The 104,797-nt window shown below is 40.7% G+C and overlaps 2 protein-coding genes across 5 annotated transcripts; one reads left to right on the forward strand and one right to left on the reverse strand.

The window, feature by feature from the left end:
• Nucleotides 1–17,900: 17,900 nt before the first annotated feature.
• On the forward strand, nt 17,901–42,245 carry ATP1B3 (ATPase Na+/K+ transporting subunit beta 3). The gene is made up of 7 exons (XM_058812018.1): nt 17,901–18,164; nt 25,595–25,723; nt 29,210–29,317; nt 30,813–31,000; nt 31,756–31,806; nt 36,747–36,833; nt 39,930–42,245. Exons 1-7 carry the CDS (start codon nt 18,056–18,058, stop codon nt 40,098–40,100), a joined length of 843 nt encoding a protein of 280 aa, XP_058668001.1. The 5' UTR covers nt 17,901–18,055; the 3' UTR covers nt 40,101–42,245.
• Nucleotides 42,246–50,142: 7,897 nt separating this feature from the next.
• TFDP2 (transcription factor Dp-2) lies at nt 50,143–104,049 on the reverse strand. 4 transcript variants are annotated; one of them, XM_058812318.1, is made up of 13 exons: nt 103,842–104,049; nt 92,733–92,826; nt 87,124–87,190; nt 80,026–80,129; nt 76,762–76,883; nt 74,317–74,364; nt 73,060–73,222; nt 72,388–72,531; nt 70,121–70,189; nt 68,323–68,474; nt 63,904–64,070; nt 58,551–58,656; nt 50,143–57,662 (listed from the first exon to the last, which is right to left on the reverse strand). In XM_058812318.1, exons 2-13 carry the CDS (start codon nt 92,772–92,774, stop codon nt 57,494–57,496), a joined length of 1,353 nt encoding a protein of 450 aa, XP_058668301.1. In that variant the 5' UTR covers nt 92,775–92,826; nt 103,842–104,049; the 3' UTR covers nt 50,143–57,493. The 4 variants fall into 4 exon arrangements, with proteins under 4 accessions (XP_058668301.1, XP_058668300.1, XP_058668303.1 ...); XM_058812317.1 differs by having other exon boundaries at nt 72,388–72,534; XM_058812320.1 differs by lacking the exon at nt 74,317–74,364.
• Between the last annotated feature and the right edge of the window lie 748 nt (nt 104,050–104,797).

The raw sequence follows: 104,797 nt of genomic DNA on the forward strand, positions 1-104,797 counted from the left end.
TTCCTTGGAGACCTGGAGGCTGCACATGCCGCATTTTCTGTTTTTCATACAGCAAACTTCCTACTGAACTCAAGGACTTCTTTTGGCTAGACACTGGTATGAACTCACATGTCTGTTTCAGAGGAGGAAAACCTGTATATACCATGTCTTCTGTACTCAGGTCTGTCATGTGGAACACTGGTATTGGTATTTATTTATAACCTAATAGCACACCCCAAACTCTTAAGTTTTAAATACTGTAAGTATTTTAGTCACAGCTAAGTAATACATTGGTAATACTTTGTGTTTTTCTGAGTAGAAAAGGAATTGCTCTTTTTTCCTTTTAAATTTGCTTTTCCGGTGCTTTATATACTTAATATTGAAGTGAAAAATCAAGAACAGTTTTACTTAGGATTAGTGGGTAATTCTGTTTATGAATTATGAGCATAAAATTGTCTGCCTTTTGAATGGAGACTTTCTGTCAAATAATTTAAAACAATATAAGCGGTTTTTTAATTGAGAAGGATGATCCTGAAAGATGGTGAAAAGCAGAGGAAGTTGAGAGAAGAGTGATGTCGTCCTGGCACGGATTTACAAGAGGGCTTCCACTATTGACATCCATTGATTTTATTTCTCATTGCTCCCACCTGTAGAAAGCTCTTACAGTGGTAGTAGATACACTAGAGTAGTATATTTAAGAAGCCAAGACAGAAAACTTTGTTCTTACATGCATTTTAAAAAGCCCACAAAACACAAAGTAACACAAAACCCACAGCCACCACCTGATTACAGCTAGGAGAGACATGTTAGTGCTAGTGGCATCAAACCTTTCTCCTGAATTGATATACCTCAAATCCAATGAAAAAGCTGTTTCAAAAATCCTCCAGAACCATAAAGCAGAACCATCCTCTGAAATGGCCGTAGGTTTTCCAGTGCATAACTGAGTTTTAAGTTGCCATTTGGAAAGAGGTTATGTACAGACAGAACCAGAATTTAATGTCTTGTTAGAATCACATATTCCCAGTGATAGTGGGTGCTGCAAGGCTGCATTTTTCAAAATGTGTTGCAATACTGAGATCTGTGAATTTGGGACACCCTGTGGGCATAACATTGGGTTATTTAGTTTTAGAAATGTGGTGTCAGTAATCCCAGCAGGATGTGCATCAGTGAGATCCATAATGTTAAGTGTTTCATGAATCATTCAGAGTAACACATCAGAAGTCTGATAATGCACAGTTTGGCACAGTGTGTGACAGAGAAGAATGTGTTAGTTTGAAATATTAATTTTAATTTTCTAAATTCACTTTTCACAACATGGACAACTTCTTTTTGCACCTTGGAAGGGAGGCAGGGCAATTATTTCTGTATTCCCATTAGCACTTTCAGTGAGTCTTTTAAAAATTGTTTTCACCTTTTTTTAAAGAATCTGTGAAATACTTTGTTCTTTCCTTCTTCCTCCTACTGTAAAATTCCTTGTTAAACTTTCAGGAGCAAAGTTCTTTCAACAACCTGCTTCACCTTAACAAAAAGCCAGCAATCCCAAAAGATTTACATGTCCAATGAATTGTCTTACTGCAACCAAAGATGCTACTTGTGTGAGTAAACTTAAATGAATATGCAAGTGTTGCAAGAGCAGGGCCCAAGTCAAAAGTAGTGACCAGGTCACTGGATGTTTATGATAGAAAATGAGGGATGACTGGGGGAGGAAAATAGCCATGTGGTTGTGGATTACTTGAGTTGTTGTGGCAAAAGGAAATTATGTAATTTGAAACTGCACTTTTTTTCTTCTAGCTGTCTCCCTTTTTCCTGCTTTGCCAATATTGTGGTGTCTCACTCGGCTGCCTCGTTTTCCAGCAGACAGGATGCATTTGAGTGCTAATATAATCTAAAATACTGAATTGTGAACTCTATTGCATTAAATGCCATTTGTGACAGGTTCCAGGGTGCCCTGGCCACTCTGCAGGCATTGTACAAACAGTGCTGACTTTGATGCCATGTTTTTCTCAGCCCAGCTGCTGGAACAGTTTGGTAACTCTGACTGTAGCAAGCGGTTGATGTGTTCTTACAGGAACATCATTTAAAGTTCAACAACACTCCTGCTGCCTCTGAAAGGTATAAGAGAAAGACCTTTCCCTTGTATCTCAAGTCCAGATTTTCTTTGATGCAACCTCTGTTCCCCTTACCATTACTCCCCTCATTTCACTGAGCACAGGGACAAAATGATGCTTGTTATTATAATATTAACCTAATGAAATCATTGTTCACAGAGATTATTTCTCAGTGGCACTGAGTACCTTCAGTTGTTTCATCACATAGGCTTAATAAACACCTTGTGCTGCAGCAAGTAGTTCACATTTATATTCCAGTATGAAATAGATTTAGTAATAGGAACCTGTGTGCAAATTCCTGGCACATCTTCAAAGTGGCATCTTTATTAGGGAAGGCAGCTTTACATTAAGCTAAGAGCATCATAACAAATATAATACTTGAGATAGTTATTTCTCCAACTATAAACTAATGCCAATACAGAAGTAAGATGAGATCTGTACTTAGAGCAGATGCCTGAAATTGTACAGTTGTAGTTATAAAGTGATGCATGGTTTTATATACTTTAAATATCAGCATTTTTTAAGAAACAAAATGCTTATAATACTGTATTTAAAATATTGTCACTTTTACAGCTTTTAATCATATATCTAACATTTTTCTGATCTGAATATCCACATCTATAATGAGGATAAGTAAGTATGCTGATGTTATTTACCTTAAAAAGTATAAATTGCTTACTTAATGTTATGACAATAGTTCTTATCTTTTTATCATTAGTTTTTAATGCCAAAACATTTAATCTCTTTATGCTGTAATGAATTGTAGAAGTATTTTTATTATAGACAATGTTTTTTCCTCCATAATAGGATTTTAAATAAGTTCTTAGCAACTATGGCTCACAGCTCTATAGAGCACTGAAAATCCTTCCAGTTCTGGGACTTCTGCTAAAAGGAACGTGTACGTTTTTCCTGTGTTAGACACATCCATTTTGAATGAAGGTACTGGTGCTTTCCAGTTTGAGACCTGATGTGTAATGTTTGGGTAAAGGTCCCCTGTGGTCAGGGCAGCTCAGGGAGTGCATTTGGAACTTGGTGTCACAGCAGCCTTGGGGAGCTGCATGGGCACAGTGAGGAGTGCATGGACAGACACTGCAAACCAGCTCAATTCAGCACAGGACATTTTATGATTCAGCACTGCCTCATTACAGCAAGGAACACTTGATCTGGTATTTAAATTTTAAAAAATAGACCAAAAGAATAATGTTTCTTAGGAAATCATTGCTTGGTGTTTCTCTTGAGTTTCACTTATATAACTGTGTGAACCTGAGCAGAGCTAGTGTAAAATTCTTACCAGTTAGCACTCTTCCTTGGGGAGTGGAAAACTTTTTGGCACCTCTTGCCTAGAAAAGTGGAAGAGTAAGAGCACAGAGGGTGTCACTGTGTCTCTTGGAATGCAAGTACCTTTATCCATGGGAAAACATGCCTACTGATGTCTGTAGGTAGCACCCTTCTCCTGAGTTCCTTTCCTTTTATATGGCATAAAAGATGGTCCTTATATTTACCCCATTGTGTATCCTCTCCTGTCACCTGCAGAAAACTGGCACAATTGTGAATGAAGCCATTTCAGTTTTCAGGGAAACTTACTGTTACTTCTGTATCTTGGGCAGGCTAAAGGTACCATAAACAACAGCTGTCAGTACTATTTAGCACTGACCCAAAGTGCTGAAAGGCTTTTGTGGGGAAAAACATGGGAAAAAACCCCTGTGAGTATTTTTGAAAGAGCTTCTGGATATGTTAGGTCTATTCCTTTCCTTTTGACAATTTTGGGGCAGCTGCAGTGGTTAATTCCTCCCTTTCCTGTTGACCAAGCTCAAGCACAATCTCGTTTAGTAGTTCTTTTATCCTCTTGATGCTCTTTATCCATGTTTTACAATGTCTGACCTTTGTTAGTTGGCCAGTTCTTCCCAGTGTTTTGTTTTCTGGTTAATGTACACTAATATGGTGCTATTACAGTGTTTGGTAGAATGGCTTACAAAGAAAGAAAAATTTCATTTTTCTTCTGTACACAAGCATTACTCGAAGTTAAACATAACTAATGGATTCTGACATGTGTTTTAACAGTTGTTCTTTACCAAACTTACATGTTGGCCTGTACAATTCATTGAAGTTGTTCTGACAGTTACATTTTACAGAGTGGAAAGATACAGCCAGGCTGAACGACACACTGTGTACATGTCCTTATGATGGGAGTTCCTCATGATGAATGTTTCCGTGATTCATGTTTTTATAAGGAATGCCAAAGGGATGACTATGGATACATCACTTGTCATAACTTGTAGTTCAGTTAACAATAGTGAAGTAACAGTTTAAAAAAACAGCTATTGTACAGGAATGTTTAATTATGTTTGCTTTGCAAGCCTTCAAGCAGGCATGACATGGGATGTGCTAGACATGTCTCGTGACTTTTGAATGGCTGGGGTAAAAGGGCTACCGCAAGGAAGAGCAGATTTGTGAATCACTCCTCCCTGCAAACATTCCTGCAGCAATACATTCTGTTCCCTCTGCACACCTTTTGGACAGCCTTGGAAGCTGTCTTTTAACTCCAGTGCTGCTCTGCAGTGCTCAGTGGGTGCAAATACATCGATGGAACTACAAAGAGGGAAATGATTCCTATCTCTTGGGACTTCTCAGAGGACACAGAGCAGAGCACAGCACTGTAGTGGTACGAGGGCTTGAGGCTGCTGCTGCCATCAGCAGCATGGAAAGCAGGAGTGGCTTTGGGAGTATGAAAGTGGGCAGAAGGAAGTCATTTTCATAATGCATGGAGTCACTTCAGTCCCATGTTAGGAATGGCTTCTCTAGACTGACAGTACAGCTATTTCTTGATAAAAATGGATGATTGGAGTAGAACCAGTGAGAGAATGTCTACAACAGGACCAAACAGGAAGGCTCTAAAGCCTTCCTGTTAGTGCATTTCCTTGTAGGAAGGAATTAAATTCATAATAAGAAGTATGGATAATTATTATAATTACTAGAAATAATAAGACCAGGATCATAAAGAAGAATTGCTTGCACCAATTTCCAATTTAGCCTGTTACTCTGCAGCAACTTGAAAGAGGCCTGATTTACAAACAAGGCAAAAGAATTCTGCTTCTGTTTCCAAAACATAATACCTTAAACAACAAACACCATGAACAATGTCTTGTTCATGACAACAGGATGTCATGAACAAGAGGAGGAAACTGTCTGGTGAACTTGTACAGGACGAGTTAACAGAATAGTAATCTCAAATATGGCATCTGGTCTAAATCTGTTGTATTCTATCCTACTTATGCAAGAACTGTGAATCTGGTTTGACAACTATCATTAGGCAAAGTGTTTTTCTGAAGAATAGAAGAATTTTTTCTTTCTGTTCTTTGAAAGGTTTCATCCCTTCCTCCAGGCTAATTTCTATCCTATTCCCTACTAGGACGTGATACATTCATGCAATTTTGCAAACACATGTGAGAGGCCATTTTTGACCCCAAAACTGTGACAAAGTTGGTAAAAACAGAGCTACCTGGAGAAGATAATGATACATCAGTAATTATCTGGTGTCCAAAAAGATGAGAAATAGGAAATAATTATATATTGAAAATTAGACTGTAGTTTAAGGAATATTTTCTTAAGCAAAAAGGAGATATCCATCAGTTCCTTTGTACCACTATTGTCCATGTCTGTAAATAAACTGTATCACTGTTGCAGGCTATTTTAATCAGCATCCACATAGAAGCATTCATCCTAATATTAAGTAAGGTTTGAAGAGACCTATAAATATCTTGCTGCATAGAGTGAAGGCAAAGACATCATTCTGGATGTTTGATTAGGATAGCTGAAAATTTCAAATTTAAGGTATTGCATTAAAGAGGATGAATTCTCTGAGAGGTCGTGAGAAGGTGTAATGATTCTACAGTTATGCATCTCTTGATACATCTGATTTTATTTAATAAATAGTGAAAACAGCAACATTCTCAGTACTTTTTGAAGAAATGTGGGAAGTTTTGTTCTGTAGTTGTAATGCTCAACTGCATCTTTTCATCAAGTACAGAGGAAGAAATCAGAAAATGTGCTCTTACTAAATTGTAAGGATACTTTGTATGCTGCTTAAAATAAGCTGATAATGATATTGTCTGATGCAACCTAAGAATTTTCATGCTTTCATTTTAGTTTAAGAAATCCTATAATGAGAGTTCTACTCTGTTAAATCAAGAAATGGATAAATGTTCAAATACTGGCTTTCCTAAATTCCACCACCCCAAAAGATTTTTCTCATTTCTGCAGTTCACAGCTCCTCTCCACATCTTTCTGTGCCAATACTAAATCAAGATGTTACATTCTTTTTGGTGTGAATGAAAATGTGGTGAGAGATCCTGGATGAAAAGTCCTATAATTCATGAATTCATAACTCTAATCCAGGATCTACTACCCATGAGAACCAAAACTAAGTATGTATTTTTATATTTGGGCTTTCTAAAGGCTCTTAGGTTACTTCAGTTCCAGGCAGGGAAAGGAATAAAGAAATGGACAATCTCTTCAGAATTTTCCATATGCTTTGTTCAGAGAATGGCAGATCAAGTGTTTTAAACAAAGAAAGGAAGGAAACTTTGATTTCTTGCCAAGAGATTGAAACCTCCTGATCTTTTGCCAAGCTAGTTTATTTTGCTGCCAACAGTTTCCTCACCTTAAACAGCTCCTTTTCATCTGTAAAGCCAAGTGCTGTGAAAGAAACAGGCTCTGCAGAATGGCAACACTAAGAATCTGCCCTAGTTTATGTAGGGACAGATTCACTTTCCAATTTTGATATGAACCTGAAAACACAATTCTAAGCAATGAATCACCTCAGATGATCTGTAAGCAAATTTTACTTTTTTCTCCAAGTGCATCAAAGTTACTGGCTTTGTGAATGTTGATCTCTTATTGCACGGGGAATTACTTTATTGCTTTTGCTATTGATTTTCAGGATTCCCTATCTTCTGTAAATCCCTGATTTCAGGATTCCATATCCTCTGTATTAAAAAAAAAAAAAAAAAAAAAAAAGCTGAGATTTACTAAATTTAAGAAACTGAACTCCTTTGAAGTGAATGCATCAGTTCTGAAACTTAATCTCCTTTAAAACTGTTGAGTTAGTTATTGTAGTTACACCATATCCTCAGTGGTTGTAGTTGTGATTTCAGTGCACTCTCTAAGCAGATATGCAGCACAAGTTCTTAGATATTTCACTATTCCTTTTTCAGTGAGAAGAGCAAGATGATGAAGATGTTTGGTAAAGTCTGAAGTCAAAGGCTGGCCATGGCTACCATATGACAAGGTTTTTAGTTTTATTATGCTAATAGACCTAAGACCAGATATGTGTGATGAAATTATCTTCTGTGTAGTAATAGAGTACAAATCTTGCACACCCTTCAGCGTGTTGTCCCAATCATATTATGCAGGGCTAATTAATTGAGGACTTAATCATCTACAGGTATCTGTTTAGTCTTTAGCTGAGAGTAAAACAGAGGGAAAATTTTTAATTAGAGAACTGTAAATTAAAACAGTAATGAAAATACTAATTTTGAGGGGAGAAAGTTGTAATTTGTGAGCTGTATTAACAAACATATTCCAGTTTTTGTCTGGATGGACACAAGGATAATTTGTAATTCTGAGATCCATGTAATGGTCAATGTTCCAGACTGTAAAGTATAGTTCTGAAATGACCATCATATTGGTATTATCTGAAAAAAAGTCATTTTGAAATCAGTTTAAGACAGGATATGCAGGAGCTTAAATCTTCACTTTAATCAGGAGTGGCAGTAAATGCATTAATTGTGTTCTGTTCCTGCAATCTTCCGGTAAGGAGAAAAATAGACTCATTCTGTAAAAGCTATTCTTTTAAATGAACAATGCCCTTTTTTTTTTTTTTTTTTTTTTTTTTTTTTTTTTTTTTTACAATGGCAACAGAGCAAATACTGCATGAATCTTTCTTTTCTCCTTGGAAATACTTTCTGATTTATAGTAAATCAAGTGAACAACCCTCTATATTAATTTGTTTTTTCCTTTATATAGCTAGCAGACTGCAATTAATGCATGTTCCAGCAGAACTGATAGATAAGAATGAATAAATGTTTCAGACTTTGCCACACATCTATGGGTCACCTAGATGAAAATATTTGGACTGTTTAGAAGAAATGTATTTATTTTTTACAGTAAGTGAAAACTCTCCTGAAGCCTACAACCAGCAGGCAAAGGCCAGGGCACCTAAAGTAATTGTACATACAAAGCAGCTGCAATGAACTTTTGTGTATCCATCTCTAGAGGGATGGTTTACCTACCAATTTCTCAGTTGCTCAAGTTACAATTTATAGATTACTGCGCAGTCATTTGTATAATTTCTGTTTCTAGTGACAACACAAATGGTTTTGTCAACATAAAGGGCTTTTATTTCACTGGAGAAGCAAAGCAATGGGGAGGGAGACACAAGGAGAGCCAAGGAAACAGCTTGAGAGCACAGTATATGTGCCCAGAAGAACTCAATTAAAAATACTTGTTTTTCATAAGGGTCTCTGTGGTCACAGATGCTTATCTGTGTAGTACTAAGTGACACCCTAAGGATTTTTTGGGTTATTCTGCTGCTTCAAGTTCAGACTGCAGCATTTTTATTTACTTTATGCTTTATATTAACCCTTTTTAGAACAGGGAAATGTCTTAGAGAAAGAAAAAAACCTATTTTAACTATATGGTAGGACACACCCTTATGAAAACACATTGTCCTTCTTTTCTGACTTGAGCAACAGACATGAGTTCTAATAAAAGAATAATTCAGATTTCGAGGTGCCAAAATGATTTCTTCTGAGATTAGTTGTTGAAAAGCAAAACAAGTAGTGTACTGAACCCTGCACTACTTGACTCAAGCTGAAACAAACTTAGAAAAGTACCATGGAAGAAGGGATTTTTTATTTAATAGGAATCCTTATCAGATCATTGTCTCTACAAACTGATTTATTATGTATTATTTGACCCAAAATAAGTAAAAATCTTTTGTCTAGGAAACAGCAGAGTTATGTATCTCACAGGGTAAAAGCTCAGAAGCAGCCCTGGAAATCTCTGTAAATGCACTCAGAATCTCTGCATAAGCCAGAAGCAAAGCAAAAGCTACTAAAAAAGCTACTAAAATAAATACAGTCTTTGTCCCATCATTAACTTAATACAGTCTTTGTCCCATCATTAACTTGTTATTTTCCACCTGTGCATCAATACCAGGTTAAGAAGTCTGTCCCAAATTTATTAAAATGGAAAGACAACAATGATAAAAGTAAAATACTTACACCTTTGTAATTTAATACAATGCAGGAAATTGAAGTTAAATTATGATTTTTTGCAAGAGTTACAAGCTTTTTCAAAGTCAATGGCTGAGGACTGCAAATGAGGGTTTGTGTCTTTCTGCTATTGAAATGGCACTCGTGGCAAAACCTGAATCCTCACTGGCTTCCCCTAAATCCAGAATTTCTTAGGTCTGTGTTCATGAACATTATTTAGCAAGAATTGCTGACAATTCCTTATGCTGTATAAACAATTCCTCCTCCAACCTAAATACAGTTTCCAGTGAGTGGCTCACGTGCCTCCCAGTTTACTTAAGGGTATGTATACAAAGATAAGATGAACTGGGTTTGGATCTTGGTGGTATGAATCCTTAATGATTAAATGAAGAGACCTAATTGAAAACCAAGTTTTGAAATTGGGTCTCCTTCTAAGAATATTTTAAAATACAGAACACATACCTACAAGACACATATTACAGCTGCCCTACCTGGACTCCACTGTGGGTCCTGACAGTGGTTGAAGATCTAACAAAAAAATCTGCTCTTAGTGAGCTCATCCAACCACTTGGCAATTACCAAGGAGGGGGAGACAGCTATAATTGTATTTCATGGTCAAATTTAAGATAGATGTTTAGTATTTCCTGATGTAGTATTTATTTGAACACTGTTTGGGGCAATATATAATGGACTTGAGTATGAATTCATTGCCTGTGATCTCGACAACCATTTTCTCTGCAGCCACTTCAGTGTTTTCAATGTGATTAACTTTGTATTTTTCTGTTACACATGGAAGTAATGCCTCTCAAGTATTGGTTAATAAGCTCTAATAAGCTTGCTAATGACCTTTTCTATGTGCCAAATTTGAGCAGTCCATGCTGACATGCAGTGCAAGGACAGCAGCTGTGCAGCAGCCTCAGCACTCCAGATGTGCTCAGTGCAGTGGCCAGCTGTGCTTTGTTTGTGTTTGAATGCTGAGGACACAGCTCTGCTCTTCACAGCTCTTATGAAACACAGTTCCTTCATCTGTCTCATAAATTATCTTCCACACCTGGAAGCTGCACTATGATTTCTGCCAGAAATCACAACCAGGTTTACTCCTGAGCATGGCTGTTAGTACTTTATTTTATCTCTTGTGGAATTACTTTTAAAAATACATTTCTATGGCCCCAGATTTGTTAACAAATAGATCTCAGGTGTAATCAATACATCCTTGTCTGAGCATTAGAATGTGCAATTATATTTGCACAAATCTATGCAGATGGATTTTTATTATAAATTATCTTCTTTTTCTCATGTTAGCAAACAATTTAGCAAATAAATAAAAAATGAAGATTGATGGTATTAGAACAAAGTGCCCATTACAATTACAGCAGCAGAGATCTGCAATAACAAGGATGTAGAACATTTGAGTCTTTTTTAATACTCAGGGTTTGTTTGTAGTTTAAGATTTGATTTCCTCATAGGCTCTGAGATTATAGCAGATCACATTTTGACAGGGTTTTCTTTTGATTTTTCAGTGAACTAGATCCTGCTCCTCCTGCTCAACCACTTCCATTCGTGTATGGCAAGTATCTCTCCCAGCATGGGAGGAGATACAGCAGCTTTGCTGATTATGTGAGCACTCAAGTGTGGATTTTTGTTGGTTTTGTCTGCAGTATGAATCTAAAAAAAACTTTCCCAAGCTGCCATGTTTTAAAAAAATTTCTATTTTCCCATCCTCTTGTAGTAACCACTGTTGCCCTTAAAGTAGATAGAGATAAGTTAAAAGTTCTGTTTAAGGATAATTTCCTTCCTTTCAAAGGATTGCATCTGGCAACTGGAGGTAGAAGAAACATTTTTAGATTGTATTATGATTAGGAAGCAATGGAAAGGGAGGCTGGTTGTACGTGCTTGTTCAAATGTGAGAGAATTTGGAAAATACAAATAAAAATAATTAACAGCCTTTATTGGTGGCCCTGTTGGAAAAAACCTGCTAGCATTTACTGGGAATGAAAGATGCAGGAGCCTGCAGAACCTAAAAGAAATGGGCACACAGATCCTATGTAATTCCAATTATTTTCTATTAGTCCTATAATACTTTCTAATAAAATTCTGCTATAGACTGTGGTGTATCTACTGCCTTTTCACAACCACAGATAGTTAAAAATCAACAAAAATCAATTGCTGAGAGTTTATCATTCTAAGATGATTTAATAATTTGCTGCAAGGATAGCACAGTCTTACCAAAAATGCTGTAAAAAAGTCAGACCAAAAATAGACTAATGGTGGAATTCAGACTAGAAGGAAAATGCTGACTTTGATTTTTCATTTTCAAAGTTCTCTTTTTTCACTTTCCTTTTCAAAAAATCATATAAATAAACAGATTAACTTCCTAGCATGAAAAGGGGATATTATCTCAATTTGTAAGCCTTGTGACTTTGTGTGGGCGTTCCACAATTGTACTTACTATAGGGATACTCCCTACAAGTGAATTTATCAGGAACAGATGGATGTAGGACTTCATGGAAAAAATGCTAAGCATCTGCAGTATCATTTGTGGTTAATGAGAGAGGAAGGTGGTTGGCTTTTTTACAAATCTAGTTCTCACTGAGGGGCAGACATACTCACAAAGACTTAGTAAATAAGCCCAGATAAAAATATCAGTCAGGAGCTGTTCCTGTGTAGCAGCTGGTTCAACATTTTTATAACTTCAGTTTGATGCCACCATCACTAAGGTGTATATCTGTAACACACATTATTTGGATTAGGAAGTAAAATGGATCATAGCCAAAGGAGTAGATTACAACACATTTTAGTAGTTAAAGGGGAACTACATTGCAATGGTCTGTATAATACTGTGAACATTCTGCTAAACAGTACATAAAAGCTGGTTTGCTATAATTTTTTTTTGCTAATGTATGCTCAGAAGGACTAATAATAGGCCTTATGAGTCACAAGCATTCATTAAGTAAGCCACCAGAGTTTAAAAAATGTAACATTTGAGATCTAGTCTGTTTGAAGTGAACAAGAAAATTAATATGTTTTAAGTAATAGTGACTCTTTTAAAAACACTATAATCATATGCTTCTAAATATTTAAGATTCTTTATTCTACACAAAACCATCATGTTAATTACTGGATTAGCAAAAATATCTTTCAAGACCAAATTTGAACCCATCTTCTTGGTTTTGAAACACATATGGAATGCTTGAGTCCCTCAGAGTAGTCCCAAGGGGAAATGTGTTACTTTCACTCGTGGCTGGTTGCTGGGGAAGGCCCACTGCAGGCAGGGGTTTGGTTTGCAGGGAAGAGCTGCCCTTTACTTTACTTGTCCCGCTGGCTTGATTCGGGTGCAATTAAATCAAATTATTTGTTCAAGATCACTAAGGGATTCAGTGACTCAACTGGGGTAAGAAAGCTGGACTGGGAAAACTGAAAATTCTAGTTCCCATGGTGGGATTTCTCAGTACCGTTTAAGTAAATTAGAGGGGCAGCTATTGTATTTCAGAGTCATCTGTACAAACTGCTGCATTGTATAGACAAAATTTACATCAGTACGGAAATGCAGATACAGAAGGAAAACTGAATGAAAAAGCTGAACACTTTTATGTGACAGATATCTTAACAGACATACCAGACTGAAACCAGTTTAAATCAAGTTTTGTCTGCCAAAGATTTTTGAATTTGTAGGTATTTCTTTTAGAGAAAAAATTGGTCTTTCTTGCTTGTCTTTAGCCATGTATGAGTCAACTTTTAAAAACTGTATTTTGTAGCCTTACAGGTGTTCAAAGTTAATTTCTCTTGTTTTGCTTTGGTTTTGTTTATTTTTTTTCCTGTTTTTTTAATGACCTAGAGACATGTCAGTACTGCCATGCTGGTATGATACCACTGCTTTTATCAGTAAGATTAGATGACTGCAAAAGACTTCCCTGCTGCCTGTATTGGTTACTGATAAGAGTTGTCATTATCTATGACAGCAGAAGGCAATGACATATGCACATTGGCTCATCATTTGCATCAGAAAATTTGGTGGCAAAGGAATAGTGAAATTTAGTATTTTCTAATGTATTTTCAAGGGCAGAACATAATGCTGCAGCAAGGACAAACTCCTGCAATTTCTTTCTATCCTCTTCCTCCTTCCAAACCTGACCTCACTTCTCCAGGCCTTTCATTCCCTCCAACATCAATTTTTCAACAGTGTTTTGTCCTCATAGACTCTTCATTTCAGCCTCAGTCTCCTGACTTAGCCAGTGCTGGCTTTCTCCTTGGCTTGCTGCCTGAGTCCCCTGCTGAACTCAGGATGTGGTTCTGCCAATCTAATTGTGGGCTGCTACTGAAAGGGGTAGTCCGTCCCGTTCCTCCTACTGTCTGTCCTGGTCTCCCTTGTGAGCTGAGTCAGAAACTAAACTTGTATAGTTCCTTTTCTTTCAGTTCAGCTCTCTGAATCAGGTCATTATGGGGTAAAATGAGCACCAATGCTAAAAATCACAGCCAGGGTTGGAGACAGTGAAATAGGGAGAGGAGGGACCACCTCTTTCAGCAGCACTTGATAATTAATGTGAGTTTCATCATTAAACTGAATTTCCGGCTCCAAACTTCTCACTCTGCCTCTCTTGTGCTTCATTTTCCCCCTTTAGCCCCTCTTCCTTCCCATTTGTCCCTGCCCTTTCTGCTCCAATCCCAGAGATATCCATGAACTAATGCCAGCTGTCTTGCCCAGCTCCCTTTTTTTAATGTGTCAGACCTGTACTTCACTGATGTCTTGTAGACAGACTTTGCCAGTAAGCACCTGTGGTCCCTCACTCAATTGCTGTTTACAAAGTATTAGCTTGAGAGGATAGAAAATGCTTTACCAATTAAGATACCTAATTTTTATAATCTCTTTTCAGACCAGTTTTCATTAAGAAGGTCTTTTACTTGTCCATGAAAAAAATCTGAACTCTGACAACATGTTATAAAATGGATAAAACCCCTGATAGTTATGAAATTCCTACAAATTGAGCTTTCCTCACTTTGAACCCTTTGTATTAAAAATAAGCAGTGAAATAGTTTTCAACAATAGTTAGAGTCTCTTGTTCCTACTGTAAACAAATGCTGAATATCTGGGCAAAAATCTCTGCGTAATGCAAGTCAGCTCCCATTGACTTCACAGGAGTTATCGTGCTATATATGAGAGCAGAATCCTGTCTCTGTGAATAAAGGAGTTCTTTCCAGAGTGAGGGGGCTCTGCACAATGAATGTATTTTTACCAGCCCTTTCTGATTCATTGGCAAACTCCCAAACACAAGAACTGTTTCTGTAGTCTTTCTACTCTCACAATGACACACATTTTCTTTTTCATTTTTAGTGGGAAGTCTTTTGTACGTATTTTTCTCATGAAAACGTGTGTCTTGGTATTTTGTACAATGAAGCAGAAAATATTTTTCAGTCACAATATTTTTGAAGTTGTTCCTTCCTGAGTTTATTGTGTATCTTCTAATTCCAGTTTAAACTGAGCTGAAGGTAAAGAAGCAGATTTGAGCCTGATGTGTACGTCTCCTGCAATTCAAAAGCTGCTTTCAAACGAGACTGGGCAGGCTCCTCTGGAAGTTCCAGCAGCCCCAGGGAACTATCCAAGTCGTGCCAAAGTTGTGTCAGGCTGTGGTCCACCCTAGACCCAAACTAGAAAACAAGGGGATAGCTTTCTACTTTTCAGGAATTCTCCAATGGGCCAAAGTGAAATTCCCTTTAGCAACACACACAAAAAAATCCCCTTGTGCTGAAGAACTGCCCTCTACGGGAGTTTCTGTATTGTTAACAATTACAATCTTGCCTCCTATCATATTTTATTTTTTCCCCAGAGTTCTACATGACAATTTTTAAAAAGAACTTAGCAGGTGTGCTTAGGCAATATTTTTAAAGTTTGGAATTTTTTGTGTTATATGATTTACAGTTTTATCATCATCATATCTTATTTTCAAGGTGGTTTTCTTCCTGTTGTGCTCTGGGAAGTAAGTATTACTGATGACACCATTACAAAGATCAGATAAAGCTGCCTCTCCAGAGAAACAAGAAATTGTAAGTTGAGGAGCACTCAGTGCTGAACGGTCTGTGAGATGAGCCTACACTTGACAATGTTCAGACACCCATATTCAGGACCACCAGTACCACTCCCTCATTTCTCTCTGTGGAACCAGCTCAAGTGTTTCAGTAACCACCTGATACACATGACTGGATTTCTTCCAAACCTGAGTTAAAATCTATCTTTAAAAAGTATATCTAATCTCATGTTTAAAACCCAAGCAAATGTATAGCCACTATCTCTGCTGATATAAACTATTTAAATGTTTAATTGCCCTCACAGTTGAGAAATGTCAACATTAGGTTTGTCTTGCTTCAGTTTCCAGCAAATGGACAGCATTGCCTTTGTCAGCCAGGTTGAAAAGGTTATACTATCGAGATCTCTTTCCTGTATTTAAGTACCTTTTCAAAGTAATCCAGTCTTTTGTCAGGTGTTTTTTCTTTCAGAAACTAAATAAGCTGAATTGTGGAAGCTTCATATTCTATGTTAGCTTGTTGTCTGCTCTCTGGATAATTTTTCAGTACTCTTTGAACTATCACTAATATTTCCCTGCTATTGTAAATATCAGAAGTGGCTGCAGGTGTTTTTGTACCATTTCTTCACCAATGTGTGCAAATGTCTGCTTTCTAGAAGACAAGTTTAATGCTCATTCTGGGACTGATGGCTGGGCCTGGACTCTCACAGGAACCATGTGGCAGATCAGGCTGTCCTCATTCAGCACTTTGTGTTCACTGGAGGCTGGAGGGACCCTTCCATTATTTTACCTGGCAGCAGTGTGTATCTCATGGGTTTATATGCCCATGAGTCAGGACACTGACCCTCCTCCTTCTCACAAACAGTTTGATTTTCAGTGGGGGTGAGGATCCACTGTCTCATCCAAGTCAGGCTGGGCTGCAGGAGATGGATGATTTTAAAAATGAGCATAATAGTTAGTAGAGTAAAACTGAGCCTCTGAAACTCACTGGAGCAGAGTACAAAATGATTCCAATGTTTGAGGTTGTGCAGACTGGAGAGTTTTGGTGATGCCGGATAATACTGCTTCTTCTAATACTTAAGTTTACAATTTCTTTAATTAAAAAAATTAATATATTTAGCTGTTGATATGTCATTGCATAATGTAGGGATTGGTCCTTCCTTAGAGACAATCTGCATTTTAAAATCTTTATTAATTTCCACAGTTCTTTCCATCTAGTAAACTTTACTGTTATTGAACCCATATGGTGCCCAGTCCAAAAAGATTGATATAGGTGCATTTTGCTGGCATGTTATTCCCTAATAGTGTAGGATACCTCTTTAAATAAACTGGGAAAAATAGTTCAGCAAAGCAGATGTTAAAATGGAATGACAGTCAGTCTTTTGCTTGGTGACATTTAAAAGAAGAATAAAAATGGAGATGGCTTATTTCTGGCCTGAAATGGAATGTATTAGCTGAGCAGTGTGACAAGGAGCAATTAGTGAGTGATACGTTATTTTCTGTTGTTGTTCTACAGCCAACAGAATGATTTAGTTGATGTACTGTAACAGTAGAGACTATTGGAATCAGACGTTCAAGAGGCAAATAGGTTTATTCTATTTTATTCTTTATGTTTACTGCTTTCTGGCAATATTGCAATCATTGTAATGATTTGAACTAATCATGCTGATAAATATGTAATTGCTCATAAGACATCTCTTAAATTGTGTGTTAAAATTTTAAGACGTAGTCTGGTGTAGCTTTTTCACTCGGGTTTGGTCTCTTGCTATTTTTAAGAACTGCTTTGATGTAGGAGCTGTCCTGTCACACGTGAGTTTTGCGAAGTCGCCAGTTAATGCCATTACCGCCGCTGGCTGAGAGCTCTGAGGGAGAGCACACTGGGGCTGGGGGTGCGCGGGGGCTGCGGCTGCTCCGCTCCGTACTGGGGAAAGAGAATTCCGCCTCCTGATCCGTGCCACAGTAAATGGAGGCTGCTGCTGTGCTGCCAGCCGGGGGATGGGAGAGGGGGTGCGTCCTCACACGGACCATCAGCAGCGCCACAGCAACGGAGCTTTGGAGCCGCTATGCTCCAGGAGTCACCTTTCCATCAGCCCTTCTGTAGCATCTCGGCACATTCGTGTTCAGGGCGGTGCAGGATCGCGGAGAGCGCCGAGATGCGGGTTACACTTGCGAGCCCTTCCGCCCCCGGCACCTCTCTAAGATGGTTGTGCATCAGGGCCCGCCCCGCCGCGCAACATCCCCGCGCTGCACGGCCGGGCACATGCGGGGTCACGGGTGCCCGGAGCCGGGCTGGGAGGCGCCCGGTGGTGCCGGGGAGCGGGGCCGGGCCGGGCCGGGCCTGGCGGGCCCCGCGCTCTGCCCGCGCTCGGCGCCGCCGCTCCGCCAGGCCGGGCCGCGTGCCCGCAGCAGGGCGGCGCTGGCCGGCAGGGGGCGCGCGCGCGCGGCAGCGGGGAGCGCGTGTGGGCGGAGCGCGGCGGGGCCCGCCCGGCGCGGGGGCGCGAAGAGGGAAGGAGGGCGGGATTGGGGAAGGTCCCGGCGTGCCCGGCCCCCGCCCGCTCTCCCGCCGGGCGCCGCGGCCGCAGTTACTTAGCGGTTGGGAGCGGGCGCTGCCTGTGGCTTTCTTTGCCGGGGAGGGTCTGCCGCCGGAGTGCGCGACGCAGCCGCTCCTCGCCTCGCCATGGCTAAGGAAACGACGAAGCCCTTCCGCCAGAGCATGGCCGAGTGGCGGCAGTTCATCTACAACCCCAACAGCGGCGAGTTCCTGGGGCGCACGGCGAAGAGCTGGGGTAAGGGCTGCCGCGGGGGACGAGGGCGGGGTGAGGCGAAGCCGAGGGGCGGCGGGGAGCGGGGCCGAGCGCGGGAGGTGGGGGTGCGGGGGCGGGATGCGGGAGGGCCCCCGCGGGGATGCGGGGACGGGATGCGGGAGGGCCCCCCGCGGGGATGGGCTGGAGGGCCCCCGCCGGGCTGAGGGGACGGGATGCGGCAGGCTCCCCGCGGGGATGCGGGGCCGGCGCGCACCAGGTGAGGCGGCCCCGCGCGGTCGCGGCGGCGCACGCACCCCGGTGCCCGTTACAACCGCCGGTCTAAAAATAGCTCCGTCCGTGACAGCGGGGGTGGGGGTCGGGGGAAGGGGGAGTTCCCGGGGCGCGTCCCGAGATGACTCAGCGCCCGCCCCGCAACCGGTGCGGGCCCGTGGGCTCCTCTCCCGCCTGCTCTGCCGGGGGCGCCCCGGGGGCCGCCGCGGTGCGGCCGTGACGGGTTTCCGCCGCGAGGTGCGGGCCGGCCCCGCCCGCGGCATCGCCCGCGCCGCCCGCAGCCTGCGCGTGCCGGGGCAGCTCCCCCGCGCCGGCCGTGCCCGAGGCCCCCCCGCGCTCCCGCGGCGCACGGAACCCGGAATGAATGAGCGCGGATTGCCCGTGTGCTTGGAGCCGCGCTTCGGGAGAGGAAAGGAAAATCCCCAGCCCCCCTCCCCAAAAGTTCATGAGCCCCAATTCCAGAAAGTGATCGTTGTGTGTGGTTGTGCGTCATCGTGCTAAATTTGTTCCAGCGTAGGTCTTCTGGGCCTTTTATTTTCTTAAAGGAAGCTTTAAATGAAGGCTCTCCATTAAAGCCTGTGAAGGCAGTGTTTATTTTCCTATTTTCAGGTAGTCATCCTATTGCTTTCTTCTGAGCTGGAAAGCATGTTATCGTAATCTGGTTTCTTCCAGTAAAAATATTTTGATTTTCCGAGTGTGTTTTCTCATATTAAACAGTTGTACAAATGCTTAATATTAGTATGTTTCTTCTGCCCTCATGGGACATATTTACTGACTTCAGAAAATGCTGCGTCTCCTCCCAAAACTTGGATGTAGTTGGGATACTTAATAGTTGTGCTTACAAAACCAACAAGGCTCTCAGCGTGGTGTGAAGGAACAGGCCAATACATCCTTGGCCTTGACACGATCTCAATGAACGCTGATGTTGAAATAGCGAGGAGGAGCTTTAGGCGGACAGTGCTTGGGGTGTGCTTTCTCTGCCGTGCCAGTGTCTTCTGTCTGTCAGGAGAGGGCCCGAGCTCTGACAGGAGTTCCCCTCCATTCAGATGGAAATAAGAGCTTGCAGCCACTCTGCCAGTTGAATAGCAAAGGATAGGAAATTTCCACTATGCTGTTGTCTAGTGATCTTTCTGTACAGGCAGGTTTCCTCAAGTGCGTGGGCTGGGTGTGTGGATTGCAGAAGTCTGGCTGTGTCATGAGTCTCAGCTGCACAGACTGTAGATATGTTAGAAATAGCTTGCAAGTTTTTTGGTTGTTTTTTTCTTTTTTGAAGTGGAAGATGAAACCATCTTCTCTGTTTAAACCTGTCTAGTGGGATTAGTCACCTAGGATGTTACTAGTTCATGTTAGACCAAGGCCAATAGATAACATTTGAAGTTGAGATGACTTAGTTGGTAACTGAGTTTCCACAGTTGCTTGAGAAAGTATCTACAGACAGTTTGAATAATTTTACTTCCTTAAGAAGAAAAATTATAACTAATAATAGTTATAATAACTACTTATTTAGTAGTTTAGGTGATTGGCATGTGGTTACTACTGTATACCATTTCCTCAGTCTGGGCATTAGGAAGTGAATGTTCAGAATCACCATATTTTCAGTGTTTCGTTTGTTTTGGCATTCCATGATTAATATACTGTGCTTATTTAATTTAATTATAATCTGACTATTTTGGGGCGTGGTGTGTGGCTTTCTGTTTAGTTTAACTTTTTGATGGCAGGACACTAAGTGGGTGGCTCTGTTGGCACAGAAGAATATGCAGGGTTAGGTCTCCTGCTCCTGCAGTCGAGGTGTGAGCTTAGAGCTCTCTCACCGACTTACAGTTGCTTTTCTGTTGCTGGTTTCTGGGCTGAAAGGCGAGGACACAGGGGAGGGGAGCTCTGGTTGCCAGCCTGCTGGGTTGTCCTGTCTCCAGGGACAGCACGATGAGAATTCAGCTGGCTCTGGTTCTTCTGTGCGTATTTCTCTTGTCTCAAGACAGCTTCCTCACAGAAATGAGACAGAAGCAGTAGAGAAGCCTTTTAAGTAATTATTCACAGTATGTGCATGTTTTGCCTAGTCTGACATAGTCTGGGGGGCTTATGTAAATGGTAACTGCAGGGCAGTGATTCTCTGTGAATGCCAATGCTGTGGCATTGGAGTACTCCTCTATCTGCCATTTCCAGTTCAGCGTTAGTGAAAAGACCAGACACAAGTGATTATGTAGTCATTTGTCATGTAACAGAGGTTGCAATTTAGAGTTTGGTAAAGAGTTGCTTTTTACACCTTGGTGAAAACTGGATGTCTCCTGCAGAAGAAAACTGGATTTTCACCTTATTTTTTTCAGACTTGAGGGGTACTTCAGTTTGAATCTTTCACAAGTTGATACCCAAACCTACACACACTCTCCCCCAAACTCTTCTATTTTTAATTACTTAGCATAGTCATTTGTTGTATTAAAAGAGACAGAAACTACTGGGAAAAACTGCTGATTGAGGCTGTGCTGTTCTCAGCAGCAAGGCTGAGGGGCGCCGATAGTCCTCGAAGAGGTGATGGGCACAGGGTGGGTCTGGGCTGCCCGCAGCGTTTAATCAGGTGGGGCAGAGCGAGGAGCGCTCGGCGGCTGCTGGGTGGGGCCTTCTGCGAGTGAAAGGAGGATCAGCCTCAGTCTCTGCCTGTAAGGGCGAGGTGCTGCGGGGATGGAGTGAGGTCAGCATGAACGGCTTGTGTTGAGATGCTCACTGCATACTCTGGTGTGTGCACTGTCTTACGAGGTTAATTCTATTCTTACGAGTTAATTCTATTCACATAAGCTTAATAAAAAAATAATTTGTGCCAAAAAAGAGGGGCAATATAGGCTGTAGCAGTACTTCATCTCTGGTCACACTAGATGTCATGTCAAGGTATTTAAGCCTTTCTGTAAGCCTGGTTGTGTCAGGGTGTTCGAGGTAGAGGTGGCATTGCCTTGAAGTGCACAGAAATTAGGCCCTACTGAATTTTCTTTTGAATGCTTAGTTGTATTTTTTGGGGCACAGACACATGGTTATAACTACAAACAAACAAAGACCCACCAACCAAACCCAACACCTCATTTCTGGGAAAGCTTTCCACCATGTCAATGGAAACACACTCTTGTTGGCCACCATGACAAAGGATCCTGCTTTGCTTCTTTTTTTGTCTTCACTGGTTGGAATTCAGTGAAGACAAAAAAAGTGCTGTCAGACTTTTAACTGCTTTTCTGACATGGTTATTCTGTCTTCTTTATTGGTGTTTTGAGCAGAGATTTATTGTCATTTAGCTTTCTTTATGAGTAGTGTAATATTAAACATTCTAGCATCAATGTCTGCCATTGCAGTAGAGCATTTTATTTTCCTTGGCTCAGAGCACTCTGAAAAAAGGCATCTTGCTTTGTCTTGTAACAGATAGCAGTATGCTCTAGTAGTACAGTGAGTGTATTTTATGGTGATGGTGGGATGTTCTAAATTCTTAATCATGGCATTAGACCCTGGCTTTTTGGATTCTTTGCAAGTGTTGCACTTGACAGTTTTTGTTGTCTCCTGAGGTTTAGTCATTTTCTGCGTGGAGCCCTGGCTTATTGTAACATAAAATATAACATGGGACTGAGGTTGTATTTCTAACTCATCTTTTTCTTCCTCCTTCTGCTGTCATCCAAATCTGGAAAGCAGTATTTCTTGAGTGTCCAAGAAAAAAGATTGAAACATGGTTAGTGATTATTTAATGTGGATAGATAGGTTAAAGTAAGGAAATCTTTTGCAGGTTGACTAAAACTCCTTGATGTTCCTGGTATCAGTCTGTAGGAAGATCACTCGAGTGTTTAAATCCCATTTGTTAAAGATTCTGAAGGACAGTCATGCAGGTGATAGGATCAGTGCAGCATGGAATCCAACAAACTATAAAAACAATTTCATTTTTGTTGTTGCAAGTAATGTTGTATAGTTGCTACCCTGTTTGTGGGAGTGTTTGTATTGATACCTTTGTATATCTAACTAAGCATTACGTACAGGTAGATTTGTCAGTCTGGTGTATGCCTGAGTTTTCATTGCTTTTGCCATGTAAAGTTTGGAAAGCTTGTATTCCATGGAAGTGATGGCCAGATATGTGATAACTTGCATTCACCAGAGTCAGAAATTCTAATTTTCACAGTGGAGAAGTGTTTTGATTCCTGCAAATGAATTCCAGCTAATGACAGTATGAACATGTTGGTTCAGAAATTGAAGTCTTCCAGATTTGACTTGCTTGTTGATGTGGTTAGGATGTGAAGAAGTGGTTTTGGTGCTGTGATGCCCTGCAAAAAGAAAAGCAAACTAAAACAACTAGGTAAACTGTAATGCAGAATTTTGGGTTTGAGTTTTTCTTGTGTTATCGTTTTGGTGTATGAGATGTTGTACAACAGTTGAATTGGGTTGCATGTTAGCTGTGGAAGCTGGACTTTGTTAGGAGGAAATATGGAAGATAGCTTTTCACTGTTACTTGGGTACATCTTGTTTCCTGACAAGAAATCCAGTGTGATGTGAAGTTATTTTGGCAGAGTTTCTTGACAGGTTATGGCTTGCTCACTGTGATTAGCTAAGGATAATTAGTACTAATAGGCTCACAAAGAGCAGCTTACTCAGTTTGGAGCGGTTGGAAGTTGCAGAGGGGATTTTTGTTGTTTGTTTTTTCCCTCTTTTTAATGTGGCAAAGTAACATAAATGGGTCAGTTGAGTGGTCAGCGTTCTGCAAAGAATTTACAAGCTGTATTAAAATAAAGATTAAACTTTGTTGGGCTGGGGGAGGCTGTTGGAGCTTCAGGGCTGTGAATACAAACAGCCTTTCCAGCCGAGCTCTGCTGCCCATCCCTGGTGGCTGGGCTGCTGCTGGAGGAGTGGGGCTGGGGGAGGTGCTGCTGTCACTGCAGTCTCCATCATGGAGTGGGGACCCCTGTTAGCCCTGTCCTGGTGCTCCCTCCAGGCTGAGAGGGGTCCCAGCTCTGCCAGCCCTGCTGGGGTGAGGGGCTGTGCAGCTGGGTGGGACACCTGGCACCCCTGAGGGAGAGCTGCCCCTGTGGCACTGCCCTTCAGGGTCAGGAGTGCAGGGCATGTGGTGCTGCTGGCCCAAAGCAGGGCTCTTCCTAGGGCCGTGTCTGCTTGGAGCTGCACTCCATGCTGCTCTGAGTGCCCATGTTATGCTCATCAATTTTTTCCTTTTCCAATGAAGTTTGGCATATTGTTTTAGAAATTAAATACGAGTGTATTCTGAAATAACTTCCCTGGTTTTCTTAATTTTACTCTACTTGCCACAGCAGCTGCTTGTCTTACATGTCAAATTCTTCTGTTCCATTGGGACTGTTTGGTGAACATCTCGGTCACTTGATGGAAAGTGTACTGTCTAGGGAGTTTGAGGGAAGTATCCACTAGTTGATTAACTTGTATGGATCAAGATGAGAGCTGACCAGAGGTTTTGTAAGGAAGCTTTTTTGTTTGGTTGATTTTATAACACCCAGAACACGGTGGATATTAATCAGAAGATCCTCATTCTGCTTTAAATCCAGTTAAGGCAATTACAAGCTTTTAGGTAAAACCCATTGCTGCTGTGCCAAATACAGATACAACTCCTGTAATGGCTTTGTTGACTAGAATTTGTTTGGTTTTATGTTCTCATTTTAGCAGCTAAATAGCTTCTAAATAACCTTAGCAATCATTCACAATAGATGTCCAGCTGTCTTGTTCATTATAGAGTAGTCTTGTTTTTGTGTTTGCATACTTTGCTACTTCTAATTGCTGCATAGAATCCTACATCTTGGTGCTTTCAAGTGTTTTAAATAGCTGATCATTTTCGGGTCATTGCAGATTGGTAGGTATCTTCATCAATGTGTCAGATAGAAAACTAAGACCAAATGGAGAATCCACTGACATTCAGCTGGTTGCTGTTGAGAACTTTACTTAAAGAATTTGGAAACCATGTCATTATTTTAATAGATGTACACAGAATTCTTTTGGGAAAAGTTAAATGGGTGCTTGGATTTTTAGCAGTCATGGGTTTCTGGGTACCATACTATACTAGAGACTATTTCAGTGCAAAATGCAAGCATGATTTGTGGGACAGGAGCCAGGGCTTAGGCTTCCTTCTGTCTTATTCCAGTGGACAGTACATAGCACTGGGGTACAGTTGTGTTTACTTTTGCTCTTTTCTGTGAAAGGTTAGAAAGTTCTGCACTTGGTTCTGTCAATTGTCAGTGGTAGGATGTTGCATAATGGTTTTGAAGTACATTTCTTCATACCCAAGTTGCATATCTGGCTCCTGAGAGTGCCCTTATGGCTAGAATATCCAATAACAGTTGAATTTGTGTTAACATTTGGTTATGTTTTTGAATTAGAATGGTTTTAAAGATGGCTCTCAGTCCAAGCATCCAGTCCCCTCAGTACTTTTAATAGCTCCCATTCTTTTTGACAAATTCTCTGCATATGTCCTTAAGCTTGTCTTAAAACAGAATCCCACACATTTATTTAGGTTGGTATTGAGTGCTCAGTTAGTGAAACAAGTTGAAGCTGGTAATAATCTGTGTATTTGGTGAATTTGGTGAATTTGCTGTGTCTCTGGGGTAGATTGGTAAAGCAGGTGTGTGTGTGTGTGTTAGGCTGGATAAATCTGGAGAGAAGGTTTAGTTTGTTTTCAAACACATGTGGCAAAAAGCACTTTCACCCTGAGAAAGTATCTTGTAACTGGACGTTTGTGAAGAGCTGCTCTTGTGTGGAGTTCCCTCAAATATCAACTATGTTATTAAACGCAACAATGGCTTCCTCCCTGGTCTGGATCCAGTGTAATAATTTTATCTTTCCCTCAGTTCTTTTATCTTCCCAAGAACCAGATACAAAGCTAAAATTCTAGTAAACAAGTGACAGTTTATTTTTTTGTAATGCACTGCTTAGTAATTTTTGCTAGCTTTCCTGTATAGCCTGAAGAGTGGTTTTTAATGCTTCTCTCTTAAAAACAGAGATGCCAAAATGGTCTATAAGCTTTAAGAATCAGAAAGTATTAAGAAAACCTCTTTGTTTGCATTATTGTGCACTGTGCATTACATGTGTATGCTAGGGGCATATTTATGACTACAAACATTGTATTGCTAATTTCCCATTTCTGATTTTCAAAATAGGTAATGGAATTAGATGAAACAAAAATTGTAATTTTATCTTTTCCTTTACAGGATTGATCTTGCTATTCTATCTGGTATTCTATGGCTTCCTAGCAGCCCTGTTCACATTCACCCTGTGGGTTATGCTTCAGACCCTGAGCAATGATATACCCAAGTACCGGGACCGCATTTCTAGTCCAGGTAACGCTGTATTTATTTCTTCATTAACTCTGCCTGCTTTAACAACTGAGTTTCATTGAGAGCTCTTTTGAAGTAATTAACCTCTTATGGGAAATCATCATTATTCAGTTACTTGCAGGTTGCAAAGGTACAACTCGGTGTAAGGCAAGTTCTATGTTTATAGCACAAATTCAGGCAATACCTTTTTGTGTGGGTTTTTTTGCTAAATTTTGCTGGTTTTTCCTTTAAGCTCCTGTCAGTTGAATTTGTCATGTAGACCACAATTTTGCCTGCAGATCCACACAGCATGCTGATGTAGAAGTTGGTTTATAATTTAATCAAATTGCTATAAAGCTACTTGAAACCAGTTCTCTTGGATCAGGTGGAAGGCCACCTTGATTAGTGTTTGATACTTTGCAGAAGGTACAGGAAAGCTCTACTGTGGGTGTGATCTGCTCAAGAGCATGTAAGGGCTGTGGGATAGAGGCCTTTGCAGAGTTTTTATTACAGCATTAGATAGTTCCCAACTGACATGGAAAGTCTGTGGATTTTAGGGATTGTAGGGATAGGGATCCACTGGAGTAAGGGCCCTGTTTATGATGACGCTAAGTCCATGTAACACTGAAAGTGCTGTCCTGCTTCCTTTATGTGCTGCCCTCCTGCCTCACTGTGGTCTGCTTCAAGGAACTAATTGTATGTTAAAAAAACCTTGTGCAAATAAGAATGAATAATAAGGTGGTTGTCTTCACCAATATAATAATATATGGAGGGAAGTAAGACGATGTTATTTTTTAAAATACTGTTTTCCTTTTGTTGAATGTAAAACTCTTAAAATGGAACATCACCTTGCAGCTGTATCCACACTTAAGATGGTGCAGTGATCTTTGTAGAGCAAGCTGCAGTTGGGCCAGTATGAACAAAATTTGTTTTGGTGTAGTGTTCTGGCTTCTCTAACAAGTGTCATATTGTCAGGGATTTTGAGGATTTCTGCTGTGTTTTCAAGCTAAGAATGGGCTAGATGCTCGAAAGAATTATTAAAAAAAAAAAAACTAGAAGAAAAATAAAGGAGGGAAGAAAGAGGTGGCTTAGTTGACCATTTCTCCCCATTTCCATTGTGTCTGTTGTGGCAGTCAGAAGCATTGTAGTGGATGAAGCTGTGGGTAGCTTAATGCTGGGCTTGAGTGACATTTCTTCTCTCATGTAGTTCAGGATATTAATTTTCCTTGGCTTTGAAGGGATGTTTGTTTTTAAAAGTATATGCTGCATTAGGTTTTTAATTGAAGAATTCCTGTAACATTTCTGAATTAAATATCTTTATTAACCATGTCTTTAGTAACTCATACATTAAAGTTAATCAAGTTGCTTGTTTCTGTTTTAATGTTTCTCCTTAACTCTGTTGTTTTTCATTTGCAGTGAGACATGTAATGTTCCTGGCTGTAAACTTAAATTCTTTTAAAAAACCTAAAATCTACACACAAAACCTGGATGCCGTAGGTCAAAGGTTCTCCTCTTACATTAAATGTACTTGGAAATCTCACAATTGATTTATTTTATAATTGATACCTGAATTGCTTTGTACACTGGGATATAATAGTATAAATCAAATCCAGATGATTTTAAAACCTCTTTTGTTAAATCCCTCCTGGAATTGTAAAATAATGTAATCTCTTCTACAATCCTAGATGTGATCCTGTGCTGAGGCTGTTAATTCTGTTCCTCTAGAAGTGCTCAAATCCTGCATTTCTCACAGTCTATGCATCAGTCCTTAAAATAGCTTCTTCTGTAGAATTTATACCATAGTTTTTAGGCAGAATGTAATCCACTGGAAGTGGAGCAGTCCCCTCTTCATGGGATGTTTCTGACATTCCCCTGAAGCAGTAAATCTCTTCAAATTATTTTTTCCTTCATTGATGACTAGTTTAGTTATTGTGTCATATACCTTTTGAAAAATACCATTTAAATCCTTCATTTACATTATAGTTTTGTAGATAATAAATTCTTATCCGCTGAAAGCTCCTAATGTGTAAAACCCCTCCAGTGATTTTTCAGCCCTGCTACTAATTGCCTTTTATTTTGTTGAATCCCAGTTCACTGTGAAGGCCAGAAAATTACTGTAATGATGCAGAGTTGTCTGCAGTCAAAATAGGGACTGTTAGTCATTAAGGCCTTTACTTGATGGCTTCCATGGAAATAATTTAACTGCTGTTATTGCAAAAAAGAGGATTTTTGATTTATTTGGAATCCTATAAAAGACCTGGAATAAAATACATTAACTTGTACCTGGGTTTTTTTTAAAGCTGAAGAATATTTGTTGGTGATGAGTTTCTAGTATAGATGTTTATTATTTGCAAGTTGCAAGTATTTGTAAATAGTTTCTGCCTTTGGATGAGAAGCTTGGCCATTTCCATAGGTAAATCCTTAATAGACCTGGGCTGCTGAAAAACGCTCTTGGTATACTTTTCTGAACCTTACTGTGATGGTTAACTACAGTAGCCTAACTTTATCTTACTTTCTTAGATGTTCATTTTTTATGAAGATGTCCTGTTTTTTATTTTTTTTTGTTGTGGGCGAAGGGGTGTTGCCATCAGGTACCTGTGTGATTGCCTGCTCAGTGTCCCTTTTGCTTTCACCTGCTCCACAGAAATCCCTGAGATTGAGCTCTGCAGCTTTCTGGGAAGCAGGGGCAGCTCAGCTCTTGAGAGGGCCATGCTCACCTCACTCCCTGTGTGCCTTGCCCATCCTCCAGCTGGGGCTGGGTCCAGCCTTTGGTGATCCATGGGCTGGTATCTCCTGCAGCTCTGGTTGCTGCCCAGAGCCCCCAGAGGCAGCAGGAGGAGCTGGAGCTCCCCCAGGACACTGAGGGGCAGCTCTGGAGCATGGGCTGAGCCGTGCCCTGGGGCTCTGTAAGGTGTCTCCTGTCCTCCCTGGGACAGGTGGCACCTCAGCTTTGTTAGAGCAGATGGAGGAGAAGACTGAATACTAATTTGACTTGTCTGTTTTGACTGGGGTAACTTTCAAGCCGCCTTTATGTATAATCCAATTTTATTTTTTTTTCCTGGGTTTCTGTGAGAATAATACCATCATAGCTTCACTGTGTATTGCCTAAAGCTTTGGACTGTTGCTTAAAGTGAAGGTTTTGTGGGTGTGCTTTTGGGTATTTTTTCAGTTATTTTTAAAGCTTAACTTGCTGAGTGTGGAAAGTGGATCAATAAAAATCTTTGATTGAAAGTGATTAAACTGCTGATTTTGCTTTTCCTAATCACTTGGTTTGGTTTGTGAATTGCAGTTGTACATTGGGTTGGATTTAAATGTTAATTAATGTAATGCTGATTTTGATTGCTGGCTTCAAACACAAAGTACCTTCCATTACTGTAGAATATAGGGGTAACATTAATGTTTCTTTACAGATAATAGACATTTTCCAATTTATGGATGCTTGAGTAAGGGTTAGAGTGGTGAAGGAAAGATAAGTTGCTTAGTTCCTAACTTAAACTTTTTCTTTTTAAGGACTTATGATTTCACCAAAGCCAGACACTGCATTGGAATTTCACTTCAATAAGAGTGACAGCCAATCATATGCAGAATATGTTACTACACTTCAGAACTTCCTTGAATGTAAGTTACTTACAATTGCCCAAGTAATTTAGGGGTCTTAATCTTGAGTACATTATTTCATTTCTTGCTTTTAGCTACTAATTGCCAATGCCAACTTACTAAAGCAAGTTCAGGGTTACAAGTTCAGGGTTACTGTAGATATGTGTGTTATAAAAGTCTCTATTTTACAGAAAATGGTGAGTAAAATGTCTATATTGGACAGTGAGCATGAGAAACAGTGCAGTACATAATGGAGAGTTTTGGGTGATGTGGTTATTTAAAAATACTGTAAGATGTAGAAATTACATATGCCAAAATAATTTAATTTAAAATAACATACAAGACCTGTGTTATCTGATTAGTCTCAATCTAAATGATTTGGTAACTGGGTGAGAGTACTTTAGTCTGAAGAACTTAGGTGTCTCTTTGGAAAATGAGGCACACAAAGATTAAATTAATTGAAATTTATTGATTTTTTCACTCTGATACACAGTATTTACACACAGAAATATTAAAACACTGAATTTAGAACATGAAGAAAAGCTAATACAGGGCAAATCTGAAGGGTGGAAAAATCACTGGTTTGTCATACATTATTTTACATGTGTGCCTACATGTACACTTATTCTAATAACATGGAAATCAATTTAAAATATTAATAAGTTTAACCCCTCAGAAGTTGTAAGTCAGAATGAGGAAGGTGCTGTGAAATCTCACCTGTGTGCATGAGTTGCTTTGTTAGCTCCAGCTATGCTTGAATCTCTCCATATTCAGTTTTGGTGCCTACTAAAAGCTTCTGTGAGTAGGCTTTTCTTTCAGAGCTCTGCCAGGGGTTCCTGAGAGCAATGCTGCATTTCATGACTACCTGCCTCTCCTGCACTTCTGTGGTTTTGCATCAGGATGAACTTTCCCTTTCTCCATTTTACCTTATTAGCTGGGAGCTGCAGTGTAAGGGAGGAGAAGAAACCACAAAGTGTCTTAAATGGGAGTCATTTCACACTTGTGACAGTATGCTCTGTGCACTTCAGAAACACAAGAAAGTGAGAAACAACTTGAGATGTTAGTATAACATAAATTATACAAGCTGATGTAATTGTAGAGGCAATTTAATATTAATTATTGGAATACTTTCAAGTTTCCTGTTTGTTTGTAAAAGAAACATGTGCGAAGGGAAAACTGATTGAGTTTCCAGATACAAACAATCAATACATTATTGGCTTAGCATATGTAGTTAGTTTATGTACAGAAATTTATGAAGTTGTGATTATTGTTACAATTTTAAAAGCAGGAAAGCGTTCATTCTTCTATAATACTCTTTTATTCAAGTAAACTGCTACTTGTCTGTAGGCTTTGAAAAAGTGTTTGTTAAGATGGATGTAAGATACAGTGCTCTGAAAATACTTCTTTGAGGAAACTCTTAGGGAAGTAACAGGATAATTATTTATATAGGCATCTGCAGGCTTTGGCTGGTTATGTGCTTTATACCATTGATTTACAAGCTGTTTTTCTTTGATAGCATATAATGATTCCAAGCAGTCCCAGAACATAGACTGTACCCGGGGAAAGATCTTTGACCAGAGCGAGGCTGCTGTTAAAAAGGCTTGTCGCTTCAACCTCTCTGACCTGGGACCCTGCTCTGGCAAGGAGGATGCCAATTTTGGCTACTCTAAAGGAACTCCCTGCGTGCTTGTGAAAATGAATAGAGTAAGTGCCTGCTTATCTTCTAGCTCTTAGTACAAGTGCTCCCAGCTACTGCTGTATGAAAAGATTACTGTGGAAAGGACTGAAATATGTGTTCAGTTTGCTACTCAAGATATTTGCATTTCTTTAATAGTGTAATTTACTGAAACATTAAGCAATTCCAGAGAGTAAGCTTTTTAAGCATTCTAATACTTACCAGTATTGGCTTAGATAACTTGAACCAAAATATCTGAATCTTGTTTTCAGAAGTATATTGTTCTTTGCTTTGCCCCCCCCCTTAACTGTTCTGTGAAACAGATTCTAGACCACTCTGCAAAGTGTTGTACTTCATGTCTGTGTTCCAGATCTCTAATGTAATAACTCTAATCTAGTGCATTCTGTAACTCTTAAACTATGAAAGGTGAGGAAAACTACAATGTATTTGACTTTTCAGTGATGTCCTGTTACTGATTGGTGAATGATGTACCTGTTACTTGAATTGCTAATTGGTTTGAGCCATTAAAATTACATGCTAAATGTAAAATAAGAAAACAGTACTTTCTGTTCCTTCTGTAATTATTTTGAGTTGAGTAAGCTATTTAATTTAACAATGCTTTAAATCTTAGTCCTAGTTTAAAATTGTGTTCAGATGAAAATTACACTAGATACACTTATTCCCTGTATGAACTCATATTTAGTGAGGGAAAAGTTCAATTTCAGTCTGTAAAAATTGAAAGTGGGGAAAAGATCTGTAAATATTTTACCTTTGTCTCCTTTAGATAATTGGATTAAAGCCTGAAGGAGAGCCACATATACAGTGTAACCCTAAGGTCAGTTCAGAATGTAAGAAATAAATGTGTTGTTGATTTTCCTTGTGATTATGATGAATAATGAAGTAGTTTATTTCACTCTTCCCTTCTTAGAGATTTTGTGCTTTTGTTTGTGTTTTTCATCTTACTGTATGTCTCATTTAGTTTTAGTGTCTTTAATTTCCTCAGTGTACCTATAGAAACATTCTTTGGTTCTTCTTTCATCCTTAGATGTTTGAACTACCTGATTTGGTTTAGATTTGAGGAAAATGCATACATGTGTATTTGTGGTCTTGTTTATTTATTTATTGTGAGTTATATTTTTGTTTTCCCATTTCATAACCTCTATTTTTATTTTTTCTCCATGCTGCAAGTGCACCTTAGACAATTTTATAAATGATGGGTAAGACAACTGTGTGTGAAAACTAATGTTACCACTCAAGTAAAAGTTGCCTTCAAGTGAAGTATCAACTACTTATAATAACAGCTAATCTTTGCATATTTGTTATGTACCAATGGATTTACACTGAATGTTTTATTGCAATTATAATAATTACTTTGACTTATGGGTGTTTTTCCTAGACTTCTTGGGGAGCAGTGAAAGAGTTGGTAAGTTTGTAGCTTGAGCAAGGGGCAGAGTCCTGGCTTTTAGCTTCTGGTGACTTGTAAAGTGTAGGCTGGGAAATATTAGTAGTTAATGAGACAAACACTTGTAAGGGTTTCTGCCTTGATCCTAGATACCTGTGGTAGGCACAGATTTTAATACTTTATTTTTGTTGGGTCTTTGAAAGTTTTGGTCTCTCCAGGACAGCCCATAGCAAACAAAGGTGATTCTTCCTCCTACTTGAGACTAATTTGCTTCCATTCACAAACCCCATGTTCTGTTGAACAGAATAAAGGAATTAAGCTCCTTCTACTAGTATTCTTTTGACTTGTCTAATGTATAATTTTTTGCAATGTGATATTCCAAACTAGATAGAAGTTTGCCTCTAGCTGAGGTATTGTTAGTGGCAGCATTTCTCCCTTTGTGATCACATTGAAAGCAAGGTGAATTTGCTGTTTGTAATACACTAGTCTTTAATTGTTTTACTATTTAAATCATTCTTCTGGTTATTTCCCAGTCTGTATTTATAGATGTGATTTCTCATAGTTCACAGCTTTGAATTTCATAGGGCTGTTTTTGGCCCTCCTCTGTCATTTTTTGTGGTCATTTTAATGGGATCAAGTTCTTTGAAGTGTTTTGCACTACTTAGCTTGGTGCCATCAATGAATGAACTTGGGTTTGCCTCTCAAGTCCTTACTGAAACATGGAATAGGATTCAGAGCAGTCATCTCCATTTCCACCAGAAATGCCTTGTGAAGTGTTGAGTACTAATGTTCAAGTGATTTACAAAATATTGATGGATGGCAGTCCTATTTTACGATGTATTTCTTCAACTTTTGTCTGTGGATGCTCTATGAGACAGTAGTAAAAACTATACTAAACAGATACTTCTTACCCTCTTAACTGGTTTCACTAGCAAAACAGTAACCTTAATAACAACTTGGTTGATCATGGTGGCATTTTTTGCTGGTTTTTTTACCCTTTGGGATAAACAGGAGTGATTTGTGTGTGTTTTCTTGCATCATCTTTCTCTTAAGTACCAAGTTCTGCTACTGCATCCTCTTAAAATTTTTGTCATCTACACAAGTGTGATGGGTATGATTTTTACAATTATTCATCTTAGTAGTTCTTTAGTGACTTCCAGGGAAGTATTTGTCAGGTTTTGCTACTTTGAATGCATCTATTTTTGTTAGCCTATTCTCACCCTAGCTCATAATAATTTACTTGCTTAGGAAAGCTTAGGTACCAGTTGGAATTGGTCCTGTAGATTTACTGCTCGCTGCTTTTTATCTCCCTTTCATCTTTGTTTTTAAATATTTCTTACAATTAAGAGTCACAGAGTGGATAAGGTTGGATGGGACCACAGTAGTCATCTGGTCCCACCTTCCTGCTCAAAGAAAGTTTATCCTAGAACCCATGGCACAGAGTTGTAGCCAGACAGTTCTGGAATATCTCCAGTGAGGGAGACTCCACACACTCTCTGGGCAGTGTATTCCAGTGCCCAGTTACTGCCCAGGAAAAAGGTTCTTCTTGATGCTCAGATGGAACTTCTGTGCATCAATCCTACATATGCTGAGAGCCATTTGGAGAAGTGTCTGCCTGGACGTAACAAACACACCATCTGACTTTTAGATGGTTTTTTTGCTTTTACAAGTCTCTCAAATACAAAATTTGTTCAGTAGCTTCAGTCTGCACATCCTGCCAGTTTTGGCCACCTGAAACATCATTTTAAGTTTTTCAGTGTGAAATTTGTGTTATTCAGGTATTCTTCTGTGAGGTGAATCTTCTTTATTCTTCCTGCACTTTTTATATGGTGGGGTTTTTTTAATGGAAAAATTTCAGAGTCAGCACACTTATAGCTGGGGGATGCTTCCCCCTGTACCCTCATGTAGTTGAAGCTGTCATCACTGTAACTTCTGTAGATGAGGGATGTGAGTGTTTGCAGTGTCAGACACTCATTGCAGCTGGTTCTTCCTCCTGCCCCCTGTAGGAACTAATCTGCTGCAGTGTTGAGAATCCCCAGAAAGAGAAACAAATCAACAAAAAGATTCTGCCTCCAAGAAGATCAGCATTTTAGGTCTTTAGTTTGGGGCCAGAGTTGTGCAGTTTCACAAGTGCTAGAACATCTTGCAGTATTTATTTCAAGTTAAAATAGCCTTTACTGAAAACTGGTAAATTTCATGGGGTTTTTTTTGTTTTGTTTTGTTTTTTTTTTTTAACTAGAGAAAAGAAAAGCCTTAATTCCAAAATACATCTTTTTCTGCTCTTTATTGACCATCTTGACTTCATGTGAGGTATCACTTTGTGGTTGACAAGAATGAAGAATGGCTGTATGAATGACATTCTGTGTGCCTTGCTTTTGTCAGCATACTCAGGATCTGAGTTATCTTTTTTGTGATAGAAATCTGTTGTTTTACAGTTTCTGCTAATGAATACTGCTCTTTATCTTCTCCATTTCTTCTTCTCAAGTCATTATAGATCATTCCTTCCTAAATTATTTCCTTGGGTCTTTCTTACATTATTTCTTTAGCATATTATTTCAACATCTGGTAAACTCTTCTTTCTAAACTAGTCTTAATTAAGACCCAGTTAGAGATGGAAATCTGTCTGTCCAGCTACGTTGTCCAATTTTTAGATTTGCTGACTGTCACCAGCTCTTCATGGAAACTACATGATAAGCAGAAAAAGTGACACTCACTAATGGACAGATTCTTGAAGTTCTTCAGTAAATACAGCTTATTTAGGTGTTTTTTAGTTTTTTGCTTTTATTTAATTGTGTAGGGATATTAATTAGGATTGTTTATTCAGGACTATCTGGAACCCCCCCAGCAGTTGCATTAGATAGGCAGCTGCATGTCCCAGAAGCTCCCTGCTACTGCACTGAGAGCCTAATGCATAGATTTAATGTATAGTGATGACTGCATGCATGCCTTGTACCCAGCTGCTCCAGAAAGCACTACTCCTGCTTACTTTGCCTATGTTATTCCATATGCTGATTATTTAACCATTATTTCAGCAATATATTTGAAAAGTAAGTATTTTCAGCTGCATGAGCTTTAAATAAAATAAACAATAATGGTGAAAATCAACATATTCCTTCTTAATAGTTATACACAAGCTCAAGGTCCAAAGTACTTAATAAATTTATATTGATGATTGCAGTAATTTAGACTGCAAAGGAATGAGAATGTGGCTATATCCCAAAAAACTACTGTATGCTGTTTTGAGGAGGTGAAAAGAAGGTAACCTTGAGCTGTGGCTTGTTCTTAAATATGTTTTGATCTTACTGCAGTTGTCTTCTGAATTCTGTAGGGATCTGTTTAAAATTACAGCTGTTGTATATGGTAATAGAGAAACAACAATGAAACTTGCTAATTAATTTTGAACTTGTGAATTACATGGAACAAATAGTGATGTTCTGAACTTGCATTTAGCATTTTGGGGTGGTTGTTTTAATGACATTTCTCTTGGTTATGGTAATAAATTAATTTATTACAGAAGGTTACAGATGTGGGCATTTCCTAGTGGTGTAAACTTGGAGCAGCTTGTTATTCTGCCAGGATATAGAGTCTTGAAGAATGTTGTGTATAGGGAGAGGTGTTTGTGTATTGCTATACTGATAACCTGTGTCTGGACAGCTCCATCATACAGACATATTTTGTATATTTTATGGGTTGACTGACTCCTTAGTCAGAAATTAGGCAGCAGCTTTGTAGGTAGCTTATTCTTATTCCAGGATTTTAGGTTGCAGGGGCCAGTGGAGTGATAAGGCCTGCATCTGTATACATTGTTCCTCTGAGGTGGTGATACAACTCCGGCAGCATCACCATTTAACAATTTGGGTTTCTTCATATCTGGCCTGTACTTGAAGGATAGAGGGTACCTCATGTTAGGAATGGCACTGTTGCAGAGAGGTGTCTGTGGTTCTCTGTGAAGGCTTGTATCATTACAAGCTTCAGAGGTTTAAAAACCTGGCTTTAAACAGCACGATTGACCAAAAATACCCAGGCTTGCTTGGAGATACTTGGGATTTAAACTCTATATGGGGGGTTGGGTTGTTAAATTACTCGTTACAATGAACATACCCCCTTCCCCATTTCTTTGACTCATAAGTGTGAAGGCAGGCTGTCTTTGACTCGACTGCTAATTTAAGTACTGCTCATCCTTAACGCAGCAGATGTGTGCAGCATGTGACTGTTAGCCAAAAGAAATCTGGTTTGAATTATTTTGAGTTTGTAAGTCAGTTGCCTTTTTTTAGGTTTCTTGCAGTTCATCATTGGATTATCATTTTAATTTTGTGTTCATTTTTATGCAAGCAAATGTTAATTTCTGCTTTCCTTGCTGTCTGCAATTACAGGAAGAAGGCATGGTTAGCATAAATTATTTTCCTCGTAATGGCGCAATGGACTTGATGTACTTCCCGTACTATGGGAAAAACTTGCATGTAAGTATCCCTTAATGATGGTCTTCACTTTGTGTTCTGTTTCTGTGTGCATTTCCAGTTGCTAGTAGCAGATTAATTCTGAAGTTTGAACTTTGTAATGAGGTGCTGCTAAGGAATATTGCAGATGCAGACGTTGCACGGCGCTCAGAGAGACTGAGACGTGCTTTGGCAGCCATGAACAAACTGGGCATTGTCCTCATGGAGAGTGGCTGTACACCAGCAGTCTGGAGAGCCACTGCTCTTTTTTGCTCATTGAAATCTTTTGGAGTCTTTTTGACTGCAGGGACAGGCAGGAGAAGTAAACTGTCTTCATGTTAAATACACTTCTAGTAGTTAATCCTTGGTGTTTCTGTATAGGATGTTAAGCTCATAAGCCCTTATGGTATTCTTGATTATATTTTTTGTGGCTCTGCATGCTATACTTTCTATTTGCCCTGTTTTATAAAGGAGGACTTCAATGCAGCAGATACATTTGGGGTTTTCTAAAATTATTGTTGTAAAAACCCTAAATTCACTACTTTATGAACACAGTACATGTAAAATTAAAACTCCAGTTTTTCTTTTGAAATATTTTCTTGCATCAATTTGTGATCACTGTATGCAGAAAATCTGTACGTTCTATAAAACAGAAAATCATATTGCCTCTTACTGACCAAGTCATTTAGTCTACTAAACACTGTTCATCATTGAAGATAAAGGTACTTTTTCAAACATAAATCTATTAGATTCATAGTGTACCATGGTGAGTGGTTGTAATTACACCAAAGTTATTTTTTTATCAAATTACTCCTTTCTCAGTTACTTTTCCAGTGTATTCTATACTTGCAGCAGTTCCATGACTTTTTTTAACCTCCCATGACTTTTACTAATGTGGAAGGAGCTTTTTTTTCCTCCAACATGTGCTTTCATGTTACTTCTGGGTAATTCTGTATTTTCCATTTTGTTGCTATGTTATGAATTGGTACCCCATTTAGGCATGCAAATTAAAGAGAGATTGCCTGTGCTTCCAACAGCTGGAGTTGGTACAGACTCTGTCCTGTTCTTGGAATGAAAGAATAGGGAAAGAGAGCACTGCTTCCCTAAGAAATGTAAAATACAGCATCTGTGCATCTTGACATGTCAAGACCCAGTTTGTACCAAGGATGGGATGAAGAGCTTTACTAACAAAATTCCCATCTTGCTGCTATACTGATGGAAAATGGAAGATTATGAAAAGACACTCATGATAGGCAAAACACAGTGCTGTTCCTTGCTTGAATTAGGTTATTTAGAAAAAACTTTTTTAATTATTATTTTTAATGTTCTTTTTCATATGGAACAGGGGCTTTGGTTTTAGGCATTCTTGCTTATGTAAGGCCTAATTCTCCTAATATTAGCATAGTGAGAAATAAGAAGAGTTGTGGGAAGTTTGAGTGTTTGCATCTCAAGGGTCTGGATAGATTCCTTGGCTCTGCAACAGAATTTTTATATTATATCAGTGTGGAACTGTTAAATTACTTTATTCTGTAAAGGAGTTAAGAAGATTTGAACAAACTTGCTGCTCTTGTTCAGGTAGCAACCAGAAAAATATTAATATCTACAGTTTTGTGGTCCAGGATGGTTCTTGTCTTTTGCTGCTTAGTACAACGAGCCCAACTCTGACCTTGGGGAATGTTCCCTTTTTCAGATGATCTGACATAGTTAATGAGGATGCTGCCTCTCTTCCCTCCTCCTCCAAATTTTATACTGAGTAAAAGTCCATTCTGGTATCATCTCTTTTCAAAACATAGAAATTTGTGTGCCCCTTTGGAAAAACCTTGATGGTGAGAAGACTTCTCTCCCTGAGGAAACATCAGAATTTTAGTTCTGAGTTTTAGAAAACTCTAAGTGTGGTATCACCCTTAGAACTGGGAAGTTTTGAGGGAGTCTTGCCTAGCTGCATTTCTTCCCTCCCAGTCTGAAGTTTATGGGAGCACAGGAAAATTTCTGATCTAGTGAAACCATTATGCAATGAAAGCAGCTACTTCAGTCTGTTTCTTACTAGTACTTAATATTGAAGATTTTAGCACATCTACTTCCATGACATCATCATAAATGAGACTTTGGGTATTCTCTAGTGTAGAGAAGATAGCCTAAAACCAACAGAAATGTATTTAAGTCTTTTAAGTTGATGAGGATGGAAAAAGTCTTAACACAGACTTGTTCAATTAAATTTCAAGGTTTATACTTACACAATACTGTAATGTTGTATTTAGTCCACTGACTTACATGAATGTTTACCTGGAAAAGAATTTTGCATAATCATCAGTCAGCAGTACTAACCTAAAAATATTAATAAATTATGGAAATGCTTCATGAACATTGCATAAATGCTGCCTTAACAGGGTATAAGCTCTTATTTAATTCATAGGCACTTCACAAGAGAATGAAAGTTCTTACTGAATTGGATGTGAGGTACAATATTGAGTTGGCAAAAGAATGGAATTGATTCTGCTCTCATTCTTAAGTTTTAATTTTTACAGTAGTCACAAGTTGTAATTGGTCCACCAAATATAACTGACCAGGAAGGATGCTGTCAGGATGTTCAAGGAAAGGTTTCTGTATAAAGCTTTTAAACAGATAACACCTTTCAGAATGGTTTGTTGCTGAAAAGGTAAATGGGATAGGGGAGAAGGGAAGCTGGTTTGTTAGTATTTGTTGAGCCAGGCTTTTGAAAAAAAAACAACACTTTAAACCCTGGTAGAAAAGTTGCATTCTGTAGCAGATTACATGCACCCTGCCAAACAAACCCAAAACAAGCAGAAGAGTGGAAGACACTGATTTCTGACGTTCTGTCATTGAAGGTTCCTCGAAGAATTGGAACTAAAAAAAGTAGAAATTCATATGCATCTTGAAGATACTGTCTGTGACTCAAATGATGTTGAATATATTAGTTAAGAAATGCTATGAAGGTATTTCTGACCTGGGAAAATGAAGTTTCTTACTGGAATCAGATTGGACTTTGAAAAGTTGGGTTCCTAATTAGCTTTTTCTTAACTGTTCTGATGGATTAAGTGTTAATTTAATGCCAACTTACTCTGATCTCTCAAACATTTTCCCCCTCTTTCTGTTTCCTAGGCTCACTATTTGCAGCCTCTAGTGGCTGTTCAGCTAACCATTGCCCCCAACGCTACCAAAGAAGAAATAACAATTGAGTGTAAGATCCACGGCTCACCTAACTTAAAAAATCAAGATGACCGTGACAAGTTCCTGGGACGAATTGCCTTCGAAGTCATGATGTCTGAATAGCTGGAGTAAGCACTCTCCACCAAGTAAATGTTGTGTTGTCTGTTTGTATCAGCTGGACATGCCATTCTAGGATATGAGACCACCTTGAAGAATGTTAAGGTGGTTCATGGCGTTCAGGGTAGCATAATAATATGCTTCCAAATTGTATGTTTAAATTCCCTTAAAATAAATGCCTATCCTGCTTTTTGCCTGCCCTGTTGGAACAGTGTACAGACTATAGTTATGTCATAGGGACCTGTAAATAGCTGTTTTCAAACACATAATAATGGTGACCTTTGTCCTGCTCTAAAATGTGGTTTTATCCTCCAAGTGAGTGTCTCAAGCTTAATGTGCTGTGCTCTGTAAATATTGTATTGATTTAACACTGGTTTAACTGTCATATCTCAATGCTGACACAGTTAGAGGGATAAATAATAAATGGTACCTGATTGACATAGTGATTTCTTTGTAAGAGTAAACACCTCCAACATAAATCGTGTGTGTGGGAGTGGGTGGGTCAGTGGATGGATGGCTGTGTGGAGATGCCTTAAATTGTAGACTGGGTGGCATGGGAGAACTGAAGTGGTGGATTTTAAGAGTTGGTATGAATATCTGAAAGTAAGTGCTCAACTAGTACTTTCTTGTGCTTGTCACTGTGCAAGTATTGTGTACATGTAATACTTGGGATAGAGTTTGGTGTTCTAGCTGAGGAATTGAACCTTTCTTTGTGTTGTTAATTGCTTGTAATATGTGGAGCACAAATAAAATCTACAATATTTTGAAACTTTTTAGTTCAGAAATATCAATAGAAAACAATTTAAATAGTTTAGGATCCTGGTAACAGTTGTACAACAGAGCTGCTTGAAAGAAGTGGCCTCACTATTGTGGGAATAGGCTTTGATTTTCCAATGAAAAAAATTCTGGAAGAACCTCTGTTTAAGGAAAAAAAAAGGAAAAAGAAAGGATTGTCTTGATTAAACATTCATGTTTAATTTATATATCTGTTTTGTCGCATCATTTTAACATCTCACGTCTTCATCTGCTCTTTCATCTTGAACTTTCTATGTATTTCATCATCATCATCCATTAGAAAATTGGTGTCATCACCTGCTTTGTAGAAATACTTTGTTGACTTGGGGCTCGTTACTTGCAATGTAACTTAAAGTGCAGCTGCTAAAATGACCACAGCCAGACTGGTTCACTTGTGACTGCTCACTGAGCCAGGCTGAGCCATGCTATGGGGCTGACTTGGGCAGTTGAGCTGACATGCAATTTATATTACTCTTCCCCAAGGTTTTTGTGTCTTTCAGTCTTGGGGGGGGTGGGCTTGAGCTCATGGTTCACATTTTGATGTCTTCCCAATATTAAAGACCACAGCAAATCTGCATTTGTGTAAATACCTGTATGTTGTACTAGTTAGGCCCAAATTTGTTACTTAACAACTTTTATACCTAATTATTACAGTGGTTTTTAATATTTTATTTAAACAAATTAAATGAAGGATTTCTAAAATTCAAGATCCAGTCTTAATGCCCTGCTTTATGTTTGGGGCCAGTCTAAGCCACATTAGTGAAACTTTTAACAGCTGTGCAAGCCTACACTGATGCACAGTTGAAGGAAGCTGCTCTTAATGGGACTTGAACAGTGTCTTAAACCTCATTAAAAATAGATTTATATTGATCTGATACCATTCTGCATGCTTTTTGTTGTCTACAAAAAAAGGTTGTTGTTCCTACAATAGGCAATGAATATTTTTGTAATAATGGCATGCATTAATACTGAATGAGATGTTCTTTCAAAATATTCCATTACTAATGTTTTAAATGATGCACTTTTAGAGCTGGGATACCTGGCTTCTTGAAGATATGACTAATTGCTTCTCCGTGTATTAATACTGCCTGAAAGTATTTTAATAGTTGTGAGGGACCTTAAGTGTAGATGTTGCATTTGACAATGAAAAGGACTAGCTTCATGTAAAAACTTCTCACATTTGTGTTCACTTAGGAATGGTAAGAAGTTCTGGAGAAACACTCAGTTTTCAAATGAGCTTGTTTTTTGCAACAATTTCTCTTTTGACTTATCTTGTCTATAGACAAAGCATGAAATGGCAACTTTTCACCAGCACTTTTCAGACAGGTAAAACTCAATAAACTCCTGTTCTCCCTAGATTCTGTACAAGTGTTTTTTGTTTTTTGGGTATTTTTTTTTTAATTTAAACATGTAAAGATTGTCACTTGGGGGGAGGAGGGGAGAAAGAAAAAACCACAACTTTTGGAAGGGTTCAGCTATCAAAATAAGCATGTAAATAGTATATGAGTAGTAAGTCTAGTGTTAAGCTATTTAAACTGAACTATTTCTAATTTTTATTTCTTTGTCTTGAGTAGGTAAAGGGTACAGCAATTATCTGTAAAGAGGTGTACAGACTATTAGGACAGGATAAAATTACCATTTTCCTTCATATGAACTTCAGAGTAAAGGTTTCTTAGCCTTCATTTTAAATTATGAATAAAGATTTAAATTAGCTACCATGTAGCTGATTTGAAAAATCAGAAACCTGAAATGTTTAACTTTTATACTGGTAAATTCTTACTAGGTAACTTTTAGTGGCTTCAAATGTGGAGCAAGGACCTTTAATTTCAAAGCTGTAAAATGGCCACTGTGTGTGTCCAAATCAGCTGAGGTTCCTTCTTGCCATGCCCCACTCCCCCTGCCACCCCCCAGGTGAGCACACACAGGGTTACAGGGGAGGCTGAGGAGAAGCTAGTCAAAGACAAAATGAGCTGCAAGGCTTTATTTACATCCCGCCTGCAGAAGGTGAGATGATCCCTTGAGGACAGATGCCATTTAGCACTGACCAGTAATTACTTTCAGCTGGGGATGATGCTGCTTGTAGAACAGCAGTAAAGAAAACTCCTTCCTTTTGTACTGAAATGTCTGCTGTAGAAGTTCCCCAGCACTGGAGAGAAAATCTGGATGGAAATTGAAAATAGAAGGAAGAGTTGTAGACTAAAGGAGTTGTGAATCAGTATGGAAACAAAAACAAGAGTGGGGAGGGTGGGTATTGTTTTTTGTGTTTTTAATCCCCTGCACCCTGCCTCTTTCTCAGTAGGAGATTTGGAAAGGAAAAATATATTTCTCAGCACCAAGTCCTGCTGAATGATTTCATACAACTCTTTAAATGCAGTGTTCTCAGGAGCCTGGAACTGAACCTGGAATTGCCCTATTTAAGTTTACCTCTCTGTGAAGTTTATTCATCATTATTTTTGGAGAGATTGAGTTAAATAGAGCTTGAAGTGGAACAAGAGCTTTGCATCAGAAGGTACACTTTGGTCGTCGTAAAAAATGAGGTAGGTCGCCTGTGATGGAGGAAACTGCATAATTTAAGGGTTTCTGGAAAAATCCTGGATGCTAAGAGTATGTGGGCAGCTCTGAGTGTGGATTTAAAAACCACAGAATGGTCAAAGCTTTAATCTAACAGATTTTTGCAGGTATTCAGAGCTTTGACTTCCCTTCTACTGTAAAAAGCTCATGGTCATCAATGTATTTGGAACAAAAAATTTTCATATTCAAGTATAGAAAGTTTACTTAGCTGTGTATATTATGTGTTAGAGAGGATTATCTTATTTTGAATTTGCTTTACACTTCTATGGAACAAAAATGTGTCCTTCCAGTACCAAAATGTTATGTGACTTGTGAGCATTTTATGCTATTTCTGTTTTTCTGACACAAGAGAGCCCCTACAGTGCTAACTCCTCCAGGGTTTATTGTCCCTAACAAGGTCTCTCTTAAACCTGCTGGGCTGCAGATTCTAACCTCAGAAACTGCCACTTCACTCCTAATTACAAATGGGACAGATGCACTTAACACCATAAATATTTTAATGGCTTTTATTTAGTACCAAGTTCTCTTAACATTTTATGCGATCTTGTGAATGTGAAAAAGCTTTAGTAGTGTTAGGTCCCTGTTAGTAGTTAGGTTACATTTGGTAGTGGAATTAATGAAAGTGTATCAAAGATCTCCTTTGATAAAACTTTTAGTTCTCTGAGATTGCTGGTGTCTGGAGGATGTGTAGAAGACGACACATTTCTTCTGAGCACAGCTGGCTGGTGGGCCCAGAGACAGGATCTCTGTACTGCTACCCAGGTCATGGTTTATCATCAGTAACACACTGCTCTCATTTGAGGTGTTCTTCAGGAAGGGCAGCCTAGAAGGGCCAAGAGAGCGCAATGCAGGTCAGTGCCTATGAACAGCTTACTGACCCTGGCCATTTGATCTTTTTGAAATAACGTGCAGGATCTCTAGGTAAAAAATTATACAGATGATGATTGATCTGCATGCTGCTAATGGCTTGACAAATACCTTGAAAATTACAGTCTGTCTCCTGTATTTTAGTGGATCCATGTGTTCGTCTAAAGACTTGGGCTTCCTGCTGCAGTGTCACATTGTCAAGCAGAAAGCTGCTGCAGTGGATCTCATGTTTCCAAATGCCCCAATGTGTTAAAGTAGGTCAGAAATTGCATAAGATGCCATTACTGGAAACTGCTGTAGGCTGACTTGCATATGAAAACTCAGCAGTGCAACTGGCAAATGCACTCTGACAAAGAGAAATGCAGCCATGGCTTAAAACATGTCAAGAGAGCTCTCTGAAATCTCCCTAGGATATGAATGGCTGTTGGAATTGTGAGATGTCTTTGCCCCTTCAGTTCATGTTCCTGCTATCTGCTGAGCCAGAGCTGCCTGCCTGGCTTGTCAGGGGGGCTCACATTGTTCTTATCTGCAGGGAACTCAAGGCACACGGCTCCTTAACTCCTTCTGCACCGCACAAAATGTGTTCTGTGTTCCCCTGCTGGCCGGGCTCCTTGAGAGCACCCAGCACACAGCCAGTCCTGTAAGGGCAAGAATCGGAGCAGCTCCTCCACTGACTGAGGGGTCGCTGGTGATCAGTAAGGGCCAGGGCAGTGTGGGGCTCAGTGCACACACAGCTCTCTGCAGTTTCTCTGTTCAGTTTAACACCACCAACCCCGGGGAGCAGTGAGCAGGGTACAACATGTGCATTTTCTCTCTTCCAAAGCAGTGTCAGAGCTTTAGCACATTCCTGGGTATCCAATTCATACAGTATTTTACCCCCGATATATAGTTACAAAAACATGCTAGTGGGGAAGGAAAAAAATAATTCTGGAAGTATCTTAGTCACTCCTCAGGGTGCCTGCTTGTTCTGCTGGATGTGCATCCTGTGCCCATGAAACCAAACCCACTTGGTTAGGAATGTCTGATGACCCACTCTTTTCCATGCCCTTGGACTTCACTACATTTTACTTTCAGGTTTTTTATCTTTTAAGAATTTGAACACTGGAAAGGACAGTCTCCTGTTTTATCGGGGCTTTTTTTTTGCTACTGATATTTTCATATAAACTTTTCTAACACAAGTTTAACCAGTTGAATAGAAACAAGAGAACTCCCAGTTAGGGGGATTATATCTATTAATAATCAGACTAGGGTATATTTGACTGCAAATATATTTTAAAATTATAATTATATTTTTAAATCATCTTTTAGTTCAGTATATTTTTAAACGCTGAATGGATCATTACTCAGAAAATATACTGCTTGGTGATACATTTTACAAAGATTTGAAATATGGGCACTCCTCCATGAAATGAATTTGCAGTTATTTCTGAAAAATCTTCACCATCCAGGACTGCTTTATTTCCTGGAATTGTTGCATCTGTGGTGGTGTATGTGCCCATTTGTCATCATGCCAGTCACCCATTCCCTACAGATACATAGAGGGTCAATACCAACCATCTCAGGAACACACACACGGTTGTACAGTTAGATGTGCTGGAAGGGTCTGCAGTTAATGTACAAACCTCAGCAGGTCTCTGCCAGTCCCAAAGCTTCTGCTCCTCCTTTTGCTGCCTCACGGCCAACAAATAGTTGTCTGATAAATGCTCTGATACAGTTGACTCAGTCATTTGGCATTGGCCTCTAGACAGAGTAGCCCTATCGCATCCAATCTTGATTTAATAGAATTAATGCATTGCCCGATGACAGAAAACGCTAGGTAGAAGCTTGGCAGAGCATTAAGTAGAAGTTTTTCAGCCTAGATAGAATGTCTAGAACTTGGCTTTAGTCATGCTAATGAGATGATGAGAAAATACAAAAAGTGAGAAGTTTGAAAGTAATAACAATAAAAACCTGGGCTTTCACGGGGCTTACATCAGCCTGGCCATTCCGATTGCAAAGAGCCAGCAGCTGTGTTAACCTACATCTTAGCAGTTACAGCAGCCTTTTCTACAACTTGGTTAATTTAGTATTAACTGTACTTAGTTACTTGCTTATGCTAATGTGGAAGTGTTATCTTCGTGCTAAGATGCTAATCCCAGACTCCAGAAATCAGGAATGTTTACGAACAGGTGGCTTTAGCAGCGGCGTTCCCGCAGGCTCCCGGCGGCCAGGCCCGCGGAGGAGCGCGGGGCGCGGCGTGATCGGAGCGCGCGCGCGGGCCGTTACCGTGAGGGCAGGGCGCGAGCGCGGCCCCTCAGGGCACCGAGCGGCGCCCGGGACGCAGGAACCGCGGGCAGGAACCCCGGGCGGGCAGCGCAGGAACCGCGGGCAGGAACCCCGGGCGAGCAGCGCAGGTACCGCGGGCAGGAACCCCGGGCAGGTACCCCGGGCGGGCAGCGCAGGAACCGCGGGCAGGAACCCCGGGCGAGCAGCGCAGGTACCGCGGGCAGGAACCCCGGGCAGGTACCCCGGGCGGGCAGCGCAGGAACCGTGGGCGGGACGCAGGACCGTGGGTGGGCAGGCCAGGGCAGGGGCAGCCGGCGCGGCCGGGCCGGCGGCGGAGCGGGTGCGGTGCTCCGCGGTACCGGAGCCAAAGGCCGCCGGCCCGCCTGGGCTCGGCCCCGCGGGTGCCGGGGCGGGTCCCGGCCCGTCCGTGCCCCTGGAGCAGGGGAGGGGAAGGCGCTGGGCGCGGGGCCCCGCTTCGGAGCGCGGAGGGCGTGAGGGAGCTGCGGGGCCGTGGCGGGGAGAGAGGAGGGGAGGCTGTGCATGGCAGCGAGCGCGGAGAGCGGCCCAGGCTGAGGCATCGCCGAGCGGGCCGGAGCGCAGTGCCCCCAGCAGTGCAACGCACACGGGCACACGTGGGAACTCGGCAAATACCGGCCGGGCCCTCGAGACAGGGATGCAATTCCTTGGAAAGGTGTTGTGGTCCAAAGCTGTCATCCCAAACCAGCACAAGAACTGCTTCTTAACAAAACGCATGAACATGCAAACGCCTCTTTTTCTGATGCTTAACTGAGGTGTGGCCTTAAAGCATGCTGGCAGATGTGGAAGCTCCACAGGTTTCTTTTTTACCCTCTTTAAAAAATAACTCTTACCTTTCCCGCGGAGCAGCGTGGGCGCGGTGTGGGCAGGCACCGCGGGCTGGCTGCTGCGCTCACAGCCTGCCTTTCCTTGCACCAACTTGTTCTCCATGCGCTCAGCCCAGTCCTGTCACTGGGAGCTCTGCTTGCTGCTTTAATTTCACTCTGCAGAGCCGGAGACCTAAATTATACACAGGTCAATGCTAGGACATTTTCCCGGGGTTTACTCATTTGAAACGTTTTTTAACTTCTAAATGTACCAAAACATACATGGTGCTTATTTATTACAAATAACTGTCTTGCTTATGCCAGCAGTTGCTGTAAAAATGCAGTTTGCTGCTTTTTACATAATATGGCGTTAAATGTAATTTTTGTTATTTAATATTTGAAAAATAATGTTCAGTTAATGGTGGCAGATTAATTGAATGTAATATTTGTATGTAATATTGTCTTTGCTTCATAACCTGGACTTTAATGTCAGGATGATGAAAACTTGAGTTAGCACAGGTCATTTGAACCAAGGGATTGGCTGTGTGGTTTCATGTGTGGTACAAGAAAGGTGCTTTGACAATTTTGCCATTTTGTAGCTCTGTTTGCCGCCTTAGGCTGGAAGAACACAAAGCCTTCTGTTCTTTTTGCTTACTTCTTCCTTTTGGTGTCATCCCATTGTTGTAGGCTTTTCTCTCATTTCCTGTGCAGCTTTGCCTGGGACAGTGGTTTTCAGTTTTTTAACGGCTCTGTGAGTTGAGTGAGAGATGGCTGAAATGTTACAAAACTGAGCCTGCAATGAGCTGTCCAGGGGGTGGCTGTGAGAACCAGTGGGCAGCAGTGCCTTCAACAACTTGGGACTTGATTTATTCTTTGGGACAGACGCGAAGTTCTGTGAAATGTACAGGAACAGTTTGTTCTATTTTGTTACCCTGAACTGTGGTTCAGCAAGCAGTCCCAGTGCCATCAGGTTTCCAGCCTTTTGAACGATGTGCAGTCGGAGGAGCAGAACAGGAGTTCGGTTCTGTGTGGGACCCCCGGCAGGCGAGGGACGGGCACTGCAGCCGGGCTCAGCCTCCTCAGCAGCAACCTACACGGATCACACGGCTCAGGGCAGCACTCGTGACACGGCGCTGGACAACGAACGATTGTTCACATCGATCTCCTGTCCTACACTTGGGCTTCAGACAGAGTTTAATGAATAAGAAACCTACACAAATTTGGGGGTTTTCTGGTTTTCCTGAATGTTTCCAGATATTTTTGCTTTCTAACAGAATGTATGGAATTCAACAAGATACAGTTTCAAATAGTGTTATTTTTAACCAAGGACAATATTTGTTGTTGTCTTAATGTTTCCATTCTTAGCACAGAGCACCTTAATTCTGCAGCAGTTACCATTGCTTGATTTCTTGTTTTAGGAAACATACAGATTTACTTAGGTGAAGAAAAACATAGACTAGTTTATATGATGGTATCTGGTAGGACAGAGAAACTCTAACCAGAAGTATTTGTAATTTCAGAAAGCACTATTTGCAGATTTCTTAGAGATCCATGCTGAGTACTTCTTAGAAAAGATGAAATGGGCTTTTATGCTTTCACATCTCCTCAGTTGCTTTGTTGGGTTCTTGGGGAGGAGATCCCTAGCTGAAAACACAGCACAAAGAACTAAGGATTCTTTAGAGGAGAGTATTTATTCTAACCAGGTTCACCATCAGCTTTATGTTTCAGAGTCATTCTGATTATGGAGCACTGACACAAAAGGAGGTAAGGATTTTTAGACTTTTTTTTTTTTAAAGAAGCATAAATAAGCCCTGAATATCTTTATTGTTGGTATAAAGATTATACCCTAACATCCTCTCATTTCTGCAGTCGTATTTCTTGCCCATAAAAAAGACTTTACAAGAGTTCTTAGGTGGTTATTTGCCAAATCTCTTAGTGAAAATGCTTTCTCAAATAGGCCATTGCATTTTAGATGTAAGGAGTTTGTGGTAGAGTTTCTATTTATTACACAAGAATGAACTTACAGTTTTGCAAGTCTTTGCTATTGTCTTTAACCTTTACTTTTAGCTGGTTTGAGATTAAAAATAGTGAGTCATGGGTCTTCTGTGCACATGGAGAAAAGCAAGCACTGTGACATTACTTGATGTTTTCATGTTTGGCAGAGTTGGAAAACCAACACAGGATGAAGAGGGACTGCATCTAATGCTGCCTAAATTCCTGTCATTTGGGTTCTTGCTATCAAAATAGGATGGTGTATGGAAGGATGTACGTTCAGAGTCTACAGGTGTTTGAAGGGGGTTCAGCAGGATAGATCTAGCATGAAACTGGGGGAAAACACCCTGTTTCTGGGCCCTCTCTTAGGTACAGATTACCTGTGTGTCTTGAATGGATAGGGACAACAATACCCCTAAACATGTTGTGATTATCAAAATGTCACCATTTCAGAAGTCCAGCACCTCTCCCTGGATAAGGACATAGGATGTTTCTCTGAAGGAGCAGCCAAGGAGGATGCAGTTGCTAGACTGTGGTGTTTTCAGTAACCAGAGGATGCAATATTTCCCATGTAAAGCAGGGCAGTTCCTTGTTTTCCTAACGAGGTGCACAGACTGGCAGTGTTAACCTTGAGCAACCAGCGTTCTTCTCAAAGACAAGCTCAGTCCTGTTGCCTTGAAATTCTTTTATTCAGTTCTTCTACAGTTAAGGTTTACACTTCAGTTCACAGAAAACTGGTTGTTCTTCTCCAAAGCATACACAGCTTTCACCTCAGCCTGACTGTCTGCTCCCCACCCCCATTTACAATGTACAATTCCCACTTGCAGCATTTTCAGTAAACATGGGATCAATTGAGTATACAGAAAAAGCTTCTATAAAATTTCCATTAAAAAAATAACAAGTATTTATTTACAAAGTGTTTGCTACTACAAAGTAATATTTCCTATTGGTTCAAATATACTATTTGCTAATGCCAGTGTTCCTATTAGGAAAGTAAAACTTTGTATATGCACTTTTCTTTATATCTTTGTCAGTGTTTAAAGCACATAAAACACTACCACATTTTTTTACACTACTCCTAGCCACATACAATGTGGTAGTGTAAATTAACACTATTTGTTCAGGACAAAAAATCAGCATAGCTTAATAGCAGACTTTCTGCAAAAATAAAACTTTAGTTTATAATTTATAGGTATTTGGAAAGAGAGAAATCTGTGGAGAATTCAAAAATATGCAGCAAATGAAGATGAATGGGAAACTTGAGCTTTCCTGAAGATGCAAGAACTTAGCACAAGAAATGGGAGAAAATTTTTCCACCAAAGTGTTTGTGTGACCCTTTGTGCCAATACACATCTTGGGAGAGCAAGATGAGTAGATTAAAAAAATTATTAAAACTTCAAATCCCATATAATTAGCATGCTTGTAATTGGATTTGTCTCTTCCCACCCACCATGTTTACAAAACCCTGCTTTCAGTTCAGCATTGGAGGTCATTAAGTAGCTTTGTCCATGACTGGCCTTGTTCTTAAAAAAAGTTTAATTTAAAAGTTAATAGACTTTCAAGTGGTTTCTGCATTTTAAATATAAAAAGGAAGTGTCTCTACAATTACTTCCATGTAGAATATAGTGGACATTAAAAAGTGCTACTGTAAGGGTGGGGAGGAGGGCCAGACCTGCCTTGTCTACCCCTTGCTGCAAGTTGTAGCACCTTCAGAACATGGGCTGATGGCACACGAGCGTTCAGAATTCAGCAACAGTGCTCCTTGCCAAGGACTCATCCACTGCCAGATCGTGCCCCAGGTGCAGCAAACAAGTCCTGGTGTAAAACTCTGCCTGTGCTTGCTGGCCAGTTTCTGCTGATGCTCAGTAAGATATGCAAACACAAAGTTGTGCCTTGGTGCCAGGGCATGCTTTGCAGTCAGGGCCTGAGGAACGAGGACAGGCTCACATCCTGCTTCTTACAGGTTTGTTCAAAGCAGGATTCATTTGTTTCACAGTAGGTGCTTGTGAGATACAGTGTCATAACACTTGCCTATGCTTCTCTGAAGGATTTCTCATGGCCTTTAGGACAAGGGACTGTTTCAGAAACTCGTATGATGGGTTGTGATTCAGCTGGTGTTTTCCTGGGGAAATTCTGGGAGATCCACTTCATCCCTGCATTAGTATGACCAAATCTACTAATTGTTAAACCAATTACAATAGCAATTGAACAAACCCATCAAAAAGCCTGGAGACTGGTTTTGTGGACTTTACCTTTTCTGATAGTTTTAACTTTTGTGAGCATTCAGAATAGTTGTGTGTGACCTGAAAACGTCAGCAGGAAGGGCTGTGGATGTGTGATGTTCTTCCCTCTCTGGCTGCCTGGCTGGTGTGGGTGGGCAGCATGGGCAGCACAGGAACCAGGCAGTGTGAGGGACAAGTGTTTCACTCATGGAGAGGAGAATGGGCTAAAGCCAACTCGATTTGTCTTGGAAAGTTTCTGCATAGATGAGTTTGATTTGCAGCTACAACTGGGTTTAAATTTAACATTGCTGTATCCTGCTATCCCATGCTGGCCATATTTCTAAAGTACCCATGCCTGGAGAATGTTGAGTACTTAAGAATGGCATTTAGAGAAATCAGATTTAAGTGATTGCACTTTTCTAGCCAATACAGAAAACTAATAATCATAGAGATGCAAGTTTGTGCTTCTGGGATGTTCCTGTGTCTGCTTGGAATGATAATGGCTGTGTTACAGATACTGACCTCAACCAGGTCAGTCTGCTTTTCTTCTTAGGTAAATGCAAAAGTATTTATTTGCTCCATATTAGTCCTAAGTAGGAGGCTTTCCCTTGGGATTTGGATGGTTAGATCTCAGATGTTACTTCTGACCAATTTTGAGCAAGGATTTTTGGTGTCCTGCAGTTTAGGTGGATGTCCTCAATGTTGCATTCTTCAGTACTCTCAAAAATATGGAAGCAGAAAAGAGAACATTTTGGTTTTGTCTGATCTCTGGGTGGGCAGACAGGGTAGGTGTATTAAAGGTGGAGAGTGACTGTACAGCTGTGATGAACAGCCCTTGCAGTTATTCCTGGCACACTGCTGTGTGTGCTGAGCATTCCCTCCCCTCCCTTCAGTGCCAGCTGGGGAGGGATCCAGGGATGCCCCCTCAGGCACTCAGACTGAAGGAGCTGAGGGGCTCTGGCACACACAGCTCTGCAGTGACTTGCAAGGACAATAATCCTTGGCAGAGGGAATGAACAAATGGGAGTAACATTGCTTATGGGTGGTTTTTGGCAATATACTTGGACTGGGGAGAGAAGATTTACTCACAGCCTCTTAAAAATACTCACCAGACAAAATCCTAACAGTTAAACAGGAAAGAAATAATCTGATTTGGGAATTTTGTTAACTCTAAGGACTGAGTTTCATGAAGTTTCATGGTATCAGGATTGGGTTGTGTGAACACCTGCCAGCAGAAAATTAGGTATTTAGAGTTTTTCATGTGCTCAGGTAGGTGTGTGCTGTCCACAACATCACAAAGATTCACTGGTGCATTGCTTGCAGACAGAGGCCAGGATTCAAGCAGTGGCACATTTTAAACAACAAACCTCCATAAATGGGTCCTTGGCTTCTCCCTCCCCTGCTCATCACTAATGCTGCAAGAGGCACCTGAGACACCTGCAGCCTCATGGACCCAGTGCAGCAGAAGGATGTCACCTCCAAGTATGGCTACTACCAGAATTTTTTAAATCACAAATTAAAAAAGCACACATAGTCTTTCCCCAGCCCATTACATCTGGTTATTTAATGTAATGATGCCCATGAGAGATTCCTGGAATGAAAAGATATAAGTGAGGTGGGTCAGGCAGGAAGATAGCTTGCTTTGGTTTGTTTTCTCTACACCATCCCCTGTGGTGCTGGCTTTGGTTTTAAATGAATCTAAACCCCAAACATCTTTAACTTGCTAAAGGGAAAGTCTTTACCATCAACTGCCTGATTATTTTCAGCTGAAAAGGCCCAGTTAACTACAAAAAGGAGTATTGCCCAGAGTTCAAATGTGGTTAAGTTTCAGCCATACTCTTGAATTAAAATAGTGGATTTGGTAAAAAAAAAAAGAGCACTTGAAATTTTAAACCTTAACTGTGGAATTGTAAATTCAAGCATCATTTCATGTGTGAACATGAACTTGAAGGCCTCATTTTTCTTTAAAAAACCAAAAGGATTAAAATGTGGTTATTAGGCCTTTTTACATAATGTTACTTCAGGCTGACATAGTTGATCAGCAGAAGCCCTTCTGTGGGAATTCTGTATCCTCAGCAATTTCTAGCTACTCAAAAGGATTTAGGGGTATTTGCAAGCTGTGGTTTAAACATTAAAACCCCTTAACCAAAATGGAAACACCTACAACAGGGCTTTTACTGGGTTTATGGTGTTAGTTGAAGTCATACCTTCAGTTGAACTGGTCTTATTTGCTAGAGACACACCCTTTCTGAGATTAAGTTGGCATTAATTCCAGTGTGGAAATGTGAAAACTGGTGCACTTTAATACAATTTTAAATACCAAAATCCACAAATATTTTGTTATATTTCCACATAATGGAAAAATGCTGTCTCCCACTCGTAGTTTTTCATCTAGGTAGTGGAGCTGACAAGTTTTTCTAAATCAAATTTAGATTTTTCAAGCACCACAAAGTTAGTCCAGAAATAAAGTTTAGTGCACAATAGCTATAAAGGCATTTACATACAGCATTATATTGCTTGCAGTCAAGTGCCTCCTGAATCCATAACCAAGAGAGAGTGTTCCAAGACACAAAAACATCACTTAAATTTACCTTAAATATAAGATAAATTTGATAATGAAAATTTGAATGATGAAATAGATTTTAATAATGAAAATCTAAGTGCTAACTTTTTCTCATATGAAGTATAACCTAGTACCAGTTGCTGCTTGATTCCTGTCAATGAATGTCAGGGGTATTGCATGAGACAGGAGATGATGGTGGAACTGAATAGAAAATGGGAAAACCAGGCTTGGTCAGGACCATTTTATTGTGGAAAGTGTTTGCTGGCTCTCAGCAGGAGGGAGGGCCTCTGTGTTGAAGCACTGCCATGAGCTCAGTGAGAGCTCTGTGGTTTGTTAATATTCTCAAGCTCCTTGTTACTCACAATTGCAGCAGCTGCCTTTGGTGAGGTCTTGCATTTACCTGCTTTGGTTTGTGGTTTTTGTGTTTTTTTTAACTGTGGCAGCTAAGACCACCAGGAATGATTGAAAAGTTTGCCTGAGATCATGCAGGTGACTGTGGCTGGATCAGGTCCCAAATTCTCCTAGTTCCCAGACTTGAGTGTGGCCACAAGACTGCAGTGCTTCAGTTGAACTTCATCCTCAACTGGTACAAAGAAGCCCAAGGAAAGAATTTACTTTTGAAGTCTCTTCTAAATGTTCTAACTTGTTTTGTCCTTTGTATTCAACTAGTCCAGGAAAAATAACTTTTGAAGTCTTGGTTCAACTGTCTAATAAATGTTATGTGTGCCCATATTTTTTATCTTTAAATTTGATAGTTCGATGTTTGCCAGAAAGCAAGCAGCTGTGCAGACTGCAGCTTTGAAGGGCACAGACATCAGTGGAGGAAAGGTGTCACTGAAGATCTTCCTTCCCCCTGTAAAGCAGACTGGCTGCTAATAAAATACATTCCATTTCTGGGCTGGAAGCCTTTTTTTTTGCCAGGTTCTTATAGTTCAAAGTGCTGCTCTTCAGGAACTGCTTAGTGTTTTGCTGTTTTTTCTTTTTACATCAATCTTGAGTGGGAAATGTGAAGAAAGTGTAAAGTAAAATGTGTCCCTAATGTATTGTTGGGGAGAGGGTGGTATAACTACTCTGGAAGATATTTCCCTTGTAAAGAATTGCTTAGGCTCATGCGTATGTAAGTTACCTTTGATATGTCCTTTCCAATGAAAGCCTACTGACAGGGCACTTTTGAAAAAGCAATGTGTTTTTTAACAATGAAAGTGATGATCTGTTTAAATGAAATGTCAATCACGAAGCTGACAATTCCATAGTAGTATGTGTGAAGTACCTGTTCCTTTCTCCCCCCATTTTAAAAGTGAGCCACTTGGCTCAATGCACTGACTCTCAGCAAGAATATTTTTTGTGTCTGTAAAGCTTTTCTGGTATGGAGGTAGCGTTACAGATTCGGTGGAAGTGAGGGGGTGTGAAGCCCTCGGTCTGCTGCTGCCTGTGAGCCATGAGCACGGGATGGGCTGAACAGTCTTGCCCCGAGGGTGAGTATCATAGTAGGCATTTCAGTTTGTGCATTTGCTATTCATTTGTAAAACAGCTCAGTCAAAAGCCATGGCTAGTACTGGTGCTGCCCTCAGGCACTCCTCAGGTGCAGGAGTTTGAATGTCTGTGAGAAGTTCCTATCTGGATGCTTCTGTTTGTAATGGAAACGTGTGGGTGGTGCTTGTGTATGCCTCACAGTTTTACCTGCGGCTGACAGCCCTGGGCTAACTCCTGCACACAGCCAGGCAGCTCTTGAGCTGGGGCCTCTTTTTGTCTCTGTAGCTCAGGCTTGGTGCTTTTGGAGTGAGTGCAGGTTTGGCTGTAGAAGGTGATGTGGACACAGCCCAGGCTGTGAGAGTGCTGCTGCAGCAGCCCAGGGCAGCTGCTGCCATTGCTCAGTGAGCAGCAGCACAAGGGACCTCACCCACCCCCCCGAGCAGAACACAGCCAGGACAGCTGCCCCAGACAGCGGGGACATGGGACAGCCCCTGCAGACAGTGGAAAAACTGGCAAGATTGACCTCATGAAAAACAGTTACCTTAGAGCTAGGCAAAGTCCTGGGCACTGGAACACCATGGGAAGAGTACATCTACAGTGTATTTTACATTGATATTCAAGGTTTTGGTTTTTTTAAAAGGTCTTTATGATTGGATGTGATGTTAACAATGGAAAACACAGCCTCCTGCTGCAAGTCTGAGTTTAACAGTTCACATGGGATATGGGCTGGGTAACTTGAGCCACAGAGCATTTTACATGGTTTGACACAACTTTCAAAGGTGCATCAAAGTGAGTGCAACTGAAGTTACTGATAAGAAAGTCTGTCAGAATGCAAAACATGAAACAATGTATTGTTGAAATTAATTTTTTCCCTAACAACCTCAGCCTATGACTTTAAAAGTTATGTGACCTGCCCACCCCAAATTTGAAAAGACTGCCTTGAAAACACACTGCCTGAGATCCTTAACATAGTGGGAGGCCTTTTTTCTAATATCAAAGGGATTATATAAAGTTAGAACAATAAAGGAGAAGCTACACTGAATACGCTGTAATCTAGAAATACAATTTTTAAACTTATTTTCCTTGAAAAAAGCTGGTGCAGAGAATACTGGTTTTTTTCCTGACTGTTTTAATAATGGCTAAGAATAATCACTTAAAATAAATTAGGCCTGCAATATAAATGAACACATGAACCTTTTATACTAATGCTTCCTGTTACTTTTAGAGTATCTAAAATGGATATAAACTATTTCAAGATTCATTTAATCACTTGCAATTTATATTACTTTAAGAATCTTCTATACAGCAAGTTGAACAGAAAAAAAGCAAACATTTTAACAGTCCCTTTTCCCTATAACCACTTTCATACAAGATAGTTTTAAATAATGATTTTAGCACATTTGTGTGTGCTCTCTCCCCCTTTTTCTAAAGGCAGAACAGCCAAAAGACAATACAAGAATCAGCTTTTACTGACTGACTGTTTTCTCCTCCATCTGAAAAAGACAAGGGGAAGACAGATACTCGAGTCCCAAAATGGAAAAGATGATCTTAAGGTTTACTTTGCTAAATCTCCAGGGACTTTGTTCTTTTCCTCATTTATAGTTTATAAAACCCACTTTGTCTCTGCATGTCACTCTGTGTTCAGTTACACAATTCTTCAATTTCAGCTACGGATAAACTTGTTTTGAAGCTTCCATTTTAGTCCACCAAACACAGTGCAAACCAAGGCAAGAAACCAGTAAAATCCAAACAGGAACTCCCATTAAGAATATCTGAGCAGCATTTTGTATATTCCATTTTCTCCTGTCCTCATTCTGGGGAGGAAGAATCCTCATCTTCATCCTCTTCATCTTCCTCGTTGAAGGAGCAGGGCGTCTCCCCCCGGGACGCTGCGCTGCTGGACTGCTGGCTGCTAGGGGCAAGCAGCTGCCCCGTTGCTAAGGCCACTTCAGCATCCAAACACAACCCTGCATTCTCACTAGCAAGACAACAGAAAGGGGCAAGTTTAGAGGGCTTCTCAGGAGGTTTTAAGCTTTTTCTTTTTGGCCTCAGCTTTTCCTTTAGTCAGAAAAATGCTACCAACAAGGAAAAATCCCAAAGTGTTACAGTAAACACATCTATTAGTTAGGAGAGTTGATAAAACATTGGAAAACTGCATAAAAAAGAATATTGGGTGACTTCCTTTTTTTTCATAATCAACTAATAGAATTGCTTAAGCTGAAGAAAAAAAAGGAAATCCATTTCAGTTTCTTTAATACACAGAAATGTTTGCAATATAAAATGAAGCTGTTAATTGTTATGAGAAAGAGCCTGCTGCAAAACATTAATCCCTATTTCCATTTTTTGTGGTACAGGTAACCTCCAAGCAAAGTCTGCTGCTGAGGTGTATTTAAGGTTGGGGTTTTGCTCATGGTGTTTTTTTGTTTGGTTGTTGGTTTTTAATTTTAAATTCTTATTAAGTTGTGTGGACTAAACTTCTTTCATGAAAGCTTAAATAGCAGTGCATTTAGAGAGCAGACATTTTTGTGCAATCTTCAGAAATATTACCAGGCTTTTATCCACATGTAATTATCTGTCTGTAGTCATGCCCAGGCAGGAATTTAGGGTTAATCAGGAAAAGGGGCTTGGAAGTGATTCTATTCTTATGAAACATAGGTACAAAATAGCTGGTATGGTCAATGTTCAAAGCATGTTGATTTGACCTCTCAAACATAATTTTCCTTCAAGGAAGACAGAGACTTTTTCACCATCAAAATCAGCCATGATAATATCTCAATTCCTGCATGCAAATGGTATGAAATAGCAAGGTTACTAAAGTACCACAAGCATATATAACTATTCTTGAATAAAAAATAATTTTATTTACCTTGATTTAGCACCATATGTGCTTCCAGCTGCCTCAAAATGGGAAACTGCTTGTGCTGAACTTGAAATTAACCCTTGGTTTACCCATGAAAATCCCGCAGACATATCTAGAAGAAAGCATAACTATTTATGATAGTTACTTACATTTTTTCTTTCTTTTACATTTTTAAACTTTGCATTCTCTTTGCAATTAGGATCCCTTAATTTAGTTTAGAAGGTACCAGTAGCTTGAGTTTTATACTGTACATGTGTCCTGTTTAATCAAGATGAAATGATATCCTGTGTTTGTGGATTCACTTAAGCCTTGCACTCAGCTTTTCCCTCTGTCTGAAGAAGATTCACCTGGCTGGTGACTATATGCAATCACAGGTACCTGAAATGAGTTCTGGAGTCCTTCATGGAAACTTACTGCCACAGCCTGACCCTGTGAAATGCCCAGACAGCTCCAAGCCTTGGCTGCCCCACTTGGTGAGGTACAAAAGGAATTGTATTTATTTGGGTTTGAGACAGTGCAGTGAAGCCACCCAGGCAGTCTCTGTGTTGCTGTTTCAGGCAGTTTCAGCCTGGTGCTCTCATGGCTGGCTGTGGGGCAGCCTCCTCAGCCACTGTGCCCCCCAGCCAGAGCTGGGCAGCAGCTGTGGACATGGCAAAGGGCTGGTGCCAAGAATGGAAGAGAGAGCCTGTTGTACACTGCACATGAGACATGAAAGGCACTGTCCTCCCTAGGGACAGGAAATGGGGGCGTTAAGACCATTAAAATGGTCTGGCAATAATGCCAAGTTTCTTTAGGCAGTTTGTTAAAAACCCCCTGAGAGATGTGAAGAGGTTACTAACAACCCCCACAATACTTGTTTTCAAATTCCCTAAGAAGTAATTATGCCTGTCAGTTGTTTCCAGTTATGTACATTTCTGCCAAGATAATCACCAAACCAAGTCTACTGACCCACTTACATTTATGGATTTTTTTTGTGTTTCTAATTTGTTTTTTAGATAAGGCATTTCTATTCACCTACCCAAATTCTATCTCAACACAAAGTTAACATCAAAACAAAGTTACCAAGACTGTCTAGTTCTTTTCTATGGCACTTGCATCTGGTTCCAGCTGGATGCATTAAATCAGAAGTTAGAGTCCTTACTGTTAAACTCTGTGCCTAACCAAGCCTCTGTTTTAGACAGCACAGTGGCAGTAACTGGGACTGTACTACTCATAATTATCTCGAGTTGTTCTATAACAGCAGGTAAGAGAAATAACTGTGTTTGTTACACACACATTCTCATTTGTCCTGTGTCCTTGTCAAGCTTTGGTTCCTCTAGATTTGGCAGTGCTGCCTAGCACAGGGACTGTTTGAAGCAGGCTGACACAGCCATGTTACATTGGCTTCACAGGCTACCTTGGTTTGTGCTGTTGCAGCAAGGTATTTCAATGTCATGGTACCAAGCAAGGCTAGCAAGGGTGGTGTTCCTGGCAGCAGTCCTTGGAACATGATAGCAAATGTTGCTAAGTGGCAGTTTTAGGGTGATGTGTGAGGACAGAATAGATGAGAACAGTTAAGGGCGGCTGGAGCTTGATGTCTTTCATCAAGATTGCCCTAAATGCAGGTTTCATGTTACAGAGAACATGTTCTCACAGCTTCCTCCTGTCTGTGCAGGAGGAGGCTAAATCATTTGGAATGACTGCATTGTATTTAGACTAATAGAGCTGTACCACAGTGTTGTTCCCTGTATTTTGAAGTACTGTACCTGTGTGTACATGTTTAATATTTCAGAAGAATTACAAGACACTGCTGGTAATCTTGTGGTTTATAAACATTTCTGGATAATGGCTCATTAGTCTTCCTTTTGAAGAGCAAAGTAGAAGCATGGCAGAAAGGTGATTCATAAAAGCATATCCCTGCCTTGAATTTTAATTGTCTCATATTTCTAAATATTATATATATTTCAATAATATAATATGTATTTCAATTTTCCAGTGGGCTCTGAGGAGCAAGGGATAAGAAGTTTGTGAAAGGTGGGGAGTTGAAGCCATTTCCAGTATGGTTAAAGTCTGTCAAAACAGAAGTGTGCCTACAATGAAAAGACATTTCTTCTGGCTGTGTAGATCAATTACTAATAGCTACACCTAAAACCAGGGAAAGCAATCTGAATAAACCTTCCCAAGGTGGTGCAGTCCAATCCATAGTGGCATTGTTATATACTAGGCATATCTTGTAGCAGATACTCTTGGTAGAAATTTATACTTTATTTGAGACGGCTCTAAAGCAATGCCCTCAATAGTTTAGCAGTTAATGTACAAATGCTGCATGGGAGTGTTCTTGACATCTGAACAAACTTGCTCAGGCAGTGGGTGCTCTTAGCTCTTTAGTTCCATCTCCAGCCCATCTTCCAGTCATGGATAATTACACAGGTAAACAGCAGAGCACTTCTTCACACAGGTTAAAAAACCAAGTCCTAAACTGCACCACTTTGCTCACTGCCTTAGTGGGATACATAAGGTAAGATGTTGTTACCTCAACTGTTAGTGCCTCAGAAACCTTATTTCCTGCATTTCTTAAAATCTGCAGCCTCATTTCTAGTAGTCACAACTCAACTAACAAAAGTGGGACTTAGTTTTGTGGTAAGTGCCTGTAGGAAGTGTACAGCCCAAAAAAGAGAGATGTTACTCTGGCTGCTGTTGTCCGAGTTGATGCTTGTCCCAGGAGTGTTTCTGCTCACCCAGCAACCTCACTGCCCCCTTTGCACTTGAGCTGTTCTGGCTGGAGCCCTTTGCTACATAGTTCTTTTGTTTAATTGTTTAATTGATGCAAACTTGTCTGCCAGACAAAGCCTGCAGTTTAGTACCAGGAACCAGCTCAGGGAGATCACATGGGAAATCACCTGGGTCAAAATGCCGAAATGGGCAGGAATGTATAATTAGGATTATGTCCTTGGGGGATGTCCTCTTAAGCTGGGGCAAGTGTCATGTTTTAGACTAGACATTGTCAGTTATGACAAGCAACAGAAAAATGTGTTACAAAAATAATGTAAGATACACAGAATCTTTTTCTCTTGGAGGTCAATATGCCTCAGCTTCTGCTGATTTCAGTGGCAGGCATACCTGGGAATCACACCAATGTAATATTTAAAATGCATATTACAAAAATACATTTATTTGCTAAAACATGGTGAAACTAGCAAACCTAGAAGACACTACTTTTATGAAATTTGGGCACTAGAAGAATGGCTGAATTCACACAATCCTCTTCAAAAGAAAATCCACCAATAAAGCTTTGATGTGCACATCATCAGTTCAGCAGTTCCAAGCATTTTATGTGCCTGTTCAATGCAAATAGAAAGTTACTGCTTTTCAAAGCTGAGATGATCCAACATTTTTTGTCAAGTAAAAGTTTCTTTAGTTTATCTGGTTTACACTTAGGATTCTTCCAACTGCTTCTCTAGTCCTACTGGTAAGCATTGTAGTGCAAACTATTGTCAGTGTTTAGAAGTCAGGAATTATCTGAAATAATGTCCAGGCTAAGGTCAAACTGATATTGTACAGGAAATAATTCACCTATTTGGACATGTTAGAACAGGACTGGCTTCTAGAGCAGTTGTGTGTCTGTCTAGACTGGCTGTCTAGAGCAGCTCCTGGGATCATAATGAATCTTGATTGCAATATATTTACTCAGTGAGTCAATAAGAGACCTGGATCTGTTCTCCCGGTATAGTGGTAACTGAAGCCACTGTCCTTGGAAGAGCCATCATGGCAATGTAGAAGTAACCATGAATTCTAGAAACCAGGGATGACCCTTCTATTTCCCTACTCTTGCTGTGTAAGAAAATGTCTAAAGCCTCCCAAGGTTAATATGGGATGATAACAAAAAAATGTTATCAGGTAAATGCTGGCTTTTCATATATTGTGCAAAACATTTAAATCTGTTTCTTTTATTGGTCACTTACTGCAATTAGAAACCACCACTAGGCAATTCATACTCTTAACTGTAGATTTGTGTAGCACAATTACGTAATAAGGAACAGATAGAATCAATATTTAAAATTAATACATGTACTGGTATGTAAAATAAAGTACCTTTTTTTTAAAGTACATATACTAGTAGGAATACTTCTAAGCTAATTTTTACAGAGGCTGAAACAGCTGAATGTAACCCATGTATGAAGAGTACATTACTTGCCTTTATGATTTTTGAGTAAAAAATAAAATCAATGCATTTCCTATGATTTAAACTCTATACAGGTACCAGGCTGCTGGTTTGCTACTAGGGAAGTACTCAGTAAACAGTGTCATGACACTGGGTTTTTTGCAAATGTAAGGAAACCCTATTCCCTGGAGGTAAATTAATGCAGGCTTAAAATGAAAAAGGAATTTTAGTTTGATCCTCAACACATGGGAGCAATTAAGTAACTTCAACATTGCAACACTATTAAAGGACATGGGTTCTGCTCCTTTCCCCTTTTTCACACTGCTGATAAATCACATGCTGATAAATAATGTTGAGTTGAGTGAACCTGTGAGGAACAAATCAAGAATTCTTTCAACTTCTCTTTTTGTTGTGAATGCCATTTTATAAAGACTTCAGGTGCAATTTCAAAATTGATCAAAAATAAAATAGGAAATTTTAGTTTTAAAACCCACAGGACAAGAGAACCAGGAAAATACAGATAAATGTTAATAAACATAAGCACATCTGATGTAGTTTGAAATGTTAAGCCATTTAAAATGTAAACTTGAGAAAATGCTGGGCTAAGTTAAAGCTGGAGTGCAGCAAGGACACAGTGACAGTAACTATAGGAAGTGACAGCCAATTGTGGCAGCTCTAGTCCAGGGATGGACTGAAGGAGTTCTGGTCTTGTGTCTAAGCACGACCTGTTCAAACAGAGCAGGTAAAAGCCCCTGCCTGGGACACCTGTCCTGAAGGCTTTGGACCTGCTTTATTTAGAGAAGCTCAGTTCTCAGGTGGCACCTGCTGGCTTCTGAGGGATTACACCCAACCAGCTCAAGGTGCTCTTTTTTCTTTCCTTTTCCTCAGCTTGGGAAGAGCTGCCTTCTTCCAGTTTGCTCCTCCATACATTCAGTTACTCAGAATTAATACTAACATAAAAATTTGTTCTTGGTGTCAACTTAGTTATTTAAAAAATAATTTCTTCATAATGCAGCTCACACATCACACTGTTATAAATCAGTGTGCATTAAGGACAATTAAGATAAACCTTCCAAAATTAACAGCAAAACAACTGGTTCATGTATCAACCCTACTAAATCCCACAAACCCTGAAATTTACATATGTAAGTTAATATAATTAAATTTGCTTCAGTTTAGTAAGGTTATGGATTTGGTCAGAAACAATATTTCACTTACCTGTGATGTAGCCTTCCAAAGCTTTTGGCACCAGTGATTTTGCAGTTCTCAGGTCCTCAGCTGAGCATTTGCCTGCTTCGAGCCCAAAGGACATTCCCATTCTTTTCAGCACCTCACTGTCATCATGAATCTCAAAAGTATTATCGAAATTAAAGAGGTATTCAAATCTGCATGGAAAAAATTAAAAGTGAGATGGTTCTGAAAAGAGCACATCTGCGCTCTTCTTGCCTATTCTTTCTCTGATGGTTTTGGCATGTACTAAAGTAAGCACCTGAAGTCCTGGTTTTCTGTAAGGGGTCCTCAAGGAAAGAGAAGTGCAAGAAATGCTTTCTCTTTTCTGTGACTGGCATGCCTACAGGTTTAAAATGGCACATTCTCAATTAAAGTAACTTCACCATTGCAGGAACAAAGTTTAAAATTTTCTACCTCATTAAGTAGATTCAAAGGAGAAGATTAAACATGAACCTTCACTTGCACTAAAGCCAATAAGGTCACCTGAAGCCCTGTCACCAAAATAACTATTTTGTTTTTCTGCTTTCACATTTCACTTTCTGTTCTAATGTGCAACACTCCTCCTGTGAACTGACCTATTTACTTTGGTATAATTTTGCTTCTTTGGATGCAGCTAGAAAAGCAGTCTGTTCAGAGTCATATGTGTTCACAATCCACTGTTTCTGCTGCAGGACTTTTAAAGTGTTTTTAACTGCATATAAAAATGGAAATTGAGATATAAACTTCAGACAGCTTTAAGAAATGCAGGGGCATTTAGGCTGGTCTTACACTGTCATCACAGGTATTAAAAGCCTGGACAGTTCTGGTCTGTAAAATAAGGCTCAGTTCCCAGTACCTCCTGTCCTGCCAACAAAACCTTTATCCTTGGAAAAGCAACTCATCTGTGAGATACAGTCTTTAAAAGATAACTCACTGGTGGGTCTTCCATTATCTCTCCAAGCTCATGTCACATGTCAATTTTCTTGCTAGGCTGTTTTCTAATACTGATTTTCTTATACCTGAACCAGGAAACTTGGAAGCTTTACAGTTCTTGAGTTTATACACAGAATTTTTAATTTGTAATATAATGTTTTGTGCTGGGTGTAATTATCAGTTATACACAGCATTTCTTCTGTTACTCATACCATATTACTTGTTAAACCTATTGTTTATGTACCTTTATTTATTTCAGCATAATCACATTAAGAAGGAAAATAAGATGTGCCATTTTCATTTCAACCTGTACAATTACATCGCTGCTGCCTAAACTGGCACAGCTCGGTGTCATACCAAGCTACCACCAGCAAGCTGTAATTACTGACTCATAACTCAATTCCAATTTATGGCACAGCATCAAAAGCTGCATTTATTGATAGCTCTGCAATTCTTCTCCCATGTGCTGTGGCCAAATACTGGATGTCAGAAAGGAAGGCAACTTATTTGCCTTTGCCAGCAAGTTTCCAAACTGAGAAATTTACAGTCTTCAGTATTTCCCCAGTTTAGTTTCCAGCAGCCTGCAGTCACTGATACAGGAAATCCCTACACTTCCATTTTGCTGTTAACAGCTTTTTGAAGATTTTCTTTCAGGCACTTAACATGATCCTCTTCTGAACTATAAACTTTTACCATGAACAAAATCAAATATTACTACTTGCATAGAGTGTTACAAAAACCTTTTTGTCATCACCTGGTTTCTTCTCTTAATATCTCTCAATTTAATAAGCAACTGTGTGCAGCTGTTCTCTATACATGTTCCCATATCACTCATGACTTTTGAGACACCTGGGAATGCACTGTCCTCTCCTCTCTAGGCCAAAGAGCCCATCTGCTCCTTCTGTCAAAGCCCTTCCACAGCCTCAGCCCTTCTTGCTGCCCTCCTGTCTCTCTTGGTTATGCCATACTTGTCCCAAGAACATGAGAGTGTAGTATTCCAGATATAAAGCACTACATGCATCTAGCTTTACACTGTAGTCCTTGCTGGTTTTCCTGGTAATTCCCAGCATGATTTCAGTTGTTACTGAGAAATCGACTTTTGTTCTCACAGGAATTATCTGCTGGGCTACCATGTTATTATTCAGTGATACAAGGCAGGTCCAGAGGCCATTAATACTGTGTATACAAAATTTGGGTACACTTCCAGCCCCTTTCCCATGATAAGTGCAAATTTGATCACCAGTGATTTTAATCTGGATTTTCTGCTGCTACAGGCAATTCTTTCTGTAAGGGTACAAGAGGCCACTTCCTACATGTTCTTGCTAATATACAGCACTGTATCTCCAGTGCTGTACAAAATCTGCATTTCCTCTTAGAGATGTTCTAATTTTCCAAGTTTCTGATACATCTATTGTGTCTGAATGCTTCTTTACAACAAGGTATTCTGGCTACTTTTTCTTTTTTTTTTTTTTCTAGGACCAACAGCATTTATACAGAAGTACCATATACACTAAATAAATTTTTCCTGTTTAAATGGGACTTACTTGTTCAGGTGCCTCATCTTTAAAATTAGTTCTTAACTACTTCCTTATTACCTGAAGACTTTGCTTTTCCCGCTCCAGCTTCAGAAATGCCATTCCCAGCATGCTGCTTGGCACCCATCTGCCTTCTCAAACCCTAAACAAAACTTGCCCAATAACTTCTCTCTCTTTTTTTTTTTAATTTATTTGTGAGACATTTTGCTCTGTTTTGGCTGTTCTTGCATAGGAAAACACTTAGAGGACACACACCTATTTTCCTTCTGATACTGTATCACCCTTATATGTACGACATTTCAAAGCAATTACTTTCTGTAGAAGTTCCTCTGTAATTTTGTAATTCCTCTACAGTTTTGAGTAGCTAATGCTGTGAGCTTGGCTCTTCATTGGACTTACTAACAGCAGTACTTTATATAAATGTTATTTGGAGAAGAAAGGAAAATGGAAGCCCCTTAAAAAAAGGATTCAGTCTGGAACCAAGTGCAGAGCAAGCCCTCAAGCTGACCAGTGATGGAGTCAGGCAGCAGAAACACTCCCCAATTAACTACAGACTGGGAAATCACCAAACCACCTTTGCTAACTGCCTTATTTAGCAGATCAGTGTAACAGTGGTTAAAACAGAGCAGCTTCTGGCACTGTTTACCTATTACTGCTGCCACTAATTAGTTGCACAAATAATAACCCCAGTGGAAAGTTGGCTTAATTTGGGTTGTACACTTAATGACCTCCAGGTGACACACTACCACAGCTGAGTTATATAAACTGAAGTATCAACAACAATAATTTTGGTGTGCTCACTTTTAGTAGGGAGTGTTTTCACACAGCTGGAGAGCACAGAAGCGCGTTACACTGCTCTGGATCCCAAATGCCAGATTAATCTCTGACAGCTCAAAACAGCAGTTCTGAAGTGTCAGTATGAAATTGTTCAACTCTTTAACAACTTCAAACCTAAATGTAGAGTCCTGTTTAAAAGAGCAGGAAGACCTTTAAAATGAGACTACAGAATAAGGGTATAATTATACTAAATCAAAAATGATCCTAAAGTTCCCAACTTGCTGAACTGCAGTGCTCTTGAGAGCATTCCACAAGTTTTGTGATAGAATATACTGAACTTCATTGAATTTTCTACAAAAAATCAGCTTTTAATTGCTGTTTTGCATGCTGGTGCATGGGTTACTAGAGTCTGTCTATTTTTGCTGTGTAATTGACTTGAAGTTCAGTACAGGATTTGCATACCACAGAGAGAAATCTGTAATCTACAGTATTAGAGCAAAGCCAGCTATTTCCAGCTAATAAACTGATTGTGAGCAGATTACCAGTTAAGGTAACAGCACCTCAAACTTCAGCCATATTTTCACAGGATGAAAAGCACAAACACCCACAATTATGTAACTGGAAGATTTTCAGATGAATGTGAATGCAACTGTAGCAGTTTGCTCACAAAGCATTACAAATCTCTGTATCTTTTCCTTCAAAGAACTTTTTGCTGTTAAAAAACATTTTCAAAGTTGTTATCATCACCTGGAGTATGTTACTTTTGTGTCACATGGGTAACCTTGTATTTCTGACTGTGTACATTTTTATGGCATACTAAGAGTAAGAATTCACATGGCTGCTTTAAAAGGTAGTGCTCTCCTAGTAAACAGTTTCATTCAGTTATTTCTTCTGTGCAGGGAATGCTCTTTGAAATGTCAGCCTGAAGTGCCTTTTACAATAGTAAAAGTCAGCCTGTTTTAACTAGAGATTGTAAGGCAGTGTTAATAAACTCATCCATATTATTACTGCAGTTGCATTAAATATTGAAAACAACAACAAGCAACCCCCTGAAGTGACAGCTGCAAACGTAAATGCAATAATTACTTCTAGTAAACTAGAAAAATTTCCCTCACTTGTTTGAGGAAAAATTCCAGTCCACAAAGAAAATAAAATAATAAAAATTAATTTCACAAACACTCACTTATCACTTGATATGCTGCAGTCTATAATTGTTCTTTTGCTAGTGTTGACTATTAAGAAAGGCAGCTGTATTGTGGAGGTCAAAGATGGAGGGCCTTGATTTTGCTGTTCATTTTGCTGATTTCTTTGTACCAAGTTTTTAAATGCTATTTGCTGTAAAATAAAAGAAAGAAAAAAATGATCACTGACAGTAAAAGAGCAGACATCAGTGTTTCCAGGAAATGAAACCTTATACCATAATGTCTTATTTACCAACTCTCAATACCTTCAGTAATTTTTTGTCAAAAGTGAGTTGTGGCCTTACTTTCTCTTGGCACTAGTGAAGTTCACCAGGAGCAGAAGTTAAACTCAATTTTTGCACACATTTATTATTGACTGTTTCCCCTCATATTCCCTGGAGAAGAAACAAGAAAGGAGCACTAAGGCATGCTGGAGAATGCTTCCCCAATGCCTTTGAAAAGGCTCTGGAGTCAGAGGTCTTCTCTGGTACTTTTTTTGTGTAATTGCCTCAGGGTAGGAGATACCTACACTGAAACAGAAGTTCCCCCACTTCCCATATCTGTATTTTTATTCTCTTTCCCTTCTCATCCATCACCTTCTTCTCCCTCTCAAAAGAATTCTCTCTCCTCTGGAAGGTATTAAGCAGATGCTGTTTGTGACACCGCTCTCTGCCTGCTGGTTTCTTATATCTGACTGCACATGTATGAAAATGTGTGCATTTAGGAAATTATTTTAGGTTATTTGAGGGACTAAAAGTCAGTGAACTTACCCACCTGAGGCACTGCTTATTCCATTTAAGGGGAAAAAGATGGATAGCCACAATCCCAAAGGACTAGCAAATCCTTTGGCAATCAACACAATCAGGGCAATAATGACAGTTGTGAAAAGTAAGGAAATCAACTCTGTCAATATTTGGACTAAAAGTTAAGAGGGCCTGAGGTGCCTTATTTTCACTAGTGTAATTTCATGTTATTGTTGGAGGAACTGCTGCTGTATTGGGTCAGACAGATGATAGAATCCCAATTGTACCCTAAGTGGAGAAACAGCTTTTAGTGACCAACAAAGAAAAGCATCAGATATTTGAAAGTTTCAGTGAGTATCAATTACATGAAAACTGTATCACTGTAGTTGACTAGCAATAAAGTGTAGCCTTGTTGCCTGAAATCTCATAAAATCATTTGATTACATTTAAATTACTAAAAGTCAGCACAGACTAGAATGTTAAGGAATGCTCATAACTATATTTATAAAATGTTACTTTATAAACAAGATGCATTTGAAATATATTTCAGCAATTAAACCTAAAAGTAATCTCAAAGGTATGGGGCAGAAAGTAAAGGTGTTGGATTTGCCAGCCTTCCACTCAAGATCCAGAAATGTCTACGTTCCCCAAAACAACTCTGCACACATTTACACAAGTTCTGTTGTGAACTTCATAGCTTAGACCAAAGAGAAAATTTGGATAATGACTCAGGGTAGCTCTGAGGGAACTTAGAGTCAACAAAGGGGACTTGTGACTTATTCCTATTCCCACTGAGGTTGGCAGGGCTTCAGCAGAACACCTAGGAAAGCTTGTGGCACGCAGATGGAGTGTGCTGATTTACAGCAGGCAAAACTGAACCACAGAGTGTCAGCAGGAGGTCCCCTACCAGAATCCAGAAAGGTCACACCGGTCAAACTTTTCTCCTTAGTGTGTCACAGCTGTTAGTTAAATCTAGAAAGAACTTCAGAAGGTCTAATATGTTGGATTTACACTTGATATTTTCATTTATGGGGAAAAAAATTAAAATTAAACATACCTGCAGTAGCAGTTCTTGCAGTTGGGCTCGCTTCTGTTTTATCCTTTCAATCCGCTTCTGCTTTTCTATCTTAAAAGATAAATGTAAATGCATCAAGATCCTTAATTACCTTGTCCATTCCCTTGTGCCAAACTGAACTGGTTTTCTCTGCAAATGGGGGCAAATTGCATGGACATAAGAGTTTCTCCATTAAACAGGTCTGGCAGACTGAAAGGTCTTTCTTTGTCAACAGTTTTAAGTTCAGTAAAGATTTAATTATTACAAGAGACTTTTATGTCCCTCCCATTCTGCCTCTTCTGTGTTGCACTGAGTGCAAACTGGCACCAAATCAAACACTTGCTCAAGAGGATGAGCAAGTATTTGATTTGGTGCCAATCTGGTGCCAATTTGGTGCCCTTTTGCTCTCCACTCTTTTGGAATTGTGCATGTCCCACTGTTCTCCTAGCTGCAAACAACTAGACATAAATACATGGAGGCTGGGCTTATGATCACCTATATCCTCCCAGTGACCTCCCCTTTTTGTTTGAGACTTGACTAAACTGACAAGACTGCAGCAACAAAAAGGGCATTTTCTGTGGGAGCACAGCTCCTGCAGCAGTTCAGTTACTGCTGGTTGATGTGGGCAGGCTGCTGTACCTGGGACATGCAGGGCTGGGACAGGGCAGAGCTCACCCTGCAGGTACAGCAGTGTTTGGCAGCGTCCTCTGGGGCAATGCTGAAGAACTGGACAACAGTCACTGGGGCTGAAAGGGCTTTTTGCTCATCATCCTCTTTGGTGCCATCTCTGTATCTCTGGCTCCCAAAATACTAAACTCTTAAATTACCTTTTCATTCAAGCTCTGAAACTAAAAAATGTGGTATTTTAAATCTTAGCTGGCCCAAACTCCTCTCTATCTTATTTGCAAGGTCGCTTTGTGGTGGTTCCCTCCTCACACATTTTAATGTTTAAAATGCATCCTTCAGTTGGCTTTCTGTGCTGTGACTCTTAAAACCAGTGAGCAGTACAGCTCTCATTCAGGCATGGTTCCTATATAACAAGCTCTTTTGCAGTGATTTTTGTACTGGTAATCTTATTACAGATTTACATTGTAAGAGCAGTTGCCACTTTATACAGCCTTAAAAGCAAAATTAATTCTGATTTCACCATGAAAATGCAACTTTGTTTTACATTCTTTTCTATTATGTCAGAGGAAGCAACATTTTTTGAAAAACATGGCTGGCTTCCAATTTGTGCATGTGTAATTTACAGCTTGAAACAGTGAATTGCATATGATTCTTGAAGATGAGACAATGAAACTCAAGTTCCATATTTGTAACAATAGCCTATACTGGAGACAATGCATTCACATGAATGCATGCAAAATGTAGATTTATCTAGAATTAAAAAAAACATCCTGGAGCATAATGATTGAACACATGCATTCTCCTTGGATGGATGTATTTTTCAAGTCACTGTAATGGAAAACGACAGTAAAAGCTTTTCTCTTACCACATCTAGAAAGACAATTGATGTAAATGACCCTGCACAAAAAGAACTGTTCTGTACTGCAGAGGCACCCACCCACCTTTTAAGATACCTAATGTCCAAGTGTCACAAATGGAGATGTACTTGCAGACAGCCATTACAGCAGGCTGCAGTAAATTCAGTGATTTGTGCTTTTTATTTATAGCACATTTGGCCTGAAGGACAGGCAACATTTGTGCACATAAATTCTGGCATCCCTGCAAAAAACACTGTAACTCTTAGTCTGCTGGAAAAATAATGAAAATAACTGATAAGTAAAACTTCTTCTTGCTTTCTCTGGCAGATCATAACTAGTATCTGACATTCCAGCAGGAATTTTTTTCAATTTAATTCCCTTTGAATTATATTTCCCAGTACAGACATTAACAGAGAATTGGTCTCATTTTAAATGGAAACCATTTTGTAAGCATAACTGAACCATAAATTCTTTTTACTTTCTTCTGGTTATTTCAAGGTATGACAGACTTTAATCTTAAAAATAATCCCTGATTTCACCAATGACCATTTTTGTAAGGTAAACAGCTTGGCTTTTTAAAAAAACTAAATATAATGTATACTAAATGAAACCGAACTAAGCATACACAAACATATTTTTTCAGTTTATTCCAATATCAGAATTTGTATTTCCATAGTGCACAAGCATCAAAACCAATCAGGTTCAAATTAAGAAAAAAAATCCCTCTGCTAAAGAAGAGCAAGTCAATTATCAGAACATGGGAACAAGCCAGAATTTCCCATGTACCTCTAGATTCTGACACTCCTGAGCTGAGTTTGTGGGAAGGCCGATCCATCGGATTTCCTTCTTCTCCTTTGAAATGATGTTCATTGCCATCAGGACGTTGAGCGCATCGTAAACTCTCCGTCTAATGTTCTTCTGATCATAAGCCTGCTAAGAAAACAATACAACACTAATTACCACAAAAGAATTGAAATAAAAAAGGAAAAGCAATTGAACACATCCTCCACAGACATGGAGCAGCTCAAATGGTGAATGGCAGTTCTGGTCAGAGTGGTGTTAAACCACAATCCTTCACCTGTGATACCCCTTGACACCACATGAGCATGCTTGGTTGCAAATGGAAGTTTCAAGTCTTCCTGAAGCACCTCTGCAGGAAATTCCATCATGGTAAGTCTGGCACAGTTGAAAAGCCTGACAAGACCACATGTACAAGAGTAGCCTTTTCTTAAAGTTAGTTATTTTGTCAGATTCTTCTACTTTGTTTATAATTTAGAGGGAGTTCAATTCTTCACCTTAATTCTGTATTTTGAGATTTCAAATGGTAAGTCTTTATATTTGAGAACTAGTTAAGTGAAGGAGAGTATGGACTGTGGCAGGACAGTGCAGAAACAGAATTCCATGATAAAACAGACAAACCTGTATTGGTATAACAAAATTCAACACATATTTGCTTACTGAATCTGTTGCTAGGTGGCTGTTAGAATTTGTGAATTCTGATACCAGCTCATCAGCGACTTCATTGTATGAAGTTGTTCCTTTACGTTGAACTTTTTCACAAACTTTCATTGAAAAATGCCTCAGACCCTTCCCATTTTTATCTCCTTTCTTGCTTCTCTTACTGAAAAGAGAAAAGTATTATTTTAATACATTGAATGTTAATAAGGTACTTTGTTACACAGCAAAAGGTCTGCACTTTGTAACAGAAATCTGGACTATGTAAATGAAAAATAAAAGTTTTGCATCAATTTCTTGTTTCTTACAAGTTGGCAAAAAAGTGCACTAGAGCCCCTTCCTTGACTATTTCTACACTGGTAGCATTTGAACACATGCTGCTGGGAAGATGCTTAAAATGGATTTGTAATTCATCTCCAGGTAGTCTCACAGAAGAACAACCAAAAAAAAGAGGAGAATCTCCCAGGGTGCTTATGTACCTGGGAGCTATGTCTATGTGGAGCTCTCATGTGTGTGCCTAAAATAGAAAGGCTCAAACCTCCCTGTGTAATATACAGCAGGAGATACTAAACTTGGTCATTGAGGGAATTAAAATGTGTCCATCATAGAATATATCCACACATATACATCACAGTATATAGACCTATACATCCATCTATTCTATGATGCATCCATCATAGAACAGACACAAGAATCTCTTTTGTGCAGAGTAAGTACATAGTCATTGGATTTTAAGGTGCTAAATTAAGAACTGGCAAACTGTCAGGGTTATTTGCCATTCACCTTCTTCCAGAAAAGGTAATGGTAATAGAAAGAGCAGTTGTTTTTATCACACAAACTAGATCTGGATATGTAATTCAATAGAAGCCTTTAAAAAGTTCAGCTGTGCTGTTTTTGTTTCTTTTTTCCTTTTATTTTTAATCAGTCTCATGGTTTCATTTGACAATGTGCTCCAGGGAGAGCTGTTATTTTACAGAAAAAGGGCCCCCATCAGCAGTAAAAAGCTAAAGAAACTATTAAAAAAACAAGAATGGTTTTCAAAATTGTGAATGTACCAAAGAAAACAGAATACAGGTAAAATGAACAAAAAAGAATAAAAAGGAACATCAGCAGACTAAAAAAAAAAACCACAACACACTTTTGATGTGAAGGAGTGAAAACTGCTGAAAGCAGGAACTGGGCACTTATCTTTATGAAAGGCAAATCTGAAGTAAAGCAGGTATGACTCCATACACAACATACACATTCAGTAACACTCACCTTTCTGAAAAATCTGACTCTATAATTTCTTGAGTCCGTTTTCGCTCCCTAAGACAAGACAATTCAAACTTAGGTTGAAAATAACATTATGGACCACTAAAATCACTGTATATGGGACCTAGCTGGTTCTAGTGTTTGCTGTTACATGTTTACTGAAAGGGAAAAATACAACACACAGAGCTTGACAAAATTTGAGGGAAGGTGGTTAGGACTTGTGGAGGAAGTTGTCAGAGCACACTGCCAGACAAATTCTATTCCAAATTTTACCATGCTTTGCCCACAGGCATTGAGGGAAGTCACTTCACCTGGAACTACAGGAAGTGCTGTGTGAGCTTGATGTCCAAAGTCCATCAAAAAGAAAAAGCTGGGCTCCTTTGAAAATTCCTATTTAAAATTCCTCCATATGGAAGAAAAATGTCTTGAAACAGTGCATAAGATACATCTTATATTTTCAAGCCAGTGAATGTTTAGGAATCTTTAAACAAAACCCAGGGTAAAACACTAAACATATTCCTGTTAGAGCTGATGCATACAGAGCTGGAGAAAGACTCTGAAGAAGCAGCTGCTATGAATTTTGAACAGCAGCAGCAGCAGTCTGCAATCACTGGCCATTCTTTTCCTCCAGTTTATTCCCCACAGCAAGCAGGAGCTGCTCTCCAGCCCTGCCTTTCCCTGCAGCAGCCCCAGGCAGTGCCCAAGAGCTGTGCTGAGCTGGGAAACGCTGTGTCCCTGTGCTTTCCAAAGCTGGGCTCCCAGCACAGACCTACAGCTCAACACCTGCCACTGCTGGGAAGGCAGCTAAACAAAAATGAGGGGTTTGAAAAGCTGGGCTTGAGAGCCAGCACACTTTGGCTGTGTGATCCAGAGTGCACAACCAGGCCCCTCCCTCAGCAGCACCAAAGGGATTTCTGTCCATGGTGCTTAACTGGGGGCTGAGCAGCTGGGCTGGGGGCTGCCCTGGGCACGGGCCTGGGACAGCAGGGAGTGAGTGAGAGCTGTGCCCTGCTCTGCACACCAGGCTGCCAGAGCCTGTGCTGAGTCCTGCCAGTGAACCTGCTCCTCTCCTTTTGGAAATAATTTGGAGTCTGTGAAGTAAACAATAGGTAAAGCAAGCTGTCTTCTGAAGTGTCTTCAGCAATGGCTTGCTATCTCGGTTCAGGAATACCACAGACCCTTCCTTAGCTCTGTTCCTCAAATGAAAATACGGCCCATTGTATGGACTCCTGCATGTATCACTACTGACTGCTGTGTCTGGAGTCAGCTCGAGCCTTTTAGTGGATGAGGCTCACTGGAAATCCCGTGTGTGGACTTGGGCAGCACACAAACAGGACGGTGCTGCCTGGTGGTGGTGGCTGATGCACTGCCCAAGGCTGCCCTGGGAATGCTCTCCACTGCACGGCAGTGAGGGCTGTCAATTCTCTGGTTCAGCAAGCTGTGACCAGACAGCAGAGTTTGTCCCTCTTCTGGGTACTGAAAAGAACCTCTGTCTGGCCTCCACTTTTCACAAAATGTGCAGAAAAAAGTGATCTTTGACAACTACTTTCTCAAATAAAATCAGAACTAAGTGTAGGTATTTCAGGAAATGAACACTCAGCTAGGAAAAAAAAAAATCAGCCTAAAAACTGTGTGCTGGGCCTGCAGTTTATTGACTCTCTGGGGAGGAATACAGTAATTGGGAAGTACAACCTATGACAGACCTTGCTTACACAGTAAAATGGAGAAAAGTCAAGGCACAAATATTGCACTCTCATTCCTGCTCTCCTAGATGTTCCATTTCCCATCTTTACTGTTGAAAAGGTAATATTGACATTCATCACTGATTAGAAAAATTAATCTAGATGCAGAAATGTATTACTTTTTCAGTGGCAAAGCACTACATTTCTGTTTTCAGACAGCTAAGCTCAGCAGTACTGATATTAAAACAAAATACCAAGAAACAATGTAAAGACCAGATTTAATTAGATGAGATAAAGAAAGTCATGTTTGGCTGGAGCACCTCAGAACCCCACGAAACTTGTCGTTAATGTAGAATAGTAATAAAAATAGCACACTGATTATATTCAAAGTGTTCTATTAAGAGTTTATTCTTAAATGCCTGTTGAAGTGTTTTGATAGTCTCTCCCCTTGTAGGCACCTGCTGCTGTGCTGAACAGCAGCGCTACATGGATGCACCATGAACTTCAGGAAAAAATAAAGACTTCTTTTAACAGGAGTCCTTGTGATCCTCCATTTTCACCAGGAACCAGACAGTGAAGTAACTGGTGCTTATAATTTGTGTTCATATGCTCCAGACATCAGAAGTGTCTCCCAGTCTGAAAAGCACATGCCATACTCCATTTAGTTGTGCAAGAAGTAGAAACTGTAAGCCAGCATAGATTCAACAGTATAAATAATGGAAAAGATGAGAAGAGGTGCTCAGACACCTCAAAGAGACCAAAGCCTTACCCTGGGCCCCAGGCAGACGCCTCTGTGATGTGTGTCTGTGTGACCATGGTTGGAGCTGGGGTGTACGGACTCCCGATCAGAACACTCCCTGAGCTGGCCAGTCTTTGGGGGGTGCTTATGATCTGTAAAATTTAGCAAGAAAAACCACAGCTCTCTAAAGAAAACAGAGGTAAATACAGCCCAAAATCCATACTAAGCATTGCACTAAGAAAAGTAATAATGATTCTGTACCAGAAGCAGTCACAGTACACAGAAGAGATGGCACCAGAAGATCTTCATAGAGCAAAGCCATTACAGTGCTGCCAAGTTCCCTATTAGTTGTACCATATTACTGCATTATTCACATGGACAAGAACCAGACAAATGATTCCAAGTAATTCCAAGGTATGGCACAGAGATCTGTACCTATAGACACCCAACTGTTTCTTCATGAGTACATCTAGGCAACTTCTTGATCAATGTAATCAATACAGCCTTCTTTCTTTCCAATGGGTTTGTCTCTTGTAATTGTCTATACAAAAGACAATCTGAGCTGCAGGCAAAGCATTCCCTGCAGTTTCTAGCAATCACAAGATCCCAAGGCACTCTGGCAACTAATTGTACCTACAGAATTCAATGTAAAGTCTTTATGGTATAGATAGAATTTACATTTATGCAAACCTGGTGAAATTGTAGGTACACTGGTTAACACCAACACCTAGTCTCAACATTTAAATCACATCCAGGTTAATTTTTCAAAGTAGGTCACCAGAATAATTTAAATAATATTTTAAAATGAAACAGTATTGATAAAGCTTATCTTTAAAATAAACCAAATTTAATTATTTTGATTGCATTATGGTAAGATTCAAATCAAACCTTATTGGACAGTGCTTTCTACTTTTATACCTTACCTAATATTTTAAACTTTGTTTTACTTTACTCCATTTATTAGTGACATTTGGAGTAGTGACTGTACTAAACTTTGTGGTTTCCTTTACTATTTAACTTATCCAACAGCTGTGAAAGCCTCCCAAGGCACTCAGGTAACTAACTGTTGTAAGCATATGCTGTAAGTATAGAGCAGATATATAGGTACTGCAAGTGCGTACATATATATGCATATATATATAAACTCGAGATAAGTATACAGCATTTGTTTGGTATCAATCACTATTGTTTAGACAAGTAGAAAAATGGTATGTGAAGAATTCCCCATTTCCTTAGCTTATTGAGCTTTACTTCACATCCCCCCTGGTACCACGTTGTGAATACATACACGTCTTTTTTGTCTTAAAGACATAAATTTATCTCATTTATTGTTTGCAAATGTACAGCTTGACAGAACCAAGGAAAAAGAGAATTTTTGAGAAACCAAAGCACAGGTGCAGGTATGTATTTATTTCCTGTTGGTACTGGAGAACCAAAGGTGCCTTTACCCACTGCAGGCAGGCACAGGACAGGTGTCAATCCTGTCACCTGGCTGCTGCTCCGGCCTGGGGCAGAGCTGTGAGGGGCCGCTCGGTGTTTTGGGGGCAGAGCTGTGAGGGGCCGCTCGGTGTTTGGGGCAGAGCTGTGAGGGGCCGCTCGGTGTTTGGGGCAGGGGTGTCAGGGGCCGTTCGGTGTTTTGGGGGCAGAGCTGTGAGGGGCCGCTCGGTGTTTTGGGGGCAGAGCTGTGAGGGGCCGCTCGGTGTTTTGGGGGCAGAGCTGTCAGGGGCCGCTCGGTGTTTCGGGGCAGAGCTGTCAGGGGCCGCTCGGTGTTTGGGGCAGAGCTGTCAAGGGCCGCTCGGTGTTCCGGGGCTCGCTGCAAGGAGCGGCTGCGGCCGGGGCTGCCAACGGCCCCGGGCTCGGCACAGCCCGGCCCGGCCCGCGCCGCCCTCTGGCGGCTCCCGGCCGCTCCTGCAGCGCTCGTGCCCGCGCCGAGCGGCCCCGGAGCCACCGCGGGCAGCCCCGGGCTCGGCTGCGCGCCGGAGCCTCCGCGCTGCTCCAAGGAGCCGCAGCGGCACCGGGGCCTGCAACCCGCGGAGGGGAAACAAGGCCTACATGAATTAATTAATTCATCAAGCAGGGTGTTGCTGACACAGGCAGGTGGTGAGGGAGCGCTAAAATTGCCAATGCTGAGAGCTCAGGAGCATTCGTTTGCTTTCAAACAGCCTGGCACAACACAGCTGTATGCTGGATCTCTTAGAAAGCCTGCATTAATGGCATTTCATTAAGAAAATGTTTTCTGAATACAGCAGAATAAAAGAATAAAAAATAAAAAAAAGAATACAGATGGTGTGTCTCACATCACACGGTAGCTTTTGCCACTTCTACCTGCCATAGACCCTAAAGTGCAAGCAGGGCTCACTGAAAGCAAAAGCAGGGCTTGAGAAGTCCGTCACAAGAGTAGGAAGTGCATTAAGTGAGAGCTCTCCCTGTTGTGGGCTATTTATTGCACTGCCAGGGCACATCCTCAGTGGCAGAATGTTCCAAGGCAGTGCCACAGGGCACAGGCCTGTGAGACATCAGCGCTGATGTTCTCAGCTGTTCCTGGCAGGCAGCCCCTGGCCAATGCTGGGGGCAGAGCTCTGCCAGCTGGGAGTGCCACGGGGGTGGCTGTGGGGTGTGTGCCCCTCTGCCTAGCTGGGACAAACCCCACTGAACACTGCTCAGGTGACAAAGGCCCAAAACCATTTTTATGAAACACATCAAATGGTTCTGTTCTCAGGCTGAGTGCTTGGCAAGGAGGTATCAGGTTACTAGAAACTGTTCACAGTATTGCCTATTTAGCTCTCTGGCCACCAGAAAATCTAATTTTTTTCTCAAAACTAGATCCAAAATTCCTGGAACATCAATATACAAATACAGTTATCATGCACAGGAAAAGAGAGTTTTAAGAAGAGTAGTTTCAACAAGTTTAGAATTTCTACCAACACATCAAAGACATTCTCTGACAATTCTGGAGATTTACTGGTGAGAACATGACTTAAATCATTCAAAGAATATCAACAATGAGGGGATTTTCTTCATACACATTTGAGTAATAGTTTAAGTGTCAGCTGGTAAAGCTGTTTCAATTTCCACCCAAAGCCCAGAAGATAGGTACCCCCTAAGGGCACATCCAAAAGCACTGCTGGGAGTGGCACTTCTGGCAGGCCAGGCCTGCTGCGCCCCCAGGTCAGCTCCCTCCCACACGGCTGGGGCACTCTGTGGCTGAGGCAGGAGGCAGCAGTTCCTGTCTTACACCACCAGGAAGTCACAGCCAGTTACACAAGCTGGCACTACTGGGGTTGCAAAACTTACCATTTGGGGTCCAACATTCACATTGATTGGTCCCAAGGTTTTTGGCAAAATCTTAGTGGGAGAGTTGGTGCTGGAAACTGGCAATGCGATTACTGAAATATTACCTAAAAAGAATGGTAAAAGTTTTAAATTACTTCCTTAGTAACCTGTGAAAAACACTTTGGCAAATGCTCACACCATTCTAACACTCTGGAATCAGGTTGGCTTTGTTTTATTTGCTGTGAACACACCCTCAGGTAAGCTCCAGACCTCTCAGCAGATGTCACAAGGACACCTCAAAAAACTACACCTTCACTATTTTACTTTTAAAATTACATGTCTTTTATTTCCAGAAACAATTTATTCTTACTTAAGACAAAGAGCACACAGCCTGACATTCCTCAGCATTAGAAGTGAAAATTAATGAGAATACTTCTAAAAGAAGCCAACATACAAATCCTACTTACAATCATAGTCATGTGTAAGAAATATACATCCATAAATCTTCAAAGCCTTAACCATTCCTCATCTGACTGTCCCAGAGCATTCCACAGTCATTGCTGATGTAAGCCAGCCACTGCACAGATGGAGTAAGGGATGCCTTTACAACACACCTAAAGTCACAGGCAGCTGCATGTCACAATAAAGTCTCCCATTCCTTCTCCAGTGCAGGGTGTTCTCCTCCCAAGATGTTTATCATCTCTGTGATCCCAAACTGCTTATGGATCTAAATCATCCTGCCTTCCACAGAGAAGAGCAGCTCTGTGCTGACAGCCCCAAAATACTCCTGCTCCTCCTCTATCCCAAATTGCATCTTGTATTTCGATTATTTGGAATTAAAGTTTAAATCAAAACTGTTGCAGCACCACTGCTACTCCTTGTGTGTTCAAACTGCTGTGCACAAGCCTCTCCAAGCCCTGAGCACATTGGCTTATCCAGACAGCCCCTGTGGTGGCAGCAGCTCCTTTCTCTGTGGCAGTTTCAGAGCAGGAGAGCTGGGAGCCCATCAATCAAACACCAGCCCCTGTTCCTGCACCAGCCTGCCCAGCGTGGGGAGGGCGGCTCTGAGGCCCCTGCCTGGTAATCCAGAGTCAGCCTGGCCCTGGCTGGGGTCATGAGGACAACGAGAGGTTCCTGGAGAGCTCCTGATGTTCTCTGGCACTGCAGCCAGCAGCTGAGGCATGTGAGGTGACAGCTCCCTTCAGAGCAGCACAGCACCAGCCCTCCTCCCCCAGGAGCCAGCCAGCACTCAGCTCAGCCCACATGGCCCGAGCTGACTCAGGGGTGTTACACCTCCCTGCTCCCCTGTCTTTTCTCACATCACCTCTTCACCTCCACTGCCCAATTTTCTTTCCTCACTTGGTCCTGAATCATGGTGTCTTTTTTTACATTTTATTTTAATATACCTGTTTTTCCATAAGGTTACTGAAAAATGATAAATTCAACAAATTAACTTCTCTGCAACAGGAAGCAGAAGCAACACAACTGAGAGGAAAAAGGATCTTACAGCAGAGCAGTAGAAAATATGTAGATTTATGCCAAGTCTCACCTTCATAAGAAATTTTCAACAGATATATGACAAATACAAACAAATTGACACTAGGATATTCTAATGTTCTGTGTAGATTCTTTTGGCATCTGGAGTAATACTAGTACTAAATACTAATTTTCCAAAAGGCAAATCTGTATCTGAAAACATCTTCAGAAGCAGCTTGCACCTCTAGTCAATAAAATGAATAAATTACTCAGTCATGTAACTCACCTACAAAAACAAATATAAACCTCCCACACTTGCAAACCCACCCCCTCCAGTAAATCTGCTCTGTTATGAAAATCTTTTGTGAGGTAGTGCCAGAGAGTACAAGACAGTAATTAATGATTTACATACTCTGTGTTCCCATGCTGAGCTCAAAAGAGTTCTCTCACTTGCCAGTTTTACTTTTGCTAGAGGATTTTGCCCAGGATTTCCCAAGCTGTGCCAGCATATTCCATCAACACCTCGTCTCTCCCCTCATTCCGGGCTGGTGCCATCAATGACGTGTCACTTCCCAGTACTGCTGTAGGAATTTTCCTCTTCTCTGCTGCAACTGAAACTTTTGACCCCACTACCTCCATGATCAGCTCTCATATTATTTCTCCTTGTCCCTTTTCTTACCAGGGAAAAGAAATAAATTCCTTTCTCTGGTGTTGACAGCGTAAGGTCACACGGCCAAGTGCAGTAAAATTGTGAAATGTGGGCTTTGGCTCCCAGCTCTCCCACCACAGGGCTCCAGCACAGGGCTGCCTCCAGCTGCAGATGCCAGCCTGCAGGAGGCGCTGGGCTGTCACATTTGTCCCTGCCACAGTGGCCTTGTGGGGCTCACAGCCCTGGACAAGGCTCAGGGCCACCCAGCACACCCTGGGCACAGCCAGCACTGGGCACAGCCACACAGACTGACACCCCTGACACCCGTGACACCCATGGCATCCAGCTGCACCTGTGACTGCTGAGAACATTGCAGGGATGTTCCCTCACACACACATGCAGACCCATGGCCAAAGCCACACAAACCCACCAGATTTACTGAGCAGCCTGGGAAAAAGCACTAATAAAGCACTAATTAGCAGCTACCGCTGCACTGTGCCTTCATTTACAAGGCTCCCTGCATAATGGAACACTGGCACCACTGGGTAACTTCAGTAAATACAAGGGTCATTCAAATGACCTGATCTTGATTTTAAAAAGACATTTGCTTACATATGGTGTGTGTTTAAATGCCTTTTTGGCCAGAGTTACTGTCAATAAAAAAGATTTTCATCTTCTAATCCCTACACAAATCCCTCATTTGCCAGCAGTACTGTCAAAACAATCTTAAGGATTGACCAAGTTTTCAAATAAATGTTTCCCTGCCCTTGTTCTAACTTTAATTTTCTTCACTGGCAAATATAAATATGTGGATATGTAGATTTTAAAATACAGATAGATATAAAAGAACCAGTTTGTTTTTATAAGTGAGGTATTTCTTATCCACAGTGGCCAGAAAAAAAGAACAACCAAATTCTTCACAGTAAGAGGTTGCTTTTTGTGTTTGTCAGCAGTTGAAAAAATAGTAAAGTTTTATCAATTACAAATAAAATATTCCTCCCTACCATTTTCTCTTTTTCCAAATAGAATAATGGTCCCAATACTCCTGTAACCTCAATTGCTTCAAAGATTATTATTATATCATTATATTTAGGAGGAAGTAGATGTGACAAAACATTCAACAGATTTTGGTATTCAACTGAAAGCAGAAATATCATCAAACTAACTATACACACTATCATAAAGCAACTGCAAAGGCTTTAAACATGACCAAATTCTAAATAAATGCCAAGTCTTAATAACACCCATCATTTGGGGACAAAAAAGATTACGCTGATTTATGTCCCAGGACACAAGAGCAGTGAGTACAGTGATAAGCTGAACACAATGAGCCCCATCAGCCCTGAGTCACGGTAATCTCACTGCATGCAGGAAAAGGTCAGCACAGATGGATCAAACTGGAATGATTTGTATAATAATACTCAATTCTTATATAATGTTTCTCAGCAGTACTTTCAAGGCACAAAGGAGGTCAGTGTCATTATTCCCATTTACCTATGGAAAACCAAGCACGTGGGAAAGAAACCCACTTACAACTCTCATAGGGAGGCTTTAGCTGCAATACACAGAGAGCCATCCCAAACTGAGCCTCCTTAGCACTGAAGCAAATCAGAATAAGAATCTGCCAATGGATATATATATATATATATATATATATATATATGTATGTTTCTCTCAGAACAAAAGCACTTTGCTTCTACATAAATTATTCTTCCATTCTTCAGTCACCACTATTGTTGCTTCTCAGGGAGAGAAACCAGTCTTGCTGTAATTTCATATTTTAAAAAACCATTATTGCTACATAACTATTATTCTTCCTGGCATTTGTGCAATAATTTTATGGTGCACAAAAAGAAAAAATCAATTTAAATGATATTTAGCTTCAAGCAGTCACAGATAAAGTTATTCATGTTTATGTACATGTATGCTCACATGCACACACAAAGCAGCTCACCAAACTCAGTTTAAATCATTATGTGCCACCCTAAATAGTCTAATTTCATAAACAACATGCACTCCTATACAAATATGAAGCTGAATAAATTTTAATGATTTTTTTTTCCTGTATAACTAAATGTGTTAGGTCTGCAGCTCAGTTGCAAAGATAATCAGAAACAATGTCAACTGGAGAATCTATAGAATCTGTCACAGCCAGTTTGAAGGAGACCATGGCTGATGGGGAGCATAGCCCAACCAGCTGGGGTTACACACAAAGCATACAGCAACAAAAAACCCCATTGAATCTTCAAACAAAACACCAGGGAAGTGGTGGTAATTTGGATTTCATATTCAGAGCTCTGAACAAATGTCCACTTTTTAAAAGTGTCTCAATGACAGCCATTTTTAATAATACAGCCTACAGCTTGACAATGATGGCAAAAACCCCAGCTCAGAGCTGTGAGATTTCAGCAGCCCATTGGGATATTTTGGAATAATATATGTCATGTGTCCTCAGGGTTCTCTATTACACTAAGATCAGTAAATTTACTGATCTCCAAGATCAGTATGATAAAAACATATAGAAAAAATGGAATTATTATTGCATTACTAGTACACAAGTATTTTCTTGGTACATTTCTTCATTTGTGCATTGCACCAAATTACTGGGCTACAAACCTAACTCTAAAAATTCCACAGAGATGAAATCAAAGAGATCTGTAGAAAAGAAATAAATAAAATGGGGCAGACAGTTTTTCAATGTACTTCAGGCTTACACTGAGCAGTACAATTTCAGCCTTTTAGTGTCCAATTAGAGACAAATCTACAGGAGTTAACAGCTGTATGAATCTGAAAGCACCAGGCACAGGCTATGGATTACTGCTGCTGATGTCTTGGTCATTTTGGCAGATCTCTTCAAGCATACAATGAAGTGCTTCTCTTACAGCAGCCCTGTGCACCAAGTTTTTAAAACACCAGCCCTGTCAGGACTTAGTAAAAGATAGGTACTATGTAATAGAAAGATGCACTGAAATGAAGTTCAGTGAAGTTGTCTTGGAGGTGCAGATTCCCACCCAAAGCAAGGCCTCCACAATTATGATGTGATTAATGGCTGCTCCCTCATGGAGCCTGCTGCAGGATTGGTGCTCTGTGCCTGGACTCCCTTTTCCCTCCACAGCAGGAAACAAAGAACAACACATCGACTCATAGGAACTGGGAGTACAGTAACAAAGAAGTGTTAACTAAGGACAGCAAAATTCCTCAGCCACTCTAAGGTAGGAATGTGTAGCCATGGCCCAGCAGCAGCAGCAGATGTGCCCAGTTCTGGGTGCCCATGGCTGTGCCCTGGCATCCAGCCGGGCTCTGGGATTTCACTGAGCTGCTCCCCCCAGGCCCCCTCTGCTGGGCAGGGCAAACAACAAACACACACCAGTTATCTTCTTGGAAAGAAAAGAAAAATGCAACTTGTTTTTGAGCAAAAATTTCTAGTCCTTGGAATCTGATGCTTTCAAGAAGGTTTTCAGTAGAGTAAATGCCCTCTCTCCTTTGTTTTTGAACATATCACAAATGTACCACACCTCAGTCTAAGGTTGTTATGAAGGCACATTATAAACGGGCCCAGACATGTAGCAATAAATTACCTTTATTCTTATTACAGCAAATTATTTAATTTAAATAATGTATATTTAAAAAAACAACAAAAAACCCCCAAAAAGAAACAAACAAAAACCCACCACCACCAAAACCCCAAAGAAACCAAAGTGCCTTCACTGGGAAGCTCACAAAGAGACAGGGGACCTGAATGCCTGTTTGGGGTTTTTCTCCCCCTCCCTAATTTCCAGAGTTCAAGAGTGGACATGCCAAAAGAAGTAAAGGATATTTTAAACTGAAAGTAAGAGACAGCTTAGATACTGGCTGTACCTGTACAAGTTTCTCCAGATTTTATGGAATATTTGATGTTCTAAGAAGAGTAATCCATTGTGAACAAGATATTTTATTTCAATAGAGGTGGCAACAATTTCTAACTATACCTCAAGGTTAAAAAAAATCATTAGATCATAACATTTTAAAAATATACAAAAATGGAGGTAATAATGCATCCATCATCCCAGAAGCAAAATCTGACAAAGAATGGGATATTCCTAACAGTAATGACCCACACTTTATAAAGTTATTCAGTTATTTTCTGGACAAATCAATTGCTTGCTTCAGAAATTATTGAAAATGTTGCACTTAGTCTTTTTCCCTAGCATCATAGCACAATAATCACAAAACAATAAAGCACAATGTGCAATAAATAATTCTCAAAGGCCTCCACCAGTCTGTCATGTTCTGCAAAATTTAGAAAACGAGGAAGATACTGTAGTTCCAGCCATTTTCTGTTTAGTTGTCTCAATTTTTCAGTCTCTTAGGTTTGATGGCATCAGCCAGAAGTCAACCTTCCTGCTACTACATGCATTGGATTATTGCAGTGGATAACAGCACACCAGTATTTACTTGGAAAGGTTGATTGAAATGTTTCCTGAACTGCAAATCCTTGAGTTTTCTAATATAGATAAGGGGTTTATTTTACTGCAATACCATAGCTGTTATGACTGATCATAAATTGTTTTTGAGTCAAAAGTGATTAATCTACAAGTGCTAAGATAAAACAGGACAGGACAAAACATAATTATTATTGTAAATTGTGCAGAACATTTAGAAAGAAGTATGACATCATGCTTAGCCTTCTCTGTCATTTTGACTACAACAGATTAAGCAAACTTTAAGGGTGGGCTAGAAATTGGGAAATTCAGCATATTATTCACCATCAAGGAATGAAAAAAAGGGTTTATGTTATCCTCTTATTATTTTTACTAAACCTTATTTTCCCCTCTGAAATCCTGAAGACCTTCCCATCTTTGCTACTGACACTTACATGTTGATATTAAACAACTACAGGTGGGGATGTATGAAATATATTTTGAACATTTAAATTCTGAGTAACCCAAATGTGAATCAATCATATATTGCAGTGAAATAAGTCTTAATGTCTGTATCAAATAGAATTCTCTTACCTTTTGTTGGACTCTGGTTCTGATCTATAAATCCTTTCAAGTCTCCATTTGTGGAAGTCACACCAACCTGAATAAAACATTTTTGAAGTATTAAAATATGATAAACCTTTCTATGTTTTCTAACATGAAACTAACAATATTATGAAAGCAACTTTCTGCATAATGAAACAGCATAATGCTATGGACAGCAGAGTCTAACAAGTGCATGAGACTCAAGGCAAGGTATCCAGGACATTTGGAAAGTCTGCTTTTAACTAAGCTGTTACCTAAAAACCACCCTGAATATTCTGTGTACTACATATGACCCAAGCAGCCATTCTGGCTATGATGGTGTAAGGCACCATCCCCTGCAAGTGCAAGGGAGCAGCTGCCACCCCTAACAGCAGAAATGTGCCCATGTCCAATTGCTCAGTACCAAGCTGCACAGCCTACAGGTATGAGATGTGACTATTGATGCATTCTAAACACATTCCCAACTTCAGAGATACACTGATTTACTGAGGGGAAGTTACTGGAGACATGGAAAACTTCAAGCTGATACAGAATAGTGCAACTCAGACTTCAGCATGCACACAAAGCATAGGAAGGTGTAGTTTGTACAGAAAAATACAAGATCATCCTGGATGAGGAAGGAAGAGATGGGAAATCCTTCATATCCCAACCTCTTTTCAAAATATTATAAAATTTGAGTACTTCTGTAAATCATTGGGACAAAGGGTTCCACTATCCAAGTTAAAAGAAGGCAATCATATAATGAAGGATCAAACATTTTGCTTTATTTTACAGATGTATGTAGCAATAATGGAACCTATGCTAGGGCCACTTGAAGAATTTTAATATACTCCTGTCAGAGCATAATTTAATTTTAGGTAAATTAAACTTAACTGAAATAAACTACACAAGACAAAAGAATATCTCCTATGAGCATTCAGTCTCTCAGTATTCAGCAGATAATTTTTGTAGGGGAATATCTGCACACACTGCTTTGTGACACTCTTGAAAATACTTCTACTAAAATTTTTCCCCATCAGGAGACATGTGAGAAGATGAACTGTTGCTGCACTACTCTGATAGTAGAACACTGCCCAAATGAGCTCAGCGATGGCTCCCATAAACAAACCCCTCGAGATGCTCAGTACAGCCCTCAGTTTATCTCAGGCATTGTCACTGTCAGAGTGCCCCTTCCCTGCCCTTCCGGGCACACCCAGCCAGAGCCTCCTCACTCCCAGCTTGGGCTGCTGAGCTGTCCCCAGGGGCTGTGTCACAGGCTGTCCCACTCTCTGAGCTGTCCCCAGGGGCCGTGTCACAGGCTGTCCCACTGTCCCTCCACGGCAGGGCTGCCTCCCAGCAGGTGGCACCGGTGCAGCAGTGATGCAGCAGGGCTGGCAGGGCCCGGGCTGCAGTAGGGCAAGGGGAGGAAGACACAAAAAAACCCCACAACGTCTCCTTAGCAGGTTTGGCAGCACATCCAGGAGAAGAGCAGCACTCCAGGATTTCCTGTGATGGGCACAAGAACACTCCTTGTGTGGTGAGAGGCCACTGAGGCTCCTCCCTGAGGATGTGCTCTTGAGGAGATGTTTAGCAGAGCTTGGCACAGCTGGGAACTGCACAGGGGAAAGCTCTGCAAGGCCCAGCCAGGGCAAGAGGCTGCACTGCTGGCTCACACCTCTGCTGCCTTCACAGCAACAACAGTGTCAGCTTCTCCCAGGAGCCCTGCCTGCCTCTGTAGCAACCAGAACACCAATAGGAGAAATTTTAAATTCAGGGAAAGAATAGGGGTCCACAGGGATAAATATCATGTTAGATTATGGGCCTCAACTCATTCCAAGAGAAGGGATTAAAAGGAACATCTTCAAAGACAGCACTGGAATGTGTTCACAATTGAACATTCACTCTAGATCTACAACTGTACATTTCCCTATTAATTCAGATCAGTGTTTTAATCAAACACTGAAGATGACATACATATACAGTGTCAGAATAAAAATTGTAACTTCCACATTTAATTCTCTGAAAGATTTTGTGTGTATGTTGTACTTCAGTGATCCAAATGACACAAAGTTACAGAACTTCAGTTTGCACAGAAATATGTTGTTTTCATTACAATGATCCTAGTAGCACATTTATAAAGAGCAGCACTTTTCTCAATTTTATAATCCTTGTATCTAAGTTGAGAAGAGCTTGAAAACAAACTTGAATTTTATGAGAACTGAAGTGAGAAATGTGGCAGATCTACAGGAATTTGTTTCTCCTGCAGAAGAATGATCCTAAGTCCTCAGAAGAAGCAATGTGTGATGGAACATTCTAATACTGCAGCACAGCAAGACCTTCATAGGATTCCATCTCAGTGTTCAAGAGGTCTCAGGCCACGTTGTTATCTGAGACAGACCACACATTGCTTTTGGGAATCTTGAACTGTAACAACTCCTAAACTGAAACCAGTACACAATCCAATGCTTAACTGGAATCATTTGTTACTTTTTGTACTGCTCCTGTGATATTTCTACTTTATAACACTGGCCCAGAGTGCCTGGAATACTGGGCATGGTGGGAGCTGGACTCTGCCATGGAACCCAGCCACGATGGAAGATGAAGAAAGGACCTGGCAGGCCTTTGCACACTACTAAATATCTTAGAGGTGGGTTTGCCTTTCCTGTTAGGTGACTAAGTTTCCAAACAGGGCGAGGGGAAAGGAAGAGAGTCTTGGAGGGGCCAGCTGCCACAGGCAGCCCGTGCAGCTCAGCCCTCTCCACTGCCTGGCTGGGCAGTCTCTGTGAGCACCCTCAGCAGTGAAACCTCCCTCCATGCTGAATGTGCCAAGGAGAACATCACAGCCATTTCACTGACCTCATCTACGGCAAGTGCCACCCTCTGAGAAGCACTCACAAATAACTTCATAATCAATAACCAACAGTCTTATTCAAAAAACTTGCTGAAGTTATACCACTCATTTGTTTGAGTAAACTAAACTAAAATTTACCATCAGTATTTGCTCTTTTTTTCCCTCCATTTGTTAATACTGTTTTAGTGTCTTTTTACCTGAAGGACCAATGGGAAAGGAGATACAAAACAGGCAAGAAAAAACCCCACATTTTCTTATATAAGTAAAGAATGAAATAACCCAGTTGGACAGGGTGATGTGAATTACATCTGGGTACAATGTATATGGTAAGCATATAAACATCTTTTTTTCCAAGAGAACTTTTATTCAGCATTTTATTATTCATCTTTTCTTTGGTTGGATTAGTTTTCTAAGGAAGGTCAAATTCCCCACAAACAATATTCCACAAACAGTTACCAGAAAGGGTCCGGTGTTTAAAGAAAATGAGCAGTGAGCTCAGCCTGGATAATTTTCCCACCACATGCTCAGAGTTAGGAAGGAAAAGCAGTGATGGGGAAGGTTTTTCATCTTGCACACACATCCAGTCTCCAGGAACATTCTGGCATGTGCTTGAAGCACAAGCTGGCTGGACAGGAGATTGTTCAACACAGCTTCTTGCAAGGTGGAAATTCCAGCTGTGGCATTCCAGGCACAGCTCACTGCACTGCTGGGATGCAGCAGGAGCACACACATGCCCAGCTGAGCCTGCAGTGATTGCAGAATGCAGAGGTGGCAGCTTCCACATTTGACAGAAACCCTTCAAGAGTTTCCTGAAAGATGCTCAAATTCCAGTACTTTAAAATTTCCTTTCCTTGATGCTTCAACATAAAGGAAAATGATGGAAGTACTCTCAGAAGGAAGCTCTCTCCCTCAACTCTGCAGATAATTTCTGACACTAACAAATATTAACCTCACATTTGAAACAGATTTTGAGCTGCAGAAACCCCCAGGCATATACAGAATCTAACCCCTGCAACTCGGCAAATTCAGAAGCATTGTGACCTTCTAACAGCACCAGGAAACACCAGGGCTGGCACTGTTCTGAGTAACCACAGCCATTCTGAGTAACCAAGGTTGGGAAAACCCTAAGAAGTGCTGCCAATGACAGAAAGCATAGGACCACCACATGAACAGGTAAACATGAAAACTGAGTCCTACATCCATCTGTACCACAGCAGCTGATTTTTTTAAACATAAACCCATAAATATTAGGTATCTGACTATGTTTGCATCATTTTGACATGCAAAATTTCAAAGTATGCATACCAATAAAATATTTCTCCTCTAAAGTAACCATAGCATTGTACTGAAGTAAACAACAAAATTGTATTTCTGTACTCAGAACAAGAGTAGGTTACCCAGAGTGAATGTCACGTCTCTCCTCGTAGGTTTTCAGACCCCAAAGCCCTGATGGAGCCTGAGCAAAGCACCAAGGAGTTGGGTTCAGTGTCAAAGAGCTTTACACAAACCCCAGAGTAGATGGGCTCCTGAAATCCCTTCCAGCCGCTCCATGACTATTACACAGCACTCCATGGATTTTATTTGGATTGGTATTTATCCTTTGACTGCATCAAACAAAAGGTCAAAGCCACAAATGACCTGGATTTGTGCAGCTGTCCCACATACATCAGTAGAATTATTTATTTGGACTAGAGATAAATATGACCTATGAAATAATGAGCAAAGGGCTTTGAATATACACATCAGTTTATTTTATGTCTTGGTAAACTTGAGTCAAAAAGTGAGATGTAAGACACCTCAAAGTCTGGAACCACACACCAAATGAAGCTTTTAATAAAACCAACAGAAATTTCCAACACTTGAGAATTAATTTAACCAAACTATATCATTGGCACCAATCTAACCCAATATGCACAAAAGCTTTTGCAGGTACTGAACAGAGCACAATCCTGGGCTACCTGCACTTTCACTGTGGGGCACTTCTTTGGTGGTGCTGGCTCCTAAACCCACTCAGATTTAACAGAATGCAGGATATCAACAGGCAAATTGCCCAGGGCCCAAAGTCACCCTCAACTCACTGATCACCAGGATTAACCAGAACTGTTCTCTACACAAGCTGTGTACCTCAGGAAGCACAGCTAATTAGGCAGAAAATTAAGGTCAGGATGTTAAGACATTTCATAAGCTTCCTCAGAACTCAGGATAGAGGAGTCAAATATAGAGCCTGAGACACCACTGCAGGCTGGGTAATGAGCAGGCAAAGGAACCAGAAGGCCTCCAGCCTTCTAGAAACCAAGAGTGTACCAACAGCAGCTAAATAATATGCAGTCCTTCCATTTTTTCTTCAGATCTGAGATTCAGACTCAGTGGAAGGATTTTACAGAGGTGCAAAGGTGAGAAGATTCAACAAAATGTGCAGCTTTCACATAAGTTTGAAGAAATGTTAGAGAGATCACAGACACACAAAATATCTCAAGTTGGAAGGGACCTGCATGGATCAATATGGAAACAGCATAAAACATTGCCTCAGTTATCAATCTGACCAACTAAACTCCACATGCTCAAGAGCTTCTACCCAGTATAGATTTATCAAAATACTGCAGAAGATGATGGGTACATATTTGTGGTATACAAAAATCAGATAGGATTTCTGAACTTGAAGGTCTTTGTGATTGATTTCTTATATTTGTGCACACAATTCTGAAAGTCAGCAGTGAGTGGCAGAATGCCAACATGAACAGTAACACATGTGGAAGATCATACTTACATTTTTTGCCGTCATGTCAGACAGTATTGCTCTATATTTCATAAAGCCATAAGAGATCCTTTTTCATCCTCACAGAATCTTTAAAATGAACATCCTGTAAGACAGTTAATGAAATACCTTAGTTGAAACCCAAGCTTCTGAGAAAATAATCACCACAATAGTCAGGTTCTGCAGAGATTCTGAAAATAGTCATTGCTTGGAACAGGCAGAGATGAAATCCTATATATAAGGCCCAACTTACATAAAGGCCTGAACTACATTAATGTGCTAGCAAACCATGTTATATCATTACTAGAGTTTTATAATTAAAACCATGCAATTTTTGCATTTAATGCAGATTGGCTTTAAAAAGTGAAGTGAATTACTTCTCTCCACTGTCTCTTTAGCCAACAACAGAGAAGGCTTTTAATCAAATATATGTGTAGAAAAAAACAGAAAACATTCAGAATTTTTAGGAAACACGCAAGAAAAAAGAATTCAGCTCTAAATAATCTTTTAAATATTTTCATGCTTTTTTATTAAGCCTGTGTAGTTAGAATTATAATATTAGAATTCCAGGAAAAGATAAAAAATTTGGTACACCAAAAATAGTTTAAAGTGACTTATTTTTTAAATGAAAGCTTCCAGAAGCCTTACAGCAAACAGAAGAAAAGTTACAAATCAATGTTGTCAACACAAACCATCTTAAAGATAGAATTAACTTGATAAATTGTTCAGGTACCTTGAAAGTACTTTATAAGTATTACTTGCAGTTTAAAAATGGACTACAAAAGACATTTGAATTGCATTTGGATGAATGAGAGAGAGAGAGAACTGCTCACACTTTGAAGTGTGGAATCAATTCAGTAAAATTAGGAAGACACCTGAACCACTTATCAAAGAGGATTCATGACCATTTACAGCAGAACTCACCAGCTACATAAGTAGGATGCAATTTATGCCATTTCCTCTGTATTTTAACCTATGTCAAGTTTGAGAATGGCCAGTGCCTTCATCTCCCTCCAGGAAAGTGCCAGGGGTTGTTCCAGTAGTGTGTGCAACCAATGAGGAACTCTACCATCACTTCCCATCACTGCTTTAGTAGTTTTGGATAACCCAGAGAATTTTAAATTCTAGGCTGTTTGTTTCTACACATTTCTTGGTTTATTCAGACATCACATCAATTAAATTGTTAGTGGAAAATAATTTTATTCAACTTAGAGGCGTCCTCCACTTCCTGTTGCCCGAGTTGTACTTATCTTCCTTGGTGCCTCCCTTTATTGCAGCCATAATTAAGCAGTTACTCCAGCATGTGAACACCACACAAATCTACTAAGACATTCTCCTGTGAAAAGTTGGACATTTTAGTTTCACCACAAAACATCCAAAAAAATAATACCAATTTTTCTCTGGCTTTAGAGAAGATACTACAAAGAGGTATCTATTCCCACCCTGGGGAAAGGAGCTACTGGATCTGCAGTAATCCTGAAACCTGAAGCCATAAACTACAGAGGTCATGGCAAGGAGCAAATACTGAATTCTTGCAATGCATCTGAAAATTATGATCTTTGGTGCCTGTTCTTTTTTCACATTTCTGACCCCTGCAGATGAACTCTCCAAATCCATCATCTGGAGCTCTGGCCAAAATTCCCGTTGCAGTCTGACCTCCCTCTCTTTAAGAGGCTTTACAAGTAATTCACTCCAATAAAATGTAGTTAAGAACATAATTGCTGAGCAGTTTTAACTTATTTGCAGATAAGCAAACTAGGTTCATCATGACAAGTTATTTGCTGTCAAGCCTAATGATGCAGAAGGTATTGTCCATAAACTATTACAGTCCTTTGCCACAATGCTCCTCAGCCAGTAAGAACAGTTGGGATTCTTCCAGCTTTATGAACACATTTTGTCAAGCCCCAGCAGCCAGACTTTGTGACCCCACCATCTGCCATGACCTCTTGTCAGGTTCAGACAAAAGAACCGACACAGATGGCCTCAAAATGGAGATTTTCTTCATTCCCAGTTGCTGCATGTGCATGCACCACACAGACAGAAAAACATAAAACTCAACCTTTTTTCTTCTTTAGCTGGTTTCTACTGAAATGAAGTGCATAAAGACAGAGCCCAGAGCACATGAGACACAAAGATTGCTTTTTTTGAACTACATTTGTCCCTTCATAAGCTAAGTCTTGGTTTATAATCCACTCCCATAAAACGGCCTTTTGGTCACATATTGTATGGTACAAGGAGCCAATCAAACTGCCTGACTTTGTAAACTCTGAGCTGTAGCTTCTTTTAGAACATATTTTCTAATCACTTATGCCACTGATATTAAAAAGCCAGTTTGAGCATGAAATTTACAGAAGCCCAGGTAATCAAGCTCTAGTTACAGCAAAACAGTACAGGAGTTTTATCTGTACCTACTCTAGCTACGAGTTAAATGCCAAATCTATTCTGATGTTTTGGTGATTTTGAAGCTGAATCCCAGCACAACAAAGTGCAAAACAGAAAACAGTTATTTGCAGAATAACATTGCATTCTTTTTTATGTTTATTTTCTATCTATTGTCCAGTGTTATTTTTAAATTACCCCATAACATAACAGTCTGTTCTCTGCTTTACCAAACTTACCCTGGTTTCTCTTCTAAAATTTGATCAGTACAAGTCACACCCTCACCTGGACCAGCACCATGCAAAGATTCTCCTCTTTGGCCAGATTCTCCTCCAGAGGCCAGTTCCCACAGAAAGTGCCATTTATGTAATATTACATCAGTATAAACATCTACAAATGAAGACAACTATTGGACAATCACCTTAATTGTTATGATGAAAAGTCTTTACAGAACACATGAAAGGTTTGAAAAAAGAGATATTTTAGTATACCAGAATGATTTTTATCACCACTAAGGAGCGCCTTTCCTCATTTACCTGATAAACAGTATTGCAAAGTGAAAATTATTCCAGGTAACTGGGTCAGCTGAGAGAAAAGTGTGATGAGTTTCAAGAAAAAGAAACCTGTATAACACCAGTCTTCCCACAAGAAAGCAATTTATAGTCTTCATATCCCTCTCCATAGTACTAACTTTCAACTATTACAAGGCTGATTTCAGAAGACAGCAGTAACAAAAAGACTCCTTATTAATCAGTACAGGCTCAGTTTTAAACCACTAATTTATGCACAGCATCTCCATGGCTTAGACCACCTGTTACACATATGCTGCTTCAGTGTGTCTCAAGTTTTCAGATCAGTAAAATTTCAGAATTATTAAGTACTTATCAGAAATCCACCTGCTCCCAGGACGTGTTTCTCCAGCTTGTTCCTAAAACATGTTTCAATATCTAACTCCTTTAAAAAAAAAAAAAAAAAAATCCCTAAAAAAAACCAAGACAGGAATGCCATATAACATCCAGCTTGTCACTCAATGAAGCTCTTCAAAAAAGCCAACCAAGGTATTTATTCAACAAGTCACATACACAGGATGGGAAATAAGTCACCGCCTTCAGCTGTCACACAGTAATTTTTATTTTGAAAATAACATTAGAAAGTAGCTCTAAGGAAGCCCTTGAAAGGAACTCCCACCATGACGTGCATGATGAAGGTCTGGCAGGTATCACAACTTATTTTTCCAGCCTTTACTGTGAGGAACCATATGCCTTCAAAACAGTGCTAGTATATAACAGACAAGGTGATTAGAGAGACTGAGCAAAGCAAGTCTGACTTGACCACTGAAGGATATTACAAAATTTTAACAAAAATAAAAAAATTTGAGAAGAGTATTCAGTTTAAGTGTCATTGTTTAATCACCTTTACTTGAGTTAAAAGGCTGCAGCCTGTGAATCCAAAACACAGCTGTCCCAACTATACTACACAAAAAGGAAATGAGCATTACTGCTTCAAACCTAGATCCAAATGAAAGATAAAACTACCTGAACCCAAACTGAAAGTGAAGATCTCATCATGTAGTTAAGATCGAGAAAAATGCCAATGTATCATCAGAAAAAATTAACTGACACTTCCTGGCAACAGCAGTAATTATGACTCAAGTTTACGCAGCACAAAGAACTTGGAAAAGCAGAGCAGGCATTCCTGCAAGTTCAATGAGTATAAACTGTAGCACTTCAGCCCCATGAGGGAGATCCACCAACCCGTGTGGTTTGCTAAAAGCAAATGTCCCCTCAAGGACTTAATGTAGCAAATACTGAGGCAACAAATGAATCGGATCCCATTCGGGACTCAGAGTGGATCCCAAATGCTACAGCCCAATTAGTGCCACTATTTATTGTATTTACTCACTGTTGTACCTATTATTTACTACCAATGCACACAGTATATGACTGTACATGTATACATGACTAGAAGAAGCACTGTTTGATGGAGGCTACTCAATATCCTGAACCCCAGCAATGAAGACAGGTCTGAGCAAGAACATGTAACATGGGAAGAAAATCCAAAGCTGGATTCAAACCCTGTCCTAGCTGAAAGTGCTCAAGGTCTCCATTCATTCAACTGCATGCTGACCCTCAAGCTCTGCGGCTTGCCCAGAGCTGGGTCCCATTTCCAGCCTGGGCTGGCTGCTCCTCAGGCTCGCTCCAGCACTGAGCTACAGGGCCAACAACAGGGGCAGCACCCACGGCTTCCTTCTAAATCAGGGGCGTGGAGCAGGTCTCTTACTGTCCAAATAAGGAGAACTTTCATTAAACATGTGGAATAATTCCCAAGCACTTGAACCTTTGAAGGCTCCTTTAATTCCCCAAACCAGCTTACTGTCATTCAAGACAGAGTACACAGGGCCGGACATCAGCACAGGGGGGAACACTCATGCACACTTCAAGCATGATCTAAAATGTCTTTTTGAGATTTATAGACAACTTTTATCACTACCAAGATAAATTTGGAATTAGGAGAAATTTAGCTGCAGGGTTTTTTTTTTTAAGCAGACAATCTATTCTATAAGTTCATTTTTTGGTCTCTCACTGGGTTCCTAGCCCATAGCTGACTACTACACAGGCACAACACTTGGGAGTCTCCTGCTTCAGTAGTAAGAAGCAGGTACAGTTTCCTTTCAGAATAAACAGCACACTGTATTTTCACAAACACATTTTTGCCTGAAGAAATTTCATTTTCACAATGGATTGACATTTGAAAAAAAATGTAGTGATTTATGTGATGACTGTAAAATGCCATGGTAAGATGGTCTTTGTGCATTGCCAAGAATACATTGGCTCCTCTTTCAATCAAGCTCAGCTTAAAACAACATCTTTTTGTCTACTGAGATTCACACCAGCTTCTTCCTAACACCAGCCCATACCCTGTATGATATGCTCTAGACAATGCTCTAGATATTAACCTGGTTTTGTAAGTTTTAATTTTGATATTTAAAATTTTCCAGAATTACCAGTGTATTGACAAATATATGGAAATGTTTAACCACACTGTTGAGATCTACTTTTGGCTACACTGTGCAGCTGGAAGGATCTTAACATTCAATGAACAGAAGATAATTTGACATTTGCATTTAATTAAAAATCACCAAGTTATATGGCAACAAAAAACTTGATTATGAAGACTTAGTAGCTATTTCTTCCATTTTCCTCATAGTTTGCTAGAAGCTTTAGTTTAATGCCGTTATTTAACTCTACTCTTGCATGGGTCAAAGATTATAACAGTGTACATCAAAGGGTAAAAGTTACTAAAATTTCATACTTCTTTAATAATAATTTGGTAGAAAGGCAAAAAGGGATTTTTCTGGTGATGAACAAGCTCACAAATACTGATTACAGCACACAACGTTACCTGAAGGGCACAGTGCAATGAAATATACTGCACTGCTCTGAGACCCCACCCCTGCTACAAGGGACCTTCCACCTTTACCCACTTGTTCCACCTTCCACTCCTTCCCAGTGCTGCACCCTCAGCAGCTCCCATGGCTGCCTGGCCCCCTCAGTGAGCCCCCTCAGCTCCAACATTGCCACAACTCCAACAGTGGGGCTGACAGGGGCTACGGGAAAGTTTTCCAAATGCTGTGAGCCCTGAGAGCTCCCAGGGCCACCTCAGGCTGTGCACAGGACAGGACCCACCCTCAGACCTGGCCACTGACTGACCAGTTCATTTCTGGAAAAAAGCATTCACGATCCCTCAAAGTTTACTTATGGATTGAAATGTGACAACAGGTTGCATATGGCTTGTTCATATGAAGACTACTGTGTGCTTTTGAAGAATTCACTGGGGTGTGCGCATGCTTCAAAAATTCATTAGGAAGGGGGATATTTTTGTCTCCAGATCACAGCTTCCTCAATTTCTTATTCAGCAAGAAGCAGGATTAATAATTTGCTTTTGACAGAGAGCAGAAGTCTGCTGTTATACCAAATCAATACACAGCTTGAAATTTTATTAGTTGTTGGTATGAATTTATTGATCTAAAAAAATGTTGGAATGTATTTGCAATTGCAAGTCGAATTTTAAATAAACTGAAGTTTACAATAAGCTGATTGCACCTTCAAGAGAACAGCAATATATTTCTCACATTCCTCAAATCTCAAGGTCAAGTTCATAACAAAAGGAAGTTACCTAACTCCTTCCTTCCCAGAAATGGAGAGCCCATGCACACACGGTTTCTTATTTCACTCTGAGGACATAAGCTCACTTTCACTTGCAGTTTCTAATCTCATCCATAATTACTGGTCATGTTACCACCATATATTCTTGGATGACCATTACAGTTCACAAGTGACTTTCAGTATGTCAATGCATTGGCATTTACAAGCCTTAATGAGCAGCTACTGATATATTGGCTTTAATTCCCACAAACAGCATTATAATAGCTGCTACCAAATCAAAGAATTCCTCTACACAACTAAAATTCACAGCCCTAAAGACACTGAGTACCTGTTGCAGCCTGCTAATTTCTTTCTGACTTTTTCTTTTTTCCCACCCTGAAATCTGAAGTAAGAAAACAGTAAATTAAAATGGTCCCTTATTCACACAGAACATATTTGTGTACACCACCCATGGGTAAATGGATTATGAATTCCTATCAAATTAACCTTCCCATACACCCAGCCAGATGTTACAATCACCCAAGAGAGGTCAGTGAGGGACTCAACAAAGCACTAAAGAGGTTGTGAGCCACAACTGAATCACCTGCTATTCCCACCCAAACCAACACGAATCTGGCAGCAGCAGGAACCTGATGGAACAGGAGAAACCTGCCTTGCCAAACACAAAACAAACAGGAGCATACTCTAAGCTCCACAGGAAAAAATAAATTGAGCTGCAAGACCAGAATTACATTCCCAAATGGAGTTTGGTCTCTAGATGTTAATAAAAATTCCATGGTTTGGACCTGGGCACTCCATTCACTGCTAGCAAAGAGGAACAGAAGCAATCTCAGCTGCCATCACTGCTTCCTCTGACCCCTGTTTGTGTAAAACCTGGTGGTCAGGGCACATCCACTGACTGAAATAACACAAAACCAGTGAAGCCAACATCACCTTTATAAAGTGGATGATTTCTACAGGTCATGTTAAAACCTGGCTGGTCATGTCAGTCAAATATCCTATGGACTGTAAACCAAGAAGATCCCAGTGCTGTGACAATTCTGGATAATGCCTTCAAAGATACCTCTAAACAACCCCTTCTAGAATTCGTGCTTAAATGATTTGGGAAGTTACCAAAAATCAAGTTGCCTTCTCTTTTGGACATTATCAAGTCAGAAAGAATGGAACTGTGCCAACACCTGAATTGCTGCAGTTCACAACCAAGCACACTCACAAAACCAACCACTCATCTTTTCCCAGCTTGGTTTCAGGCTCCACAGTGACAGCCAATTCTGGATGTGAGCTGGCTAAAGCATTATTTTTCACGTGCTACAAAAACCCAGGAGTTGCTTTAGGTTTCAGTAAATACAAATATCCTCACAAATGGCTTCACAGGAGGCTGTGGATTTTGCAAACCGTGTTCTGAAAGGCAGAGTTTCTTCAACAGTACTAAGTGAATAGCTGGACCTCAAATTATTTTCAAACATCATCTTTTTTCATTTAATTACTGTTCTGTATTTCACCAGAAGTAGGATATCCTACAAAGCTGTGCTTTTGTTCCATTACAGTGGTCTTACAAACTGAACTATTGTAGGCCTGCAGTTTTGCTTAGATTGATTTTTATGCTATAAATACTGAAAAGCATAAAAGTAAATTTGAGCAGTCTGTAAAGCCCTTTATTGGAAACTATCACACAGGACATCAGACCAAGGAGCAAAGGAGCTCCTTTAATGAAACTATGAAAATAAGATCACTTACTACTGCCTCAGACCCTTGCAGAAGAGTCATGGTCTACAAATCAAATAATGGGGGGAAAAAGAATTCACTTCATTCTAATACTGGATGTTACAAACAACATGAAGAATCAATCCAGGAAGTTCTACAAAACTCTCTCTCCCTAGCACACCTGCTCCTCTTACAATATTCCCTTGCATATTCCTGGTTTCTCAGATCCCACCACAGACATTGTGGGATTTGTGCCCTCAGCTCCACCATGTTGTGTCCCATTGCCACACCAAGACATTGGGGCTGTTTTTCACTTAATACCTAAAGTTTTGTGACCAACCCATCTGATTCCAGTGGTTTCTTGGCTTTATGCACAAAAAAAATCCACAAGTGTATTTCCTTGCAGAAGAACAGACAGCTGATTTTCCCTATTTTAAGATTCACTGTTGGTGCATCAAGAGTCATGTACAGTGAATATAACTGGAAAAGCAGTGGAGAAAGTCTTACACCATTACACTCAAAACACGAAAAAACCAACAATTAAAGAAATTATCACTCTTTAGAGACAGCCCTAAGAACATTATATTAAGGTAGCACACCAGAAGAAATGCAATTCCAAGAACTGAATTAGACTGGCTATGACTAGAACTCATTCTGCTCCATATGAGGATACAGAAATTTAAATATTTCTCTCTACACAGGATGGGCTGCAGGAGCTTCCCTTCATACCATGCAAGTCACTGTATTCTATACTCTATATTGCATTTAGAGAGACACATTCAGCTTTCAAAGGCACAGTGGCAGGGTCTGCACATCTACACCAATATCATACACCCTGAAGAGGATGGAATGCTGGAATTTGGGTCCCTGTTTCTTCACTAAACCTTTAACAATTTTAGCCAAAGCTACTGAAAGATCTTCACTGGGAGGGTGCTCACAACTGCTCAGGAAGTGTGTCCAGATGCACCAGAGGTCTCTGCAGTGCTGTCCAGCACAGACAAGAGCAGCCAGAGATAAGGAATGCTCTTGTCCTGCTGCCACCCCCTGCAGAACTGCACTGCTGCTGCCCAGCTGGGTACTGGCCTGTGCCTTTCACACTGAAGGGCTGCTGCCAAGATGCTCTTCTGAAAACTGCACCTTCCCATTTGTAAAGGGAGCCCACCAGCCAGAGCCCTCTGCAGCAATCAACAGCATTCCTCTCACTGGTGTGTCTTCTGTAAAATTAATTCTATTAAGATAGTACAAGTCAAATGGTTTCTTTTTGCTATGCAAAGAGGAAGTGGTTAAAAGAAAGCCAAATAATTTGACAGTAATATAAAAGATCACTCTTGAATTCACCCATGAGACAATCCTATCAATATTTAATAATTTTTTTCTTCTAGTATAGAACTAAATCATTTGACCTGTTACTCTGTCCTCTTCTAGAGGCACTAGACTCGCTTCACAGTAAGACACTTTTCAAAAGAAAAGTTGACTTTTTTCCCTCTTGATCACCTCTCCAGCAAAGTCTTTTCTATAACACAAACTTCTCCCTAGTCCTCCATGTATTTTTCAAAGTGCTATATTTAACACCCTCCACATTAGTTTGATCAGAAGTTCCTGAAATTCAATACTTCACTGCATAAAAACCACTGGTGAGTATACAGAGCATTGGCATAAATATGGGCTGTGAAACACAGGTCTGCATTTGCCCTGGAACACTGGTCCTCTCAGTCCTCACCACACTTATATAGATTCATTTTTGTGTATGACAGGATATAATATAATCAAAAGAACTGAGGTGAATTTGGGAAGGGTAAAGGAATAGAGAAAATATATTAATTTCTTTTTTAACAGCATCCATTTTTACCAGCATAACATTATTTCTGAATCAAAGATTGTATCAAGTTGCAATTTGTTACAGCACTACACAATCTCCAACATTTTACTACCTTTAGTCAACATAATTAAGCTACATCAGTGATAGAAATTGAAAACAGTCACTGTGAGCCATATTAATTAAGAGTCAAAAAAAGAATAGAACTGCTTTCAGAATTACGAAAACTGACCAAGAAATAATTTGCAAAAAATGTTTACCCGGCATATTATATCATATAAATTAAAACTATTCATTTTCTCTGTCAAATCAAGAACTTAGAGAGAAAATGAAACCCAAAGTCCTTTCTCCAGAGGAGAGCAGCACAAGCTGTGATACACAGCTCGGCATCCCCCTTTACTCAATGAGGGAGCACGCTCTCATTTGCGGTTTTCTTCCACATTTCAAGGAAGTTTGCTTATTCCGTATTTTCCTGCCATTGTTTGTATGCTGAGCTGCAGCAGCCGGTGTTTACACTGGGTTCACCTCTGCCGCGGAGCCCTTTACCGCTGGAAGCCCGGGCAGGCCTGGAACTCCCAGGAAGAGGCAGGCAGGGAAGTTTTGTTGTTGTTGTGCCGGACTGACCCTGTCCCCATAAGAGCGGCGGGTGAGAACCGCCCCGACACGAAGTTGGGGCACGGCCGAGCAGGGCCGGGCTCCCGGCCGGTGCCTTCCCGCCCCGGGGCCGCGGCCGGGCCGCCGCTCGCTCCGCAGCCCGCACAGCCCGCCGCGGCCCAGCCCCACAATGGAGGAGGCGCCCCGGCTGTCACCGCCGCCCGGGCCCGCCCGCAGGTGTCGGGCACCGGCTCCCGGCCTCCCGGGTCCGCCCGGCCTGAGGCACCGGGGGGGGACGAGGTGGGGCGAGCCCGCGCTGCCCGGGGCACCGGGGAGGGGGCGGCAGGGCCGGCGGGACCGCGCCGCCCGGGGCACGGGGGGGCGGCGGCCGCCGATCGCCGAAGAAAGGCGCTGCCCTTCCCCCTCACGGCCCCCCACACCCGCCCCCCGCTCCCCGCTCACCCGCAGGCCCGAACAGGGACGGAAGGTAAGGCGGGCGGCAGCGCGGGCTGGGCCCAGACAGCGACGCTGAGGCGACGAGACGGCGACGGTCCCTTGGCAGCCGCCGCGGCAAGGAGCGATCCAGTCGCGCCGACGACGCCTCTCGGCCGGGCCGGCGCCGCGCACTCGCCGCTGGCGCGGAGGCCCCGGAGCCGGGACCCCCGGGCGGCCCCCGGTGCGTGGCGGCAGCAGCGCCCGCAGCGCCCCCGGCCCGGCCCCGCCGCCCCCCCGCGCCCGCCCCGCGCCGAGCGCTACCCGGTCCTGCTCCCCCGCACAAGCTTGGCGGCGTCTGCCGGCCGGGAGCGCCCATTGGCTGCCGCGACGCGTGACGTCAGGCGCCCTCCCCGCGCCATTGGCCCGGACCGGTGTGTGTACACACACCGCTCGCCAATCCACCGGGCCGAGGCCGGGGAGGGCGGGGCGGAAGGGCGTGGCCGGCCCGGACCCGCGGCCGCCGCCTCTCCCTCGCAGCGCGCGCCGGCCGCTGTCAGGACGCGGGTTCGATCCCCGCGAGGGCTCCCGGCGGCCGCACCTGTCCCGGCGGCGCCCAGGTGCTGCGGGCGGTGCGGAGCGTACAAACACACAAACACAGAAATATAGACTGGCTGTATTTACACACAGCGCGCGGCGCCGCGCTGGCGGCGGCCGCCGGCCGTGCCGCTTATCTGCGAGGAGCTGCTGGGGCTGCTCCCGGGATGCAAAGTTCAGCCCCGCCGCGGGCTCGGCGCCGCGGGCGCTGCAGGAACGTCCGGCCCGGCGCGGGAGCCGGCGGCAGAGCGAGGCCAGGGCCGCCCGTGCACCGGGCCCGGCTCCTGCTGCGCTCCCCCTGCGAACAAAGGGCCCGGGACAACAAAGCGCGGCGGGGCCGGCGAGCAGCGACCGCGCCCTCGCACCTCCGCCCTGCCGGAGCCGGGAGC

This window comes from Ammospiza caudacuta, chromosome 11, assembly GCF_027887145.1.
Source record: "Ammospiza caudacuta isolate bAmmCau1 chromosome 11, bAmmCau1.pri, whole genome shotgun sequence".
In the NCBI taxonomy this organism is placed as follows: Eukaryota; Metazoa; Chordata; class Aves; order Passeriformes; family Passerellidae; genus Ammospiza; species Ammospiza caudacuta.

Coding starts and splice junctions, on each gene's coding strand:
- ATP1B3 (XM_058812018.1), top strand. CDS start 18,056: ATGGCTAAGGAAACGACGAAGCCCTTCCGCCAGAGCATGGCCGAGTGG. Junction 25,724..29,209: donor GGACCGCATTTCTAGTCCAG/GTAACGCTGTAT, acceptor TTTCTTTTTAAG/GACTTATGATTTCACCAAAG. Junction 29,318..30,812: donor ACTTCAGAACTTCCTTGAAT/GTAAGTTACTTA, acceptor TTTCTTTGATAG/CATATAATGATTCCAAGCAG.
- TFDP2 (XM_058812317.1), bottom strand. CDS start 92,774: ATGAAATATAGAGCAATACTGTCTGACATGACGGCAAAAAAT. Junction 76,884..80,025: donor TGAATGTTGGACCCCAAATG/GTAAGTTTTGCA, acceptor TAAATTTTACAG/ATCATAAGCACCCCCCAAAG. Junction 64,071..68,322: donor TGCAGCATATCAAGTGATAA/GTGAGTGTTTGT, acceptor TTTTCCATGCAG/ATTTGAATACCTCTTTAATT.